The sequence below is a fragment of the Ammospiza nelsoni genome, chromosome 32 (genome assembly GCF_027579445.1).
Source record: "Ammospiza nelsoni isolate bAmmNel1 chromosome 32, bAmmNel1.pri, whole genome shotgun sequence".
Classification (NCBI taxonomy): domain Eukaryota; kingdom Metazoa; phylum Chordata; class Aves; order Passeriformes; family Passerellidae; genus Ammospiza; species Ammospiza nelsoni.
Window position 1 is genome coordinate 2,742,368 of NC_080664.1, and position 141,363 is coordinate 2,883,730.

The window sequence follows — 141,363 nt, forward strand, 5'->3', positions numbered from 1 at the left end:
TGCCCTGCTGGATATGCTTGTGGAGGAGGGTCCTTCCAGTCCAAAGCAAGTAAGCAGCCTGTGGCCTGGCTTCCATCCTCCCAGCAATTGCTTGGCTTCCCAAGCCACGCCTGCTGCTCACTGTAAGCCTTGAGGCCATGGCAGTGTGGTGGCAAGGCAAGTACTTTTCTGGGGCAGCTGGGCACATGACTCCCTCTGGCAGCTTTCCAAATCTCCCCTGCCTTCTCCAGGTGCCCGCCATGGTGAGGTACATCCACCAGTGGCTCATGGCCAATGATTCTGCTGAGCACAGGCTGGACCAGGCTCTTCTGAATCTCACCAAAGCCCACCCGGATGACGCAGTGGTGATGCTCCTGCATGTGGCCCCGTCCTGTGACAGGTATGGGGCCCATGTGCCCAGAGGGCTCAGGCCTCCCAGCCCATCACCCTGTCCTGCCTGTCCCAGGTGTCTGACCAACAGAGAGTTCCAGGGCCCCCTGGCTGCTGCCTTTCCCAGCCCTGGCACGTCAGCCCCCGAGCCTGCTGCCATGCTCCCTTGCTGCCCCTCAGGGGCCTATCCCCACAGGGCTGGGCTGCCTGGGTGCTGCTGGCAAGGGCCAGTGAGCTAAGCCTGGGCCCCTATGGATGCCCAGGCCACTGTGCTGTGTCTGAGACGCCCCTGAGACAGAGCTCTAACCCTGCAGAGCTGCCATCACCATGTGGAAGAGCATCATGTGCTTGCCCAGGATTGTGGCGCCAGTGCAGCTGATCCTCCTGGATGTGCTGGGGAGCTGGCCAGAGTGCAGCACGTACACCTCCGATGGGGACAAAATGGGTGTCTTTGGCCTGGCTGTGAGTTTCTGCAACTGGCCTTTGCTGGCCCCAAGGCCGCCTCTCCAGCAGCTCTCCATCCTCCTTCCCCCAGGAGGTGGAGCACCCCCTCAGGTGCTGGCCTGAAACCTGGCCCAGTGGCAGCTTCAGGCCCACCAGGCCCTGTGCTCCCCCTGCCAAGGTCTCTCGGGGCCTCTCCCTGCCAAGCTCAGGCCCTGCCACATGTACACCTCGGCAATGAGTGCTGTCTTGGGGGGCTTTGTCCTTTGCAGGCAACCATGGTGATGTGGAAGATCCTCCAGGAGCCCTCTGTCCCACGTGTAGTGATGCTGTATTTCCCCTACCTATTTGTTCATCTGCTCTTCCAAGTGTTCTTCAGCACAGAAGAGATGCCAGAAGAGGTGGATACCTTCTGGATGGCATGCCAGGAAGAGCATGGCCTTGCCACCAGCCCCAACAGGTGCTCCATGCCAGTCCTCCTGTCCCTGCCTCGTGGCCTGCAAAGGAGCCAGTGCTACCAGTGTGACCTGGGCTTTGCTGTGCACACAGGTTTGCAGTGCAGACCCTGAAGTCCCTGCTCTGCCTTCTCCAGTGTGAGCATGTGGTGGTGTCAATGGAAGGCAAGCGTGGCTGGGACACGCTGCTCTGTGTTGATACCCACCATTCTGCCGTGGCTCTGCTGGCTGGGTGAGACCCCCCTTCTCCCCATTGCTCCTGGAATTTGTGCCCTGTGCCTGGGCTGTCCCACACGGTCCCCGTGGCGGTGGGCCAAAGGGACGAGGGACAGCCAAGCAGACTGGAAAAGGCTGGGAAAGGAGGGTGCCCAGGAGTGGCCACATCTCAAAGGGCCCAGGTTCCCTCGCAGGATGGTGGGGAAAGACAAGAACTGTGTGAGGCAGTGCTGGGAGAGGCTTCCCCCCCTGGCTCAGGGTCTTAGTGCCATTTTCTGCCTTCCAGGGAGATGCGCCATGCATCCAAGCCCTTGTGTAAAAGCATCTTATGCTGCCTCCTTGAGATGCTCAGCACAGAGATGCCATACTGGGATTTCCCTGCCCTGGCATTCCTTGCGGAGGTGAGCTTGAAGGCCAGCATGACCTGGCTGAGCTGCCTCCCAGCTCTCTGCCCTCTCACCGCCGCAGCCGCCTGGGACGGTGCCCTTGCCCTGCGCTGCTCCAAAATCCCCCCTTCCTCCTTGTTCTCCCCCTTCATACTCAGAGCATGAGATGCCCTGGTCCAGGGAATGCCGGGGTCATTTGGGGTCCCCTGTCCTGCCTGTGTCCCCTGCCCAGCTCCCCCGCAGCCCCAGCCCCTCCTCAGCGTGGCCAGAGCTCCTTAGGAGAGTCCCTGCATCAGTATCAGTCACTGAATGCTGCAATCACCTCTTGTGTAATAAGAACAGCAATAAAAGACACCCTTTAAATTAGGAATACGTATTTCCTAGAAGCTCTTTGAACTATTTCTCCATAACTGTCAAAGGAAAACCTCCTAATGAACTGCACTGGAACACAGGGAAATCAAGGCAGAGCCATGGTTTGTCCGGACTTGCTTGATCCTCATGAGCCTCACTGTGCATTTGGAGCTGAGCCCTGGAACCTCAGGGTCTGGGAGGAGATTGCACAAACCTTGCCAGGAGTCAGAGGCAGAAGAAAACCCCAAAGTCTGTCCAGGCATTCATGGCTCCCACTGAGGTCCCTCTCCAAAACAGGCTCCTCATGGACTCCTTGGAGGAGAGAATTGGTGGCCAGGATGGCACAAAATCCTCTGAGACACCCAGTATGGAAAGGAAAATCCAAAGTACCTTCAACACCTTGAGTGTCTCAAAGCATTAATGAGCCCCACTGAGTGCCAGTGCAAAGCTCTCAAGGGACTAATTGACGCAGATAATTGGGCCATGATTGCACAAACCTCTCCCAGAGTCTGTATCCAAAGGGAAACACCAAGTACCTTAAAATAACTGAAGTGCCTTGAAGCATTAGTGAGCCCCACTGAGTGTTGTTACTGACAAAGCTTCTCCAGGGACTAATTACAGCAGGTAATTGGAGGCCATGATTGCACAAAGCTCTCAGAGACTCCAAGGCAAAAGCAAAAAGCCAAGTCCTTTGAAAAACCTGCAGTCCCTGGGAGCATTCAGGAGCCCCCAGGGCCATTCCTGAGCAAGGGTCCCCAGGGACTCCTTCCAGCAGATCTTTAAGGCCACTGGGATGTGGGCTAGGGGGGGATGCTGAGGGCAGGACAAGGGGCTGACAGTGCCCAGCCTGGCTGGGGCTATGCCAGGAGACCCCAGTGCCTCAGGACAAGGTGTCTCCAGCCCTTGGTGGCACAGACCCTGCTGCTGTGCCCCAGGGCACCAAGACTTGGCTTCTCTTTGTCCCCACCTGTCATCACTGCCTCCAGTTTTCTGCTCTGCCTGGGGCCTGGGGACACTTTCCCTGTCATGTCCCTCAGTGGGACCCATTAAAAGTCCAAGAAACTTTGGAGTTGGATTGTGACTTGGAGCTCTGGAGAGGTTTCTTCAGCTCCCTCTCAGGGACTGATGTTCAGGGCCTCAGCACAAAGCCCCAGAGGGTCATTAAAGTCCTTGTGCTGTGTCTGTGCTGCTGAGCTGGGCTGGGCTTCCGGCCCAGAGGCAGCTCCTGGCAAGGGCAGCGCTGCAGAGAGACAGCTCTGGCCAGGAGCAGCTCCTGCTCCATCAGGGCTGGGGCACTGCCTGCAGCCACCCTGGGCACAGCACAGAGGCACAGAGAGCTTCAATCAGTCAGGCTGGGAAGGGGCTGAGAAATGCCTGGGGCACAATCACTGCCAGCCCTTGGCACAGGAACCTCTGGCTGCAGGACAATGCAGCTGCATCTCCTGCAGGGATCTCCTAAAGCTGCAACATCCCAATGCCTACAGACCCTGTGAGTACATTCTCTGATTGTCTCTTGTGCAGAGCAGCCAGGAGTGCCGAGGGCATAGAATATTCTGATCAGTCTCAGAATATTTCCAAGGCAAGGATTTTGATCAAAATGAGGCAATTTCCTAAGACTTTGTCTTCAGATTCTTACTACTGGAGAGTGACAGGGAGGGGGGATAAATATTAAAGGATGATTATGAATTATTAGTTATGAATTTTGACAAGTGGTGCCTGAGACGACCAAACTTTTCCTTTTAGTGACCAGCAGGTTCACAGGAGATCCCTAATGTGCCTTCAGCCACTCTGCCCATGGACAGCAGCAGCAGCACTTTGCTGGAGCCATCAGGCTCAGTCTGAGCTGTCCTTTCCCCAAGCTGCAAACAGAACCTGCCCCCAGGTAGTGCCCTGCAAACAGGCAGGTTCTGTCAGGCCAAGGAGAGCGCACAGAGATTTGGGGTCTGTGAGTGCTGGCACAGGGAGATCAGGCACAGGGAAACACCTGAAGGAGGAAAATCTGCAGGGAGCAGAGAGAAGATCAGGGAAGGAGAGGAAACAAACTCAGAAATGCTGTGGCAGGGAGAGTTTAGAGATGTCCACAGGATCCCCTCCAGTGCAGCCCCTCCCTCTGAACAAGCCCCCTCCCTCCTGTGCCCCCTGCAAGCCTCTGCCCTCAGGGCCGGGGCTCCAAAGTCTGCAGCCCCTCCTGTGCAGGCAGAGCTGCAGCAGAGCCGTGGGGCAGCTCTGCAGCCCCAGGCCCAGTTCCCTCTGCAGAGCACAGGGCTGGGAGCAGCTGCCCGGCCCTGGGGGCTCTGGAGGGGGCACAGCTGGCTCAGGGTGACGCTGTTCCCAGTGCCCGGCTCTGGGCAATGCTGGCAGGGCAGCCAGGGAAGGAGCTGCATCTCCCTCAATCCAGTGCCATCACAAGGTCACTTGGAAGTCTCCCTGAGATTTCAGTCCAGGCTGGGAGCTTCATCCCAGCATGCAAACCTGTCCTAGAGCATCTCTGAGTGATAAGATCCATGGGGAAAAGGCAGAGGTGTTGTGACACTGAAAATGCTGCTGGGTTAGTGGAATGAGCAACGTGAGTCCTTGGCTACAAAGGTGGAGCTGGGCTGTGGTGGATCCATCTGCTCTCAGCAGTACCTGCAGGTTTTTAAGAGAAATGTGGGAGTGTGAACATCCACCTGAGAAAAGTGAAAGCCCAGAGGAGCTGCAAACAGAATGAAGTGACAGATCATCTGCCCCCAGTCTCCACTCATTGTCTTGCCTCAGGGAAATCACTCTGTTCTACCAGAGGGCAGCAGAAATGCTGAGGGTTTCTGATATCCAAGAACACCAGGAAGTACATGGAAGGAGCTTAAAAAGAAAATATCAGAACTCTGAAACACAAGAGCACGTCTGTGTGTGTTACAAAGGAGGGTGTGTGGGAAATGGCTTTGATTTTGGTTACAGGGATCTCCTCTAACCCTTCACTGTCCTTTTCTCCATGAACAGGTCCCCACATGCAGCCACAGCAAATGTCCAACAGCAGCTCCATCAGGCACTTCCTCCTGCTGGCATTAGCAGCCATGGGGCAGCTGCAGCTCCTGCACTTCTGCCTCTTGCTGGGCATCTCCCTGGCTGCCCTCCTGGGCAACGGCCTCATCATCAGCGCCATAGCCTGTGGCGACCACCTGCACACGCCCATGCTCTTCTTCCTGCTCAACCTGGCCCTCAGTGACCTGGGCTCCATCTGCACCACTGTCCCCAAAGCCATGCACAATTCCCTCTGGGACACCAGGAACACAGGATGTGCTGCACAGGTCTTTTTCTTTTTGTTCTTTATCACAGCAGAGCTTTCATTCCTGACCCTCATGTGCTCCGACAGCTACGTGTCCATCTGCAAAGCCCTGCACCATGGGACCTTCCTGGGCAGCAGAGCTTGAGCCCACATGGCAGCAGCTGCCTGGGCCAGGGGCTTTCTCAATGCTCTGCTGCACATGGCCAATACATTTTCCCTGCCCCTGTGCCATGGCAATACCCTGGGCCAGTTCTTCTGTGAAATCCCACAGATCCTCAAGCTCTCCTGCTCCAATTCTTATCTCAGGGAACTTGGGCTTCTCATAGTTTGTGCTTTTCTGTTATTTGGTTGTTTTGTGTACATTGTTTTCTCCTATGTGCAGATCTTCAGGGCCGTGCTGAGGATCCCTTTTAGCAGGGACAGCACAAAGCCTTTTCCACTTGCTTCCCTCACCTGGGCGTTGTCTCCCTGTTTATCAGCACTGGCACATTTACTCACCTGAAGCCCCCCTCCATCTTATCCCCATCCCTGGATCTGGCACTGTCAGTTCTGTACTTGGTGGTGCCTCCAGCCCTGAACCATCTCATCTACAGCCTGAGGAACCAGGAGCTCAAGGATGCCCTGAGAACAAAGATGACTGGGTACTTTTTAGAAGCTAAAAAGCGTTTGTTTTCTGCTGCTTAGTTTTCAGACTCAAACTCATGACTGGCCCAGTCTCTGCCTTCTCAGGTCTTTGGTGATGCCTATGGGTTGTTCTTGACATAGAGTCCTCAATTAAATGTTTCTATTCACCCCTCACCTAATTCCCTGTCTGCCTCTTGAATTGGATCCAGAAGCTCTGTAATCCAGGATCTATACTATTGCTTTGTTTGAACAAAATAAATGACCTTGCAGTGCCTTGTTTTTCTGGGATCCCAACTCTGGGACCTGCATGAAGTTATAGGGGGGAAAGGGAAGGGTCCCAGCACAGCAGCACTGCCAGGGAGCAGCAGCACTTGGTCCTTTCAGAGCTGCTCTTCCCAAGTCCACACTCTCTTTTCCAGCCCTTCTGTGGGTGCCAGGCCAGAGTGCTCTGGCAGCTTGGTCACTGTCCTGCTGCGTGTCCATGCTGTGACCACAGGCAGGGACAGGCCATGGGCACTGCTGGGACACAGCTGGGCTCCAGCACAGCAGCTCCATCAGCAAAGGGCATCTCCTGAGGGCACAGCAGGGAGGCTTTGCCCTCTCTCCATTTCCTGCTGTCAGCAATGTGCCCCAGGTATGCGCCCCAGGAATGCCCTGGCACAGCAAAGCCCAGTGCCTGGGGCAGGGGGGGAGTGTGCAGGGGGGGCTCACAGCAGTGTCCTGGCACAGCCAGAGCTCCCGGGATGGCCCTTAGGGAGCAGCAGAGAAGGGCCTGGGCTGTGTCTTTGTTCTGGGGACAGCCTGGGAAGGTGCCCCAGGGCAATTGTCCCACACCAGCCCCTGCAACCACCACTGCCAGCACTGGCCTCTGCCCTCACCTGCAGGAGGTTGTTTGTCCCTGCATGGAGGGACACCAAGTGACCATGCCAGCAGTCTGTGTTTGCTCTGTACTGAGGAGACTTCAAGAGTGCATCATGTGTGTGTGTGGGGAGATGAACCCCAGTGAGCACAAACACCATCAGCAGCACCCAGGGGTGGCACAATTCCAGTGGCACAAACAGCGCCTTGAGGCCACTTCACTCAAGAGGATTGTCCTCTGGGAAACCACCTGAATTCTTTGCCTGGCTGTGCTGAGGACTGCATGGAGAGAAACATCCAGGGCAGGGAGGCTCCAGGGAAAATGCTCAGGACCACCATGGACTGCACAGAGAGACATTGGAGTGGTGGCTCTGTGGGGAGCAATCACAGCTGCCTCCCTTCTGAACCACTCTGAGGACCTGGACAGGGCTCTACTGTGTCCTGGGCACTGAGCTGGCACTGAGGGATGTGGAAAAGGCCTTTGGTGTCAGGGATGTTGAGAAGGCTGGGCAGTGTCACTGTGAGACTTCTCTCAAAGCCCTTGGAAAGGCCAGAGCCATCCCAGAGGGTCCTGGGCACCTGGGAAGGGCCGACTGGAAGCAGTCTGCAGACATGTGGCAGCAGCTCTCTGGCCACAGAGAGCAAGGCACAACTTTCCCAGGCATTGTCCTGGGGAAGGCTGTGAGAAGATCATAGAAAAGAATGAGAAACAATTCTTATCTTCACTTGCTGCACCTGCTGTTGTGAACATGTGGAATGTGTTATGGAGATTTGTTTACCAAAGGGTAATTTCTTAATTGGCCACTGGTGATGGTGTTTGGATTCAAGGACCAAGTGAGTCCACCTGTATGGTGACTGTCTGTAAGGGCGATGGGTTTCTTAATAAGTAGAATATAATAAAGTGATTGATCAGCCTTCTGAGAATCATGGAGTCAAGGCTAATTATTACCCCTTTGGGGACTGCTGGTTATGACAAGTGGTGAACCCTGATGTGACCCGGGGGGAGCTCGTGGTTGCGAAAAGGTGCCTGCAGAAATGAGTATCCACATTTCTACAGGGGAGAACATCAATACAAACTTGACCTGGAGCAACCCAGACAGGGGGGGCCTCCAGGAGCCCAAAGTTGAGGGACCAGAGAGAGGAAACTCAGGGTTGGGTGTTTTTGCTGCATCTTGGTCATTTGTGTATTTTGGGGGCCTGAATCTTGGTGTTTTGGAGGCTTATATGGGTGGCAGATTCCTGGTGACTTCCAGGACTTGGGCTGTAGGAACTCCCTAACCCAATGTGCTCATACATTGTATTTTTCACCAAACCAGGATTTCTCTTTCCCAAACCTTGGCTGGATGGAGAAGGAGGCTGTTAGGAAGATGTCTGGGGACACATAGGCAGGTGAGGAGGAAGTCAGTGCCCCTTTCCCCCTCTCTTCTGCTCCATCTCCCAGCCCAGCACGGACCCTGGCTGCAGGACAATCCTGCTGCCGATGCCATCCTGCCAGGGATGCACAGGGGGGATCTCCTTCCCTCTGGCATGGAGGCAAATCCCACCTCTTTGTCCTTCCTCCCCCAGACAAGGAGCTGAGGACAGAGAACAGGGAGGACAAATCCCCATGGCAGCAGAACCTCATGGAAGAGGCCGTTTTGAGCAACTCCACAGCACAGGAATTGAACAGGGAGGAAAATCCCTGGAGATCCTGCAGAAGGAGGGGCTGCAAACCCAGCCTGGGGTGCTCTGAGGAGGAAAGAGCCATCCTGTGCCAGGAAGGTGGACAGAGCTTCAGCCAGAGCTCAGAGCTGGTGATCTGTGGAGCAGCTTCATGATGGGGAGAAGCCCTGCAAGTGCTTGCAGTGTGGGAAGAGCTTCAGGCAGAGCAGCATCCTGATCTGCCACCAGCTGATCCCCACTGGAGAATGGCCCTGCGAGTCTGGGGAGTGTGGGAAGGGCTTCAGTTGCAGCTCAGAACTCATCAGGCACCAATGCATTCACACTGGGGAGAGGCCCTACGAGTGTCCCGAGTGCCAGTGGAGGTTTCAGACCAGCTCCCATCTCCTCCCTCACCAGCGGATTCACAGGGAGGAGAGACCCTTCCACTGCCCCAACTGCAGGAAGGGATTCAAGCACAACTCCACCCTCGTCAGGCACTGGTGCTTCCACACCGGGGAGAGGCCCTGTGAGTGTCCCCAGTGTGGGAAAAGCTTCTCAGACAGCTCTAACTTCAGTAAACACCAGCAGAGTCACTGGTAAGGGAAGCCCTCCAAGTGCCCCAATTGCAGGAAGGGCTTCGTGCGCTGCTCCAACTCCATACCCCATTGGAGGGTCCACGTTGGTCAGAGCCCTTCAGACCCACATTTCCAGGGACCTGGGTTGGGAAGACACTTGGCTAGCTATCCCTTTGTTAAGGCCCTAATTTTCTTTTGATTGATCTTCATCCCTTACAACAGTCAAAATTGGGGGGAAAATCAACAAATTCATTGAAGGCATCTAAAGCCTCACTTTTTACAAGTGCTTCAGGGGAATCTGGGATTCAGGGAGATACTTGGGGGGTTTTGGGAGTATTTGATGTGGTTATCTCCCTTTCTTGGCACTCAAAGAGATGAGAGGATTCAATCTGTCACCTCAATACCACTCAATGCCACTGAAAACTACTCAATCCCAGCCCAAAATTCCTCGATTCCACAGCCCCTCAGGGTGGAATGGGGTTGGAAGAGGATTGGGGGAAGTGTGCTGCAAATCAGGAGGGGTGAGATGGGCATTGGGTGGGGGGGGGATGGGTGGGATGGTGTTTGGGTGGTGTGAAATGGGGGAAATACGGCTTGGGAAGTGGGTCTTGATGTCCAGCAGGGGTGGGATGGGTTGGGGTTGGGACTGGGGAGCTGGGGTGTGAAACGAGACAGCCAAAGTTCGGGGATAATGAAGGGAGGGGGAACCCGTTACTGAATGCGTTTTTGGATATGAAAACAATGACACCTCCCATGGCCCCAGAGCTCAGAGCAGCTGAGATGGTGCTGGATCCAAGGCCAACTGTGGATCTTTCTCTCCCTCTCACTCTTCTCCTGATTTCCTCTTCTCAAGATCCACACCTTCTCTGGGCAAACTGTTACAGGAGGGTCTTTTTTTCTGAATCCCTACCTAAACCTACTCTCTTTCCATTTGGATCCAGTCTCCCTTGTCCTGTCCTTGCCTGCCCTCGTACAAAGTTCCTGTCCAGCTTTCTTGTAGGTTGCCCTCAGGTACTGGAAGGCCACAGCTCGATCAAGTCTGAGTCTCTTTGCCAGGCTGAAGAAGCCAAGCTGTGTCAGCCTTTCCTTGCAGGAGAGGAGCTGCAGCCCTGGTACCATCTGGGTGTCCCTGCTGGGCCCCTGCTGCAGCATGGCCACGTCCCTGCCGTCCATGCCGGGGAGCCCGGCAGAGCCGGCGGCAGCGCTGCAGGTGCAGGGTCAGCGGTGGGGAGGAGACACGGCCCTGGCGGCGGCTCTGGGAGCAGCGGTTGGCGCTGGGCCGCCCGCACTGCAGAGAGCCGGGGCCCTTGTGCCTGCCCTTGCCTCCAGGGCGCCTTTCCCCACCGCTCACCCGCCCGCTCGCCCGCCCGCTCGGGGAAACACCCCCTGTGCCGCCCTCAGGGCCGCCCCTCGCCGCTGCCCCGGGGGCTCCCGGCGCCAGCTGGAGGGCCCCAGGCCTCGGCCTCACCCTGCTCAGCCCAAGGCCTGGAAAAGCAGATTCAAACACCCACGCAAAAAGTGCCCCAGGATTCCAATCTTTTCTCTACAGCACTGCTTTGCTATCAGAGTCTGCATGGGATTATAAAATCACCAGGAGAAAAGAGCATGAACAAGTTCTGCTTTGGCAGTACCTCAAGGCATTGAGGGAGAGGGTGTGGCGCTTATTTGCTCACAGGGATGCACAGAAAGTGTTGAAATGGTAAAAATAGTCCAAACCCCTTAGAACTTGGAAGGAAAACCTGAGGCACTGGCAGCTAGCACCTCAGAAACACCTGGATTTTGCTTCTCTCTTGCACCTGAGAGCTTCCTGGGCAGGGGCAATTCTTCCAATGGCCATGGCTAGAAAGGGCAGCGAGCAGATGGATTTAGCTTCTCCTGCCAGGCCTGAAATGCCAGTTGTCATTTGTGTGCACGGAGGATTCTGTTTCAGACTCTGAACTGGCGCAGCTGCTCCTCGGGCGCTGCTTGCAGGCAGGCGCAGCGGTGCTGCTGCAGCTTTCCTGCACACAGGGAGGGCTCTGGAGCCTCCCCGGGGCAACCAAGGAGCACAGGAGGGAACGTACCCAGGATCTGGTGGGGTTGGGGGGGATCCTTCGGTCTCTTTGATGGGAGAGGGAGCAGGGCAGATGGAATGAAGATGAGACAGGGATCAGACAACCCCACACCAGGCAGCGTTTTCTCCTCTGAGACCTCCTCTGAGCTGAGCGAGATGGTGAAGCCTGTGGAGCAAATGAGACCCAGGAGTGAGGGAAAGGGTGTCTGGGAAGGAGTCAGATAAAGCCTGTGTGGGCATTTTTCTTTCCAAGGGGCTCCTGGGGAACAAAGGAGACAAGAAGGATGTCCCATCCCACGACACTTCCTGGGATATGCTTTGGTGGTGGCCTTGGCAGTGTTAGTGGTCTCAGGTTATTGGGAGGACTCTATGATCTTAAAGGTCTTTTCCAATGGAAACAGTTCTGCAATTCTAAACCTCCATTCCTGCTTTTGAAGGATGCAGTCCCAAATAGACCCACATTTGTGTTTTTAAGGAATTTAGCATCTACCGTTCCTTGAAAGTCATAGAAATCAGGCTTTTAATGCTCTCAGAACACTTGAATTCCTTGATCTTAAGCTGTGTGTTTGAACTGAGGTGCTTTTATTCAGAAAGGTTTGACCATGGGATAAATGCAGGCAATTCAGCCACAATGGCACTTGCTTCATCTGCTTTTCTTCTTCCTTTCCCCATGGGTGGCTGATTTGGGACTATTTGTCTTGTACTTTGAGTTCTGGCTCAGACTTGCTCATGCATGTGCTGTAAAATCCTATGTACTCCTTTGTAGTGAAAAATGCTTGCAAACTGCTGGGAATTGCTAGAGACAAGGCTTACAAACCAGGGCCCAGTATGATTTGCCCAGTACCCCTGCTTAAATCTCTGCTTGTATTAAAAAGGAATGAGCTATTCTAACTCACTTGTCCCCTCCCTCACCCCATTTTTTTTGCAGCTCTTGGAGCAGTCCTGTATGCCGTTCCTGCTCTTTGTTATCAAATGTGTGAAGCCATGATGCTGCTGTAGCTGCAGCCTGAGTTCAGTGGGAACATGTCCAAAGCACTGGATCCCACAGCAGTGGGTACGGTGAGAGATTTGCCTCTGCTGCCATGGCCATCCAGCCTGGGAAGAGCAGCTGCTGGAGCTTCACCCATTCTGCCAACAGCAGTCTGCCTCCAGCACGTGGCCTGTATGGCCATGATTTTGCCAGAGTGTGGAAAATGCATTGTTTGAATGTATTTTGATGGTGTCTGACATCACCTGACTGGAGCAGTTTGGTGGGCAGGACGCCCTGTGGGCAGGGCCATGGCAGGGATGGGTGGCTAGCACTGGCACTGGCAGTGTTATTTTCCCAGACAGGCTCCTGGTACAGCTGTGGAGGAGGTCACCAGCAGCTATGTCAGCCCAGTGAGCAGCAGCACATGGAGGAGACCCTCATCTGCAAAGAGCCCCTAACCCCTTTGCTCCCCCATGGCAGTGCAAGATGATTCCGCCGCAGGTGAAGGGCTGCTGCAGGCTGGAGACTCCTGCAGCCAGGCCTTGTTGCAATCTCCTTGCTGCAGCTGTGCCTGGGGGATGTTGGCCTGCAGCAGCACTGCTGATGCCTGGGAATGCTGCTGGGCTCAGAGAGGCAGGGCGTGTACAAAAGCTGCATTCAAAGCGCTGATGGCGAGACCCCGGAGGCGCTGGCAAGGGCAGCAGCTCTTCTTCATTCTGTGCAGGTGAGAGCCCAGCCTTGGAGTCTGTCCCTGGGGACAGGGAAACGCCCTGAGCATAAGTTTGAATTTTCAGGGACAGTCCAAATGAGAATTGCTTTGTGTTGCAATGTTGGGTTTGGGTGTGTCTGCAGGAAAGAAAGTAGGAATAAACCCCTTGAACAACAAAGGAGAGCTCTGCATGGCCAATTTACACCCTACAGATACACTGATCATATCGGCCCACTGAACATTGGGGGCATCTAATGCAGAGTGCAAAGCTTCTTTGAATAGATAGGAGAGATGAGACTTGAAGAAATAATTTTGCAGATTGAGAAAAAGGGATCAGCCCCAGGGGTCCCATAGACTGGACTTAGTTCTGCCAAATCAAGGATGTCAAGGATGAGTTGTTTTTACCTGCTCTGTTGGAGAGTATTTCAGAATGATTGCCCCTTGCCATTTCCATTAAGAAAATCTGGAATTTTCAGGAACTGCCAGGATCAGAAATGTTTTGAGGCAGATCATGTTTATGTTGGGTTCGGGTGTCTGTGCAATAAAGAACGCAGAGAAAGAAACCCCAGGGAACAATGAAGCAAAGCAAAAGAGGAACGTTTGAAAGGTCAGTTTGTTCCCTACAGCTCTCAGCCAACTGATTTTTGGGTCATCTACTGGGGAGTGCAAAGCTGCTTTTACTTCCACTGCCTGGTGTCAGAACCCAGGAAATTCCTCCAGCTGCCCTGGAGGACTGGAGCCCCTGCCCAGGGGTCTCAGAGACCTTGGCACAGAGCCCAAGACCCCTGTGCCTTTGATCTAGCCCTTGGAAAAAAGGATTACCAACCTTATATGAAGAATTAAAAGCCATGAAATTTTAAGTAGAATAATAGTTAGCTTGTCACGGGGTGAAAAATAGGTTTTTGAAGCTTTTAGAATGAGGGCTTGGGGTCCCAAGATGGAGGAATTTGGGTGTGCCTTGTCCTTTTTCCTTCTTCCTAGCCTCAATCTTCAGCTGCGATGTTGGCACTTTTAGACTGGTTTAGAGTAAAAAATTGTCTAACATAGATGATAGGTATTGGAAAGTAATTGTAAACATTGTACACGTAGTTTTTAGTAAAAAAAGATAACACTGCCTCAGAGGCAGGTAGAGTGCCTCTGACATTCTTGCTGAGCGGACCTCAGCAGGTCAGGAGAAAGAAGTTTATAGATAAGATACAAAAAACAATCTTGAGACCGAGAAATGAAGAACTCTGACTCCTTCTTTAACTGCCTGTCTGGGAAAAGAGACTTTCTAATTTATCTTGGGGTCTTCTGACCAGCTAGAGTCCTGAGAGCCCGGTGCCATTGTTTGTGTCCCACCACTTTGTTTGATGTGAAGAGAATTAAACAAAATCCCACACCAACAAGCTGCAACCTAGAACTGAGTAGGAATTACAGAAATAAAGGCCCTGAAAAGTAGCTTTGGAAAGGGTCTCCTTCCTATGTTATAGGTAAAAGTTAAGTTAAATAAGGGTATAGTTCAATTATATTGTATTAATTATGTTATATTAATTGTATTATGTTAAAAGGAGGGGTTTATTAGAATGTGCTAGGAGAAGGGTCCAGGGTTTGGTGGAACAGTGGTCCGGTGGGGCAAGGCGAGGTCAAAGATGGATTGGATGGAAGATCTGACCAATCATTTGAAGCCCTGCAGAAATGACTGGTCCAGAATGAATGGTGTTTAAGACCAATGAGAAGCCTGGAAATGGACCAATCGTCATGTGGATCTAAAATGGACCAATCCTGGACTCAAAAGGGGCTATAAATAGGGGGGAAGTTCTGTTCGGTCATGGTTCTTCTTTTTGGCTGCTTGTTTTTTTCTGGGGACAACCCAGTGCACTTGGGGTTAGCGCACTTTTCTGTTTTTGGCTTGCTGTGTGGGTGCCTGGGCTTATCCTGGGTACTCTGTCCTTGTAGCTATTTTGATAAACAAGAACCTCTTTTTCTGGAGAAAGTTTGGTCTCGTTCATATTCATAACACCTAGACAGTGTGAAACGCTCAGGCCTGGCCCGGCTGGGCTTAGGGCTGGCTGCCCTTGGCAAGGGAATGGAAGGGGATGGAGTTGGGGTGGGGTTTTGCAGCCATGGAAACGAGAGAACCATGGTGAGCGTGTCACAAAGGGGCAGCCCCACGCTGGGCTGGTGCAGGTTGTGCTGGACACGGCCCCAGTGGCAGCAGACACGTCTGGCTCTGCCTCTCTGTGCCGAGTGACGGCGATTGGAGTAACCTGGCCTTTGCTCAAAGGCCACTCAAAGCTCACGGCGCTGACTGCTCTGAGAGTGTTCCTAAACTCAAACCCAGACAATTCTGCCAGGCAGAAGCACGAGTTCGAACATGGATTTTAATGGAAAAGGAAAGACAACTGAAGGAAAAGGTGAGGATAGAAGGGAGGTGGAAGGCCAGAGCCAAATGGAAAAAAGTCCCCCCAGATTTCAAAGAAAACTGGTCCATGGTGGTCAGTGCTGACTCTGTGTCAGAGTAGGTGGCTGACAGCTACAGAGGAAGCTGCAAGGATGCCCTGAGGCATCACAACATTCTATCATTAGTTTACGCTGTCTTCTCATTTTTGACAGTAGCCAAATCACTCCTACTGTCAGCCAGGACAGGGACTGTGGCCATAACTGACCACAGGTTGGACATGGTCGTGAGATGCAAATTCTGTTGTTTTCTTTGCCATCAATTTTGGGTCTCATTGCAGATAAATTTCCCATTCTTCCTCTGCTTGCTGATAGGGTCTGAGCGTGAGGGTGGGATTACAGTGCTACAGATACGCCAAAAAGGCCTGCCTGCTTGATTGGAGATCTTTGTGGTTTCCAGAAATAACATCACAACTCTGAGAGTTTTCCTGTGGATTCACAGGCCAGCCTCAAGAAGGAATCTTTTTCCCCTTTCTATAATTGGAGCCTTCTACCTTTCCCTTCAAACTTGCTACCTCAATACTGCTAAGAGGAATTAAATGCAGGCTAGTTCCATGAGAAATAAAACCAAATAAATTTTCTCAATAATTAAAAATTATTCCTGGCTCAACCTCACACATAGGTGAGTGGGGAGCTGGGCCAGTCTCTGCTGGGAGGAAGGGTCTTGTGGCAGCCCAGAGAGGCTGTGCACATTGCCAGGGAACAGCTGTGCCCTGCATGTGCCCCTGCAATGAGCTGTGCTGCTGCCAGTGCCCCTGGAGCTGTAGGGCTGCTGAGCTGTGGGGCAGCAGAGGAGCAGGAGGGTGCATGTGCAGCTGAGCCATTCCTGGAGGGCACAGGGCTCTGGGCTCCCTGCTGTCCCAGGGCAGCCCAGAGGCCAGGCTGTGCCTGTGCTAGCTCTGGGCAAGTGGCTCAGGGTTGTGCCCTGGCCTGCCTCAAGTGTCTGCCAGCAGGAGCATGTTTCCCTGTGCAGCTGTATAGACATTTCCAGGAAATGTGTCCCAGGAAATATGGAGCTTCAGATGCTTTAGGTTTGCATTGTGGCCTCTGTTACATTTTGTGTCTCCACTTTGCAGGCCTGACCGGCTACCCTCTTGCCAAGAGGTTTTCCCTGGCAAGTTCCTCCATGCTCCTTCCCTCCAAGCCGTTGCCTCCCATCCAGAAGAGCTCTCCTCGTACCAAGCCAAGCCCACCATGCAGCAGAGAGCAGGAGAATGGGGAAAATGGCACCGGCTGGGATGAGGAGAGGAGAAAAAAACAGGAGCTGAGTCCAGAGGGAAAAGGATGTAAGGTAAGGAGACCAAGCAAAGTCCTGTGTGGCAAATGTTCAGTTTATGTGCTGTTGGCAGAGCTCGGAGAACTTCTCCCTGACAGGAACTGACCCTTTCAGTGAAGTTTGAACAGGTTCTGGTTTGTCTCTTTAGCTGGGCCAGAAATGATGGGATACTGAGGATGAGTGTGCACCTGCCCCTGCTGTCTCCAGCCCCATTCCTGGCCATGGCATGGGGGCCCTGGAGCACCTTGGGCAGACAGAGAGCTTGCAGAGAGCAGCAGGGCAGGGGAGCTCTGCTGAACTTCCTCAGTGCCAGGGAGCCTGAGATGATGGATGTGTGGGAGCAGGAGAGCAGCCAGCATGCTGAAAGCTCAGCAGCACCTGGGCTCAAAGGCTGCTGGGGAAGTGTAGAAGGGAAGGGCAGCAGCAGAAGAAATGAGGGGCTTGAGAAAAGCAGGTTTTGACATCCTGCAGAATGGCTTTGTGAGGTCTTGGCTGGAGATCAGCACTGGCTGTGAGACACCTTAGGGGCAGGGAGAGAACAGTGATCTAAAGCCACTGCCATGCCATCCAAAAGGGCAGTGGAGGCAGTGGCACACCAGAACATCCTGATGTCAAACATGCGAATGCCAGCTGGGAATGCAGCCACACTTGCAGAGGGTGAGCATGAGGGCAGAGGTGGCAAATGTGTGACATGGTCTCTCCCTCACCACTTTGTGTTCCCTTCCCCATCCTGGGCCAAGCTGGATGATCAGTTTGACATTTCCTGGCAGGTCCCAGTTAGATGCATGGCTAAATGTCTTGAGGCATGAATGGGGGCAAGGCTGGATGCTTGATCTGATCACTATGTTCTACTCTTTCCAGACTTCCTTGCTGTATTCCAGTGGAGGGGATATGAAGAAGGGGTCACTGGGACCACCTCTGATCCCCCCCATACGCAGGGCAGTGAGTCCCCCTCTTGGCAGTGCTGCAGGGTCCCTGCCAAGCTCTCCTCAGCTGGAATTCCAGGAGTCCCATGAGATGAGGTAAGTCAAGGTGTCTGCTGCTGCAGTGTGCTGTTCAGCTCTCTCTTCGCATCTCGTGGGGTCATTTTGCCCAGTCAGGTGTCCCATGTATTTAGGCAAACCTCTGTGTATTCTCCATTTTGGCCATCTATGATGATCCAGCACAATGTCAAAGGCAACACCAATGCCCTAAGAGCAGAGGTGGTGGTGGGGAAGAAGAGGCAGGGCTTCAAAGCATCTCAAGATGGGTCATCTGCTGGACCTTTGCCATTGAATTCCTCTGTAATTGTGGTGACATTTGGGGACTGTACTGCATGGGATAGGTGTGTGTGTGCCTGTGCCTGTGGCTCCACAGTGAAATAAGATGCCAGATAAATTTTGTAGTATAGATGTAAAATCTGATGTATAATCTGATTGGTATTTAATATTTTGATCTGGGCTTTAGATCAAAGAGGGAAAGGTGCTATAGAAGAGGCATAGGACTGTACCTGATGGAAAAATATTGGCTTGGATATGCAAAAGAAAATGTAGCTATTACCCTTATGCAAGAGCTAACAATAAAGAGGGAGTCACAGAAGTATCATGCCAATTGCGAATCTTCAGTGGGACTTTTAAGGTGTGATCTGAACATCCTTCCCTAGCAGCTGAGTTGGAAAGCAGCCTTTGTTTTCTTGAAAGAGCCAGCAGGTGTAATATCATTCTCAGGAGACAGCAGTGCTCTGACCACATGTAGCAGGAGGCTGTCACCAGGGTAAGGCGCAAGCAGGCAAAGTCAAGCTTTGGCAGCTGTACAAAAGTAGCTGCCCTCCATTCAGGGTCATGATTCAGCTCAGCAGCTCTTGCTGCTTCAGAGAGGCTTCAGGAGCCACTTGGCTCCAAGAGGAGAGGCAGCAGAACTGGGGAGTTCTGATGCAGGTAGAAGAATTACTGCTGTGTTTTAGCTGGAGCTTGGCCATCTCTGTGTGACTCCAGCAATGGCAAACTTAAGGACAATGAATCAGCTTTGCGTCCTGTTGGGTTTGTGTGTTTCATTTCCCCCTTCATCACAGTAACCATGTTTAAAAGTTTTGCCTCCTTTCATGGTACACCCTTTCCCTCCCATCTCTTTCTACCTCCTCACATGTTCTTTTGTCCTCCATTTTCTCCAGGCCAAGACCCAGCTGCAGAAGCAAAGAGAACTCTGAACATACAGGTAGGTACAGGGCATGTCTGTCCTAAAATGACCATTGCATTCTTGACTCAGAGTTGACATTTGGAAAGCTGGGTTAAAACCAATTCTTTTCAAAATTTCTTCAAATTAATTTCAGTTCTTTGGTGAGCTCAGTGGACTCTCCCAGAGCCCAGTCTCTGGGAATGTTCTCTGGTGGCACAGTGAAAGTTCCTCCAGTGTGAAGTGTTTAGTGGTACCTGGGGGCCCGTGAAATGCAGCGCTGGAAGAGGATACCTTCCTCTCCATCCTGCTCATTCTTTTTATCTCCCTGCAGCCTTTCTAGTGTCACAATTAGTAGGATAAAGAAGGCATTTAGCATGAAATGAGAGATGCTCGCACTCCTTCCTCTGCTTATGAAGCAGAAAATCTTTCACTGGGGCAGTTTCTGAGCGGAGCCCTTTGAGATGTGAAGGAGATTCATGGACATTGCCTGGTATTGTATTGGCAGAAACCACCTCTGACAGCATGTCCTTATAAATTTTCCAGTTAGGGAGAAAGAGCCTTCCAAAGGGATGCATCCTACACAGGGTGTGAGTTTGTCATCCTGTGACAGCACAAGCCCTAAGTCACCTATGGCAGGTTCACAGTGACAAATCTCTTCCCTGGCTCTCTCTGCCTGTGTCAGTGTTGCAGGCTGAGGCTGGGGCAGGAGATGCCTTCTGCCTTGTCCCTGTCCCTGCCCTGCCTGATCCCTGACAAGTGGAATTGTGCCAGACAAAATGCAGTCTCTGGTGCATCTGGGTCAGGCAATGCTTTCAAGTTGAAAGCCTCAATGACGCTGCTGTTGTTCCTTTGGCATCTCTGGGTGTGTAATGATAGGAGAGATGAGACTTGGAGAAATAATTCTGCTGATGCAGAACAAGGGATCAGATCCCCTGGTCCCTTTGGGGGTCAGGGTTAGTTCTGCCAAATCCTGGCTATGGCCCCTTTGGAATGACTCTTTAATTACTGATATGAAGCTGGAATGCTAAATGCAGCTAGGGAATAGTACTGCTCAGTAAGTAAGGTGTCATTTTTTCTGGACTAATTCTGTACTAGAAATTACTTAACCCATTAAACCTTACCTGTCTCACTTTTATTACTGACTACAGCATTCTACAGGATGAAGAAATCCAGGTTTAAGACACTCATCCTGCTTGGCTGCCATATGATTTTATTCTCTGTGCAGCCATGTAAAGAACTAGTTCTCTTAATTCTAACTGCTTTGTTGGAGAATATTTCAAAATTACCTACCCTCTGCTATTTCCATTAGGAATATTTTGAATTTGCAGTATTAGCCAAGATCAGAAATGTTTTGAGGCAGGTCATGTTTATGTTGTGTTTGGGTGTCTCTGCTGAAAAGACAGCAGGGAATAAACCCCTGGAACAAGTAAGTAGAGCAAAATTGGAACTTTGGGATGAGCACTTTGCTCCCTACCAATACAGGCTCACAGAATACTGGGTACATCTAATGCAGAAAGCAAATCTTCTTTTTTATCTAAAACGTGGTGCCATTGTTTATGTCCCAGCACTTCTTTTGTTGTAAAGAGTAATGTAAAAATCCCAAAAATGCAAAACCCGACCTGGAATTGAGTGGGACCTACAGAAACAAAGGCCATGAAAATTACTTTTGAAAACAATTATTTCCTTGCCACTGTCAGATTCTAGAGAGAACTGTGAGTTTCCAATTTATTTGGAAGGAAAGGGATCCTGTAGTAGTGGGGAGGCAACGGGCACCACATGAACTAGTAGAACCCTTCTCTCTTGGCTTGCCAGCTCCATATTGTCCAGAGAAATTAAACTGATGCTCGTTTAATGAAAAATGAAAAACCAAGCAATCTTCTCAGTAACTAAAATACGCTTTGAATTCCTCACCCCTTAGATGGATTGATTGTAAAGGCATGAGTTCAATTAACTCACTTCTTCTCTTGTACCTGAATGTGAGCTTCTTCTGAGCCTACAGCAAAAAGTCAGAGGAAGAAGGGAAAGAGCTCTTGGTACAAGACAGGAGCTGGGATGCCTCTGTTCCCAAGGAAACCGGCTGAGCTGTTGGGCTTGGAGCCTCCTGTGCTGGAGCCCGGCCTTGGGAATGGAGGTCTGGGCTCGCGGGCGGCTCAGGGGCCTTGGCCCAGGAGCCCCGGCAGAGCCGCGGGGCAGCGCCGGCCCAGGGGCACTGCAGGGAGGACAAGCACAGAGGGCAGGGGGAGCTGGGCTGCTGGCTGACAGGAGGAAGGGTCTTGTGGCAGCCCAGAGAGGCTGTGCACATTGCCAGGGAACAGCTGTGCCCTGCACGTGCCCCTGCAATGAGCTGTGCTGCTGCCAGTGCCCCTGGAGCTTTAGGGCTGCTGAGCTGTGGGGCAGGGAGAGGAGCAGGAGGGTGCATGTGCAGCTGAGCCATTCCTGGAAAGCACAGGGCTCTGGGCTCCCTGCTGTCCCAGGGCAGCCCAGAGGCCAGGCTGTGCCTATGCTAGCTCTGGGCAAGTGGCTCAGGGTTGTGCCCTGGCCTGCCTCAAGTGTCTGCCAGCAGGAGCATGTTTCCCTGTGCAGCTGTTTAGAAGTTTGCAGGAAATGTGTCCCAGGAAATATGGAGCTTCAGATGCTTTAGATTGCATCTCCGCCTCTGTTACATTTTGTGTGTCCATTTTGCTGGCCTGACTGACAGCAGTGGTCCCAAGGAGGTTACCTTGGGATCTGTAGTTTCCCTGCCAACATCCCAAATTCTTTTACCTTCCAAGGCCCTCCTTTCACAAAGCTGCTATCTAAGTCTCCTTTTTTATTATTTTGCTGACCATTCTGCAGGGGCAAAAAAACCTGATTTAAGACATTGTTTTTTTTTTTTTTTTTTTACTGCATTGCCACCTAATTTATCCTCTGTGAAGCTATTGTATAGAATTGCAACTAGAAAATGAGCCTTTAGTCAGCCTGGCCTGAAAGTGGCCCAATCTCATACAGTTTAGAATGAAAATCCTTGGGGAAAATGAAATATCTAGTGTCAAGAACACAGTTCACACTTGGGTAACACTCCTGCAATGCTCAGATTTTCTTTGAATGTCCTCTGAAATATTCCAACCAAGAGAAGACAATGTTGGTCTAAATGCATCCAGGTATTAGAACCTGGGGCTTCTTTCAGGAACTGGAAAGAGGATGTTTACTACAATCAGCACGAATAAGGGCAGATAAGAATCTCTGTCAAGAGCAAACTCCATCTCTGCCCTTCTCTATCACACACAGAGGCTCTCCAGCATGCAGGGGCTGGGGCCTTCATCAAGCAGCATGTTTCAGTCTGCTGGCCAACAGAGTCATGTCATGTTTGCTGCCAGTAGCCCATCCCTTGGGAGAGGGTCTAGGCATTGTACCTTGCTGCTCTCAATCCCAATCTCTGTGTCTTGAGAGCTCTGCACTCTGGAACCTGTCTTGCCTGTTGCCCAGCATTGTGTTTTTGGGGGATTGAAGTCTGTCAGAGGTATCCAGGAACCTTTGCTTCCATTCCCAGGCCTCCCACTGAGCCAGGCCAAGGAGACAGATCATCCCACCAGTCCTGGTCCTACGAGGGACAAAGAGCTGAGGGATGCCTTTGGAAAGGTAAGGGATAAGGACAGGGATGAGCGAACTTCCTTTCCAGTGGCTGTTTAGTGCTTGGCCCAAAATGTCACTGAAAATCATCATCTTCCACTCTTGGGCAATGGGGATTCCCTTGGGAATATATTGGACAGCTACAGAACCATTGCTTGGCTATTTCCAGTGGTGCTAAGGTCCCTGATTTGGAGATGGTGCTAAGGTCATGCCAGAAGCATTCTTTGTGTGCAGAGGGTGTTTTAGAGAAGTTCTGAATGACAGAGCGAGCTACACATCAGTGAATGTGGGCAAAGTGCATCCTTGGAAGCAGAGAGGCAAAGATTCTAATGTTGGGTGCAAGCAAGGCTGCAAAAGAAAATGGGAGAGGTTGATTTTTCCTGGTTACCTTTGTGGCTGTATCTCACAGCCCTCTCATTCTCAAGTTTTCTGCTCATGAACATCAATGCTTCTGCCACTTGTTTTCACATGACTTCTCCTTTTGGTCTCCTGGTCTCAGAGACCAAGTCCTTCAGAGTCCTTCAGAGCTGAAGGACTTTTCAGAAGGCTTTTCAGAAGCCAGGAAGTGAGAAACAGCTGCAATTCCTGGCCATGAGTGTTAAGCAACAGCTCATTAGTCCTCCTTGCTGGGTATTGCACATGGTTTTTATTCTCCTGCCATGGCCTGTAGGAACTGAACTGCCTGCTCCCTGGCCATGTCAGCTCTTCCTCTGCCTTGGAGCACTCCTATGACTTTCATGCTTCAAGCAGGGCTTCCTGACATTGGTTGCAGTTGCAGCAGTGTAAGGTTGTGGCGCTGAAGTGTTCCACCTCACTGTGTGTAATTGCCAAGGTGAGGACAGGAGACATTCCTCTGAAACTGTTGGAATGTGGATGGAGCTGCATTGAAGCCTAGGGCACTCTGTGGACTCTGTGCTCCTGATGAGATGTTGTGTGTGGTTTGTGTATCTCTGCTTACAGTCTATGATGTATTTCCATTGCACCCAGATCCGTGCTGCTTTGTGCATGTTGGCTCAAAAGAACTTGGGGTGGAAGGACGCAGAGCTTTTGGAGAGAGAGATGAAAAAAAGGAGACAAAGGAAAACATCATTGCCACCTATTCCTGAGACAGTCAAGCGTGGGCATGCAGCTGAAGCAAGTAAGTAGTGGCTACACTTGTGGTGGTCCTTTTTGACCACTTGCTTGCCCTTTGCGCAGTGTTGCAATCAGACTGGGGAGCTGTTCAGCTTGCATCTGAGTGGAAGCTTGCTTGGGATTTAATTCTGTTTCCCAAAGAAAAATACAGAGGCATGAAGTGTCTTGCCCACAGCCTCGCTGAGTCAGTAACAGAATATCAGCTTCCCTCCTTCACCTCTAAAGTCTTTCAGAGTAGAAAATTCTGTCTTGCAAAGTACACTGGGGCTTCAGACTCTCTCCTGGAGAGCAGCCTCCAGGGAAGGGTAGTCCAAAAGAGTGCTTTTTAACCAGGCTGCAGCCTGGAAGAAACAAAATTCAGCTCCTTGTAATGAAAACACCAGAGATCCTTCTCCTGCCACTCCCTGCTGAGGAGCTGTGCTGAAGCCCCAGCCAGGGCTTCTGTTGCAGCCCCAGGAGCAGCAGCATTCCTAACTGGATCCTGGCTGAGGGGCTCTGCCTGCAGGGCTGTGAGTGCTGCCCGAGGGTCGCAGCGGGGCCCTGAGGAGGCAGCACTCAGCCCGAGGGCAGCACGCAGAGTTATCTGCACTTTCCTTTGGCAACTGCCCCTGCCAGCCTCTGGAACAGGAGAACAAAGGCAAAGCAATGCTGGGTTTCCTTGTTTCTTAGAGGAAGCATCACTGCAATTTGGTTTTAAGCTAGAATAAGGTAGATTTAGATTAGACATAAGGGAGAATTTTTTTTATAACGAAGGGGATGAAAAGCTGGAAGGTTTTCCCAGAGAAACTGTTGTTGGTCCATCCTTGAAGGTGTTCAAGGCCAGCTTACATGGGGCTCTGAAGAACCTGATAAGGATGAAGATGTCCCTTTTCACAGGGGTTGGACTAGATGATGTTTAAAGGTGCCTTCCTACCCAAACTCTTCTAAGATTCTATGATCATTGTCCCATGTTAGTGTTATACTTGGTATAAAGTGGTATTTCATTGTTATACTTGAAGTTCTTTGGGGTAACAAGCAGATGTTGCCCAGCTCCAGCAAGTTTTCTGGTCCTTTCCATTGTCACCCTGTCCAGCACTCTCCCCTTACAAGCTCCTCTTTGGTCCCTGCAGCCTTTAGCCTACCACCTGTTGATGGCACAGCTTCTAGAGGGCATAGAAAACACCCTGGTAGTGCCTTGAAGGAGAAGGTCTTGAGGAAGCAGAACAACATGCCCTTACTGCCCAATACACCCGTCATCCATGGGGATGGCAGCTTCCCATGCAGCTCCTCAGGTAAGCCTGCTCCATGCCAGCTTTTCCCACTTGGGTTTTTCCTTGCACAAGGAGCACAAACTGCCTCCTGCTTCAGCCAGCACTGCTGGGATCTTGGCTCCATAGTCTGTCCTGAGAGAGAACAGCAAATCTACTTTTGAGTTACTCCAGCTTGGAAGTACTGGAGCAGTTGGTTCTTAGAGATCCATTGGAAAGTTGAACTGAATAAAGTCGTGCTAAAGGCCTAAGCTCTGGCTTTTGCCCATCCTAAGAGTCCAAACTACAGCACTGGTGCCAGGAGGCAGCTGTAACTGCAGGGATGAGCTGCAGGGCAGTCTGCTGCTGTGCTCACTGTGCTCCTACGAGAAACCACCATGATCAGTTGTTCACTCACCATCTGGGCCCTCTGCCTGTGCTGCTGTCCAGTTCTGCAGCCAGCTGTTCTGCTCTCCAGCAAGGGCTGTGTCTGCAGGGCAGTCAGTGGCTTGGTGCAGTCGTGCTGCTGCTGCTCCCAGAAGTGCCCAATGGCTCCTCACTGCTGCCATCCCAGAGCCTGCAGTGCCAAGAGTGCCTTGTCCCTCCTTTGTGGGTAGCCCTTGCCTGTGCTGTGATCCCAAGTAGGGTGAGATAAGAAGAAGGGAGCTAGGAGTGATACTTGAATGCTCTTCTCTAGTGATGCTACTTCCATGTTCAGAACTGACCAGAACTAGCCTGACGTGGCTCTCCATTCACAGTGAATCTAGATGTGTGTGTCTACATCACTGGTGTCAGTGGCTGGGGTACCTCAGTGAAATCCAGATTAGCTCCCCTCTGAATATTTTTGAAGTTGTCATTCCTCCATACTTTGTGAGAACATGCAAGGTAGCACAAAAACCCTACAGAGTCCAGAGCAGTTAATCTAGATTCTGTGCAATATTTATACTCCATCCTTTTAAACATCTCAAATGTTTTAATCTACGCATTAGAAAATGAGCTTTTGAGTGCACAACATGAAATTTTTGATTGACAGTGCTTTTGATGACAAATGGGTTTCATAAGGAATGCATTTATCATCAGATTTTTCTCATACCTTGTAAAATTTTTTCCTTACAAAAAAATTCAATTAAGGCAAACCCAGGTCAACTGATTAACAAGAGAGTGCATCTGCCAAATATGTGGATTTGTATATGCATATTTTTATCCTCAGAGTACATTTGGAAGGCTTTTTTATCAACTGTCTAGTCTGGAAATTGCATTTTTACACAAGAGAAAGCTTAGAAACTGCTGAGTTTACAGACATGTCCATTAGATGGCAAATAAATTTCACCTCAGCATCCTTGAAATACAGGCAGTATGTACCTCTGAAAAAGGTTCATGATGCTTGGAAAGAGCAAAATCCATAAAGTACTCCCTTCCCCATAGCAAGCTAAAATATGTGTGCACTCGGCTGCCTCTGGAATATTTGCAGTCAATGGGAACAGAGGCGCTGTCAGGTGGGAAGGGTCAGGTGTGGCTGTTCCCTGGCAGCTGCTCCGGGGGGATTGAGCTGGGCCCAGCAGGGCTGGGTTGTTCAGGCTTGGCTTGGTGCTGTCTCCAGGCAACTGCAGGGCTCTCCCCAGGGAGTTGCAGAGTGCCCCTGTCCTCAGGCTGGGGGCAATCAGGGCGCTGAGACAAGAGGGGCACCTGAGGGGTTCCCTCGTGGGTAGCCAGTGCTGCTGCTCAGCGCTGCCTCGCAGGGAGCGGGAGCTCTGCGGCCCAGGAGCTGCCGCTGGCTGTGGCACCTGTGGCACTGGGGAGCTGGCGCTGCAGGGGCAATTGTCAGCTTCAGCCTGGAGCTGGGCCCAGCTGGGGGAGGCTGGGAGCAAGCAAGGAGCCCCAGGGGCCAGAGAGCACGGAAGCCTCTGAGCCAGTGCCAGTTTGTAGCACACGGAGCCCTGGCTGGGAGATGCGGCGGAGGCCGCTCTATGGCGGGGCCTTGCCCGGGGCTGCAGCGCCCATGGCCGACCCTCTCCTCACAGTGACCTTGCAGAGGGCCCCTGGTGCCAAGCGCCGAGAGGAGCTGCTCCGTGGGCATGGGCGGAAGGACAGAGCCTCTGCAGACCCGCAGCAGTCCTTGCAGGAGGCACTCTCCTTGCTGGGCAGCGATGACTGGTAAGAAAGGCCCCATTCCCTCTGCGTCCCTCTCAGTGTTAAGGTCAGTCAGAAGCGTGTCTTGCTTGTGCCTCGGAGCCCCGAGAGCCCAGAGGGCCAAAGGGCACTGGTGAAACCACTCCAGAGTAGAGAGAGGATGAAGATTGGAGAGCAGCCTTTTCTTGGCCTTGCTCTGCAGCAGTGCTGCAGCTGCAGCAGCTCTGTGCTGTTTCCTTGCTTTGCCTGCTGCTCCATGGAGCTGCAAAGGAAACCTTGAGGGAAGAGAGAAAGCTCTGGAAGGAGATGATTTGCTGGCTGAAGGCAAATCAGGCAGAAGGCAAATCAGGCAGAAGCAGGATGGCAGAAGTTTTGAGTGTAGAGATTTGGGTGCCTTGGGCCACTGGCCCAGTGGGACTGAGTAAGATCCTCTCTGCTCCCACTGCTGACAGCAATGGCAGGTGACAGGGTCTCCCCATGACCTCCTGCATGGCAGTCCCAGAAGCAGCTCCAGGGAGCTCCTTTTTCTGAGAAATGGACTGAGTTGTGCTTTCAAGTCCCTCAGCCTGCCATTACTCCTGAAGGGCTCATGGCAGAAGAGAAGGAAGAAGAAAGAAAATCCTCTAGGTATCTTGCACTCTTGGAATTCAACTTCTTCCTACTCACTGCTTCATATGGACCTGAGATGTTTTGTCAATACTCACCATGTGTCCCAAATTATACACAGGCAGAAGGAGGCCCAGAGGTGATTACCCTACAAATGTTAGCTGATACTGGTTTTCTTTTTGACAGCTTTTTGGTCACTCTCTGCTGGATGCTTCATTCACACAGGGGCAAGGAATCCATTCCCACTGGGATAAGCATGAAAAATCTGCCACGATGCATCTCCTTGTGCAGTCACCTTTGCTTTGCCCTTTCTCTTCTGCTTTCTCTTCCCCATTTCTCTTTGGTGTCTTGTGAGGTGCAGAGAGCTTCTGCAGGTGTGGGGGGTCCGGATGACACTCAGGGTGCCCGTGGGATCGGTCACCAGCCCTGGGCTGCAGCCCTGATGCCTCACAGACCTTCCTCTTGCTGAGGGCCTGCACAAAGCAAGTGCTCAGAGAAAGAGTTGTTTGCACCTTTTAAATATCCTGTTGCTGTTGTGGGGGTTGTTTTAGGTAGGGGTTTTTGGGAAAAGCCAGAGTTTCAACAGCTGTTTCCCAGGAGTGGAATCTCCTAGGACATCCTGCTGCTTTATTGGGGAATGTGTGATGTGGAGTGGAGGGGGTGACATAGAGGCCGAGGTCATAGAGTGGAAACTCAGCTCCAGAGTGGCAGTGCAGACTCTCCCTGCTGAATGCCTGCTGGGGCTGACAAAGAAGGAAAATGCCCCAATAACAGCCTGGTGGCACTGTGTCTCAGGGACAGGTACAGGGAGGTGACAACAAACAGCAGCATGGCCTGGTCTCACAACTTCTAGGAAGCAGTGACAGAGGGGCCTCATGTGCCAGAGATTTCAGAAAGGCTGTCCTCTTAAATGGCCACTCTGAAACCCCTCTCTTTGCCTCTTGGATTTGTGTATGCTTTTGACAGCCAAAACATCCTGGGGCAACACATTCCCCGATTTCATTAAGCACTCCTTGAAAAGCACCTCCCATTGTTCAACAGAGCTGCCAGCCTGGTCATTTCAGAGGGTGCTGCCTTGGTGGAGAGAAAAATCAGTCTTCTGCCTTTCAGGGAGCTGAAGGAGAAGGGACTCTTCACCATCCAACACCTGGCTGGGTCCCATTCAGAGGTCCTGCTTTGTCGACTTCGTGAGGTTTGCTTGGCAGTTACCAGTGAGGTGAGAACATTGTTCTGAATTGCCCCCATACTTCATACATGGTGTGTAGAGTAGGTATGTGCTTGTTCATCTCCATGTGTGCTCATGGTCTGCCTTCATTTCTGGTTTTAGACCTGATATTTCTAATGTCTATCAGCTATCTGTAGGATCTGTGGGTACATGCAGCTGTATTTACTGGCAGGTCGGGGATCTGACACTAATCTTTGAGTGTGGTGCCTTTATAATCCAATGTACAAATGCAGAAACTGAGACACTAGTGGTGTTATTTGCCAGAGTCCCAGTCTCTGCCCAAGTTGTAATTCAACACTGTAAATTATTCTGTAGACCTCAGCCTATGTTTTCTGTTTCCTGGCTGAGTGCTTCAACTGCTGGTGTTGCTTTTTTGAACAGGAGAACCTGACTCTTTTATCTTTATGACTTTTGCCTTTATGATTTGAAAGCAGCCCTTGATTTAATTTTCTAGTAAAGGGGCCTAAAATCAAAGGTGTGGACATTTTAGAAGGGTTAAGCACCCAATGAAATTTTTATTTTAGGCCTGCAGTAAGCAGGTCTGAGGCCAGAAATTGGTGCCAGATTAAGTGCCTTTCTGTGCTTGTGCTCTCCTGCTCTTCTTGTACTTGTATGTTCCTCTGGACACAGTGGGATGTGTTGTCATTTCCTGGGACTTCTGTTGAAGGCAACTGGTTTTCTTTTCAAGGTGATTCCTATGTTTCCCCTCATGGCTTCCCCAGGTGACCAACCTCCGGTCCAAGGTGTCCTACTCTGCCATTGTCACTCTGGGAGAGCTCTTTGTGACCTTGAAGAAGGACATGGACTCTGAGGTGGATGAGGTTGCTCGGATCCTTCTCCAGATGGTGTCCAACTCCCCAGAATTTGTTCAGAAAGCAGCCAGTCAGACCCTGGGGATCATGGTGGAGAATGTGACTCCTGCACGAGCAATGACTGCTCTCATGGACACGGGAGTCAAGTAGGTTCTTTACTTTTAGTGATATTCTTCACTTTTGTGTGTGTGAGAGGGAGAAGGGGTGAGACAGAGAATGGGAATGCTGGGATGGAAGGGTCCTGTATCCTGCATCTTCTGTGAACTCAGTGACTTGATTCTCCAACCAACCTCACTTCTTTCCTCTTGTCACCTATTTCTGCCCTCCTGCAGCCCATTAGTTCTCAGAATCACAGAAGTGTAGAATATGGGGAGTTGGAAGGGGACCATCAGGACCATCGAGTCCAGCTCCTAGCCTTGCCTAGAACAGCCCAAGGGTCACACCAAGTTCCTGAGATTGTTGTCCAGATGCTCCTTCGACCCTGTCAGGCTTGGTGCTGTGACCACTGCCCTGGGGAGCCTGTTCCAGTGCCCAACCACCCTCTGGGTGAAAAACCCTTTTTCCTGATATCCAAACTAAAGCTCCTCTGACTCAGCTTCCTGCTGCTTCCTGGAGTTCTCCCAGTCTGTCAGAGTTTCCTAGATGTGGTGATCAGTGGGGAAGGGAAAGTGCCTGCAAAGGCCAAGGATAGAGCCTTGTGCTTTTGTGGGGAGAGGGACAATTACAATTGCAGCTGTGAGCAGTGTTTGGTATTTCACAGAGGCCCTGGGAAAACCATGTGTCATCATGATGCCATTAACTTGAGAAATGAGGAGGGTCCTTGCTGGGGCGTGGAGCATATGGGGGACAATCTGCTGGGTGTGGCACAGCCTGCACTGCAGGTGCAGCTCCTGCCAAAGGACTCATGTATGACTGTCCTGGCCTTAGAGCTCTACTTTCTATTCAAACTGATGTTTCATCTTAGCCTTGAGATGATGAATCACTTTACAGGCACCTTCACAGGCTGACTGCCATGGGACAGTTGGAGCAAATGTTGCCTTAAATGTTGGTGCTGGGCCTGATAGTTCCCAAGAGACACTATCTAGAACAGGACAGCCTGGCTAAACTACCTGGCACCCTTTCCTCAGCTTTGCAATAGGGTAAAACGTTCAGATGGATCCATTGCCAAGCCCCACAGAAGAAACAAGCTGCATTGCTGGATATTCTGCAACTTCATGGCCCACAATATGTTTTCCCTGCATTTGTTGTTTTCCAAAGGTCTGCAGATTTGGGGATAAATGGGTGGAAAGAGCCTCAATCCTGCTGCAGCTCTGTGTTCTGGGTGCTCTCTGATGGGTCAGCATCAATTGTCTCTAATTTCTAAATTATTCATATGTCATCTATTTCTTTAATCTTTCTCAGAGTAAATACTGTGAAGGAAATTGAGTATCAGACAGTGCAGGGAGACAGAATTCCTCCCTCTTCCGTGCAGGCAGGCCTTCTGTACAGTGCTAAATTTGTGTTTAGCTGAGGACAGAACCTTCTGCAGGTATCTGAAGGTGCAGGGAGAGCCCAGGCTCCTTCCCCCAGCAAGGGCAGGGAGCAGGCTCTGGCCAAGGCCGGCGCTGCTGCTGCTCCTTGTCCCTGTGCCCAGGGTTTGCTCTCTCCTCCCCAGCAACCGCCACGCCCCGGTGCGCGAGCGTGCGGCCCAACTCCTCCTGTCCCTGGTGGAGAGAATTGGAGTCACCCAGCTCGCAGGCACACCCAGGGCTGAGAGGCTGCCACACGTGGCAGGGAAGCTTGCTCAGGACTGCCACAAGGACACAAGGTAATGATCTTCATTTCACCTCCCAAAACAGGAAAACCGTTTTGTGTCTGGCTATAAAGGTGAAACCACACAAGGGTGGAAACTAAAGGGAATATGAAGTTACCTCACAGTGTGAATAAGGGTCATAGAATCATGGAATATGCTGAGTTGGAAGGGACCCATCAGAGTCATTGAGTCCATCTCCTGGCCATGTGCAGTGACCCCAATAGTCACTCCATGTGCTTGAGAGCATTGTCCACACTCTTCTTGAGCTCTGTCAGCCTTGGCACTGTGACCACTGCTTGGTCTGGGTTGCCTGGGCAAATGGCTGTACTGGGTAATCTGAGGTTGGCCAGCAAAAAGGAGCATTGCCAACTTTTTGCTGTGGCTTGAAGGATTCTTTACTGAGATCAAAAGAGCTCAGATCAGCCAGTCCAACAGTTTTGATTTGCCTTAGGTGCACAACACAAAGCCAAAGTGTTGGCTAACGTTCATCACTGAAAGATCCCAAACATCCAGTTCTCATCAACTTCAGACTATCCTAGAAATATGTCAGGGGTCTTTAGCCAACATATTCAGTCTTTCTAAATCTGTTCTGTAGATTTCTAGAATGATGTTATCTGTGGCTCAGTGAGCTCCACATTTCTTCTTGAAGAAAACTGTGGTTTCCTAGTGGCAAAATCAACCCAAACCACCAAAATCCCCTTCCTTGATGACAAAATTGCCATTAATAGCTGCCAAGAACATCAGAGCAACTAGCTGTCCCTGTGCATACACATAGTATAGAGTAATCAAGAGGATGCATGAGGTGTTTTCTCCTGGCTTCCCTGCCAGTTAAAGAAAGGCAAATTATTGTGCAATTGCAGCAAGACATAGCTAATAGGCTCTGAAGACAAAGCAGATGTGTTTTGCTTTGTCCCTGGGATCCTTTGATGCCACAGAAGCACACCCTCAGTTTCAGAGTGAAATGATATTTTTCTGTTGCCTCACATTCTCCTCTTGCCTCTTGTGTTCAGCTGACAGCACTGTGCAGTGTCAAGTGAGGTAAATCTCCCTCTTTGCTGAGTAGGTAATGCCTTCTCATGCAGGGATTGCACCTGATGTGTTTAAGGTATCAGCCTCTTCTGTTAACATTCTTCCTGTGTTTGTTGACTTTTGTTTTGTTTCCTTCCTGCCTTTCTTCCTTCCTTCCTTAGGCATTATGGACAGGAGATGGTGAAGATGTTGCTCAGTCATCAACAATTTAAAATGCTTTTGGAACAATCTCTTTCCCCCCGTGACCTGGAAGATATTCTGAAAAGAATTAAGAAGAAAGTAAGTGCTTGGCAGGAGAAATGTCTCCTTTGTGCAAGTATTGCCACTGCTAATATGAGATCAAACATACCCAATCTGTCTTTAGCTCATTCCTCTTCTGCTGAATCATTTTGCTCCTGGGAATGAGCTGTTAATCCTCAGCCTGTTCATCTGCAGACCACAAAGGAACTGATATTATTAGGGAAAAGGTGGGGTTTTGAATATTTTCAATATTGGTCACAAAGAGGAAAGGGAAAGAGGAGAAAATGGGTTTACATTTAAGCATAGGCCCCCACCATGCTCTCCCTACTCTGCGTCCTGTAAAGAAATTAAGTGAGAATAGTGCTTCTGAAGATAACAGACTCTTTGCAAAGGACACTGGAAGTAGTAGTGCCAAGAAAATTCCCAAATTTACAAAAGATGTCCAAGTCAATCCTAGTTCCTACAATCACGGTCTGTCTTTTGTGAATACTGCCCTGCTGTCCAGCCCTGTGGAGCTGGAAGAAGCTTGGTGAATTCAGCAGCATCCACTGGAAAATCCTTTGTTTGTTTGATGGGGAGGATTTTATTTTTTTAATCGACATTACAGAAGGGAGCCTGCCTTTGTACAGGCACAGGGAGAGTGAGTGTTGAACCAAATTGACTTCCAACACAGAGGGCAAAGCCCCAGAGAGTCCAGTGATTTCTGCTGCTTCCTTCACGAACACTCGTTGCCTGCCAGTTTGCAGTCCTCCCACTTATGCTCAAGACTGCGGAATTTGGGATTTTAGATTGCTGCTCAGACTGGTAGCATCCATAACCTGCCTTGGGCTATTGAAAACAAAGAGTTGGCATCACTGAATCTCTGGTCTGTTTCCATCTGTAAGTTAGGAAATGTTTCCCTAAGCCTTGGTAGCAGTGATCCTGGTTCTAACTTGTGTTTTCAACAGGGAATTTCCTGGTTTATATTCTAAAGATTGATGGGGTTTCTCTATGTCTTTGTAGGGCATGGAAAACCAGAAGGCTGAAGGCCCATCTGTCAAGGAGCCGGTGAAGGAGAGGAACGATGGCTCAAAGGAGCCCCAGGCCACATTGTCTTCCAGCAAACGGTACTGAGCACTTTTGTCAGATGTGACAAAGCACGTGACAAGCTTTACATGTCTCTTCTTGCTCAGGAAAATCTTTCTGGCAGAGATGACCAATGCCACAGATTGTTTCCTTTCCCTACAAATGCTCTAGGATAAAAAATGTCTGCTTCTGCATTGTGCTGACCACAACTTCTCTGGAGGGCTTTCCACAAAAATGGAGAGACAAACAGACACCCATTGGTTGCAGCTCAGACGATCCAGTGCAGTGGCAAGGGCAGTGTTGTGGAGGTTGTGAGAGGGTCAAGTCTCTGCTGCCTGACTTGGGACAAGTAAATTCAACCAGGGCTTTTTTTTCATCTGAGTGGAGTCTTTTTCAGATGGGTGTTGTGATGAGAAATCTCAGTCTGGAAGCAAGATGCTATTCCACAAAGATGCAGTTCTCATCCATGTGCTTTGGCCTGGGTGAATCATGGTTTTCTTACCCTCACACAGTACCAAGTTTGAGTAGCAAGGAGCAAGGCAATTCCTGAACAACTTCAGTCAACAGGTGTCTGAATGTGGACTTTTTGTCTTGATATTCCTGTCCTTCATGTAATTTGCTTGATGGACAGCATGTTTGGTTTATTTCCCCCTGTGCTGCAACCAGCATTTAAGACAGGAATTGCTCCTTGCTGTCTCTTCATGGTAGCTGCAGAGCAGCTTGTATCTGTTCTCCTCTGATAGCAGAGGGGATTTATTTAGCTCTGTCCTCCTCAGCTGTGGCAGGAAAGTGACCACATGCCTCAGTAGCACAGCTAGCATCTTCCCGTGCACATGGAAGAGACAGGTTGATCAGGGGAGTTGTTCCCAGTGGGGTTGTTAAGCTGTGCATCTAGTCTCTATGGAAACAAATGAAATGTGAGTGTAGTTCTGGGATGTCTGACTTCTGTTTTTATCTCTCTTACTGATTTTTTGAATCCTTCAAATATGGCCCTGTTCATCTGTTCAGGTGCATCTGAGCTACTTTTTCAGATTGTCATGCCTAGTTGCAGAGACACTTCTCCAGAGTGATGAGTTTCCTTATTCTAAGACACATACGTCCCATATGAGGAGGCATTTAAACTTGGCAGTAGTGTCTTTCTTTCTCCACAAAGCAATGTGACCTGTGAGCCTTGACAGCCATCTGAAGATAGACCAGATGCATCTCATCCTTGGTTTTCCTAAGTGAGCACTGGTGAGAATGTCACTTGCAGTTTGTCTCCAGTAATGATTGCCATGAGGTCCACGTTGTTCTTCAGACCCTCATGACTTTCCAGCTTGAAATCACATAATTAGGAAAGCTGCTCAAGATGTTTTGCTCACAATTAACTGAAGGTATTGTCTGTGGCTGCAGCTCTCTCCATAGACAGCAGCAGGCACAACTTTGCCAGGCATTGTCCTGGGGAAGGCTGTGAGAAGATCAGAGAAAAGAGTGAGAAATAATTCTTATCTTCACTTGCTGCACCTGCTGTTGTGAACATGTGGAATGTGTCATGGAGACTTGTTTACCAAAAGGTGATTTCTTAACTGGCCACTGATGATGGTGTTTTGGATTCAATTGACCAATCTGGTCTGTATGTATCAGACTGTCTGTAAGGGCGATGAGTTTCAGTATAGAATAGTATAGTATGGTATGGTATGGTATGGTATGGTATGGTATGGTATGGTATGGTATGGTATGGTATGGTATGGTATGGTATAGTACAGTACAGTATAGTACAGTAAAATAAAGTGATTGATCAGCCTTCTGGAATCAATGCTAATTATTTCCACTATGGGGATGCCATGCTACGATAATTATCACCACCAGGTCCTCATTTAGTTTTATTTTCCAGGGTGAAATCTCCCTCTGAGGGACACCTCCTACACCATGCAAAAGCCCAGGTCACGTCACCTCCAGCTGTGGAAGAAACGGAGCTGCTCCAGAAGCTTTACAATCTCCTGGAAGCCAAGGGGTTTCAGAAAAGGATGGAAGGAGTGGAACTCCTCCGAGACCTGTGCAAAACCAGCCCCCAGCTCATCTCCACTAACATTGCCCAAGTATGTAGGGTATCTTCACTGCTCCTTTCCTTTAGCTCCTTTCCTAAGCCTGTAGCAGCAAAGTTAATTCAGTGTGTCTTGGCACTCTGTCCTGGCTGTTTGGGACACGCTGATCCCTCTTACCCAGACAAATGTAATTCAGGTCTAGACTTCAGGACAAGTTATTTCAGTCCAGCTGTTTTATGTCTGGCAGGTGCCTATTGCTGCTGTTCATCAGATGATGGCAGAATTTTCTGCTGGTGTAACTGCTGCTCTCTCCTACTGCCAGTTGGGTTAAGTGAAGGGAATCCAGCCCCTGAAAGCATGGCAATTATTCTCTAGACAAAAATGGGTTTGCATAGGGAAGAGAAGTATCAGGCTGGGTTGGTTTAGACCCAGTTGTTTTTTCAAAAACAACACTCCTATATACTCCATATTGTCTTACACAGCCACAGCTCTGCTACTCATTTCCATCCTTGTTTCTATTCCTCTTAGTAAAGACAGTGCTCACCCTTCTTGGGGGTCTTTTTTTCTCTTTGGAAAAGGAGGAAACCAGCTAAGGACTCATCTCTGCCTTCTCTTCCCAGTAGCTGCTTTTTCCCTTTTTCCAGGGAAAGACGCCTGGTAATGTGGCTGTCAAGGGACTGAACCTGCTCTAATGAGCACTGAACAGCACATTGCATTTCAGAAGTCCACCTGTTACTTAGAGAAATGCTCTGGATCCTGGAAGAGTTGATCAGAGCCCTGCACTTCTCCAGACACTGGCTCTGAGACAAACAAAAGAAAACTTAGATCTCCTCCAGCCATAATTTTGGCAAAATCATAACTGCCCTCAGCACTTGAGGCAACTGTATAGAAAACCAGGCATTGTAAACATCTGCTTGCATTCAAAGCAAAGGTACTCTTTAGCATTAATAAATGGAATTGATTGAATGATTTATAGATGGAGAGAAATACCATAGGAACTATTCTGTCCCCAGCCAAACCTCCAGAAAACAGAAGAAAATCTTTCAACCAGCATGAGGTTGTGCCACCATTCCAGTGAGTGGCCCACAGGAAAACAGTGAAATTGTGCAAGCAAGGGCTGACCTGACAGAAAGGATCACTTTCATCTTTGACATTGCTGACTGCTACATCCACTCTTCAAACAAGGACATTTGAATCCAGCTTTCACATTGCTTGTTCTCTTCACAGATTTTTGATTATTTTGTCCTGAGAATATCTGACAGCCACAAGAAAGTGAAGCAGAGGGCGCTGGACGTGCTGGCTGAAATCACAGGAGCCCTGAAAGATGCCTTGAACCCGGTGATCATTGGTTTAGTGGAAGGAATAACAAAGAACCTGAATTCAAAGGATCCCAGGGTTCGTGGGGCAGCTGTGAAAGCACTGGAAGAATCCATTGCTCATTTGGGTAAGGCTGAGCCCTGGCAGGGACTCTCCTCAACTTCTTCTCTGTCTCTCCTGCACAAGAGAGCGCTGAGTGCTTTGAAAGCTGCTTTTGTCTGTGGAACCCTCCAGCTGACACAGACCAGTAGCTGTGCAGGTGCAGCCCTTATGCACCATTCCCAACAGGCTGGAATGGGATCAGCATTTCCCAACAGTCTCAGGAGCCCTTGGCTCTGTGCTGCTTGTCTGAAGAGCAAGTCCTGGGCTGCAGCTCTGCTACAGTTCAGAGGCAAAGGGGGTTTGGAGTTTGCTTGGGCCCCGTCTGACTTCCCAAATGAACAGCTTTGCTGTTGGCATGAAGGGACACTCACCCATCAGAGCTTCTGCAGGGCAGCCACCTGCAAGGCTCTACATTAGAGGCATTAGCTGCCTATTTTCCACTTTTCTCTTTGTCTTCTATTTTCAAAGTGGAACTTATGATTCACCAAGTTCATTTCTTTAGAATAAACAGGTATAAACCCAGCTGTCAATGATGCCTTGTTCCACATGTTGTTTTGCATGGGGCAAAATGGCTACAGCAATTAACTACATAGGCAAGGGCTGCTCTAAATTCCTTTGCCACACAGATTTATGTCAGCTCTGAGAATGCTGCACTGGGGAAATATGCCTGAAAAAAGGAGTGTTGAAGAGGCAGGTCTTCAAGAGGAGTTTCCACTTTTCCTCCCCAGCTGCTCTGTGAGCTCAGGAACTGCCTGACTCAGTGCCTTTCTGTGTCCCAAGTATGGGGCTCTTCCTTTGTGCTCTGGAAGGCAGAACCTTTTCACTGCTTCCATGTGACTGAACTCTTGAGGTCCCTGATGTGAAATATTTTAACACAGCTCCTGCTAAAGCAGAAATGTTTGGATTTACAAATGTGAAAGGAGAGCTTTGCTTTTGGAATTTAAAATTCTGCCAAGTAGGCTGGAAGGAAAGAAGAAAACTATTCAAAAATCAGCAGAAATGTACATGATTTTATAAAATGGAATTGGCCCTGCCCTTTCCCTCCCCACTGTCCTTTCTCCTATGACCTGAGAAAAGTGAGCAGAAATGTGTGTTTTCCTTGTAGATAAAGTGTCACTGCTGAAAGAGTTCAGCTACCAATGGAATCACCTGAGTGGCCAAGCTCTGCTGGATGTCACCGAGTGTATCACAGGTATGCCCTCCTCTTCTGAGCCAAGAGCTCTTCCCAGGGAGTATTTACAGGGAATGCCTGTGAGCAGACAGCAGAGCAGCTTCTCCAAATCAGGAGGTGCTGAGCTTGTCCCTGCTGCCCTATAGCCAAGGCAGGTGGGTTTGGCAGGTTTTCCCTGGCTGCTGCAGAGCTGGGCAGCATCTGAGATGGGGGCAGCGCTCGGCCTGGGGCTAAGATCTCACTGGGGCATCTCAGAACCACCTCCAGCAAAGGCAGGGGCTAAAATACCCCAGCTGGCTCCTCTCTGGGAAGCTCAGGGACATCTGTGACCTTGAGGGGAAATGGTGGCAAATGCTGTCTCAGGGCATCAGTTTGTTTTGTCCTCACAGAATTCTTGTTTTTCTCTTGGAAAGTTTTGAGGGTCAACCGTGCAGAGCCTGGGGGTCACAGCTTAGGCCAGAACTCAACAGAGGTATCAGAGGCATAGGTTTAGTGCAAGGCAGCCTCTGGGGGCACAGGGACAGAAGCAGAGGTCTGAAGCTCCCTGCCTGTGCTGTCACAGTGGCATTGGACTGAGCCTTTCAGGGTGTGCAAAAAGTGTCTGCCTGTCAGCACTGTCCAAAATGCTACAAATGCAGCTGATAATTGATTCCTCAGAGGAGCTTGGTATGCCAGCAAGAGCCAAGGAATGGAAAAATTATAATCTCTATATATAGTAGAAAAGATGATTGATAGCCTTGCTTTAACTGGGGCTAAATACACTTCTAACTATGCCAACGTCTTTGAATGCAAGGTGTAATACACTTTGTGTCTTCATTAGGAATCTCAAAAGGGCATGTTCAGAGATTGGGAATGTCAAAGGCCCTTTAAAGAGCATTTGAATAAAGTAGATCTCCTGCAATAGGGAATTTAGTTTAACAGTTCTTTTGATCTCTTTTTCAATTAAAGGAATTAACCATAAATTAGGACTACTTTAGAAAGAGCAGATGTTCTCTCTGAGATTTAATAGGAACAGACAGCTGTTCCTCACATTCAGTAGTCACCGATGTCTTTAATTGCATTTAAACTCAAATGAATTCCCATTTTAAAATGGGTACCATAACCATTTCCTGCTTAGCAGAATTGGTTTTGGGTACTTGCAGGAGCTTTTTCAATGTTGATGACTGCTGGTGGATTAACAGCATAGAGAAAATGAAGTCTCTTCCACCACAGAATATTAAATGGCTGCTAGACAACATATTGTCTGATCAGAAAATAAGAATGGTCTCCAGAGCATTTCAGGTTTTCATATCTCTCAGCCAAATCTGCCATGCAAGAAGCCTTTTGGTAGTAACTTTTTGTCTGTGTTTGATACAGGTCAGTTCAAAAAATGGGCAGAGAGATTCCAGAGACAGTTTGAGAAAACACTCGTGTTTTGGTTACATTTCAGTCCCCTGTGTAGCATTTTTCTTTCTCTATGCCCCTATTTCAGTGGACATAAGAGAAAATGCCATTAACATTGAGAGGAAAAATGGCATTAAAATGTGGAGATGCTCAAATGCCACAGCAATGGGGTCTGGGTAATTCTGTAAGACACCCTGAGGTTTGAAACAGCTCTTTGTTGGAAGCCCCAAAAGCATTCTGCCAAAGACACCAGCTGGTCACTGATGTTTCTCATCCAACTGTCAGGCAGCAGCCATCTCTGGTGGGCTGGAGTTTTGAGGTGTGTTCTAATCCTGCCCTTTGCTGTGTGCCACTGAGCAAAGAGAAGAGCCAGATTAGACATTTGGCACTTGACATCAAAGTTACAAAAATGGAATCATCCCTTTTATTAGAAATCTCTCCATTTCCTCTCTACGGTGCATTTCCAAATATTCAAGTGTGGGTTTAGACAACTTCTTAATGGAAATAAAAGGCAATTGGACATTTCATTCATTGTTCATGCAGAAAGAGATTGTGAAATAATTTAGTAAAGGTAGGAAGTCGGCCACAGGGACAAGGCTCTGGTTGGAGCAATTAGTCCTGAGGGGTTGGTGGTTCTGTTCCCAGGTTGATCAGCTGCTTTGCCCTTTTCTGGATCAAGGGGCTCTGGGTGCTATTTTGCTGATCTTGGCCAGAGAGGCTGGCAAGAAGCAGAAGCAGAGGTAGATCCTTGTTTGGAGTGAGGCTGGTGGGTAAGGAGCTGTGTCTCTGTCCCGGCAGTGCTTGTGCAGTGGGTTCATGCCAGGAGCCCTGAAGTTGTCCAGCGCGACGCCCTGCCCGTGCTCTGGGCCTTCCTGGGGAACAAGGCGCTGCCTGTGCGGAGTGCCAACGTCCGCACCGTGGCCACCAAGCTCGCCTCTGCCCTCTACAAGGTGATGGGCACCCAGCTGAAGAAATGTGCTGCCAGCAAGCCTCCACATCTACGGGAAAACCTCTCCAAAATGTTGGGCTGGTGAAGGCGAGATGTTCACCATAAAGCTGAGGAAGCACTGAGTTGGACATGTCTGGATTTTCCTTTTGAGCTGTTCCAAAAATGACTAAATTCTAAGGAAGGGTGTGCATCTGCTCCCACTCTCTCCATTGCCCTTCCTAGTCATGGCATGGCAGGCCTGAAGCAACTCCAGATGGAGGACAAGGTGAAGGCAATCATGGCTCAGCCTCACACAGAGGTGAGGGGGGAGCTGGGCGAATCTCTGCTGGGAGGAAGGGTCTTGTGGCAGCCCAGAGAGGCTGTGCACATTGCCAGGGAACAGCTGTGCCCTGCATGTGCCTCTGCAATGAGCTGTGCTGCTGCCAGTGCCCCTGGAGCTGTGGGGCTGCTGAGCTGTGGGGCAGGCAGAGGAACAGGAGGTTGCATGTGCAGCTGAGCCATTCCTGGAGAGCACAGGGCTCTGGGCTCCCTGCTGTCCCAGGGCACCCCAGAGGCCAGGCTGTGCCTGTGCTAGCCCTGGGCGAGGGGCTCAGGGTTATGCCCCGGCCTGCCTCAAGTGTCTGCCAGCAGGAGCATGTTTCCCTGTGCAGCTGTTTAGACATTTCCAGGAAATGTGTCCTGTGAAATATGGAGCTTCAGATGCTTTAGGTTTGCATGGTGGCCTCTGTTACACTTTGTGTCTCCACTTTGCAGATCTGACTGGTTACAGTCTTACCCAGAAGTTTTCTCTGGACACTTCTGATGTTCCCTCACCCACAAAGTCCTCGCCTCCCGTCCAGAAGAGCTCTCTGTCCTCTAAGCTCAGGAAGAAGCTGCCACCTGTATGAAGAGTGTGTGAAGAATAGGATTGATGCATTAGGCTTCATAATTACAGCTGTACATATGTTCTGATCTTTAGATGTAGTTATGAATTAATGCTCAGGAAGAAGCTGCCACCTGTATGAAGAGTGTGTGAAGAATAGGATTGATGCATTAGGCTTCATAATTACAGCTGTACATATGTTCTGATCTTTAGATGTAGTTATGAATTAATGTGTTTTGATTGTATCTTTAAAATTTGATGACATATTTCTAATTGTATATATATTTTAAGATGAAAAATAAATAAACAAACAAACAAACAAATAAATAAATAAATAAATAAATAAATAAATAATATTTAAATAAACCAAGAGAAGAATGTGAGACCAGGACCTGCTAGCCTAGTGATTATGGGAGTAGAGCTCACTTGATGTGCCAGTGTCTCACCACATCCTTTCCTCATTGGGCCTCTCCTCTTCCTCTTTGGCCATGTTTTTTTTGTGTCATTTGTGCTGCTCTTTGTTACTTGGCATTACAACGGGGTCACCTGTTGACCTGTTTGGGGGACAGTGGATCCAAAAGGTCCTGTATAGTCAAAGGTTTTTGTCTTGGTTTGGAAAGACAGGGGGCTGCTAAGGAAAGCAGGAGCCTCCCCAGAAATGGAGAATGTAAACCCTCCCACCCCTCCAAATTGCTATAAATTTTAAATTAGGGGCTCTCAGGCAAAAATATGGGAGCAGGAAATAACAGTTCTTTAATAGGTAAGGAAAAAAAAAAGGATAAAATAAACAATGCATTACACTAGAACAACACTGACAGAGTCAGAACCCAACCTGACACCCTGTGGGGTATTGGTGGCAATCCAATTGAAAATGTGGCTGCAGCCCTCCTGAAGTGTCAGGTGTGGTTCTGTTGGAGCAAGGGGGATCCGTAGAGAAGGATGTATTCTTCCTCTGAAGATCCAGTAGAAGAAGAGAGAGCTGCTGTTCCTCTGGGGAATCCAGTGGAGAAAGCCGCACTGGTGTCTCAAAAACCTCTGGATTATATCTGGGTAGCAATGCTTGGCTCCTCCCTCTGGGCAGAACATCTCACAATGGGATGTTATAATTCTTATCAGTCATGCAGTGACATTTAATAGCCTGTTATCAGCAGATGTCTCCTCTCGGGGGAGGAGTGGGAGTGAGCGCTCAGAAAGAGAGATAAGGCAAACTGCCCACTTGACAAAAGGCAGCTGCCATACAGATGGTAATAGAATGCATCTTGCCTTGCAATCTGGAACATTATCCACCCCTTATTCTATTTCCATCTGCATCACAATGAAACCTTACACACAGTTCTCACTTAAGACTAAGTTTCCCTGTGGTACACAATGGCTTTCTCCATCTTTCTGCATTACCCACCAAGTGTAAACAGGTCCTTGAGCAAAAACAATTCCATGCATGGTTTTGTCTTTGCCTGAAGTGGGAGTAATCCAAACAGTTTTTCCTAAAATACCTTTCACGTGTACAACAGGGACTTTATCTCCACCCACTGTGTGCAGGGGTTCAGACTGGGCAGGACCAGCTCTATTTATGGACCCTCTGGTGTTGACCAACCAGGTGGCTTTTGTTAGGTTCATTTCCCAATTTCTAAAAGTTCCCCCCTGCCGAGTGCCTTCAGGGTTGTTTTAAGTAGTCCATTGCACCATTCAAATTCCCCGGCAGCTGGTGCCTGATAAGGAATATGATATATCCATTCAATACCATGTTCCCTGGCCCAGGTGTTGATAAGGGCATTCTTGAAATGGGTCTCATTGTCTGACTCAGTTCTCTCAGGGGTGCCATGTCTCCACAGGATTTGCTTTTCCAGGCCCAGGGTGGTGTTCTGGGCAGTGGCGTGAGGCACAGGGTAGGTCTCCACCCATCCAGTGGTGGCTTCCACCATGGTCAGCACATAGCGCTTGCCTTGGCGTGTCTAGGGCAGTGTGATGTAGTCAATCTGCCAGGTTTCCCCATACTTGGACCACTGCCCACCATACCACAGGGGCTTTACTCACTTGCCCTACTTGATGGCCGCACACATCTCACAGTCATGGATGACCTGAGAAATACTGTCCATGGTTAAATCCACCCCTCGGTCTTGTGCCCACTTTTAGGTGGCATCTCTGGCCTGATGGCTGAGGCATCATGGGCCCATCAACCTAGGAACAACTCCCCCTTATGTTGCCAATCTAAGTCTATCTTTGACACCTCCATTTTTGCTGCCTGATCTACCTGCTCGTTGTTTCGGTGTTCCTCATTAGCCAACTCTTGGGGACATGAGCATCCACATGGTGGACTTTCACAGGTAGCTTCTCTAACTGAGTGGCAATGTCTTTCCACTCATGAGCAGCCCAGATTGGTTTTCCCCCACGCTGCCAGTTGGCCTTTTTCCACCTTTCCAGCCAACCCCAAAGAGCATTGGCTACCACTCATGAAACAGTATAAAGACAGAGCTTTGGCCATTTCTGTGCCTCAGTAATGTCCAGGGCCAGCTGAACAGCTTTGAGATCTGCAAGTTGACTTGATCCACCTTCTCCTTCAGTAGCTTGTCCAACCTGTTGTGTGGGGCTCTGTCGCAGACATGTCTCCACAGAAATCCTTTCTTTCGGATTTCTGCGTCTTCTGGAGGCCAGAGGCTTTAGAAGACAAGGTAAACAATTATTATCAGCTGCTGGGGAATGCAACAGGGACACCTTGATTGGCTCATTTCCTATGTTTATAATTAAGGGCCAATCACCAGTGCAAGCTAGGGGACTGAGTCCTTGGCCACAACTTTGTTATAGATTCTTTCTATCTATTCTTAGCCTAGCCTAGCTGCTCTGCAAACCTCTCTCTATATTCTATTTAGTATAGTCATAATGTATTATATATAATATCTTAATAAATCAGCCTTCTGATCAAGATACAAGATTCACCGTCTCTCTCTCACCAGCTGCGACCCACTCAGGCGCGGTAATAGGGCTCCGTATGGCTGCTTTCCACTTCTGGTTCATCCCTACAATGCGACAGGAACCGTCAGTGAAAAGAGCGTAGCGTGTTTCTTCTAGGGGCAGTTGGTTATAGGGAGGAGCCTTCTACGCACGTGTCACTGGTTCTTGTTCCTCTTCATCATTCAGACCAAAGTTCTCACCTTCTGGCCAGTTTGTAATTATCTCCAAAATCCCAGGGTGATTCAGTTTACCTATACAGGCACGCTGTGTGATAAGAGCAATCCATTTACTCCATGTAGCGTCAATGGCGTGATGGGTGGAAGGAACCTTGCCTTTGAACATCCACCCCAACACTGGTAGTCGGGGTGCAAGGAGGAGTTGTGCTTCCGTGCCAATCACCTCTGAGGCAGCCTGGACTCCTTCATAGGCAGCCAAGATTTCCTTCTCTGTGGGAGTGTAGTTGGCTTTGGACCCTCTGTATCTTCAACTCCAAAATCCCAGTGGTCGGCCTTGAGTCTCCCCAGGCACCTTCTGCCAAAGGCTCCAGGACAAGCCATGGTTCCCTGCTGCAGAGTAGAGCATATTCTTTACCTCTGGTCCTGTCCTGACCGGGCCAAGGGCTACTGCATGAGTGATCTCCTGCTTGATCTGGGCAAAGGCTTGTTGTTGTTCAGGGCCCCAGTGGAACTCATTCTTCTTGCAGGTAACCAGGTAGAGAGGGCTCATGATCTGACTGTATTCGGGAATGTGCATCCTCCAAAAACCTATGGCACCCAGGAAAGCTTACGTTTCCTTATTGCTAGTTGGTGGGGACGTAGCTGTGATCTTGTTGATGACCTCAGTGGGAATCTGACTCCGTCTGTCTTGGCACTTCACTCCCAGGAACTGGATTTCTTGAGCAGATCCCTTGACTTTTCTCTTCTTGATGGCAAAGCTGGCTTCTAGCAGAATCCTGATGATCCTCTCTCCTTTCTCAAATACTTCCATTGCTGTGTTCCCCCACACAATGATGTCATCCATGTACTGCAGGTGTTCTGGAGCCTCACCCTTTTCCAGTGCAGCCTGGATCAGTCCAATTGCAGATGGTGGGGCTGTGCTTCCACCCCTGGGGCAGTTGGTTCCAGGTGCACTGCACGCCCCTCCAGGTGAAAGCAAACTGAGGCCTGCATTCTGCTGCCAGAGGAATGGAGACAAACGCGTTAGCAATGTCAGCAGTGGAGTACCACTTTGCTGCCTTGGACTCCAGCTCGTACTGGAGTTCCAGCATGTCCAGCACAGCAGCCAGCAGCGCTCAGCGGTGGAGTCACTTCATTCAAGCCACGAGAGTCCACAGTCAATCTCCATTCTCTGTCAGACTTGTGCACAGGCCAAGTGGGACTGTTGAAGGGTGAGTGAGTCTTGCTGACCACCCCTTGGCTCTCCAGCTCTTGGATCATCTTATGGATGGGCATCACAGCATCTCGAGTGGTTCTTGTATTGTCGTCGATGCACTATGGAAGTGGCAATTGGCACCTATTACTCTTCTCCCATCAGGACTCCTACTGCAGATGGATTCTCAGACAGTCCAGGCAAGGTGTTCATTAGCTGGATGCCCTCTGTCACTACAGCTGCTATCCCAAATGCCCACTTGAGTCCTTTTGGGTCTTTGAAATACCTACTTTGGAGGAAGTCTATGCCCAAAATACATGGGGCCTCTGGGCCAGTCACAATAGGATGTTTCTTCCACTCATTCCCAGTAAGCTCACATCAGCTTCCACCACAGTGAAATCCTGGGATCCCCCTGTCACACCAGCAATAGAAACAGACTCTGTCTCCACATGTCTCGATGGGATTAATGTGCATTGCACACCAGTATCTACCAAAGCTTTATACTCTTGTGGTTCCGATGTGCCAGGCCAACGAATCCACACAGACCAGAAAACACAGTTTTCCCTAGCCTCTACCTGGCTAGAGGCGGGGCCCCTCTAAGCCTGCTTATCTTTCTTTCCCTGGGCATATGTCTTGGATGTTCCTTCAAGGGGATTGGACATGTCATCATCATCATCATCATACCTGGCAGTTCGGCTGTGGGCAACTGGAGCTGCTTTCCTTCTGGTGGCTTCCTTCAGTTCATGCACCCCTTGTGCCAGAGCAGCAGTAGATTTTCCATCCCATCTCCTCATGTTTTCTCCACAATCACACAGGTAGAACCACAGCTCAGCTCGTGGGGTGTACCTTCTCTTGCCATCTGGTTAACATCTGTGTTGGCTACCAGAACCTCTGATCTGTACTGCTGAGATTTGGAGAAGGTCTTCTTTAATCTCCTCTCTGAACTTCTTATGATTCTCCTCTATCTTGTCCTCTAATTTCTGCAGACATGTTTCTACTGCTGCGATTCTGGCATGTGTTGGGCCATGCACAGCATCTGCATATGCTCGGAGCTTCTTTGCCATATCCAGCACAGTCTCATCCCTCTCATCCCACTTCATGATGGCTAAGGCAGAAGCATATTCGTGTGGCACAAGTCGTACAAGTTTCCGCCACATCACAGACCTGCATGGTATCAAGTCTGGGTTCCTAGTTGTTACATCATCTGAGAAGATAATCTCTGCCACTGCCATTTCTCTCACGTGTTGGATCCCTTGCTTTATGGTCTTCCACTGGGTTTGTTGCATATAGAGATCATCTGCACACAGGTATCTTTGTGCTACATTTTCCAAGACCCGTGCCCAGAGGCTGTGTGGAGTAGTCCCCCTCATCATTCCTTGGTCAATGACATGATCCTGTGACAGGGATCCCAAATGCCTGGCTTCAGTGCTGTCCAGAATTGTAGCCTCACCTGCAGCATCCCAGAGATGGACTAACCAACTAATTATGGATTCATCAGGTCATTGGGTGTAATCCTTCTGTAGGCCACAAAGGTCCTTCAGAGAAAAGGACTCAATATTGGCTTCTGATCTTGCACCTGCTGGTTTGACTCCTGATTTTATGTCAGGAGGCATTGAGGGTCCTTCTCCTGCTGCATCATCATCATCATCATCATCATCATCATCATCATCATCATCATCATCATCATCATCCTCCACTGGTCGATCGGTCTTGTCCGTGCCTCCACTGGTCGATCGGTCTTGTCCGTGCATTTCCCACTTCTAGTGCTGGTAGCAACAGCCATTGGTTGAGGCTTATTGTCTGGTTTAGCTGCTGGCTTAGGCTCACTATCTGGTTTAGCTGCTGGCTTTGAGCCTGGGCTGTTAGCTGTAGCCTGACTGGGATAGCTGCTGATTTATCTCCCTGCCCCCCTGCCTCTGTCTGCTGCCCGACAGTATCTAACAGAGTGGGATAAGCATAGGCCAGGGCCCAGCTTATTGCAATGAGCCTTTTCTCTTTAGAATGATCATGGCACTTTGTTTTTAGGTATTTCCCCACCTCAGCTGGGTTCTAAATTTGTTCCCGTGGAAAATCCCAGTCTACAGGATGAGAAAATTCCTTCAGGGTTTAGCCTGTATTTTCCTATTCTCCACACCACTTAGGATTTTTCATGCCTGCATCTGCTTCTGGGTCAATGGTCTCACCAACTCCTCTGGATATCTCAGCCCTCATTCTAGAGAAGCTGCAGACCATATAGAGGAAGTTTGATTAAATACCAGATTAAATACCAGAAAGATGGTCTCTTTAACATTCAGGGGAAACTGAACATTCTCAAAAAGTGACATAACAGATTCAAAGGAGAAGAAGGAAAGGAAAGGCTGGAAAGCCTCATTCCCTGCTCCTCCTCTAACAAACTGGGTGCAATTACTAATAAATTCCCAAAACATACTACTGGAACTGGGATGCAGGGTAGGACGAAGAAACCGTAAACCATAAATATCATAAACTGACTCCAGTATCTTTGTAAATGCTCTATAAATCATTATCACCAAGGCCAGCACAACAGCTATTCCAATTCGTGCCGCACTACCATAAAAATTACGGGTTATGGACAACAATCCTAGTGACCAGAAAGGTATTGAAACCTCAAAAAGCTCTAGAGACCAGAACCACGTGAAGGCCTCCACCCCAAGAGACATTAGGAATTCAAGCAACATTGCTACTGACTGCTTTAACTCACTAGAGAGTGAGCACAACCAACATACAATCAATAGAGCTTTTCTCCACCTTCTTGAGCCACGCATTGGGCACCAATAGATATATTTGTCCTGGTTCAAATTTGGAAGAGAATCCCAAAGGGGCTCCAGTAGGAAAGCAGATTAAATCAGCCCCTTCCCCTAATCGGTCCTGGAGAAAATACCTCCTTGGAGAAAGGTGGAAAAAACCTGTTCATTAAACAATAAAACCTAAACAATATTAAACAATAAAACCCCTTCCCGCTCCAAAAGAGATGACAAACTGAGAAAGTCCCCTCCCTGGGTTGCAGCTCAGCTCACTCAGTCTCTGATCAGTCCCTCTGGTGCTGGAAGTGTCGCAGGCCAGGCCTGGCTCAGTGGCCATACGTGTAGCTGCCGGTGCTCTTCTGGTGTTCAGTCCAGAGCAGGTTTGAACAGCTCCAAAGAAAAGGGAAAAAACCCACAGTCCAGGGAACTTCTTTGTCTCCTTTGCCTCAGCTAGCTAACTAACTAAAAGCAAAAGAGAGCTCTGTCTCGCTGTCTGTCCATCCACAGACAACACAGTCCAGAGCAGGAATGTGGAGGAGTGAGTACAGTGTCTGAAAAAAACCTGCCACTTCTTCTCTCCCCCCCTTCACTCTCTGGAACAAGTCTTAAAGGTGTAAAACTTATTATTCAGCATAAACAGAATGAGACAATTGGGGATAAAAGCATCATTTAGTCAACCCAGGACACCCACCCATTATTTACTTTTTTCTTACTTTCCCAAGCTTGCTGACAAACTTGCTGAGTCCTGATGACTCTTCTTCTTGTATCTCTTTCAAGGATATACCAACCCCATTTCTGAATATGTCCATTATTCATTGTTTGTGCATGTGTCCATTGTCCATTAGTACAAGCAGGCTGGATTGTGCTTCGGCTGAATATGGCCACTGTCTAACAAAAACTCCTCAATCTGCAAAAACTCTCAATATGTAACCATACTGAGATGACTGGAACCACACAGGAACAACCAGGACCATGCTGAGGAGAACTGGGACCACACTGGGGGTAACTGGGAGTGAGTGAGACCATGCTGGGAGGAACTGGGATCATATGGGGAGTGACTGGGACTATACCAGGGACAACTGAGTTCAATTGGGACCATACTGGGAGTGTCTCTAACCATACGGGAGTGATGGAAGCACACTGGGAACAGCTGGGCCCATGCTGGGACCAACTGGGATCACTCTGAGAGGGACTGGAATCATGGAGGGATTGACTGGGAGCAACTGGAATGATGCTGAAAGCAACTGGGAAGAAGTGGGAGTGACTGGGAACAAGCTGGAAGCAACTGGGATAAACTAGGAGAGACAGGGAGACACTGGGATCATACTGGAGGCTACTGGGGTCATGCTGGCATTGACAGGGAGCAACTGGGATAACACTGGGGGCACTGAAATCTTACTGGGAGTGTCTGAGAGCAACTGGGATTAGACTGCAAGTGACTGGGATCATACTGGGAGTGGCTACAATCATACTGGGATCAGAGTGGGTGTGATTGGACCCTGACTGGGGGTTACTGGGAGCTACCAGGCCCATGCTGGGGGACATAATTAGAGGAACTGGGAGCAACTGGGATAAAACAGGGGGCAAGTGAACCACCCTAAGGTAACGGAGTGCCTGGCAATGACTATGAGAATGTTCAGGGCAACTGGGATATACTGGGAGTGTCTGAGGCCATATGGGTGGTGACTGGGACCGGACTAGGAGCCACTGGGAATGTGCTGGGGGAACTGGGAACACGCTGGAGGCAAGTGGAAAGGACTAGGGACCTGGTGGGAGAGACTGGGATCATACTGGGAGTGCTTAGGACTATGCTAGGGACAACTGGGAGAACTAGGAACACACTGGATGAAATTGGGAAGAACTGGGACTGTGCTGGGATCAAATTGCATCATCATAGGGAATGTCTGGGAGGGACTGGGCTCATACTGGGAGCAGCCACTGTGGGCCCTGGGACCCTCCAAAAACACCTCCTGGAGACCCCGGATGTCCCCCCGAGGGCCATCTGCGGCTCGGCTTTGGAGCCCTGCCAGCTCCAAACTTCCCCTGAATAAAACCCCAAACCCAGGCACCCCCCAGCAGGTTTGGGCCGAGCTCCCCCTTCCCCGGGCACCTGTGGGATGGGGGGTGATGCTCCCGGGGCAGCGGCGACTTCAGGGTTCCCTCTCCCCTTCTCCAGCTGCTTCTGCTGCCGCTCAGCCTCTTCCTCCCTCCCTCCTCCTCCCTCCCTCCCTCCTCCTCCCTCCCCGTTCCCGAAGGTCGAACCGTGAGGGCAAAGGGGGCAGGGAAAGGGTGGGAGCCATAAGGGGAAAGGGGGCAGGGAAAGGGCGGAACCGTGAGGGGAAAGGGGCAGGCTCAGGCCAAGGGCGGCAACTGTGAGGGGGCACTCTGGGAGGCAGCACTCTGCAAACAGAACTGCAATGGACTGAACATGAACGGGAGAGAAAGCAATAAGTCTGAGAGTTTTATTTGCTATCAAATACATCCCACAAACCCAGCCCCACACAATCCCCATCCAATCGCTCCTACGCTCCCATACCATCCTATCGCTCCCAAATTGGGATCCCATTTCTCCCATCTCCTTCCAACCCCATCTCACCCCGGTACCTGTGGAATGGAGTGAGTTTGGCATAGGATTGAGATTTTGAGGTGGGAACAAGCAATTTGAGGTAGGATTGAGCCTTTTTGTGTTAAGATTGAGCTGTTTTCAGTATGATTTGAGTGGTTTTGAGGTGAAAGATCGATCCCTCTTCACCTTTGGACTGCAAAGAGATGGAAAAGACAAGAAAATTAAGGCCAAACCAAAAGAATAAGAAGCCAGGTGTGTTCCCAACATGGATCACAGGAAATGTGGGTCACCAGGGCTGTGCCCAAAGTGCCTCCTCCAGTGGGGGATGGAGCTGGAGCAGAGCACAAAGCTCTTCCTGCACTCAGGGGACTCGCAGGGCTTCCCTTACCGGTGGCTGTATTGGTGTCGGGTCAAATGAGAGCTCTGTGAGAAGCTCTTCCCACATGCCCCACACTTGTAGGGTCTCTCCCCTGTGTGGATGCGCCGGTGGGTGATGAGTTGGCAGTTGTACTTAAATCCCTTCCCACACTCAGGGCAGAAGAAGGGCCTCTCCTCTGTGTGACTCAGATTGTGCAGGAGGAGATGGGAGTTGAACCGAAATCTATTCCCACACTCGGAACACTCGTAAGGCCTCTCCCTAGTGTGAATCTTTTGGTGCCTGATCAGGGTGTCATGGTCCCTAAAGCTCTTCCCACATTCCCCACACTCATAGGGTCGTTCGCCAGTGTGTATCCTCTGGTGCTTGATCAGGTCAGAGCTCCCCCTGAAGCTCTTCCCACACTCCCCACATTTGTAGGGCCTTTCTCCAGTGTGGATCCTCCGGTGCTTGATCAGGTCACAGCTCCACTTGAAGCTCTTTCCACACTCCCCACACTCATGGGGCCGTTCTCCAGTGTGGGTTCTCTGGTGGCTGATCAGGCTGGAGCTCTGCCTGAAGCTCTGTCCACACTCCCTACACTCGTAGGGCCTCTCCCCAGTATGGGTCCTCTGGTGGCTGGTCAGGTGGGAGCTCCGGCTGAAGCTCATCCCACACTCCCCACACTCGTAGGGCCGTTCTCCAGTGTGGGTCCTCTGGTGGCTGGTCAGGTGGGAGCTCCGGCTGAAGCTCATCCCACACTCCCCACACTCGTAGGGCCGTTCCCCAGTGTGGGTCCTCTGGTGCTCGATGAGCTTGTAGTTCCACCTGAAGCTCTTCCCACACTCCACACATGTGTGGGGCTTCTCCCCATCATGGAGCTGCTCATGGAGCACCAGCTCCGAGCTCTGGCTTGATCTCTGGCCGCCTTCCCAGCCCAGGCTGGCTCTTTCCCCCTCAGATTCCTGCCATCTGCGTTTGCAGCCCCTCCTCGTGCGGCATCTCCGGGGCTTTTCCTCCCCGTCGGCTTCCTGCGCCGTGGAGCCACTCAAAACGGCCTCTTCCACCAGGTTCTGCTGCGGGCATTTGTCCTCCCTGCTCTCCATGCTCAGCTCCTGCTCTGGATGAGGAAGGACAAGGACAGGATGGGATTTGCCTCCATGCCACAGGCAAGGGCAAGGAGATCCCCCCGAGGGCTGAGCTGCAGCCAGGACCATGCTGGGCTCGGAGATGGAGCAGCACAGAGAGGAAAGGGGCAGCGACTTCCTCCTCACCTGCCTCAGTGCCCCAGGGCATCTTCCTCATAGACTCCCAGGGGTTGGCAATGGGAAATCCTGGTTTGGGGAAAACAAGGGATGAGCATGTTGAGTTTGAAGGTCCCTCTGCCCAAGTCCATCTCTACAAGTCACCGGCCATCTGTGCTTCACGAAAACCTCCCAAACACCAAGATTCAGCCCTGGAAAAGCCTCCCAGGAGTTCCCTGTCCCTGGTCCCTCCCCTCGGGTGTTCAGGGGTTCCCCCCTGTCCCAGCTGCATGGGGTCCCGCTTGGATTGGGGGTCCCCCTTCTCCTCGGTGCCCGCCCTGCCCAGGCTGCTGGCAGTCCCAGCAATCCTAAAAACTCCCCCCTCTTCGCTCTCCCCATTTTGGGATGCCGGGGCTCTTTGGGCTCCCGGGCTCCCTTCTCCCCTCATTCTCTGCTCTGGGCTGCAGCAGCTCCAAGGAGTCCCCCCTGCTCCCTCCAGGCTTTTGAGGCTCCTGCCAATGGCAGCGCTCCCCCCTCTCTGGGCTCCCCACTTTGGGCTCCTGGGGGACACAGGGCTCTGCTCCTCCAGGCTGCCTCTGCCAGCAGCCGCCATCAGCACCCCCTGATGTCCCCCCGAGGGGCCTTTTCCGCTCAGCCTTGGACTGCTTCATTCTCCAAACATCCCCCAAAAACCCAACTGGGAGCAACTGGGAGTGACTGGGAACATGCTGGAGGGAACTGGGCTATACTGGGACATACTGGGACGGACTGGAACAAATGAGGGTGAAAGAGAGCAACTGGAACTATGTGGAGCACAACTGGTTCATACTGGCAGGGACTGGGAGCACAGTGGAGCCATCTTTGGATCATACTGGGAGGGATTGGACTAATACAAGAAAACCCTCAAAAACCCCAGAGAAGCACCAAAAATCCCAGTGGAAGTCACCAAAATTTTAAAAAACTCCCAAAAATTTCAATAAATCCCCCCCAAAAACCCCCACAACCCCAACAAAACACCCCAAATCCAAAACACCTCAAATCACCAAAACCCCCAAAATCACAGAAGCATCTCTAAACCCAATAATTCTCCCCCAAAAACCCAATAATTCCCCCCAAACTCCCAACAAAATCCCCCAAAGCCCAAAAAAGCCACCCTGAAATTCCCAAACAGCCTCGCAAAACCTCAAAATCCCCACAAATCCCCCCAGAACCCCCCAGACTCAGTGGGGCTGTCCTGGATCAGGGGGCACCGGCCGGTGGAACAGGAGCCACTTCTGGGGGCCCTCAGAGCTTTTTGCGGAGGGGTCACCATGGGAGACCCCCCCAAAATCCGGAAGGGGGGGGGAGGAACCCCTGCTGTGCCCCCTCCCCCCCGAAACCCCCAGACCTCGGTTCAGGGTGGGCCTGGGACCCCCCGGGACCCCCAATTCTCCCCCGAGACCTCTCCAGGAACCCCAAACCCCCCAGAGCCCCCCAGGGTTGGCCTAGAATCACCCTGGACCCCCAAACCCTCCCCAAGACCCCCAAAACTCCCCAGGACTCTCAGACCCCCCCACTTCCCTCCAAAATTCACCCCAGAGCTACCTGAAACCCCCCTGCAAAAAATGCATGTATTTTATGATTGGCTTTTTGCAAATATTAAAATTAATATTATATGTGTTGTGTTAGAAAGAAATGCTGTATTAATTCTCTTAAGTACTGTGTTAAATATAGTTTTAGGCTATAAAAATTGTTAAAACAGAAACTATGCTATGTAAGATGCTTTGTTTAACAAAAAGGGCTTGCAGCGAGATAGCAGCCACAGGACACCTAAATCTTTCAGGAAAAAGGAATTTATTGCCTTCTTATCAGAAGAAAGGAACTTCTTCCCGCCTTGGAGGCGCTGTTAGGATTAGAAGGAAGAAGCTGACACTGACCAGACGGAATCCTGTGTTTGAATGGAATTTATGCATCATGTATGAAGTGTATGAATATGCAACAGGCTACTGTTCCTAATGGTTAATCCTTTGTTAGCGGGGGTCTTTTTCCGGGCTCGTGATGCCCAGAAAAAGGTACCCGGACGTCCGTAACTCTTTGTTTTTATTGTCTCATATTGTCTTAATTCAATTTGTCCAAACTGTTATTACTCTAATTGTGTTACTATTTTTATAACCATTTTTTTTACTATTAAACTTTTAAAATTTTTAAAAACAAGCGATTGGTGTTTTTCATAATTTGGTAGCAGAGGATGGTTGCTAGCACCTCGCTGCCTGTGCTTTAGGAGAGTCAGAGTGGGGAAGGCGCGCCCTGCCCTATTCGGCAGCCTCGCTTTGTTTCCCCTGAAGTGACTGACAGACGCAGGTTAGGATCTGTGGACAAAAGGAGGCAATAAAACAAAGAGAAGGGAAAAAAAAGGCTCCCTACAACTGTGGTAATTGGCCCCTAAGAGTAGTAGTGCGCACGAAGAACCCGGGAAGGAAAAAGGATTGGTAAGTATTTCTCGGGCGGGGGGCAGGAACAGGGGGGGGGGATGAATGTGTGTGAATGAGAGGCGGGCTGGTTGTCCCAGACCTGCCAAGTGAGTGAGGAGTCTCCCATGCTGCGTTTTCCTCTTTTCGCGAGAAAAACGACCAGTAAAGAGACGAAGCGAGTGATAAGAGAGTGAAAGAACCCCTGGGATGACTGGGACTGGGTCTCAGGCAGGAGCTGGACCCCTCGGAGGTAGGCAGCAAGGTTTCCTAGCCCAATCCACTAGGAAACGGGACAGGAGGGGCCCCTAAAACCTGCTGGGTTCAGGGATTTATATTCCAAGAGCATCCAAGAGCAGGGTTGAGCAGAATTCTGTCGGAGTGAGGATATGCCCAAGAACACTCAGGGTGGGACAACACAACTAGATTGAGGGACGAAAATTTTACCCAACAGCATCTGGGGTTGGACTACACAGCTAGATTGAGGGATGAGAATTTTGCCTAACAGTATCCAGGGTTGGACAACACAGCTAGATTGAGGGAAAAATTTTTGCCCAACAGGATCCAGGGTTGAACAACACAGCCAGATTGAGGGATAAAAAATGCCCAAGAACATCCAGGGTTGGACAACACAGCAAAACAAATTAAATGCCCAAGAGCATCTGTAGTTGTACCACACCGCTGGGTTGAGGGACAGAAAATGCCCAAGAGCATCTGGGGTTGAACAACACAGCTGGATTGAGGGAAAAATACCCAAGAGCATCTGGGGTTGGACAACATGGCAGGATTGAGGGAAAAATTGCCCAAGAGCATTTTGGGTTGGATAACACAGCTGGGTTGAGGGATATCCAATAGCACCAGGACTGGCCAGTAACACCTAAACTTGTAATAGGTGATGTGAAAGTAAAAGGTACCTTATTGTTGTTTTGTGGTGTGTGCGAGTGAGACCCACACAAAGTCAGCCTCAACTTCCCGGGCAGGTGGGAAGGGGGAGGCAGTGGAAAGAGGAGTGAGTGACCTATGCACCAGGCTGTAGCTCCCGGGTAGGTGGGGGCTTCTGGGCCAAAGAGGAGTGAGTGACCTGCGAACCAAGCTAGCGTTCCCTGGGCGTGTGAGGGGGCCGTAGCTGAAGAGTGTGAAAGACACGCAGACAGCCTCACAGGGGAACGGACACCAGAGGCAGCCAGAGTCAGGGCCCTTCTAGGGGGCCTGGTGACACTGAGATCTGGAGGTAAACCCCAAAGCAAAAGAGGGGGCCACAAGGACCTGTGATTTTCTAGCAATAAGGATCCACTCTGTGTCTTGAGAGTGTGAAGGAATGTGTGAAAGTGAATGAGAAATAAAAGTGAGTGAATGTAGATGAATGAAAGTATAGGTAATGTCGATTGTGCATTTTAAGCCTTACCATATCTCCTTGGAGGGAGGTGGATTGTATTGAAAAGCAGTGTGAGAAAAAGGGGTTTTTTTGGGTGTAAGTAGTTGAAAGAAAAGTGGTATTTAAGTTGTTGGTAAAAAGTGAAAAACAGAAGCAGGAGATGAATAGATAGAAAATTGAAAAATGAGACAGAAATCCAGTAAGGTGGATACAGGAAAAGAAAAGCAGAAAAAATTACCAACAGAAATACCCCAAGACAGCACTTTGGGAGTTATGTTAACAAACAGAAATACAACTCCTTGCAAAATACAGGGTACGCAGAAGTTGATGAGAAAAACATGCAAACTTGTGAATTATATACTTAAAAAGAGCATTAGAAAATTTAACACAAAAGAAAGGAGTTATATATCGATTCAAGGGATGCCTTTAGAGTAGCACATGCCTCAAGAAAAATTTAAAAAGGGAGATTACTTAATTAAAGATGAAAAAGATTAGTACATGAGAAACTTATTTTCAAGGTTTTAGAGGCATTAAAATTACCTAAGAGAGATAGCAATAGTACATATTAAAGGACACCAAAAGGTAAAGACCCAGAAACTGGAAGAAATAATTGGCAGATCAAGAAGCTAAAGATGCAGCAGAAAATAGAGCTGAAAGAGCTAATATTAACTCCAAATGAAGAAAAATTGGAAATTCCAAAGTTTAGAGAAGGAAAAAAAAAAAAAAAAACAAACAAAAAACCGGGAATTAAAACAAGATAGGTGGTGAACAAGATAAATCGGGAAAATAGAAACATCTTGATGGAAGACAATTAGATAATAAAACACTTACTAGGGAATAGCAGACGACATGTATCAAAAAGCCCGGTGGGATACTCAGGCTTTGTGTGATCATTTTTTTAAGCCACTATGGGTGCACTGAGATTTTTAGAGTAGAAAAACAATTACCTGAAAGATGTATAATTTGACAAAAGATAAATAAAAGGGTGATGAGGAAAACAATATGAGAAGGTCGTGAGTTAGCTCGTCGACCATTTCAAAGTATCCAAGCAGAAGTTTAGATTTGTTAAACTGTGGATTTATTTGTAAAAACCGTTTAATTCAGAAGAAAAAGAGCATACAACATGCTGGGGAGGGGGGAGGCTGTAAGAAAATAACATTTTTGAAAGGCAATAAAAGCAAAACGGGGAAAGTACAAAGCTGAGAACAAAATTACCTCATCCATTGCCGTTCGTTCCCCCACTCGTTCGCAGCTGCACCCCCCCAGCCCCTGTGCCGGCTCCGGCACAGTCCGTCTGTCCCAGTCCGTCTGTCCCAGTCCGTCTGTCCCAGCCCGTCTGTCCCAGCCCGTCTGTCCCAGTCCGTCAGCCTCAGTCCCGGCCGCCTGGCCCGCGGCCGCTCCGCAGTTCGTGCAGGGGGTGCAGGTCTGTCCTGCCGTGTGCACCGAGGTTACCGCGCTCACCGCACCGAAGGAGGGTCCCGTCTGTCCCATCCCCAGCTGCCCTGACTCTGTCGGCTCCCTCTGCTGCAGCCGGGGTCAGTCGGCTGCTCTGTCTCTGCCAGATCAGCCACCGTGAGCCATGCGGGCGCTATCCACACTCCAGCTCGGTCTGCACCGGAACAGCCCCTCGGGCGATCCCGGCTGCAGACCCCGCCTTTGGAGGACCGAGACCTGAGCTGTGCCGATCCCCTCGGGCGATCCCGGCTGCAGACCCCGCCTTTGGAGGAGCGAGACTCTGAGTCACGCCGAGTCTCCCTGTCCTGCCCCGAGCTCCGTTCCCTTGGTAACCACAGCTCCGGCTGCTCAGAGAAACTCTAAAGGAATCACCTTATCGAAACACTAAAAGTTCAGTTAGAAGAAAGCCCTCTCTTGATTCTTCCTAAATATACAGGAGAAAGGCTATAGAAGATAAAAATCCAAAAAGAAGGGGATAAAGGGATTGGTCTATTTCCATTAAGAGAGGTTCTCATAGGAGGGGACGGATCAGAGTTTGTAAATGCTCCTTTGACTTCGTCTGAAGTCTGAAATTTTAAGAAATAAATAAAAGAGATATTTGGAGAATCCCATAGACATAGCTGAACAATTAGACCAATTTTTAGGTCCAAACATTTATACTTGAGAAGAGATGCGGTTGGTAATTAAAATAATATTTTTCTCAAGAAGAAATGCAATTAATCAGAGCAACTGAAACAAAAGCTTAAGAAAAAGATAATCCGCAAGGACCCCCAGAGAAGACAAAATGCCAACTGTACCTCCTGAGTGGGGTTAAAATAATGAGGAGGGTAGTAAATACATGAATAGTTATCGTAATTACATAACCAAGAGAATGAATGAGACAGCATATCAAAGGCGAAATGCGAAAACAAAATGTTTTTGAGGGACAGCTTTTCAAGGGGAAAGAAGAAACTCCAACTAAATAGATAAACAAACTTGAGAGAAAAAGGAAAATGGTCCTAAGTAAGCAGAAGATCTGAAAATCTTTAAAGAAATGGGCACATAAAAAAAATAAAAAAGTCATAGGCTCTAATTTTTTGGGGGGGACAAATACCATCTGGAGCCTGTGATAACTTTAAAAGTGGGTCCCCGAGAAGAAGAATTAGAATTTGTAATAGACACAGGGGGAGAGAGAACCTGCCTGTTAAACGTTCCAAAAGGTTATAGTGTGAGCAAACATATAGTGAAAGTAACAGGGGCAAAAAGAGAAAGTTTTACATTTCTAGTCATTAAAGATGTGGTAATGGAGGGAAGAAACTAAAATTTAGATGGGAGATGTGTTATTGGTCCCAGGGGCAGGTAGCAATTTATTGGGAAGAGTCTTACAAGTGCAATTAAGAATAAGAGATATCAGAAAAGAGGAAAATGACAGCTAGAGTTTTGAAATTACGCCAAGAGGATGAAGAAAAAAAAAATCAACAAAGAAGTTTAGGCTGGAGAAGGAAATAGGGGAGGATTAAATATCGACCCCATAAAGGTTACAATTTAGAGAGAAGAAAGAGAGAAGTTGAAGTAGAGAGGTAGTTAGGAAACTCTGAGATGTTAGAATGTGAAGTGATGACATCTTGGTGCTAGAAGAGAGCAGAAGTGTGAATGAAGGTTTTTTGCATGAAAGGTAGGGATGTATCTTAACACATGATTGTTAAGAGGTTATTCAATGCCACACTGGGGTCCAGAAAAGCCTTAGCAGAACAGGCCAAGCTTGAAGGGAAAAGAGGATAAGTTGACGAGAGAAAGAAAAAGAATGTCAGGAGCACCTGGGCACGCCAAGTTTGGGGTTGTCAAGGCTGGGAGGTGTCTGAGCGCTCCCTACGAGCAGCGGGGTCTCGGGGGCTGCGGCAGGGACCGATCCATGGAGGTGACCCGCGGCAGTGCTGGCAGCAGAGGACACAGGTTTGCGGCCAGGAGCGGGCTGGCTCCGGGGCAGAGCTGCTGGGGGGCTCCCAGACTGTCGGGGTCCCGAGCCCAGGATGGCAGCATGGGCCCGGTAAGTGGGCCGAAAGAGAGAGAGAAGGAAAGAGAAGGAGAGAGAAGAAGAGAGAGAGAGAGAGAGAGAGGGCAAAAGAGACCCAAGGCAGCCCCCAGGGTCCCCATGCCCGGGGCTGCTCTCCCCTGCTCCGGCCCTGCAGCCAAGGGGCAGCACCGTGGGAAGGGTGAAGAACAGCACTGATAGCAAGGCAGTGAAGAGATGGGGAGGGGGGACTAGCACTAAAAGATAAAAATCAAAGCAAAGATTGATGACTGTCCAAACCTCACAAAGCAGTTTGTTTTTCTTAAGTAAGAAGTTTTTTGGTTTTTTTCTTTTGTGTGTTTTGTTTGCTGTTAACGAGAAGGTTTTTTTTTCCTGAAGAAGAGGCTGCTGTAGAGAAAGCTTTTAGCTAAACCCAGAAAGTTTGGAAGAAAAGTGAATGGTAAAAGTTAATGCAGTATTATCTTTCTTTTATTACTATGCTATTAAGAAGTCCTTTCCAGGTACTACTGAAGCAACAATCAGAATCATGGAAAGAGGGTGGATTCATGCCAGCGGAATCAAAGGACTTGTGAAGAAACCTGAGGAATGGACTATCACATTTAAACCGACTGATACCGAACTGACTTTCCAATGGGGACTGAGTGGTAATAGTTTAGAAAAACTCAAATGATCTAAGAAATCTACAAAGAATAACACTGAATTAAGAAATAAGATAACACTTATATCACTGGTTTTGAGCACTACCTGAATAAAACATCTCCTTTGGGGAGGAATACTTCAGATAGAAGGATCAAGACTGGTTTTGTATTCTGACCTTAGCCTAGGAATCGTACAGGGGAGAAGGGGAATTACCATTTCCATCAGTAAACTTTATTTGGTTCATTCCAATACTGGATATGCTAGCTAGGTTATAAGTAAATGCTGGAATTGTGAAAGTAATTAGTATTGTGGTTCACAAAATTTATGCTCTTATTGCAAAAAGTGTTAAAGTAATAACTTGCTTTTGTGGATGGCAATCATTAGTGCCTGTTGAATGAGAGATACCTGAGGAACAGTAGGACACCACAGTTAAAGGGTGTCAAAAACAATTTGCCTGGAAAGTAGTTAGGAGAAAGTGACAAGGAAATAGAGGGCAAGACAAGATTGGCCTCTGTATTTTGACACCAGGAAGATCAAATACACCTGCTGTGGGTTGCAGCCTCACAGGCATGGGAGGTGGAAGTATAAGGTGTACTGGACCTCTGTTATTCCTGTTTCTGGCACTCATTTGTTGTCTTTTCCTTTTCAGGATACCAGCAAGATTGTGTCAAAAAGGCTACAGAAAGTATCACATGGAAAGAAACCAAAGTTCCTCTTTTATTACACACACCCATGTCAACAGCCACTGTTATAACCCATCCAAATTAAGAACCTGTAGGCAAAACGGAGTAAATTATTGGACTACAAGAAACTTAGGAAAAAGCGGTAATACATTTGGAATTGAATGTCCAAAAGGAGAGAGATGGATTTGTTTTAAATTTAATCTTGAAGATACGGTTTAAGATTTAGTAAAAAAACAAATCATAAACGAAAAGGTAAAACCAGCACAGCAATCTAACTCTATATTGACTCCAAATCATCTGTTGAATCATATTACAAGACTCCAAGCAGTTACAGAAATGGTAGTAAATAAGGCTGCCCAAGCATTAGAGTTAATACCAAGTCAGCTAAGTCAAACAAAAACTGTAGGGTATCAGAATAGGTTGGCTTTGGACTATTTATTGGCCAAAGAAGGAGGTGTTTGTGGAAAGTTCAATATATCAGATTGTTGAAAATTGATGACCACAGAAAAGTCATTCTAGAAAAAGCAAAAGAAATCAAAGAAGAAATATATATATATACATAAAACAACCCAGGTACCAGTCCAAAAATTAGAAAACAATGTTAAAACCTAGCCGGTGGGGTAATGTATTAGAAGAAATGAAGATCTTTCATTTTATGTGTTACAGCTGTTTATATATATTTTTTCCTTTTGTAATCCCCTGTTTTATTTTGCCAGCAGAGTCCAGAAGATGCAAGTAGATAAGAAATATTGCTCAAGCCAAATGATTTACAAAGAATAAGAGTGGGGATTGTGAAAAATGCCTGTATTTTACGATTGGCTTTTTGCAAATATTAAAATGAATATTATATGTGTTGTATTAGAAAGTAATGCTGTATTAATTCTCTTAAGTACTGTGTTAAATATAGTTTTAGGCTATAAAAATTGTTAAAACAGAAACTATGCTATGTAAGATGCTTTGTTTAACAGAAAGGTCTTGCAGCGAGATAGCAGCCACAGGACACCTAAATCTTTCAGGAAAAAGGAATTTATTGCCTTCTTATCAGAAGAAAGGAACTTCTTCCCACCTTGGAGGCGCTGTTAGGATTAGAAGGAAGAAGCTGACACTGACCAGACGGAACCCTGTGTTTGAATGGAATTTATGCATCATGTATGAAGTGTATGAATATGCAACAGGCTACTGTTCCTAATGGTTAATCCTTTGTTAGCGGGGGTCTTTTTCCGGGCTCGTGATGCCCAGAAAAAGGTACCCGGACATCTGTAATTCTTTGTTTTTATTATCTCATATTGTCTTAATTCAATTTGTCCAAACTGTTATTACTCTAATTGTGTTACTATTTTTATAACCATCTTATTACTATTAAACTTTTAAAATTTTTAAAAACAAGTGATTGGCGTTTTTCACACACACATAACTATAAATCTACAAAACTTCTCTTAGCATATATTTAATATTCACTCTTTAATTGTGAGAGCCAACCATCCATCTCATTATTCATCTACAGCATCATTTTCTAATGTTGTTGACTTTCTCAGCTTCTGTTAATACTTGTGATTTTATAACAGAATGTTCTTGTATGGGATTTTGCAAGATTCTGTCATCAGATTTCTGTTTTCTTCTTGGATTTCTTAGTGCTGGGTCAGAACTGAATGCAGCATTTTGGGAGGGAAGCTGTCAGCCTCACTGGGGCCAGGACTTGTGGGGCTCTGAGGGGTTCCTGGTGTGAGAATCCCCAATCACTTGTGTTAAAATTTTAAAAGTTCAATAGTAATAAAATGGTTATAAAATAGTAATAAAAATTAGAGCAATAAGAATTTGGACAGAGTTAAGACAATAAAGAAAATAAAAAGCAAAGAATTACTGACATTTGGATGCTTTCCTCTTGAAAGCATGGCATGCTAACAAAGCATTAACCCTTAAAAGCAACAGCCTGTTGCATATTAAAATATCTCATACATGATGCAGACATTCCTTTCAAACTAGGGATTCTTCTGTTTATTGTCAACTTCTCCCCCTTCATCTTGTAAATCAAGGTTTGGCTCCACGGAGTCTGAAAGGAGGTAGAAAAGCCTGATTCTTCCTGATAAGGAGGCAATAATTCTTCTCTCTGGGATTTTGGGTGTCTTGTTGCTGTTATTTCTGTGCGAAGAATTTCTTTATTATCTTATCTATTCTTTGAGCCAGTTAAAAGTATCTTACATGGCATGGTTTTTATTTTAATAATATGTTGTAGCCTAAAACTATATTTACCACACTACTTAAAAAATACAGTACTACTAATTAATACAATATAACACGTATATTATTCCTTCTAATATATGTGAAGAGCCAACCATGTAATATGTATTTTTCAGGCAGGGAGCTATTCTTGTTGCTATTACTTTTAATATATTTTTTTTTAAATTAAATAATTTATTTTTAAATAATTAGCAGCAACCCTTTCATGCCTGTTCACAGCCAGGTCTAGGGTGAAAGGAGGTGGAAGTTGGTGCAAAGCAGCTGTAACAGGATCCAGTGGGCAAGTGTCATGTCACAGACAGTGAGGCAGGGCCCAGGTGGCCACTGAGACAAAGGGCTGGGGCTGGAGGGGATGGCCAGAATTGTCCATCCCATGTTGAGGAGCTGTTTTTCCACTGGGCATGGTCTCCTTAGCATACCCTGGATCAGTGCCAGCTGCACAGTGCTGTTATCACCTCTTCAGAGTGGGCACTGCAGCCTTCATCTCCAGCCCTCAACCCTCTCTAATGAGCTGTACAACGGCTGAGGACTTGACAAAGGGGAAGGTTGTAAGAGCCTAAATGAGAGATGTGGGACTCCAGGCGGCTCTCCAAAATGCAGTTTATTGTATACAAACTGCAGTTTATTCCATCCCAGAGGTTACAGCAGTCCAGGGTCATGGGTGACAGAGCCTGTGCCTACAGCTGTCAGCTCCAGCTGCACACAAGCCTGGACACCCTTTAATTTTGGTTACAATGCATTATATACTTTTCTTTGCTGAGCATAAAGATTTCTTTCACTAACTGGAGAGCTTAATTGGATAATCCTTAAATGATGAAGTACATAACAGACTGAAAGAGCGCTATGAAGCCAAGTGTCATTATTTTATCCTGTGATATGGTGTGAGTATTGAAATCTCAGATTTTAGGGTGCAGGTAAAATTACAGGACTCTCCCAGGGAGCCTGTATTCCTTTATTTGCAGTATACGAATAATTTAATACAGCACAACCAATCTATACCTTAACTTTTACCTATAGCCTAACTACTATGTCGTATCATATGATAATTACTATATCAATAATATCATATAATACCATATCATATAATATATCATATCATAATGATACCTATATCATAACTATTATAATTACCATATTCATGGTACTATTCTCCAATCACTAAAAGTTAGTACATTACAGTTAAAGCTAGAAGTTGTTTTTCAGTTTCCTTGCAATGGAAAGTTCTGAGACCTTTTTTCTACTTGCCATGTGTCTTGTTTGCCTGTGGTATCCTTCTGCTTGGTAAAAGCATCTCCTTGTTTGAGGTGGGTTTATCCTTTGCTCTAAGCCATAAAAACCCCTTCTAACTAACACATCCTTTGCCTCCTTGGTTATCCAGTGAGACTAGCTCAGCAATTCTTTTCTTCTCTATCAAAACTTGCTTCCATCTCTATTCCATTCTCAGGTTCTACATTCAGAGATCTTTCTGCCAAGCACACATATCTGTGAGAATTTCTTGTCAAACTTTCATCCTTCCCAACAGGGAGTCTGTGGTGTTGTGAGGTTCCCAGGATGAGGTGAGATATAAGAATATCACTCCATGTTCTCAGAAGGCTGATTATATTATATTATATTATATTATATTATATTATATTATATTATATTATATTATATTATATTATATTATATTATATTACATTGTATTATAACATTACATTACATTACATTACATTCTACTAAAACTATGCCAAAGAAAAAGGAAGGCTAAATCAGAAGGCTAGAAAGGAATGAATAATAAAAACCCGTGACTCCGCAGAGAGTCCAACACAGCTGGCTGTGATTGGTCATTAAGAAAACACAATTCACATGGAACCAATGGAAGACTCACCTACCACATTCTAAAGCAGCAGAACACAAGGAGAAGCAATGAGATAATTATTATTTACATTTTTCTCTGAGGCTTCTCAACTTCCCAGGAGAAGAAATCCTGGCTGTGAAAAATGCATGTACTTTATGATTGGCTTTTCGCAAATATTCAAATAAATATTATATGTGTTGTGTTAGAAAGTAATGCTCTATTAATTCTCTTTAGTAGTGTGTTAAATATAGTTTTAGGTTATAAAAATTGTTAAAATAGAAACTATGCTATGTAGGATTATTTTTCTTAGAAAGGACTCACAGCAAGATAGCAGCCACAGGACACCCTAAATCTTTCAGAGAAAAAGAATTTATTGCCTGCTTATCAGAAGAAAGGAACTTCTTCCCACCTCTAAGGCGCTGTTAGGATTCAGAGGAAGATGTTGACGATGACCAGACAGAATCCTGTGTTTGAATGGAATTTACGCATCATGTATGACGTGTATGAATATGCAACGGGTCATTGCTTTTAAGGGTTAATCATTTCTTAATGTGTGTTCTTTTTTGGGCTCGTGCTGCCCAGAAAAGGTACCTGGACGTCTGTAACTCTTTGTCTCTATTGTCTCATATTGTACTAATTCAAATTGTCCAAATTATTATTACCCTAATTGTATTACTATTGTTATAAGCATTATATTACTATTCAACTTTTAAAATTTTAAAAACAAGTGATTGGCGTTTTTCACATTGGCAAAGGGATTTTTCAGAAAACATCACAGTGACACTGTCTCAGCTGCAGGATCTGCTTCCCATCAGCCCCGAGCCCAGCCTCGTGCTGAACAAAGGGGCTGGGCCGGGGTCATCTCCTGATGGGGGCTGTGCACCCCCTCTGCCCCCTCCCCAAATTCCCTCTGGGGAGCAGGAGCTGGGGCAGGAGAGCCCTGTGAGGAGGGACAAGGGAGTGACACTGGCATGAGGGGACACACAGAGCCCCTGGGGGCCCCTCCTCACCTTCTCCTGCAGCACCAGGAGGATGAACCCCAACATGGAGCCACAGAGCCCTGGCAGCATCTTGGGGGGTGGGGTCTGGTGTCTGCTTTGGGGGGTCAAATCTGCCCTAAAACCCCTCCCAGACCCCCCAAACCACCCCACAGCTCCTGGCCAGGACTCCCCCAAAGCACTCCGTCTGTGGTGGTGTTTGAGGGTCCCCAGGATGAGGGAAGAGATGAGAATATTGACTCCATGTTTCAGAAGGCTGATTTATTATTTTATGATACATAAGAAAATGATATATTAAAGCTACACTAAAGAAAGAGAAAGGAGACATCAGAAGGCTGGCAAAGAAAGCAATAAAATCTTGTGACTGCTCAGAGTCCTGAGACAGCTGGACCTATGATTGGTCATTAATTAAAAACAACCACATGAGACCAATCAAAGATGCACCTGTTGGTAAACCATCTCCAGATCACATTCCACAGCCATCACATAGTTATTGTTTACATTTCTTTTCTGAGGCTTCTCAGCTCCTCAGGAAAAAAATCCTAGCGAAAGAATTTTTTAGAAAATATATCCATGACACTCCCTGCATTCTAAATGGTCCTAAGAGCCACCAAATCCCCCTCCCATCTCCCCCAAAACCTACCCAAATTCTCTCCAAGCCACACAGCCCAGCCAGGACCTCAACCCCCCCCCCCCCCCCAGTCTGCCACAAAAGCCCCCCAAATGCCCTCCCAGCACCACAAACACCCCAAGAGCCACTGAAGCCTCTCCCCATTCCCCCAGGACCCCCCAAACCCCCTCCCACTCCCCCGGCACTGACCAGGAGAGGTTGGTGGGCAGGAACATCCCCAGCCAGGGGCAGCTCAGGCACTTCAGCAGCGATTTGGGCACTTTGGGGGGACACCCCAAATGGGGAGAGCCAGGCCAGAGACTGGGACAGAACCAGAATTCCTGGAGAACAGACGGGCTCAGGGGGACAAACTGCCAGCACAGCAGTGGTAGATTGTGGCCCCACAGCCCTACAACACCCACATCCTCCTAGATATTCCTCTGAACCCCCAATTCAGCTGCAAATTCCAGTGAAGTGGTGCAGCTTTAGATCTCTTTGTTTAATTTCTTTATTGTTACCTCCATTTTGAGTGTTTTGATGGGATAAAGATGGAAAATAATTAGGTTGGAAAAGACCTCCAAGGATCATCCAGCTATGCTCAATGCCACCAGAAGAAACGATTGGACAGAGCAGAATTTTTAGGGTGCAAAGGTATGTTGGGGGGTCCTTTTGTTCCTTTTTACTTAGAGAATTGCTAGGAAACACTAACAACTGGATACTTAAGAAAACAAAAGATGTGATCAAGCTCAGGGAGGAGGGCATCTGGCTGCACTTCTCTTATTTGTGAGTTTCTCCTGAGCCCAGCCCAGAGCTGCTTCTCCAGCTGTGGGTTAGAAATTTAACTCGGGGTAGAAACCAATTTTAGATTTAGCTGAAGTCTGCTGTTTAATCTCCTGTAGTCTGTTAACTTGTGTGCTCCCAAAAAAGCCTGCAGAGAAAACAAAGGAGATTCAAGGCTACCTAGAAAGGAATGCAAACACCCAAGCTGAAGAGAGATAAGGAGACGGGGCTCCCGCACCGACCCTGGGGCTGAAGCAGATGGAAAAACTGAATCTGGGTTACGACTACGTGACAAAACAACTGCCAGGCTCATAAAATTTATAAGACAGTTTAATACGTGTGTGCCAGGAAAATGAATCCACAAACATCAGAGGTTTATGTCCAGAAAGGAGACAGAGGAGTCCTTTGACTTTATTTTAATAAAGGGAGAGACCATGGGGCATTCCCCTGGAGTCTCTCAAAATTTTGGAGGATGCAGCCTCCTTTTTATCCTAATTTCCCTTTTCTCTTCCCCCATTGGCTGAGGTACTTGAGAGGTAGAGACTTCCCAAAATGCCTGATACCAAAGATTTCCCTCAAACGTATAACTCCCCTCTTTTAATTTTTAAATCGTATGGAATTTAGGGGTTTCCTCCATTGTTTCTTTCATCTTGCAACGTACAATTTCATTTATCAGTAACCCTAAAGTTTATTTGTAAAAGCAAATATCTTTTTCCATTGATCAGTGGAATCCTTCCCATTGTTTCTTTTATCTCTCAGTGCTGGTTTTATCTAGCAGCAGACCCACAGCAGGTTTGTAAAGACAATCCCACATTCCTCTCATATGTACATGTCTTTTATGCATATGCAACAAGTTAAGAGGTAAAATAGACTTGGGAATTTTCGGAGGTGCCTATGTCCTTAGGGAGCACCATCCAGTGCTGAAATCGATCATACTGGCTTTATAGTTTCTACAAATTGTGGGGTTTTTTCTGCAAATCAGGGTGAGCCTCTGCTTGTGAGACTGCACTGGGACCTTATTAACACCCACCTCACTGAGAGAGGGAGCCATCCCCATCTGCCTGGGACCCTGAGCTTGGCTCTCCCTGCCCTGCCGCCCCTGGTATAGATACATATTATAATACTGGCTTTTCACAAATGTAAAAATGGATTTTATATCTGTGGTGTTAAAATAACTTTGCTATATAGTTTGTATTTCTGTTGCTAATTAAGGTTAGACATAGAGTGAAATAGCTGATATAATTATGCTTGTGCTAAAATGCCTGCTTTGGTTGGGATAACATCCAATTGAGAGGAACAGCAGATGTGTCTTTACAAACCAGCTGTGGGTCTGCTGGTAAACAAAACTAGCACTGAGAGATAAAAGAAACAATGGGAAGGATTCCACTGATCAATGGAAAAAGATATTTGCCTTTACAAATAAAAAAGAAATTAGGTTTGCTGATAAATGAAATTGGACATTGAAAGATGAAAGAAACAATGAGGGAAACCCCTAAATTCCTTAAGAATTAAAAATTAAAATTATTCATTAGAGGGAAATCTTTGGTATCAGGTATTTCAGGAAGTTTGTGCCTCTCAAACACCGCAGCCAATGGGGGAAGAGAGAAGGGAAATTGGGATAAAAAGGAGGCTGCATCCTCCAAAATTTTGAGAGACCCCAGGGGAATGCCCCATGGCCTCTCCCTTTATTCAAATAAAGTCAAAGGACTCCTCTGTCTCCTTTCTGGGCATAAATCTCTGATGTTTGCGGATTCATTTTCCTAACACAATGAACACAGGATGAGGACACCTCTACAGATCTGCTAACTATCAGCAACCACTGTCTGAAGGCAGTGTGGACCAGACCCAAAACTGAAGATGATGATAAAAAAAGGACTAAAACCACAAGCCAGGAACACTCATGCTCTAAAACAGCAGATCCAAGGACGAGATATGCTAAGGAGTTCTTGGAACATATAAACTGGTTTGGTGAAATGTTTACTATGCATAAGGGTCTATGAATATTCACAAGGTTGGTGTAAGGGAAAAGGTATTTAAGGGGTATCCCCAGCTGAGTGCCAAGATGCACCTGGCTGTAATAACTTTTGCTATATGGTCCTTGTTTCCTACTGTTCTTTATTAAACTTTTTAAATTTTCACAGGAGATTGAAGGTGTTTTTCACACCCCACACCCCCTGCCTGCTGATACATCTTGCCAGCCCACTCTGGTGCTCCCTGAGCCCTGCAGGGCCACCGGGATCAGCTGCCCCTGTGGGTTTGTGCAGCAGAGCCTCTGTCAATGCTGTAGTTGTTGTTCTTTGTTTGCTTTATTATACACACCAGTAAAGAACTGTTATTCCTATTCCCATATCTTTGCCTGAGAGCCCCTTAATTTTATGATTCTAATAATTCAGAGGAAGGAGGTTTACATTTTCCATTCCAAGGAGGGCTCCTGCCTTCCTTAGCAGACACCCATCTTTCAAACCAAGACAAGGTAAAAAATCAGCTCTTCCCAAGGAGTTTCCAATATGGAGCTTCCAATGGATGTTCCTGCCCCAGCGTTGAGTCAGGTGCCTACTGGGATCCAGGATGATGTAGAGACCAGCCAGGTGTCTTCCCAACTTGGATTATTGGGAATGTGGGTCACCAGGGCTCTCTGCAATGAGGGTTCTCTGATGGGAGAGGAAGTTGGAGCAGTGCATGAAGCTCCTCCTGTAGCTGGGGCACTTGCAGGGCTTCCCTTAGCGGTGCCTCCACTGGTGTTGATTCAAGACTGAGCTGGTCCTGAACCTCTTCCCACACTCAGGGCACTCGTAGGGCCTCTCCCCGGTGTTGATGCGCCGGTGCCTGGTGAGGTGGGAGTTGTGCTTGAAGCCCTTCCTGCAGTTGGGGCAGCGGAAGGGCCTCTCCTCAGCGTGAATCTGCTGCTGTGTAAGGAGAAGGGAGCTGGTCTGAAACGATTTCCCACACTCGGAACACTCGTAGGGCCTCTTCCCAGTGTGGATCTTCTGGTGGGAGGTCAGGTGGGGGCTCTGGAGGAAGTTCTGGCCACATTCCCAGCACTCATAGGGCCGCTCCCCGGTGTGGATGCAATGGTGGATGGTGAGCTGGGGGCTGTCTCTGAAGCCCTTTCCACACTCAGGACACTCATAGGGCTTCTCCCCAGTGTGGATCATCTGGTGGTGGAGCAGGTGAGACCTACAGCTGAAGCTCTTCCCACACTTCAAGCACTTGTGGGGCTTCTCCCCATCATGGAGCTGCTCAGGGATCACCAGCTCTGAGCTCTGGCTGAAGCTCTGTCCACCTCCCTGGCTTAGGGTGGGCTTTCCTCCTCAGATCCCCATCATCTGCGTTTGCAGCCCCTCCTCGTGAGGCATCTCCGGAGCTTTTCCTCCCCGTTGGCTTCCTGCACCGTGCAGCCGCTCAAAACGGCCTCTTCCACCAGGTTCTGCTGTGGGCATTTGTCCTCCCTGCTCTCCATGCTCAGCTCCTGCTCTGGGGGAGGAAGGACAAGGACAGGATGGGATTTGCCTCCATGCCAGAGGGGAGGGGAAGGAGATCCCCCCAGGGCTGTGCTGCAGCTGGGGGCCATGCTGGGCTGGGAGATGGAGCAGCACAGAGGGGAAAGGGGCACTGACTTCCTCCTCACCTGCCTCAGTGTCCCGGGGCATCTTCCTCTTCCTCACAGACTCCCAGGGGTTGGCAATAGGAAATCCTGGTTTGGGGAAAAACAAGAGATGAGCACCTTGGGTTTGAAGGTCCCCCTGCCCAAGTCCATGTCAAGATGTCAGCATCATGTGTCCATAAAAATCTCTAAAAAAGCCTCCCAGGAGTTCCCCATTTCTGGTCTCTCAGTTTTGGGGTTCTGGGATTCCTCCCTGTCCAGGCTGCTGGGTGTCCCAGCAATCCCAAAAGCTCCTCTCTATTCTGTCTCCCCATTTAGGCATGCTGGGGTATTTGGGGGTCCCTTCTCCCCTCATTCTCTGCAGCGGCTCCAAGGAGTCCCCCCCGCCCCTCTCCAGGCTCTTGAGGCTCCTGCCAATGGCAGCGCTTCCCCCTCTCTGGGCTTCCCACTTTGGGCTCCTGGGGGACACAGGGCTCTGCTGTCCCTACAAGGGGCCTTTTCTGCTCAGTTTTGCAGGTCTTCATTTTCCAAACATCCCCCCAGAAAAGGGACCCCCAGGATATCTGGGCCGAGCTCCCCATCACTAGTCTCAATCCCAAGGGTCGGGGGAGGGTTTGGTGGTGCTGAGGCACCTGAACCTGCACTATATCCCACAGGAATGGGCAAGGGAATAGCAAGGCTGGGGGAAGCCATGAGGAAGAACGACCACAGCCACATTCCTGGATTCACTCCTCCATCGAGGAGCTTGCATCCTGGAGGAGATACACCACAGAATATCTGTGGGATATCACCCCCAACACCTGCAGTCCTCCAGGGCTGAATCCAGAGCCTGCTTCTGCCTGGCTGAGAGCACAGAGGGAGCTGCAGGACATCTCAGGTTTCCCTGGATACTTCTCCAGGTGAGCACCTCCAGCTCTCCCAGCCTGGCTCCAGGCCAGCTGGGCTCCAGCTCTTGGAGCACCTCTGGGGCCTCCTCTGGACTGGTTCCAGCAGCTCCAGGTCCTTCCTGTGCTGGGCCCCAGGGCTGGGGCAGCTCTGCAGGTGGGGTCTCACCTGAGTTGGGCTGAGGAGCAGAAACCTCCCCTTCTCTGCTGCCCACACTAGGGCTCAGTCCAGGCTCAGGGGGGCTTTCAGGGCTGGGGCTTCCCTCTGCTTTCCTCGATATGCCTTTGTCCCTCCTCTTCCTCTTCCTCCCACTCCTCCTCTTCCATCCCTCCTTCTCCTCCTCCTCCCTCAGCCCACCTCCTTGTCCTCTTCCATCCCTTCTGGCTGTCCTCCTTCATCCTTCCCCTTCCCTCCCTCCTCCTCCTCCCCCAGCAGCAGCCACACCCTCGGTGCCCCGTTCCCGAAGCCCTCGCAGACGCGGCAGGAGCAGGGATGGAGCCAGGACAGGTCGGGATGGGCAGTGCGGCACTCTCGGCTGCTCCCAGCCGCTGCGGGCGGGGGGAACCCGGCCCGGGCCAAAGGAGAGGCAAACTGGGCAAACTGGGGGCTGCACATCCAAACTAGGCCTTGCTGGGGACCCTGCCTGGCCAGTGCCAGCCCTTGGGGCTCCTCTCGACACATCTGCCGGGGGGAACGCACACAGGGCCGGGGGATCCCAGCAGTGGCAGCACTGCCAGGGACTGGTTTGTACTGTGGGAACTGGGAATGACTGTGAGCATGCTGAGGGACACTGGGATATATTGGGAGTATCTGTTAACCATACTCAGGTGACTGGAACCACATTGGGAACAGGTGGGACCATGCTGGGAAGAACTGGGACCCCATGCTGGGGGTAACTGGGAGCGAGTGGGAATGACTGGGTGTACACTGGGGACAACTGGACATGACTGGGACCACGCTGGCAGGGACTGGGATGATCTGTGGATTGGCTGGCACTATACTAGGGATAACTGGGATCACACTGGGAGGAACAGGGAGTGACTGGAACCGTGCTAGGGGCTACTGGGATCCTACTGGGATCACAGTAGGAGAAGCTGGCCAATGCTGGGAGTGACTGGCATCATACTGGCAGGAACTGGGACTGCACTGAGGGTGACTGGGAGTGGCTGTGAGCAACTGGCATCAGGCTGGAAGCAACTCAGGGCAACTGGGGGTGACTGGGAGAGACTGAAACCACACTGGGGGTAAATGGGAGCAACTGGAACACTACTGGATGATCATGGGAGCAGCTGTGCCCATGCTGAGATCATACTGGGATCCTATGGGAAATAGCTGGGATCATACTGGGAGTGACTGGGAAGGTGCTGGCTCTGACTGGAACCATACTGGAAGCGACTGGGATCAACTGAGCCCACACTGGGAATGACAGGGAGTCACTCTGAGCATGACTGCAATAATGCTGGGAGTATCTGGGACTGACTGGGGTCATACTTGGGGGTGACTGGAACCATACTGGGAGTGACTACTGCTCCTGCTGGGGTCATCCTGGGAGCCACTGGGAACACACTTTGTGCAACTGCCAGAAACTGGGATCATGGTGGAGGCAACTGGGAGGAACTGGGAAAGACTGGGATCATTCTGCGCTAACTAGAACTGTACTAGGCCAACTGGAATATGCTGGGAGTGTCTGTGACCATACTGGGGGGACTGGAAGCACACAGGGAGCACCTGGGACCATGCTGGGGGCAACTGGGAATGAGCTGGACCTTGCTGAGAGGTACTGGGACTATTCTAGGGACAACTGGGATCATACTGGGAGGAACTGGGAACAACTGGAACTATACTGGAGGCAACTGGGATCACACTGGGATGACAGTGGCAGCAGCTGGGTCCATGCTGGGTGAGACTGGGATCACACTGAGGATGCTTGGAATCATACTGGGATTGACTGGGAATGGCTGTGAGCAACTGGAATCATGCTGACAGCAACTGGGGGGAAGTGGGAGTGACAGGGAGCATGCTGGGGGGACTGGGATATACTGGGAGAGACAGAGAGTCACTGGGATTATATTGGAGGCTCCTGGGGTCATTGACAGGGAGCAACTGGAATCACACTGGGGGCCACTGGCATCATACTGGGAGTGACTGGGAGTGATTTGAGTTACACTACAAGTGACTGGGATCATACTAGGAGTGACTGGGATTATACTGGGAGTGACTGGGATCATACTGGGAGTAGCTACAATTGGGCTGGGATTTTCCCACCTAAATTTGGGTTTTTTTCCTTTATCCCAATATTTCCCCCCTCATCCTCATGATCCCCCTCCCCCCGCTAATTATATTTGGCCTTATTTCGTTCCTTTTCCACCTAATTTTGATATTTTCCCACCTAATCTTGGTGTTTTGGGCCTTATCCCCTCACATTTTGACGTAATTTTGGTATTTTCACCTTATCCCAGTAATTTCCCCCTCATCCCAGTTGTTTTTCCACCTCATTTTCAGATTTTTTGCGTCAGCCCAGTATCTTCCCACCTTTTACCACATTTCAGTGTTTCCCCCCCTCATTTATTTTGTTTTTCACCCAATTTTGATATTTATCCCCTCATCCCAGTATTTTCTCATCTCATTTTGCTGGGTTTTTACCTCATTTCATTACTTATCCCCCTCTTTTTTTTTTTAGTTTTTCACCTCATTTTTATATTTTTCCCTTATCCCAGTGGTTTTTTCCTCATCCCGGTGTTTTCCCTCTTCATTTTGGCATTTCCCCCCTCATTTTGTGGTTTCTCCCCCGTCATTTCCCCCCCTCATTTTCCACTTTTCCCCTCATCCCACTCTTTTTCCACCCCATCCCCTCTGTTTTTCTACCTCAACCCGGTGTTTCTTCCCTCAGCCAGAGATTTTTCCGCCTCATTTTCCAACTTTTTCCCTCAGCCCGGAGCTTTTCCCGTCGCTTCTGGGGCTCTGAAAGCCCTGAGGGCAAAATGGCAGGAAGCCGCCGGGGGAGGGGGGGGCGGGGGGCGCATCTATGAGGGGGCGCAGCGCTATAGGGGCCTATAGAGGGTTTTTTATGGGGTCGCTGAGCCTTTTTATGGCTTTGAGCCCCTATAGAGAAGCCCTGAGGGGTTTCTGAAGGGATTCTATAGGATTTATAGATCTATAGAATCCCCTATAACTGCGGGACACCCCCGGCCCTTCTCCTTCCATTTCCGCTTCCCTCCAGAACCTTTTCACCGCCGCACTACCCGCGGTGCTCACAAATTGCGGTCCCCCCGGTGGCCACTTCCGGGTGGCGGCGGTGGCGCGGCCGTCGCTGTCGCCTGTCGCGACAGGGAGGAGGCCTGGCCCTGTCGGGGGTCGCCGCTCGCTGTCGCGATGAGGGTGGGGGCGGTGCTGCGGCTCTGCTCGCGCCCGGAGCTCCGGTACCAGCAGGGACAGCGGCCGGAGCCTGGAATCCGCGAGTATTTTTATTACGTAGATCACCAAGGACAGGTGAGGGGGGATTGGTAAGGGATCGATAAGGGATCGATAAGGGTTGGGGGGTCGGGAGGGGGTTCTGGGCAACGGATCCCGCCTGGATTCTGGACAGACCGCGAAAAAATCGCAGGGAGGATCCCACAGAAAACCCGGGAGGATCCTGATCAAATCCCAAAATAATTCCGGATTGTTGTAAATTGAGCCGACTATTTGCCAAGTAAAATCAATTGAGAATTTGTTGATTACAGCGGGCAAAGCAATAAGCAAATCAGCGCTGGGCGACAGGGGAGTCTCCGCTCCGCCACTGCCGCACTCTTCTGATATTTCGTGGAGTTCTTACACAGTCCTGCTTCCGGGTTGTTGTGTAGTACTCTGCATATTCTTCCTTTGTGTCTAGGTGGTCATAGTCCACCTCCCGGAGGTCTGAAGATGAAGGTTGGTATTTTTCCTTTGTCTGATTCCTGGAGTTTTAAGCTCAATCTACTGAGTTCCTGGAATCTTAAGTTTACTGAGCGGATAAGTTAATACTGTGTTATCAATCATAGCAAGCCCACCACCCAACAGTGTACTAAGCAGATAAACAAATGTTTGTGGAACCCATTGTCTTTGGTTTCACCTTCCTTATCCTTTTAAGTCTGGAAATTTATTAGGCAGCAGTCTTACTGGAATAACTTTGTCAGCTTTGATGAACAAACTTAAAGTTTTAACCCATTACAATTCCCCCCTTTTTGTTTTTTAACCATTTTGTTCATCAAATCGTTTCTGTTTGTTTATTTTTGTTTATTAAATCTTTGCAATTCCTGTCTAGCAAGTTCCAACATTTCGTCTTCTGAGTCTTGCTCGTACTTAGCCCTAACAAGCATAAGATGTGCAGCTTCCAAGCGTCCTCTTACTATAGCAATCAACTTATTGAATATACATGGCCCAAATGTAAGCCCAAGCACCAGTAAAATTAAGGGCCCTGCAATGGTAGACAGTAGCGTGGTTAACCAGGGAGAGTGGCTGAACCATGACTCGTACCAACTCTGGTGTGCTTTCCTTCCTTCCTTCCTTCCTTCCTTCCTTCCTTCCTTCCTTCCTTCCTTCCTTCCTTCCTTCCTTCCTTCCTTCCTTCCTTCCTTCCTTCCTTCCTTCCTTCCTTCCTTCCTTCCTTCCTTCCTTCCTTCCTTCCTTCCTTCCTTCCTTCCTTCCTTCCTTCCTTCCTTCCTTCCTTCCTTCCTTCCTTCCTTCCTTCCTTCCTTCCTTCCTTCCTTCCTTCCTTCCTTCCTTCCTTCCTTCCTTCCTTCCTTCCTTCCTTCCTTCCTTCCTTCTTTCCTTCCTTCCTTCCTTCCTTCCTTCCTTCTTTCTTCTTTCGTCTTCCAGCCATTTTCTTAGTTCTACCATGGTATCAATAACAACTCTGGTATGATCACCATAAGCACAGCATTCTTCCTTTAGCGCTACACACAGTCCACCCTGCTGTAAGAACAGCAGATGTAATCCTCTTCTAATTTGTAACACCACCTCTGATAAGGACCGTACGGACTTTACTAATCCATCAATAGCTTGTTTGATTCTGCTTAAGTCCTCCTCAACTGAAATTCTAAGCTCCCTAAATTCTTTGTGCTGAGTAATCAGTGAAGTCACCCCTGTGCCAGCCCCTACCCCCCCAGCTGTGAGGAGGGCAGCTATTGTCAATACCGTAAATGGTTCTCTTTTGACCAAGTAGTGTTCCCTTGTAGTGTGTTGGTCAATTACATAATCCATGGAATGATATATAATTCTAGGTATGATAGTCACTTGGATACAGTAGTCATTTGAATGGTTGAAGAATTTCAAAGATAAGCAGGGAGTTACTCCGATGCCCTGGCATACCCATTTTGTATTAGCAGCAGGCAGAAGCCATTCCGCAGGAGGTGTGCTGTCTTTTACTCGGATGATTTCCTCGCATAAGTGCTGCTTGTCTCTTGGTATAGCCCCTATACATCACCCTTTCCCTGTTACCTGGGAGAGTGTTATTCCCTGAGAATTAGTATTTTCTTTGTCCTGTTTCCAGTGACACTGACTAGGATTTGTCCCATTCACCCTTCTAGCTTTTGCAGTTACCCCAATTGCTTCATAGAAGGGAGGCTGGATATTATAACATAGCCAACACCCCTCAGTTAGGTTCGGGTTGGTCTTGTTTAGAATTCCAAAACTGGCTTGTATTACTTTCCACAAAGTGTTCTGCTCTGTTGTTTTATTCACTTGAGTGTTATCGATCTCTTCCCCAACTGTATTTAAGGAGTTGTCTTTGGTTGGGTCTGAGGTTCGACCTATGCTCACTTCTGGATTCAGTACCGGATTCGGTCCCACTGGTTCCGGGTCCGGTGGAGCTATCTCTTAATAGCAAATAGACTGCCAGGATCCTTCCCGGCTACTGCAAATTGGACACTCCAGGTTTTCCCTATTAACCACGAGGCATCTGCTAGCCTCTGGGTAGTAATGTTCAAATACTTGCAAACATTCCCCGTTGGTGGTTGATCCCCAGTGTCGATATAGTTGTGAAGTGTAGGTTGAGTGCAACCTTTAGGTCCCCAAATGACTCCAATGTACTCGTCTTTCCACGGTGGTAGCCATCCACTGGCTATTGTTTCACAGCCCCAGTAGGTACAATAATAATGACCTGGGTAGTTACAATATCCTTTCCCTGGGTTAGCAGCAGGACACATATAAAATGCTACAGTTCGGTTTTGGTACCAGTAAGGGGTTAAAGACCCAACCGGTAATTGAAACGTGGGTGCCCCTGGTGTAACTATAGTTTGAATCACCTTAGAGTCCTCCCATCGTGTGAGTGACCATTTAAAAGATTGGTGTTCAGCTCCTTTTGCACCCACCCACTCAGGTGGTAACATACATAAGGGGAAAACCAGAACCTGCCAGAACAGATGGTAGTTGTTGCCTCCGGATTGAAATATTTGCCAATTCATTCCCCAATTCAGTGACTGTGCCCCTTTTCTTTTTAGGAGTTCATGCTCGGCCTGTTCCATAATCTTTCTCTTTGTTAGGTTAGAATCGATTCCTCCACAGGTACTTACCACTCTGCCTTTGCTCGTCAACTTGGTTGCCTCGAGCTATGAGAGAGGTAAAGTCTTCTCGGCAGCAGAGGTATTTCTTCAGTGATAACCTATCACTGTTATGCTGTTTCAGAGAGAGAGCTCATGACCCAAGGGTACGAAGGATCGGATTACAGCTTATTATCATAGCACCGTCTATGATTTTTCCAAGAACTTGACTCCCCCCTTTTTCTTTTGTGGCTGATTCCACCGTCTATCCTGACAAGTTTTACATCGACACCATCAACAACCCTCCTATTGTTTCCGGAGTTTTAAGTCTCCTGGGGCACTGGTTACTTTCCAGTTCGTAGTAGGCTTAGGCACTGGTCCTTTGATTCGGCTAGCATGCGTCCAGCCTCTCTCCGCCGTCCTGACTGCTGTCTCTGTAGTGAGTAAAACAAGATAAGGTCCTTCCCATTGTGGGGTTAATGAAGTCTCTTTCCATGATTTAATTAATATCCAATGACCCGGCTGGATCTGGTGCAACTGAAGTTCCAGTGGTGGTCTTTGGGCTATCATGCCCTTTTTCCACAGTTGTTCCCTATATCGCATTAGGGTGGTCAAGTAGGTATTAACCTGCTGGTCCCTGAGGCTGGGGTGGTCTTGGGGTGTATTTAAGTTGTAAGGCATCCAGTACAGCATTTTGAAGGGGGAAACCTCCACATCAGCCCTAGGTTGGGTTCTAATATTTAATAGTGCCAATGGTAAACACTTGATCCATGACGACTTTGTTTCTATCATCAGTTTAGTGAGTTGTTTCTTTATTTCCCTATTAATCCTCTCAACTCTTCCTGAGCTTTGAGGGTGCCACGGAGTGTGATGGTCCCATTGTATCCCCATTATTTTCATTACTTCCTGAATGACTTTAGACACAAAATGTGGTCCTCTATCAGAGTCAATTACTTCCGTGACCCCATATCTTGGTATAATATTTTCAAGCAAAATTTTAATTACTGTTTGTGCAGTTGTCCTGGTAGTTGGAAAGGCTTCCACAAAGTGCGTTAAGTGGTCTACTAGGACTAGCAGGTATCGGTATCTCCCTACCTTAGGTAATTCAGTAAAGTCAGTCTGGATGTGTGAGAATGGCCTATAGGCGAGAGGTCTGCCCCCGAAAGGATGTTCTCGAAGATAAGCTTTGTTTACTTTTAAGCAGGTTACATATCCTCTGACTACCTGTTTTGCTATGTTAAATACCCCTACACACATATATTTTGTTCCAAATTGATCTACCAAGGCTTGTGTTCCCCAATGTGTCTGCTCATGCAGTTTCTGTAGGATTCCCCGTGCCACTGCCTTTGGAACAATAGTTCTACCATCTGGAAGTTTCCACTCATGGTTAGAGTTCTCTTTTAAGCCCATTTGCAACAGTTTTTCCTTCTCTGCTGTAGTAAAACTATAAATATAACAATCTTTCCTGATGGCGTTGACAATATTCTGCACCTGGTTTGTAACAAATGCATTCTATGCCATCTGCCCCCTATGCTCCATAACATCTGCCACAAGACATTTCTTCTAGGCGGTCCCCACAGGCTTTGCACTTCTTCCTTTCCTCCAGGGGGTCCCCATTATAGTAGTCTGGGCAGCAGAGGCAATATTCCCAATCTTCGACTCCACACAATTTATATTTCTTTTCCCTCACTCTCAGTGTTAATACTGATACTGCGGCACGTTTTGCCTCTTGATCTGCTAAATTATTTCCCCGGATTCGAAAATCTAATCCCTTCTGATGTCCCCTAAATGTACTACTGCAATCCTTTTCGGTCCCCTTAGAGCCTGGAGCACTTGTTTAATTAGTTCTTTAATTAGTTCTTTCCCTGTGAATTAATTAATCCCCTTTCTTCCCATATTTTCCCAAACGTGTGCATGACCCCGTATGCATACCTTGAATCAGTGTAAATTGTGCCAGTTTTATTTTGCTACCTTTTTAAGGGCCTGTAATACCGCATACAGCTCACATGCTTGAGCTGACCAAGATTTATTCAGCTGCCCAGATTACAGTACCTCATAATTCTTTCCACCAATTACAGCATACCCAGACATTCTCTTTCCCTCCACCACTCTAGATGACCCATCTACAAATAGTTTTTCCCCTTCTTCAAGTTCCTCTTCTTCTAAATCTGGTCTAATCTTGGTCTGTTCTTCAATAGTCGTCATACAGTCGTGAGTCAACTGATTCTCCTTGGGTTCCCCATACAAGAATTGAGCAGGGTTTCGCAAGCTCGTAACCTCTAAAGTTAATTTCGGGGACTCTAACAAGATTCCTTCATATTTTAATAACCTGGAGTCCGTAATCCATTTTTCTGCTTTTTGTTGTAGTATTCCTCTAATGTTGTGGGGAGATAGAACTTTCAACTCCCCATTAAAAGTAATCTTATTTGCCTCTTCCACTAGTAATGCACAAGCCACTATTGCCTGTAGGCAAGTAGGCCATCCCCTACTTACAGGGTCCAGTAATTTCGACAGGTATCCTATGGGATTCTTTTTCCCCGCCTATTCCTGTGTAAGTACCCCATAAGCCGTGCCATCTCTGTGTTAATGAATAAATAAAAGGGCCTTTTTAGGTCCGGCAAACTCAATACTGGAGCTGCAACTAGGTCTTGTTGCAGTTCCTCTAATTGTAATTGGTCATTTTCATCTCATTTCAGTAAGCCCTCATGACTTAATTTGTTGTACAAAAACTTTACTTTACTACTGTAATTTTCGATCCATTGTCTACAGTACCCCACCAGACCCAACAACTGCCTTACTTATCTCTTACTTTTTTGGGGAAGGGAGTGAGAGGATCCCTTTAACCCTCTCAGGGTCTATTTTCTTCTCTCCCTTTTTCAAGTAATGTCCTAAGTATTTTACCTCCTCCTCCACAAATTGTAGTTTGATTTTGAAACCTTGAGCCTCTTTAGAGCCGAAAATTTCAATAGTTTAACACTCTCTGTTCTAACCATATCTTCCTCCTTTCCTGCAATGAGATTGTCTACGTATTGAATCAAATTTACCCCCTCTCCTAACTGATATTCCTGGAGTATTTGCTCTAAAGCCTGGCCAAATAAATTCGGGGACTCAATAAATCCTTGAGGTGATACCGTCCACCTCAATTGCTGTCTTCTGTGCGTCTCTGGGTCTTCCCACTCGAAAGCAAAGAAATCCCGACATTTCTCGTCTAGCGGACATGTCCAAAATGCATCTTTGAGATCGATTACACTATACCAAACATTCTCGGGTCCTAATCTACTTAGGAGAATGTGGGGGTTTGCTACTACTGGAAACCGAGTCACAGTTCTTTTGTTAATTTCCCTTAAGTCATGGACTAGCTGGTACGTCCCATCAGGTTTCTTAACTGGTAAAATGGGAGTATTAAAAGGCGACATACAAGGTTCTAAAAGTCCTTTGCTTATTAGTTGGTCAATTTCAGCTTTTAATCCTTTTCTGCTTTCTGGGGGAATTGGGTATTGTTTCACCCGTACCGGGACCTCGGGGTCCTGTATGGTAACAAAGAAGGGTGGAATATTTAACCGCCCCACACTATCAGGGGTGTACCACACCTCAGGATTAATCCTCTTCTCGTCCTTCACTCTGATGGGGCACAATCTGACCTTTAGTTCTTCGTTCTTTACTTCTATAGTTATTCCCAATTCGACAATTAGATCTCTCCCCAAAAGGTTAAAATCTGTCTCAGGAACCAAAAGAAAATCCCCCACCCCTATCCTGATTTCTGTTTCTATTAGAACTTCTTTGATAATTGGAACTTCAAATGGTTCCCCTTTTGCCCCTATTACTACAACAGTTTCCTGGGAAATTTTACACCCTGCAGGTAAAATTAGAACAGTTGATCTTTCAGCTCCTGTATCTACCATGAATTCATATTCTTGACGCTGGGGACCTATTCTAAGTTTTACCAAGGGCTCTTGATGTTTATTGTATGTCCCCAGCAGATAGAGCCCCTGACGCCCCTAATCTTCTTGAAACATTCTCTCATCCCTCTTCTTCTTGCAGCATTCTCTCTTAAAGTGTCCTTTATTCCCACAGTAAAAACAAACACTCTTCCTTCCTTCAATACTTGGAGCTCCAGCTCCTTCCTTTTTTTCTCCTTGGAACATTTGTCCCTTATAATCCAACTCTCTTCTTTCCCTGACAGCCACGGCCATCATCCTAATCTGTCTTTTATGTCCTTCATCATCCCTTCTTACATACACCTTCTGAACTTCCCTTAGGAGTTCATCCAAACCCCTGTCCTCCCAGTGATACAGTTTTTCAAGTTTTTTCATCCCATGATTTAGCTACAAAGTGCATCTTTAGAAAAGATTGTCCTGCTGGACTATCTGGGTCCAGTCCTGAATACATCTGCATATTTGGCCTAAGTCTTTCTAACCGATCTGTAGGGGTTTTATCTTTCTTCTGCCTCTCATTGATTGCTTTGTCGATGTTTTGTCCCCTCGGGACTGCCTCCCTTACTCCTTGGATAATTATGGTTCTCAAGTCCTGCATATGAGTTCTATGCACCAGGTCCTGATGGTTCCAATTAGGGTTCTGCAGGGGCCATTTAGTATCTGCACTCAGACCCTGGACATGTTGTGCATCCCAAATGTGCATTCCTGCCCTCCGAATCATGTTTTTCTCCTCAGTAGTAAAAAGAATACTCAGTAATTGATTGTATTTCTTCGCAAGTGTAGGTATTAGGGCCTAAAAATTGATCCAGTCTTTCGGCTACTCCCAGTGGGTCTTCCAATAACTTGCCCATGTCCTTCTTAAATTCTCTGACATCCCCTGAATTAAGGGGAACTGATATAAACCCAATTCCAGCTTGAGCACCCCCCATTGGCATTTCCCTTAGGGGATAGAGGTTGAGCCTTTTGTTTTTACTTAGAGTCAGTGGTCCCCTTTGCTCACTAGGTGGCTCCCTTTGCTCGAGAGTCTCTGGGCCATCAGGATAACCGTCTGGGAAGGGGAGGGGATCTTCATCCTGTCTCTCTGTTTGAAAAGGGGGTGCATTTGGAGGGGTATATGGGGGTGGGATTAAGAGAACTTCCTCCTTTTTCTTATTTTTCTTTTTATAATTTACGCCTCCACCCCTCTCCCTTAGAGGGTATATTTGTATTAAATTACTTGGTCTTTCAACCCAAACCCCTGCATAATAGGTTTCTTTCTTATTAAGATGGGGCTTTGAATTCACCCATATATTTAAATCCTGTCGGACCTAGTACTCTTCCGATCCGAATATGGGCCAATATACCCCTGGGGATATTTCCTTCCCGCCCCAGATTTCTACACAATAGTGAATCATCCTGGTCTTATCTTTACCCTTCGTGCTAGGGTAATGTTCCCAATTATCTAACATGAATCCCAGCGGACTGTCTCTAGGCACTGGGGGCAGTTTATCAAGTTTATCAGATACAGACGGCTTACTTCTTGTCTGTCCCATCCTCTGGAGTACGCTCGCCCCGTCTTATGGAGTACACTCACACAATAAATCTGCTTTCACTTCCCCTGGTTCGTGGTCCATGTTCTCACGAACAGTAGGAAACGCACTACTGAGGGTCCGCAATCGCTTGGGGAATCTGAGCTGCCAGTTCCCCTATCACTCGCAACACTCCAGGTTACCCAACCCAGACTGAATGGCTACCGCATGATACTCACGCGTCCTGCGTCCTTGTCCGGACCTTTGTGCACAAAGTTTACAGGGTCGACCAGTTCCCTTTGCTTAATGCCTTAAATTTTGGTTCATCGGTAGGGTAGAAGCGAAAAGTCGGACCCGAGGCCACCAGAGACGGGGCGCCTCCTCGGTAAAATCCGCCCTCCGCAGTTATCCTATCCAAGTCACAGCACCAAATTTGTTATAAATTGAGCTGACGATTTGCCAAGTAAAATCAATTGAGAATTTATTGATAACAGTGGGCAAAGCAATAAGCAAATCAGCGCTGGGCGACAGGGGAGTCTCCGCTCCGCCACTGCCGCACTCTTCTGATATTTCGTGGAGTTCTTACACAGTCCTGCTTCCGGGTTGTTGTGTAGTACTCTGCGTATTTTTCCTTTGTGTCTAGGTGGTCATAGTCCACCTCCTGGAGGTCTGAAGATGAAGGTTGGTATTTTTCCTTTGTCTGATTCCTGGAGTTTTAAGCTCAATCTACTGAGTTCCTGGAATCTTAAGTTTACTGAGCGGATAAGCTAATACTGTGTTATCAATCATAGCAAGCCCACCACCCAACAGTGTACTAAGCAGATAAACAAATGTTTGTGGAACCCATTGTCTTTGGTTTCACCTTCCTTATCCTTTTAAGTCTGGAAATTTATTAGGCAGCAGTCTTACTGGAATAACTTTGTCAGCTTTGATGAGCAAACTTAAAGTTTTAACCCATTACATGGATTAAACCCAGATTAAACCCTGATTAAACCCAGATTAAACCTGTATCAAATGCAAATAAATCCCAAACAAATCCCAGCTGGATCCTGGCCAGATCCCACACAAATCCCGCCCAGATTCCAAAGGAATCCCAAAAAAACCTTTCCATGGACTCGGGGCAGATCCCAAAACAATCCTAAAATTTCCGGGGCAAATCCCAGCTGGATCCCCTTAAAAAAAACCACCAAAAGGATCCAGGACAGATCCCAAATGCATCCCAGAGATAAATTCCAGGTTTTTTGGGGAAAACTCGCCCTTTTCCTGCTTTTTCTGCAGCTTTTCCTGGATGACACCAAAGTCAAGAACTTCGTCACCTGCTTCAAAGGTACTGCCCTAATTAACCTGATTAATTTAATCTCTTGTTATTTTGGAGCTGAATATTTATTTGGATTTGGTTATTAATTGAGATTTGAGCCTTCATTAGGATTTAATCCTTAATTTTAGGTGGGACTGCCTAATTTGCATATAAATATTTCATTAATTAATAATTTCCTCGGTCATTAATTTCCCTAATTATTAAATCCTGAATTAATTATTTGCCTAATTAGTTAATTAAGAAATATTTATTAAGTTAAAAAATTAATTTTTATGAAGCATTTTCCCTTCCCAATTCTTCTTTCCCTTCCCAATTCTTCCTTTCCTTCATCCATAAAATTCCCAAAAAACTTCACAAAAACCTCCAAAAAACCCTGGAAAAACAAAACAAAAAAAATCCACAAAAACCACCAGAAAACCCCCAAAAAACCCAACAAAAAAACCTCAAAACAACACTGGGAAAACACTCAAAAAACCCCAAAAAAACTAAAAAAAAAAAAGTGTGAAAAAAACCCCAAAACCCACAAAAATCACCAATAAAAATCTCCAAATAACCACCGGAAAAACCTGCAAAAAAGCCCCCCAAAAAAACACCACAAAACCCCCAAAATACAGTTTTGAAAACCCAGAAAATGGCCAGAAAAACACCAGAAAATGGCCAGAAAAAAAACCAAACCAAAAACCAACTAAAAAAACCCAAAAGGCCCCAGAGACCACCTCACAAATCACCACAAAAACCCCAAAAAGACCCTGGAAAAACCCAAAAAAAACCCACAAAAAAAAAAAAAAAAAATTTACAAAAGCCACCAGAACCCCCCCCAAAAATCCTACCAAAAAAAACGCCCAAAGCAACACTGGAAAAACCCTCAAAAACCCCCAAAACCCACTACAGAAATTACCAATAAAAAACCCCAAATAACTGCTGGAAAAACCTGCAAAAAAGCCCCCTGAAAAATCCAAAAAACACCACAAAAACCCTGAAATACATTGTAAAAAACACAGAAAAGCAAAAAAAAAAAAAAAAAAAAAAAAAAAAAAAAAACACCAGAAAACTGTCAGAAAAAAAAAAACCTAAAAAAAAAAAATCCAAAAGGCCTCAGAAACCACCTCACAATTCACCACAAAAATCCCAAAAAGACCCTGGAAAAACCCAAAAAAACCCACAAAAAATCTTCACAAAAACCACCAGAAAATCCAAAAAACCCCACCAAAAAACCCCACAAACAACACTGGAAAACGCTCAAAAAAAAGCCTCAAAAAATCCCCAAAACTCACTACAAAAATCACCAATAAAAACCCAAATAACCGCTTGAAAAACCCTCAATAAAGTCCCTGAAAAATCCAAAAAAAACCCACAAAAACCCCACAAAACATTGAAAAAAAAACCCAGAAAAACCCCAAAAAACCACCAGAAAACTACCAGAAAAAAACCTAAAAAAAATCCCTAAAGGCCTCAGAAATCACCACAAAACCCTCCAAAAGACGCTGCAAGAACCCAAAAAACCCCACCAAATAAAACCTTCAAAAAACCCCAAAAAAGCCTCAAAAAACCCCAAAACCCACTACAAAAACCACCAACCCCCACCCCCCCCCCCCAAATAACCACTGGAAAACCCTGCAAAAAAGCCCCCAAAAATCCAAGAAACACCACAAAACTCCCAAGATACATTGAATCAAAATCCAGAAATGCCCTAAAAAAAACAGACAACCGCAAGAAATAAAAACCTAGAGAAACCTAAAAAAACCCCAAAAGGCCCCAGAAACCACCTCACAAATCACCACAAAAACCCAAAAAAACCCACTGGAAAACCAGAAAAACCATCAAGTAAACATAAAAAGCCCCCAAAACGATACAGAAAAACTCCAGAACAACTGAAAAATCCCTCTATGAAAGGCTAAAAAAAAAAACAACCCAAAAAACACCAAAGAAACACCCCAAAAACAACACTGGAAAAGCCCCCCAAGAAACTCTGGAAAACCCACCAAAAAACCTCCAAAACCTCCACAAAAACCCCAAAACTCTCAATAAACTCAATTTAAAAACTCAAAATACCCCAATAAAAATCCTTAATAAACCACTTGAAAATCCCCCAAAAAACCCAAAAAGATGCCAGAAAAAAAACAAAAACCACCCTGAAACCCCTAAAAAAACTCCACGAAACTTACCAAAAAACCAACAGAAAACCTCCTAAAATCCACCAGAAAAGCCAAAAAGATCTCAACAAAAACCTCTTAAAAAATCTCTAAAATCCATCCACAAAACCAAAAAACCTACCAAAAAAAAATCCCCAAAACCACCAATAATCACCCAAAAAAAAACCCCCAAAAAGACACCAGAAAAACCCCCAAAACCACCACACAAACTTCCAAAAAACCGCCAAAGACCCCAAAAAGACACTGGAAAACTCCAAAGAAATTTCAAAATACCAATGGAAAAACACCCAAAAAACCTGGGAAAAAACCTAAAAACCCCCCAAAAATGCAAAAACTGACCAAAAAATATTGCATGGAAAGCACCAAAAAAGACCCCAAAAAAACTTCACAGAAACCTCCAAAAAATTCAATAAAACCTCCAAAATACCTTCCAAAACCAATAGAAAAACCACCGGAAAAACCCCCAAAACCACCAAAAAAATATGAAAAAACCCCAAAAATCCACCAGAAAAGCCCAAAAAATCTCCACCAAAACCCATCAACGAAACCACATGAACCCATGGAAAAAAAGCCCAAAACCACCAGAAAAACTTCAAAAAACCCACAAAACCACTCCAGAAGCGCAACAGAAAAACCCCAAAGAAACCCCAATATACTATTGGAAAAACCTTTAAAAACTCCTAAAAAACAACTCAAAAATCACAAAAAAAATTCCAGAAAACTCCACTAATAATGCTTCAAAAATCATGACAAAACCACCAAAAAATGGCAGAAAACCATCTAAAACACCCAAAAAAACTGCCAAAAAACACCAAAAAAATCCTCAAAAAACCCTACTAAACCACTATTAAAAAATACTGGAAAAACCCGACATAAGACAGGAAAACCCTAAAAGAAAAACCAAAAAACCACCACATAAAACCTCAAAAAAAGCCCCATAAGACCCCAAAGAGGCACCAGAAAAACCCCAAAGAAACCCACAAATACCATAGGAAAAACCCCAAAAATCACCCAAAAAACCTGGAAAAAATCTCAAAAATCACCTAAATCCAGAAAAACCACCAATAAAACCCAAGAAAATCTCAATAAAAAGCCCCCAAAAATGGCAAAAACCCATCCAAAACCCACCAAAAAACAGTCAAAAACCACCAGAAATGCCTACTAAATCATTATGAAAAACCACTTGAAAAACCCCAAATAAGACAGGAAAAACTCCCCAGAAAACCCCAAAATGACCACTAAAACCACCAAAACACCATTAAAAACTCCCCAAACAAATCTCCACATAAACCCCAAAAAAACCACAAAGAAGCATCCAAAACACGCCCAAAATTGGCAAAAAACTCGCTAAAAAGCCCTACAAAACTACCAAAAAACCACCACAAAACCCCCAAATTAGACTAGAAACCCCCCCCAAAAAAACCCCAAAAAGACACAAAAAACCCCCTAGAAACACCACAAAAACCTCAAAAAGAGGTTTTTTTTACCTGCAAAAGACTCCAGAGTAGCACCAGAAAAACCCTAAAGAAACCCCAAATACCTCTCAAAAAACCCCAAAAAACACTCAAAAAGACACTAGAAAACCCTCAAAAACCCCCCAAAAACCTGAAAAATAAGGGAAAAATTACCAAAAAAGATCCCAAAAAACCACCAATAACACCCCAAAAATTCTCCCTGAAATCCCGAAAAAATTGTGAAAAACCATCCAAAAGAACCCATAAACCATCCAAAAAGTGACCGAAAAACCCTACTAAGCCTCTATTAAAAAACACTGGGAAAAGCCAAAATAAGACTGGAAAAACACCAAAAACAACCCTAAAACCACTATAAAGATACCAAAAGACACTGAAAACACCCTACAAATAAAACCCAGAAAACCATCAGGAAACCCCAAAAATCTCCACAAATTCTCCACAAAATCACCAAAGAAAACCTCTTTACACAGCCCCCCCTAAATCCCTGTCACTGATCCTGGAATTTTTCCCCCAGACGTCGGATTCCTCTCCTTCTTCTTCCGGCACCTGGAGCGGAACCGCAGCGGGCGTTACCAGGAGCACTTCCCCTTCCTGTCGCGCTGCGGCCGCGAGCGGAATTTCCTTCGCTGCTCCGACCTTCCCGTGGTTTTCACCCAAATCCTGCCCGGCCCCGGTGGCAATTCCCTGCTGTCCTACTGCGGGGGCGGCTCCAAGCTGGTGGTGCCCTTCCAGCCGGGAATGTTGGCCGTGTGCCCGCGCAATGGGCGCCTCTACCACCCAGCGCCGGAGAGGGTCGGTGGCGTTGGGTTGGTGCGTTGGGCCCTGGCCCAAGAGTTGAGCTCGGGGTTTCGCTTCCAGGATGGGCCCCAGCAGCCCCCGACGCATTTGCTTTGGCAGGGGAAGGAGCATCGGCTCTCTGGGGAAATCCTGGGAATGCTGCGGGCAGAGAAATCGGGATCGGAGGTGGGAGCTGCAATTTCCGCCTCGTGAACCGCTGAAAATCGGAATAAACTCGGTCCTACAGTCATTAAATTCACTGGTTAATTAATTGTAGACTCTATTTTTGATTTAAATAATTAATTTCAGCAAGCATTTCCTTTCCCAATTCTGCTTTTCTGTCATCTCTAAAATTCTCAGAAAACCCCCAAAAAATTCCATGAAAACTGCCAAAAAACTCCCAAAAAACATCGGAAAAAGACCCAAAAAGACACTGGAAAAACCCTAAAAACTACCACCCTAAAAACCCTAAAAACATCATTTAAATAAACCCAAAAAAACCTCCCAAAAACCCACTGGAAAACTCAAAAAACCCCTCCTAAAATAACCCCAAAAAGACACTGAAAAAATACCAAAAACCACCACCAAAACCCTAAAAAAAGCCACCAAAAAGCCCACTAGAAAACCCCAAATAGAAGTCCATAAAAAACTCAAAAAAACCCCAAATAACCACAGGAAAACACCAGGAAAACCCAAAAAACTCCAAAAGACCACCAAAAAACCTACCAAACAACCCCAAAAAACACTGGAGAACTCCAAAAACAACAACAAAAGAACACCAAAAAAAACCACCCAAAAGACCACCAAGAAAGCCCCAACCCCCCCCCCCCCCCTAAACCCACTGGAAAACTCAAAAGTAAACCCCAAAAAAATCCCAAAACAACACTGAAAAAATACCAAAAACCACCACCAAAACCCTAAAAAAGCCACTAAAAAACAACCCAAAAAACCCCAGTAAACCCCAAAATAAACTCCATAAAAACCCCCAAAAACGACCCCAAATAACCACAGGAAAACCCAGAAAAACCACCCAAAAAACTCCAGACAGCCCCAACAATAAACTCCATGAAAATCATCAGGAAAACCCAAATAAAAAATAAAAGACCACCAAAAAACCCAGCAAAACTAATCCCAAAAACCACTGGAAAACTCCAAAAACAAACCCAAAAATCACAAAAAAACCTCAAGAAACCCTCAAAAAATCACCAAAACCCCTAAAAAGCCCACTGGAAAACTACTGAAAAAGCCACCAAAATACTGAAGTAATACCAAAAATCACCACCAAAAAAACCCCAAAAACCCTGAAAAAGCCACTAAAAACCAACCCCAAACAACCAGCAAACCCCAAATAAAACTCCATATAAACCTCAAAAAACCGACAGCCCCAACAAAAAAACTCCATGAAAACCATCAGGAAAACCCCCCAAAAAAACCCCTAAAAGACCACCAAAAAACCCACAAAACTAACCCAAAAAAAACACAAAAAAAACCCACCAAAAAAACCCCAAAAACAACAACAACAACAAAAAAATTCCAAAACCTACCGAGAAAGCCCCAAAAACACCCTAAAAAATCCTGTTGAGAGTCGTTGGGGTTGGGTTGGTGCATTGGGCCCTGGCCCAAGAGTTGAGCTCAGGATTTCGCTCCCAGGACAGGCCCCAAAAGAAACTCCATAACAACCTCAAAAAAGCCCCAAATAACCACAGGAAAGCCCCCAAAAAACACCAGAAAACCCCCCAAAAACCCCAGACAACTCCAACAAAAGCTTCATGAAAACCGTCAGGAAAATCCAAAAAATACCCTAAAAGACCCCCAAGAAACCCCCAAAAAGACACTTGAAAACCCCCAAAAAACACCAAAAAACCCCAAAAGACCCCAAAGAGACACTGGAAAAATGCCGAAGAAAACCCAAAAATACCACTGGAAAAACCCCCAAAATCACCTGAAAAACCTGGAAAAAACCCCAAAAATCACTAAAAATATTCTAGAAGAATCACCAATAACACCCCAAAAAGTCTCTATGAAAAGCCCCCAAAATGGCAAAAACCCATCTAAAAATCTGCAAATAACCACAGGAAAACCACCCAAAAAACCCCAGTCAGCCCCAATAAAAAACTCCATGAAAATCATGGGAAAACCCCAAAAACACCCTAAAAGACCACCAAAACCCCACCAAAACTAACCCCCAAAAACACTGGAAAACCCCAAAAAACAACAACAAAAAACACCAAAAAAACCCACCCCAAAAACACCCCAAAAACAAAAAAAAACCCAACCCCAAAAACCTTAAAAAATGTACTGAAAAAAACCCCAAAATATGCTATTTTTGATTTAAATAAATAATTTCAGGAGGAGTTTCCTCCTTTCCCAATTCTTCTTTTTTCTCATCTCTAAAATTCCCAGAAAATCCTAAAAAAACTCCTTCCTTCTTTAAATCCTGCATTTGGGGATTTGGGATGGAGGATTTGGGAATTTGGGATGGGGGATTTGGGATGAAGGATTTGATTTGGGGGATTTGAGATTAAGGAATTTGGGATTTGGGGTGAAGGATTTGGGATTTTTGGATCAAGGATTTGGGATAAAAGATTCGGGAATTTGGGATGGGGGATTTCAGAATTTGGGATGAAGGATTTAGGAATTTTGGATGAAGGGTTTGGAAGGAAGGGTTTAGGGGATTTGGCAATTTGTGGATTCGAGATGAAGAATTTGGGAACTTTGGATCAAGGATTTGGGGATTTGGGATGAAGGGTTTGGGGGATTTGGGATGGGGGATTTGGGAATTTAGGATGGGAGATTTGAGATGAAGGATTTGGGGATTTGGGGTGAAGGGTTTGGTATGAAGGATTTGGGAACTTTGGATCAAGGATTTGGGAATTTGGGATGAAGGATTTTAGGGATTTGGAATGAAGGATTTGGGAACTTTGGATCAAGGATTTGGGATGGACTTGGGGGATTTGGGATGAGGGATTTGGCGATTTGGCGATTTGTGGATTTGGGATGAAGGATTTGGGAACTTTGGATCAAGGACTTGGTAGTTCGGGATGAAGGATTTGGGAATTTGGGATGAAGGGTTTGGGGATTTGAGGGGGGTTTGATAGAAATTGAGTGGTGACAGCTAATTAATTAATAACCAATTTCAGATAAATAATTAATTAATATTTATTTCATACTTAAATAATGTCCCATATGAATTAAAAACTTTGGGATTGGGGTGGGAAAACACCAAAAGGGATGGAAAAACATCGGGATGAGGGGGAAAACACTAAAATAAAACACAAAACACCAGGATGGGGTGAAAAAATATAAAAACCAGACAGAAAAGCACCAAAATAAAGGAAAAAAACCAGAATGAGGCGGAATTTTGGGATGAAGGATTTGGACTTTGGGATGAAGGATTTGGATTTTGGGATGAAGGATTTGGATTTTGGGATGAAGAATTTGAAATTAAGGTGTTGGAGCTTTTCCACCATGGAGGCTCCAAGCTTTTCCCAAATCACAAGGAGAAGAAGTCCAAAGTTCTGTGGCCATAGGGGTTGGAAGTCCACACGAGGTCACTCCTCCTGGAATTCGCCAACATTTGGCAAAACTCAACATTGGCTGCCGGCAAAAGTTCCTCGTCCACCAGTTCCTCAAAATTCCAGGCGGATTCCGGCGGCAGTGACTCTGGCTTGCAGCAATCCACGGGAAGGCATAGACGACCAGGTGGACGTCGCGCAGCTCCAAGGTTTTCTGGAGCAGATCCTTGAGTGTGGCCGTGGACAGGGGATTGCCGTAGACTCCCAGGAAACACAGGTGCGAGCAGTGGCGCAGCGGCGGCAGCAGCGCATCCAGATGGGAGTCGGCCATGCAGCATTCCATGAGATCCAGGTGCAGCAGTGAGGCTGAGGTTTCCTCCAGGAGCAGCCGCAGAGGCTCCAGGAGGCCCTGGGAGAAGTCATGGCTGCTCAGGTCCAAGCGCTTGAGGGCCAGAGCTTGGAAGCTTTGGGAGAGGAAGGCGAGGTCGGCGGGAACGAGGGAGCAGAAGGCCAATTCCAAGCTTTCCAACGGAGCCCGGAGGTCGCTGGAGGGAGGGAAAAGGGAGAGGTGAAGATTGGTTGGGATTTGTGGGCAATGAGAGCTGGGATTGCATCCATCTCTGTCTTGGGAAAGAGCTCCCAAGACCATCAAGGTCAAGGTTTGAGAATGATGGAATTGTGAAGTCAAGTAGTGGAGTTACGGAATGGCTGTGGTTGGGAAAGATCTCCAAAAACATTGAGTTTGACCTCTGAAAATCCTGGGATTTTGGAATGATGGGATCATGGGATTGCGGGATGGGTGAGGTTGGGAAAGAGCTCCAAGACCATCAAGTCTGACCTCTAAAAATCCTGGTGTTTTTGGAATGATGGGATTGTGGGATTGTGAGATAGGTGAGGTTGGAAAGGTCTTCAAGAACATTGAGTTTGACCTCTGAAAATCCTGGGATTTTGGTATGATGTGATCATGGAGTTACAGAATTATGGATCCATGAGATTATGGGCTCATGGAGTAGCGGGGTCATGGAATCATGGAATTATGGAATGGCTGAGGTTGGGGAAAACCTCCAAGACTATCAAGTTCAAGCATTGAAAATCATGAAATTATGGAATGTGGGATCATGGAGTTCTGGAATCATAATTCATGGAATTGTGGAATGTAGGATCATGGGACGCTGGGATCCCAGAGTTCTGGAGTCATGGAGAGACTCTTTGGCAGAGGAAGAGGAGGTCGGCGGGAACGAGGGAGCAGAAGGCCAATTCCAAGCTTTCCAACGGAGCCTGGAGGTCGCTGGAGGGAGGGAAAAGGGAGAGGTGAGGATTGGTTGGGATTCACAGGGAGAACATCGGGAAAGATCTCCAAGAACATCAAGTTTGACCTCTGAAAATCCTGGGATTTTGGAGTGATGGGATCATGGAGTTATGGAATGACTGAAGTTGGGAAAGAGCTCCAAGAACATTGAGTGTGACCTCTGAAAATCTTGGGATTTCGGAGTAATGGGGTCATGGAATCAGGGAATTACTCAGGTCAGGAAAGATCTCCAAGACCATCAAGTTCAAGGTTTGAGAATCATGGAATTAGGGGATCACAGAGCCATGGAATTGTGGGATGGGTGAGGTTGAGAAAGAGCTCCTAGAACATCGAGTTCAACCTCTGAAAATCCTGGGAGTTTGGAGTTACGGGGTCATGGAATCATGGAATCACTTAGGTCAGGAAAAGTCTCCAGGACCATCAAGGTCATGGATTGAGAATCATGGAATTATGGAATCATGGGGTTATGGAATTCTGGAATCAAATTGTGGAATTACGGAGTGGCTGAGGTTGGGAAAGAGCTTCAAGAACATCAAGTTCAACCTCTGAAAATCCTGGGATTTTTGGAGTGATGGGATCATGAGTTACGGAATGACTCAGGTTGGGAAAGATCTCCAAACCCATCAAGTTCAAGGTTTGAGAATCATGGAATTATGGGATCACAGAGCCATGGAACTGTGGAATGACTGAGGTTGAGAAAGAGCTCCAAGAACATCAAGTTTGACCTCTGAAAATCCTGGGATTTTGGAGTTATGGGGTCATGGAATTGTGGAATGACTCAGGTTGGGAAAGATCTCCAAGACCGTCAAATTGAAGGTTTGAAAATCATGGAATTCTGGGATCATGGAGTCATGGAATTGTGGAATCAAATAATGGAATTATGGAGTTACTCAGGTTGGGAAAGGCCTCCAACGCCATCAGGTTTGACATCTGAAGATCATGGGATCATGGAGTTATGGAATGGCTGAGGTTGGGGGAAACCTCCAAGACCATCAAGTTCAAGGTTTGAAAATCATGAAATTATGGGATCATGGAGTCATGGAATTGTGGAATGACTCAAGTTGGGAAAGGTCTCCAAGAACATCGTATTTGAACTCTGAAAATCCTGGGAGTTTGTAGTTATGGGATCATGGAGTTATGGAATGAGTGAGATTGGGAAAGAGCTCCAAGAATATCAACTTCAAGGTTTGAGAATAATGGAATTATGGGTTCACAGAGCCGTGGAATTGTGGAATGGCTGAGATTGGGAAAGAGCTCCAAGAAAACCAAGTTTGACCTCTGAAAATACTGGGATTTTGGAATAATGGGATCTTGGAGTTATGGAATGGCTGAGGTTGGGAAACATCTCCAGGAACATCATGGAATTATGGGATCATGGAATTGTGGAATCAAATAATGGGATTATGGAATTACTGAGGTTGGGAAAGGTCTCCAACACCATCAGGTTTGACATCTGAGGATCATGGGATCATGGAGTTATGGAATTATGGATCCATGAGATTATGGGGTCATGGAGTTGTGTGGTCGTGGAATTGGGGAATTATGGATTGGCTGAGGTTGGGGAAAACCTCCAAGACTATCAAGTTCAAGCTCTGAAATTAATGGAATTACGGAATGATGGGATCATGGAGTTCTGGGATCATGGGATCTGGGATCATAATTCATGGAATTGTGGAATGTGGGATCATGGAATGTTGGGATCCCAGAGTTCTGGAGCCATGGAGAGACTCTTTGGCAGAGGAAGGCGATGTCGGCGGGAACGATGGAGCAGAAGGCCAATTCCAAGCTTTCCAACGGAGCCTGGAGGTCGCTGGAGGGAGGGAAAAGGGAGAGGTGAGGATAGGTTGGGATTCACAGGGGAAATGTGGGGAAAGATCTCCAAGAACATCAAGTTTGACCTCTGAAAATCCTGGGATTTGGGAACGATTGGATCATGGAGTCATGGAATAGCTGAAGTTGGGAAAAACCTCCAAGACCATCAAGTTCAAGGTTTAAAACTCATGGAATTATGAGATCACAGTGTTACATGGCTTTGCAAGGGTTCCTCAGGGTGAGAGAGATAGACGAGAAGGCTGGATTTATTATTTTATGATTATTTATTATTTTATGATATATAATACATTATGACTATACTAAAAGGAATACAGAGAAAAGTTCAGAAGCTACTAAGCTAAGAATAGAATAGAAATAGGAATGAATAACAAAGTTCTGTGTCCAGGCAGAAAGCAAGGACAAACTCTCCCGTGAGTGGTCAGCAAATCCAAACACTCACAGAAGACCAATCACAGATGCACCTGTTACATTCCACAGCAGCAGATAATAATTGTTTACATTTTTCTTCTGAGGCCTCCGCTTCCCAGAAGAGGAAAACTCCTAAAAGAAAGGATTTTTATGAAAGAATGTCCGTGACATCTTACCTTTCCAAATTATATAAATTAAAAAGAAAAATGCTGATGTGGAATGAACAGGAAATTTCTTCACCTGTATAACATATGATACTAACAAATCACTAAAACAATCTTACAATCTAAGAAAATGCAAAAAACAACACAAAGAAAATTCAAGTCCAAGCAGCTGAGTTTCAGGAACAGTCCATGGGCTGAAAATGTTCCTCTTGGACATATCTGAAAGTCCTTTTTGGTCCTGAAACAGGCTTTCTGCAAAAAGTCCCATCAATAGTTATCAAAAACCATTGACGGTCATAAAACAATTTCAAACAATTTCAAACAATTTGAACAATTTGTGGAATGTCCTTTTCTGGCCCTTCAATGCTTCAGTGCTTCAGAGCTGCTGCCAGCTATTTCAATCTTTTTTTATTTAATGTTTAATTTTTTTTTTTTTCTATCGAAAAGAGCAGCAGCAGCAAAGCAGCCAGAGCCAGAGAAAGAAAGGCCCTGGGGACCCTGGCCCTTTAAGGGACCAGGAACCCCAAAGCTGGCCCACAAAAGGTGGGCCAGGACCGGTAGGAGAAACCACAACTCCCAGAGACATCAGGAGGCCACACAGTGGCCCTGGCCCAGAAACTTCCTGAGCCCAGGCCAAACCCATGAAGCAGGCTCTGCATTCCCACAGGCCTGCACCCTGCTGCTAGTACAATGGCAGCACGGGTGGTGAGACGCTTCCTTTCCCCAAAACCACTGAGGCATGCCAGCAGCAGGGAAATAGAAGCCTTCCCCAGAAATTCCGTCTTGGGTCTGGAGATGTTTGTTCCTCACAGCAAACAAGCCACGGTCTCTTCCAGCTGTGCCCTCTCCCTCTGCAATGCAAATGCATCAGGTGTGTCTCCCATCTGCCTCATGGCACCACCCCCTCTGGGCTGGGCACCAAAGGCAGAATTCTCGGGACGCACCTGCCCCCTGCACCTGCGCCGCTAGGGCGCAAGAGAAACGGCAGAGATGGCAACCTCTAAGGGACAGCAACTGACCAAAAACTCCCCAACCCGCCGAGAATGCTGATCTTGAAAGCAGGCAGGCAGGCTGCCCCCCGTCCCCCAGCTGTCGGGCTGCGCCGGTTCCATGGAAGGAGTGGCTGATGCCCTCTTCCCCTGTCCCAGCTCACCCCACAGGGGCTGCAGGGGCAGCCCCGGGACAACCTGAAACACTTGGGGGGGAAATCACGCTGGGTGTAGGAGCGGCTGCGGGCTGCTCCGAGGGTCCCGTGGGTTCGGCGCTGTCTTCAGCACCATCCGGAACAGGGACTGTCTCAGCTTCAGGTGGCGGGGAGGCTGGTGGAAGCGGCGGGGGGGGCGAGGGGGCTGGAGAGGATTCCTCGTCCACTGAGTCGGAAGATGCAGACGCGTCTTCGTTGCCTAGCAACAGTGGCTCAGCTGCAGGAAACGACACTGCTGTGTCCCTTGGCTCTGAAAGCGGCGGCAGGCAAGGCGTGGGGTCGGCGCCGTCTTCTGCCGCTGACTCTGGGGTCAGCCATGGAGATGCAGTCGCCGGCGGAACGCACATGGACAGCGGCGAAACAGCCGGGAGGGGTGGCGGTGAAACAGCCGGGAGGGGCTGCGGTGGAGAATCGCTGTTGCCTAGCAACATCAGCGCAGGCAGGGAAACCAGCGGAGGCGGAGGCAGGATCGCCCGGAGAGGTGGCCGTGCCAGCGGGGCAGGTCTTGGAGGTGTCCGCAGCGCTGGCAGGGGCAGGGGGGCCTCAGAGACCGGTACCTCCCCCATCTCTGAGCAGGGCGGGGTCCGAGAGGCTGGCTGTGGCAGCACCGCCCACTCCCCTCCCCCTGGAGAGAGAGAAGGGGGGGAAGAGGCCACTCCATCTGCGCACGCTCGGGAGAAAGAGTAAAAAAACCTTCTTCTTCTCATGGCAAAGTTTCACTGCCCCCCCGCCGGGGGGCAGGGGGGGCTGGGAAGCAGCATCTCATCCCCCTCCAAAGGGTCTTCTCCCGCTGGGAATGGAGGAAATGGAACTTGCCCTGTGCAATTAGCAATCCAGGAAAAAACAGCTGCTCTCCGCTTCAAAACTGGAAAGAGCTTTCTTAAATGCTGGGTAGACGGGAGGGAATCCGCACCCCTGACCCCAAACGAATCGGAAAAAGGAGTCCATGCACTCCCATACGAAAACATCCAAGGCAAATAGCACATCAGTAAAGAATCCAAAAAGCTTTGCCCATTGAAAGAACTCATAGAGATCTGTTTCTGACAGGAAAAGTCCATCCTCTTCATCCCATTTTTGCCAGAGGGCAATAAGCTTCTCCTCTGAAGGAGAGAAATGAACCTCATTGTCCAGAGGGGACATTCCCCATATGAACAGCCACAAACTACGAAAGGCTGGTTCATCAGGAAGGGAAAAGCCAACAGTACCTTTTGAAAGAGTCCAGCAAGCTCTGGCCAGCTCCACGGTTCTGCTGCTCTTTTCAAACATCTTCCTGGAGGGGTTTCCGGTTCACTTATGGTCAGCCTTGGCTGTGAACTCTGTCCAAATCAGGATCTTCAGCTCTTCAGCTCCTGGCTTGAATCCACTTCTGTGGTCACTTCTAAAGCAACCATCAAATGCTACACATACAGGATTTTACCCAGTGCAGCAATTTGCTCCTCTGGTCTTATCAAATTAATATTTGTCCTTACACGAGGGGTCCGCCAAATGTTACATGGCTTTGCAAGGGTTCCTCAGGGTGAGAGAGATAGACGAGAATCTTGGTCTCATGATCAGAAGGCTGGATTTATTATTTTATGATATATAATACATTATGACTATACTAAAAGGAATACAGAGAAAAGTTCAGAAGCTGCTAAGCTAAGAATAGAATAAGAATCTAAAACCAAGAGAGCTCTCTGTGAATCTGTCCCAGAGCTTGGTCCTGTGATTGGCCCTTAATTGTAGACATGGAACATGGGCCAATCACAGGTGCACCTATTACATTCCACATCAGCAGATAATTATTCTTTACATTCTCTTTCTGGGGCCTCAGCTTCCCAGAAGAGGAAAACTCCAAAAAGAAAGGATTTTTATGAAAGAATGTCTGTGACAGTCTGTGACAGGGCTGAGACCAGAGCCCAGTGGATTCTGTGTCTGCCATCACCTGTTGGGACAAAAAGGGCACTGATCCGCACCTCGGTGTGGCTGATCTCAAAGCCCATCCTGTTGTGTCCTGAATGGGGGCAACAGCTTGTCCGGGGCTCAGGCTGGCTCTGGCTTCTTCCCATCAGTGCCTGTCAGTGCTCATGTTTGGGCTTTGCCAGCCTTGTTGTGGTCGCTGCCCTGTCCCTGAGGGCTGGAGGGACTGCAGAGGCTGGAGCCTTCCTTAGCTGGGAGAGGGGCATCTTTGAGCTCAGCCTGCTCATAAACAGGTCAGGGTACTGATGCTGAAAGCCCCATCGGGATCAGTTATAGCTTGAGCTGCTCTGGTTTACAAATGGGAAGGCATTCCTTTGGCAAACTGCTGAAAGGTGGGGAAGATGTTCTTCTCTCCTGGGAATGCATCTCCCCGTGCTTTGTTTCCTGTCAAAGAACTCTTCAAACGTCTGTACAAAATCAGTCTCTGTGCTGCAGAGCTGTCTGCCTGGTTGTGGTTGTTGTTACCCAGCTGACCACAAAGGGCTCAGAGCTCCAGGCACTGGGGCTACCTTTTGTATCTCCTGGAAGCTGGGATCTCTACTTTAAAGTCAGCATCTTGCATTTTGTTTTCCTCAGGGAGAATGGTGAATCCCACCTAAAATCCCCTGATGAAATACATGCATCTGAAATATATTGGCAGCGGGTGAGTCCAACAGCAGTTACTCCTGCACAGCCGATGGCCAGGTGTTTTTCTGGTGGAATGTCTATCCAGCGTGAAGTCAGGCCAGCTGCAAAGATGTTCACACAATGGGGATAGATTGTCCCATCTCTCAATGCTGCTCAGAATTTGTGAGTGGGCTCAGAAGGCATTGTCAGAGATGCCTTGCTACCAAAGTCTTGCCTGCATCAAGGAACGGGACCTGGAAGGTCTCCTTGTCTCTCAAGTGTGGGACAGCTCTGTGTTAATTTCTTTAGCATTTTTTGTATGTCTCAAAATCATGCTGGCACACTAATGAAAAAAGAAGAAACTTGCTTGCCTGAAAGAGCAACCTACACCCTATCAAAGCTGTGAGATAGCAGTTCCCAGGAACAATTCTTTCCCCTGGTTTGAAGAGGGAAACACTCTGTGTTCAGGATAGGAACCACACCGTTTAGAAAGTGAAACCCAGGAGGAAAGACTAAACTCCCTTCAGAAGTTGGACCCCAGTGCTTCAGGAACAGGCCCAGTGCCCATGCACTTGAGAGGAAAATGCATCATCTGCCTTCTGGCAGAGCCCTCCTGCCTCCCGCAGGTTTTGACACTTCCAGCAGAGATCTCCTGTGTGGGCTGGCTTTCACTGCAAGATCTAAATGGCTTCTCCTTTCTCTGCTTCTGTTTTGTTTCTAGGACTTTTGGAGATGTTTATAGAGCACTGGACACTGCCACAGGAGGAGAGGTAAATGTCAACAGCACCTGCAGACTCTGCTGCACTCGAGGGCCTTCCCCTCTGGTGTGAGCGGTGGCTGGAGCTTTGGGCAGAGCTGTGTTGAAAAGGCACAAGAAGCAAAGACTGGTGCCAGCCCACAAAACACATTTGGGACTTTGTCCTCCTGAGCTGCCAGAAGTAAGGCAAGGAGGGCAGCGGTTCTTTTCAGATGCGCTCACTCGCTCTCCATTGCTAAAACAAAGGTGGTGCCTTCGAGCACCTCACTGCTCTATGGGGCTACAGCTTCAGAGTCCTGAATTCTCATTTCTGGCTGCCAGCAAATCCATCTGAAAGTTAGTGGTAGTTCCTTAGCCACCTGCAGTGCTGCACTTGGGAACTGCACATAGGGAGAGTTCTGCAAGGCGTCCCTGAAAGCCCTAAGCCCTGCCCATATCACAACATGTATCCACAGAGTATTAAGGCATGGATTACTTCTTCTGAATCCTAGAAAGAGCAGCAGAGAGTGTGGTCAGAGGTTTGTGGGTGATAGTTGAGACATCACTGTTACCAAGTGGACAAGGCAAAATTTCAGTGGCCCCATGTGTCCTGTAACTGGCTCCCAAGGGAGCAGAGAAATAGACTGTTGGAATGTCAGTTCCTAATTACTGCAGTGCCTAATCACAAGGCAGTTTTGCACATCTCAGCTGTGTCATTGCAAAAATCACTTGCTCCACTTGCCTTGTAGTCTCGTGCCACCAACCTCTCAAGTTACTGATTTTCAATGTCGTTTTAGGTGGCAATAAAAAAATAAATCTTCAAGGACTGAGGAGGAAGGAGCTAACCTTTAATGAAATAATGATCATGAAGAGGTATAGGAGTCCCAATGTTGTGAGTTATTTAGACAGGTGAGAGGTCATGGTCTTATCCCATGGATGTGCATTTACATACAGCAAACATGAGAGGTTAAAAACGCACTTTGGTCAGTGGCAGAAAGTAGAGCTGTTAATTTTTATTTTTTCATATTTCTCTACTCATCTCCAATGGATCAGAAGAGAGTGCATCTTGTCTGCATGAGTCTTCCCTGGCACACCTACTTTGATAATTATTCCAAAATTATTCAAAACCTGAATCTGCTGTAACTTCCTAACTCAATAGCCTGGAAGTTCACTGCCTCCACATTTATTTGGGATTGATTTTTTAAAGTTTCTTAAGTGCTGATGAACCATCCTAAAGTGGATTTCCCTTGGATTGTTGCCCCTCTTTGCCATTGCTATGCATGCCAGGAAGACTAGGTGCTTATTTCCAGAAACACCATGCCTGACACATTTTTTATCTGGGCTGTTTCTAAACTGCACTTTTCAATTGCTGCCCATCTAAGACATCTCCTTTTACACAGCTGTGTCTTTCTCTTTGAGACTGCACAGATTGCAAACAATGCACAGCCAGGAGGGAATATCTATTCCTTTGATTCTGTCCTTGTCACAAAGGCATCTGGAAATAAGAAACCTGGAAGCAAAAATTCTACGTAGCCATGCATGTTCATCTCCATGCCCTTGTTTCCTTCTTTCAGCTACCTTCTGGGCGAGGAACTCTTGCTGCTTATGGAGTACATGGATGGAGGCGTCCTGAGTGATGTCATCAGCCAGACCTGCCTGTCTGAAGATGAGATGGCAGCCATCAGTCGGGAGGTCAGCAATCCCATCTGTGTTTCCAAGGGATTGGGCAGCATTGTCAGGGAAACAGGGGCTCAGAGCAGGAGTGATTTCCTGGGCCAGGCTTCTGTTTCTGTGTTGCTGGGTAAAAGCATCTCAAGTGAAAGGCCTGCCAGTGCCCCTGCACTCCCTGTACTCAGTGCCAGTACACTTATCTCCTGCTGTTGAATTCTTGCTCTGCCTCTTGTATTTGTATTTGCTGTTCTCCACCTTGCCTCTCTAAATGTTTGCCTGGAGTCTGTCTTCACTGCATTCCTTGCCTGTAAAAGCAAAGGTGCTGGTGGCAGGATTTGAAATGATCAGCAAAGAAAAAAGAGAGAGACCCATTTCTCTCAGTCCTCAGCTAAAAAGGATAGGAGTACAGCCAAAATGCTCTTTGCTTCTGAGCGCATGCACTGCAGCAGGAGTCATCCTGGCTGGTTTGCAGGGGACAGCCTACAACAGCAGGTGCTGTTCCTCTTTCAAAAGTTGACACGCCTTTCCTCAGAAAGTTCCTGCTCTGCAGGTGTTGGAGCAGCAAGCTCTTCCTCTCAGTGCCCATTACTGTTCTGCCATTACTCCCCATTCCCCCAGAGAGGGAATCTTTTAGATTCTTTGTTTCTTTCTTGTGTGATGAAATCACATCACTCATTTTTGCCCACCACTTTCTGTTTTCTCTCTCAGTGCCTGCAAGGACTGGATTTTCTTCATTCAAACGATGTGATCCATCGAGATGTGAAGAGCAGCAACATCCTTCTCAGAACTGACGGTTCTGTCAAGCTAGGTCAGTATATTCTTGGTCAGGTGCAGCGTTCCAGGGATGTGGGTGTGGGGCTGCTTGGAGTGACTGGCAGCTCCCCAAAAATGGTGCTGGTGGCAGTGCAGGAACCCCTGCTGTGAGCTGAAGGCACAGTTGCAATGTGCACAGAGGTATAAGGAACCACAAGCAGTCAAGAGTGGCATTGCTCTGTGTGTCCCTTCCAGAGGGAGGGAGTTACAAGTCTAAAGTTTCCAAAGAGAAAAAGCCACTGCTGGAGGCAGTTAAAAAAATGGGGGGACTTTTTAAGTCACCAATGCCAGGAGATCCAACAGCACATTTTCAAACTTCTACTGGCAAATTCTTTTGCTTGCTTTCCTAATTGCACAGAATTCAAATAAAACCAGTATTTTGCTTTCTCCTCGGCTGATTTTGGCCTCTCTACTCAGCTCACTCCTGAGCAGAGCAGACGGTGCTCGCTAACCAGGACTCCTTGGTGGATGGCGCCTGAAGTGGTGACAGGTCAACCATATGGCCCCAAAGTGGACATATGGTCTTTTGGAATTGTGGGGATTGAAATGATAGAACAAGAACCTCCTTACTTGAGCAAAAGTTCTGGCATGGTAAGGAGCAAATACTCACTGATCCCACTGTCTTTCTCACCTGTCCCCTCTCCTGCGTGCTGTTGGACAAAATCCCATTGCCATCTGCTGGAACTACTTCCACCAAGGTCCCCTCCTACAAATGTCCCTGCAACACATCGGCATCTGCTCTAGTTTTGATTGCATCGGTGGGTAACTCAAGCCTTATCACATGCAAACAAACTCCATTCTTAGGCAACACCTTCCTTTGGGTTATAAGGGGTTCCAGTTCTTTTGTCTGTGGAGATGGCCCCAGTTACAGGAAACAAGCATCTTAGAACTTCTGTTATCTTTCCATAAATGAAGGAATGAAACCCAAACCCAACAAAGTTTCTAAAACTGTGGTCTTTAGAGAGGAACCTAACCCACTGTGCAGTTGCTTCTCACTGGGAAACATGCCTGAAACCTGGGCATGAGAGTGTAAAGGCCATAGAGTCTCTTCTGCTTCTTGTGCAGTGCTGCTGCATTGCATTTAGTGACCGTGTTTCTCTCCTAGCCCAAGGAACATTCTCTGTGTCACCAAGCTGAAGCCTGGTGATTTGGAGAGCCTGCCAAAACCTCCTGTTTGTTTCCTGACAATTTCTGGGATGGGTCTACCACTAATGTATTGACTTGAGTAGCCAAATGAGCAGAGGTTGACCATAGGGATGGCACCTCTCCTTCTGACCATGAAAATTTCTCTTTTGAAAAATGGGAAGCTGAAATTTTCAGACTGCTGAGAGACAGAGCTGCAGGTGTCTTCTATGTGTCCAAGCAGGCATTTTCATCCCAATACATTTGTGCAGGCATCTTAATGTGTCTGTGTTGAAGATGAGATTGTAAATGTTTGTTTCCTTACCTGGGGATTAACTGATGGATTTCCTTTCTTTCCTTCCAATTCCCATTGTTTTCAAGAACAGCACAAAAAGCTTGATGAGTTTTGTTCTATGGCAGCTGTGCTTAAAGGACCAACAAGCACTGCAGAGATGCCTTTCCTGTACTAATCCTTGAAATTTGTATAGCAAAGTCCCTCTTCCAAAAAGCCTCTCAAGCTGGTGTGAATCCTCAGAGAAGCAAATGTGCTTGTGGTGATGTAGTTCCCACTAACTAGGTCAGTCAATGAAATCAGCTGCCGAGGCAAGATTTGTGGGATGGTGGAAAAGCTGTGGCTGCATTGGGGTTTGGGGTTTTTGTTGGTAAAGTCATCTCTGGGTTCTGCCAGGGCAGAAACTACCACTGCAGAGCAGAGGTTAAACAAAGGGATCTGGGAGAGCACTTAGAGATGTGAAAGCAGTGGGTGGAGCCTCGTGGTTTTTTTTTATCCAGGCTCAACACCTGATAGCCACAATGGGGACCCCAAAGCTGCAGCAGCCCAAGCTCCTCTCAGCTTTGCTGTGTGACTTCCTGAGCTGCTGCCTGCAGAGAGATGAGGAGCGGCGCTGGTCTGCCAAGGAGCTTCTGCAGGTAAAATGTGAAGGGGCTGCAGGTGAAACAGGGTCTGAGGGATGGGCTCCTCCTCCACTCAAGTCCAAGGCATCAGATGAGCCCCCTTCCTCCTCACCTCCACTCTTGCTGCTCTTCAAATGAAAACGGTGAGGAATCCTAGACTGGGCTGGGCTGGCAGGGCCCTGTAAAGGTCCTCTGGTGCAAGTGTCCTGCAATGAGAAGGGACATCTTTAAAGCGATCAGGTTGCTCAGAGCCCTTTGCCACCAGAGCCAGAATGGTTGCAGGGATGGGGCACCTACAAGCTCTTGGGGCAAGCTCTGCCAGGGTGGCACCATGCTCCGAGTAAAGAAGTTCTTCCTTAGACCTACTCTGATTAGATGCCCTTTGTGTTTAAAAATATTTGTCCATATCCTATTGTAACTGGCCCTGTTAAAAAAGATGTCTTCCACTTTCTTCAAAGCCACTCTGAAGTCTTGGAAATTGGCAATAAAGTCTCCCTGGGGCCTGTTCTTCACAAAACTGAATAACTCCACCTCTCTCCGCATTTCCTGAGAGGAGAGGTGCTCTGTCCTCTGAGTGTTTCTGTTGCCCTCTTTTGTGATTTGGTGGGGTGTTCAGTTTTATCTAATGGCAAAAGAATTGAAGTAGAGCAATGCAGGGTACAGAGACATGAAATGGTGGTGGAGGAACCCAAGGAAGCCAGTCCCAGCTGAGCAGTCAGAGATTTGGCTGTGGGCAGGAGGGGCTGTGGGGGGCTCACTGTGAGCCTCTAAGGGGCCCTGGTTTGTGCCCCCCAGCCCACCCTTAGAGGTTTCTGCCATGCAAACAGGGACAGCTGGGAGGGACTTGTCCCAGCCCCATCTGCTGCCTGGCACGCTCAAGCAGATGGGAACTGTGCCAGGGTTACTGCCAGGTTGTGTGGCAGAGAGGAACTGCAGGACCCAGTGCCACTGGGCTGGCCCTGCTGGGAAGGAAGGTGCCATCCAGCACACGAGGACATGGGCATGGAAAGGTAGACACTGCTTTCTGTCCCTGTGGGAATTAGCACAGTGCCTGTCTTTGAAAGGCAGGGACCTTTGTGAGCCATTGGAGTTTCCTGAAAGGAAGAAAACCCAGGGACAGAAAGCACCATTTCTAGAGCACTGGCAGGGCAAAAATCCCAGCGTGATGAAGACATCACAATAAACAGATAAGTGGGATTCTGGGCCACATTTGCCCGTGATGGCAAGGTCTTGCTCATTGGGGATGACTGGGGAGCAGATGGTCCCATTGCTCCTCTTTCTGGGTCTTGCTAGGAGCTTGATGTATCCTGATTGAGTCTCTGAAGCACTGAACTTGGAAAGTAATGGTTCACTGTTCTTTATTGTATTTTTTTTTTCCAGTGGACAGCATCCATTTGTAACTTCAGCCAAGCCAGCATTCATCCTGGCACAACTCATCAATTCAGTGAAGAAGAAGAATAGCCCTAACCCTAAACCCTAACCCTAAACCCTAACCCTAACCTTAAATGCTTACCCAAACCCAAACCCTAACCCTATCCTTATCCCTGATCCTTACCCTATCCCTATCCCTTACCCTAACCCCAACCCTAAGCCTAAGCCTAAGCCAAATCCTAACCCTAACCCTAGGAGATGAGAACCTAACAATCAAGATGTTAGCTCTGTTACCAATTTAGAGTAGGATTGTAGAGTAGGGTTGTTGAAGAGATTTGTAGCATAGGATTGTAGATTAGGGTTGTAATTAATTAAAGTTTCTGAAACATCAACTCATGTGGAAGATTCTTCTCCTTCTGACCCCTTCAGAAAATTCAACATTTCCTTCTGAATTACCAGTTGTTTTTTATTGGTGCTAAGTCACACATATGGCTTCTTTTGTATGGTTTCATAAGTGAGGAGGGCTCTTCTTCATTCATCCTCTCCAGACCACACTGCCTTTGGAATATGACCCACTGGCTGGTTATGGCACAGCTGTGGTATTTCTAGTTGAGGCAGAAAGGTCAATGGCATTTGAAGGCAAAACCAAAGGAAGAATGAGGCAGCCCAAACATCTTGTGCAGATGCAGGCCTTCAGCTGTGACTGGAGAGCATTGGGGTTCCTGCCACTTGGATTTGTATCCCTAAATGCAATAATCTCTTTGGCTGGAGGAGAGCCTTGCTCAAGTGAGAAAGCAGAAAGGTCAGAGAGGGTGCTTGGGAAGGTCTCCTGTGGTGCAGAGCTGTCAGCGCCTGTGAGGTGAGAGCAGGCCCGGCCTTGCCCGGGCTGGAGCCCCAGCAGAGCCCTGGCAGAGGCCGGAGCAGCCTGAGCCCCGGCAGAGGCAGGCTGGAAGGAGGCCCTTGGAGCTGCAAGAGGCAGCAGCCGGGCCCTGGGTGCCTCTTGCTGGGAGCGGGCGAATCCTCCGCTCTCAGAGCCCAGGTGGCAGCTGGCTGCTGCCGAGGGGAAGCGCAGCCGTGCTGGGCACAGCCCGGCCTGGAGGCATTGGCCATTTGGAGTGTGCCCAGGAGCAGAGAAAGGCCAAGGCCAGCTGAGGGCCGCTGGGCTGGCTGAGGATTCCTCCTCTTCTGCCGTCTGCCCTGCAACTCCTGGCAAAGGCCAGCAGTGTGTGCAGCACTCTGGGCACCGGGGCAGGGAGCCGGGCTGCTCGGCAGGCTGGAGCACAGGGCAGCTCCTTCAGGCCCGGCATTCATGCCAGGGGAAGCGAGGCCAGCGTGAGGCAGGGACAGCTTGGCAGGGCCCATCTGCAGGAGCCAGCGCCTCACACAGCTCTGGGAGGAAGCGCCTGCAATCCTGCAGTTCTGCACTGAGCCAGAGCAAAGGTGTGAGATGCAGAGTGTTTGGCAGAAATATTCAGGCCCACCAGGCCAGCCTGCTTTGTGCTCTCTGGCGCAAAGCAAGGGCTGTGCAATGCAGCTCTGAGCTGCTGGGAGAGACGCAGTCGAGGATGTGCCTGAGGTGAGTCAAGGGGTTAGCTGAAAATTTAATGAGGATAACTGAAAATGCAGATGAGTTGAGGAGCCAGCTGGGAATAGAATTGGGAAAGTAGAAGATTGCATGTTTTAGTTAAGATTTTCAAATGAGGTAGGAAGCTAAGTTAGTAATACAGCTAGCAGAAATCACATCCCTTAGTTAAAGAGTACCAAATATATTAGGAACATAAAGCTAGGAGTGCCAGGGGTAGAGAAAGCAATTGTGAAGAAGCAGAGACCATAGAAATACCTTGCCTTAAGAATAATTGAACAGTTAGGAGAGGCTTGGACCATGAGCAGCAGGTCAAAAGGTCTTGCCAACTGGCCATGAGGAAGATGGCTTTCTTCCTCCCATACAACCACTTCCTCATTTCAAAATCCCACCAACCCAGTTAAGGGAATACAATTGCGCAGCTGTAATAGATATTCAGCTGATAAAAACACGAAGCAGGCAGGTGATAATTATGTATTACGCGTCCTTAGAAATCTAATGTAAACCCTTTTCTGTAGAAATAGAGAGCAGGAGGCTGCAACTCCTTGCACATGTCTTTGGAAACTAGTTCACATGTGACCAGGGCTGCAATAAATACCCTTCTTTTCTACTATAATTAGTTGAAGAGTCATCTGTCCATGCTTCAAGGGTTATGCTGGAGTAGTGAACTGATTTGGAAGGGAGCAGAAGAGTTTCAGCAGGCAATTTTCGGAAGAGATGGAAGCCTATTGTGACTGAAGGGAAAGCTATTTGAAATGGAGTAATGATCCCAAAGTCTATACAATTGTATCTTTGTGTCTGAATTTAAATCAGAATGCTTATAGATAGCTTCATGCAATTTGTCTACAAATTTATCAAAGTCTTCATTCTTTCTTTGACAAATCTGTGTAAAAGACATAGTGTGTAACTTATCTGGAAGTGCAAGGATAGCATTATATGCTAGTTGTTGGCTCATCTGTAAGACTTGATCAATGCTCCCAGCCTGGGCAGTGGCAGTAGCCCAGGGCCCCTTGCCAAGGAACTGTTGTGCTGTTAAACTATACAGAGGATCACCCTGCACTCTAGGTCTTGCTGCTTCTTGAGCACACTTTTCCTCCCAGCTTTTATGACACATCACCTGCTAATGGGGTGGCATTATAAGTCTTATTAGGGTATGCACATCAGCTGGAATTAACGTGTTAGATGGAAAAATATACTGCAGAAGTGACAGTGCACGTTGAGATGTTCAACCAAATTGTGAAATTGCAGCTCTCAACTTTCCTAAAATCTTCCAATTGAAAGGTTTTCAAACTCTACTTGCAGCATTAGTTACTACAGGAAAAGCTTCTACATCATTTGAGAGAAAAGTCCCTTCTACAAAAACTTTTACAATAACTTTTTTCTACTTTTGTTTCTCTTTTGTGGAGATAAAGCTTGGCCTGCAATTCCTCGGAAAGCATTAGGAGGACCATGCTATTTTCGGGAATTGACACTGTTTGCCCCTAGCATTTAACAGATGCTTGACATCAGGCACAAATTCCAATGTCCAAAATGTAGTGTGTATCCATTAGGCTCAGACTGCAACGATAATGTAGAATTGTGGAATTGGCCTTCGGTTAAATTGGCATCACTTTTTACACCAGGATTAGCTTCATCAAGGGCCCTTACATAATTCAAACAATTGGCTTGTTGGACAGGAAAACAAATTAACATTAGATCTGCAATACTGAATGAGCTTACCACTGATGTAGGTAGCATACACCACGCTGTGTTACAGGATAGGGCTGCTATAGATTTTTTGTTGCTAGCACAAGAAGATGGGTGTGAAGATTTTGAAGGGATGTGTTGCATGAATCTCTCTGACCACTCTGAATCTATTCACAAGAAACTGTCATTGCTTAAGGAGAATGTGAAAAAGCTGACAGTTGTTTAGAATTCTTTTGATGAGTGACTAAAATCCTGGGGAATAACAGGCTGTCTCAAGGACTTTGTATGCTTTGGCATTATGTATTATTGCCTGTATTAGGTATTCTTGGCTATGTAATTAATAAATAATTCTACATGTTATTGTCTTGGTATTCTTTTTTCAATTCTGCTTATAGCGCCTTGCTTACTGTGCTGTGTGCAAAAAGTAATTGACCATGCTTTTAAATCAGTCTGGCTTGTGCAAAAAAAAAAGCGGGGAACTGTTGAAGATATTTTGCAGGTTGAGGAGTTCTGGCAAGACAAGGGCCATATTTAGCCAATGCACTGAATCCAGCCTGCTTGTAATAATGGACAATGAACACATTCACAAAGAATGAATTATGGACATAATCAGAAATGGGGTCGGTATATCCTTGAAAAAGATACAAGAAGAAGAGTCATCAGGACTCAGCAAGTTTGTCAGCAAGCTTGGGAAAGTGAGCCATGGGTGGCCAGACAACCCCAGCAAGATGCGTGAAAAAATAGGTAATCCAATCAGCATTCTATTTTAGTCGTGTGAACAGCTAGGATTAACCAATCATGTATTAGCTAGAGACGCGTGGGCAGTAGAGATTTATTATAAATAGAGTCTTTTTAGGAATAATAAATTTAGCTTCACTGGATCATATTGGTCATGGTGTGATGTCCATGAACTTCCGCACCCCACACTTAAGAGTGTGTTGGTGCTGCCCAGGAAATGTACACATTTGGGGAAGTGCCCCTGGAAGAGAAGGGCTTGATTCCCAAGGAAACTGCTTTCCCAGGAGCCCCCAGTGAGACAGGTGCAAGTGTCTCCATTTGACTCCCTGTGTTTCCTTCCGTCCTTGAGGCCCCATGCACTTGGCAGAGGGGCAGGACAAGGATGTGAAGAGCAGCTTGGGCATCTGCCTGGCCCTGCAGAGACCAAGCCAAGCACCTGTAGCAGGGTTTGTTGCCCACCTTTGAGCACAGGTCTGAGCCAGATCCTGTTTGTCCAGCCGAGTGCCCCAAAGCTCTCTTGGGGAGCTGTGAATTCAAAGGCCTCGATGCACACATTCATGCCACCTCCCCTATCTGCTGTGTTTTTAACTCTTGGCAAGATGTGTTTGCCCTGTGCTTGCTGGAGGCTGCTCTGTTCCAGAGCCAGCACCGAGCTAGGCTGTGCTGGCCTGACACTGTGGAGAGTCCTTCCCTGAGCATTTGGCTGGGCTTGGTGTGTCCAAGGCTGTCTTAGACACTTGGGGCAATGGATTTCTTCCAATCAGAGGCATTTTGGGCAGGGTGGGGGTGCCCCCAGGGCAGTTGGCAGCGTGTCCAAGGGCCCTTGCTGACATGGCACAGCACGGTTACCATGGAGCAGAATGGAACAGGACCCTTTGTGACACATGGTGACATGGGTGCTGGCGGTGACGAGGCAACGCCACAGTGCTCGGTGCACGTGACAGGACAGGAGGTGACAGAGCGGTGCTGTGAGGTGTCCCCGCACAGCCGGCTCACTGATTGCTGACCTGGAGCTTTTCCGAGGCATCTTCCATCCCTGCAGCTGGTGCCCTCATGGCCAGGCTGTGGGAAGCTCCATCGTTCACCAGGAGTCTCCTGTCATTGTGGCAGGAGACCTCGAGTGCAGGACTTGCTGTCCTGTAGCTTTCCTGAGGCTCCTCTGTTGGAGGTGCCTGCAAGGCACGACTGCAGCACTCGCTGACTCGGGCCTTTGCCGAGGCATCTGTCTCGAAGGTGCCCTTGAGGTCAGACAGCAGGATGGCAGGCAGACTGCTCAGCCTGTTCAAGAGGCTTCGGGGCAAGAAAAGCAAAGGCCCTGCAGCTGCCCCAGCGCAGAAGCCTGCACAGCTGCAGCAGTTGCAGCCATAGCAGGATGGTGAGTGGTGGAGCTGGGCTGCAGGGCCGGTGCCTGCAGCCATCCTGGCCCCATCCCATCCCATCCCATCCCATCCCATCCCATCCCATCCCATCCCATCCCATCCCATCCCATCCCATCCCATCCCATCCCATCCCTGTGGACACGCCCATGGATGGGATGGGACAGGGGTCGGGGCTGCCCCCACCAATGGCCATGCTCCGATCCCTGGGCTCCCGGGGGACTGTCCCTGCCTGGGGAGCGCAGGGCTGGGCTGTGTTCTCCGGCCTCTCCCGCAGCCCCTCAGCTCTGGCTGAGCTCTCTCTTTGCCAGATGCGGCCCAGGACCAGACTGAAGAGCAGGAGCCCATCCGTGGCTGCTTCCACCGAGCAGCGCAGGTACCTGTGGCCATCCCCACCTGGGCTGGGCCTGCTGGCACTGCCCAGCCAAGCCCCACGCTTGGGGCAGACCATGGAACGTCCCTCTCTTCCCGCCTGTCCTTCTGCTGCAGACACTGTGGAGGTTCCTGTGCCTTCAACACAAAAAGACCAGCGGCCCCACACCCGAGGGCACGGCCCAGCCTGAATCCAGGCCCAGTGAGCTGCGGGCAGAGGCTGCTGCCAGCACAGCATCCTCTGACCTGGCCGCCAGCTCTGACTCGGAAATGGATGAGGGCTGGGAGGAGGCTAACATGGCCCTGACAGAGGGCACGGCCACCACCAACACCATCCCACAGGGCATCCCAGAGACTGTGGCCATGCCCATGCTCACTGTGAGTCCTAGACCTACTCTGGAGTTTTTCCAGAAGGGTTTTAATTCTCTGCAGCAGCCTGGGGCCAGGGCTGAAGGCCTCCCAGGATCACGTGGCCCCTAAAGCCATGTCTGCTGGCCCCCCTCAGCCCCATCACAGTGGGCTGGGAAGGCAAGCACTTCTTGGGGGAAGCTGGGCAAGTTGCTCCCTTGGACAGCACTCCAAGTCTTCCCCATGCCGCTTCCTCCAGGTGCAAGCCGTAGTGAGTGCCATGCTGCAGAGACTCACGTCCTGTGAGTCTGTGGACGCCGGTCTGCAAATGGCCATTGTCAGCCTCGCTGAAGAACACCCTGCCCCCGTGGTGATGAGCCTCCTGCGCTGTGCCCCAACGTGTGACGGGTAAGGGGCACAACTGCCTTGAGAGCTCGGTGCTCACCGGCCTGTAGGGCCCCTTGCCCTGTAAAGCCTGTCCAATGGGCTCTGCCAGACAGGAGGAGAACACCGGCACCCTTGGGCCCCTCTGTTTCCTGAGCCTGCTGCAGCTGCACGGGGCACGATACTGACGCACAGCTCTGGTCCCACAGAGCTGCCGCGCTGATGTGGAGAGCCATGGACACCTGGGAATTAGCCCCATTAGAACATGCGGGACTTATCGGGGCAAGGCCACCTATACAATACATATATTTTACTATAACTCACATGCCACCTATACCCCTGCACCACTGGTATTCACTTGTTTCCTTCCTATGGAGACCATTGTGACACTGGGGAGCATTGTGGAACCAATAGGCCATGGTGACACTGCAGGCCCTTGTGGAACCTGTTACACTGTAGGAACTTCTGGAACCAAGGAGAACATTGTGACACTGCAGGGTACCATGGATCCAAGGGGCCATTGTGACACTGTGATACTGTGGGGCCTCGTGGAACCAAGGACATCTTTGTGGTTCTGTTGGGCTGCATGGTCCCAATGTGAAGCAGTGGAGCTTTGTGGAGCCAAGAGGCCATTGCTGCATTTCAGGGCCTTGTGGAGCAAAAGGGCCATTGTGATCCTGCAAGGCACCATGGATCCATGGAGAGCATTGTGGCATTGCAAGGCCCCTTGGAATCATGGAGACCCTTGTGACACTGTGGGGCCTCATGGAAGGAAAGGGCCATTGTGACACTATGGGAACTTGTGGAACCATTGGGGAGGGCATTGGAAACAGCAAGGCTTCATGGAATAAATAGACCATTGTGACACTGTGGGGCCTTGTGGAACCATGGAGACCATTAAGATCCTTAAGGACTTGTGTAATCAAGGGGCCATTATGACACCTGAGGGCATCATGGAAGCAAGAGAACCATTGTGGCACTGCAAGGCCTCATGGAAGCAAGGAGATATTGTGACACTGCAGGGCCCTGTGGAATCAAGGGAACATGAAATAGGTGTGGCTGCCTTGGCCTCCCAGGGGTCACCTGACAGGTCTGGCTTATCTTGGAATCTGGAAGGCCACTCCCATCTGCCCCTGAAACACTGGAGCTCTAGGCTTTTCTTTTTATGGAAAAGAACTGTCCATTTTTTCCAGGCATCCATGGCTAAAATTAGGATTCCACCTCCAAATTTCTGTGTATTAAAGGATTGCTCCCAGACAAAAGTTTGGGTGGACAGACAGGTCTGGTTGGTCTTTGACTCCTGAGGGGCAGAACTCATCTGTTTTCCAAACACTGGAAAAGACTCTGTGCTTTTCTTCTTATGGAAAAAAACCCATTCCTCTTCTCCAGGCACAAATGTCTGAAGTTAGGACTCCGCATTCATAATTTCAAATATTCAAGGGTTGCTCCAAGCAAACCTGCCAGGACAGACAGGTCAGGCTTGCCTTGGTGGTTACCGTTCATCAGCTCCTGAAACATGGGGGCTCTGTGCTTTCCTTCCTATAGAGACCAGTGTGACATTTGGGAGCCTTGTGAAATGAAGGGGCCATTGTGGCACTGCAGAGCACCATGGATCCAAGGGACCAATGTGACACTGTGGAGCATTGTGGAACCAAGGACATCATTGTAGCTCTGTTGGGCCACATGGCCCTAAGGGACCAGAGCAAAGCAGTGGTGTGGTAGTTAGCCCAGCTGTAACTCAGAGTCAGCCAGATTTTATCCCAGAAGAATGGGCATGAGTTTCAAGCCCTGGGAATCATTAGTTTAACTTAGGGTAAGTTTGAGAGTTCCCCCATATGCCTTTAGTGTTGTTATGCTAAGTTGTCCAAGTTCTCCTCCCCTATTGGTTACTTGTTTCCCCTCTGTGGTTATTGTTCTAGAGTATTCTACCCTCAACTGTGTATATTGTTGCTTCACCTTTATCTCAGGTCTTTGGATCCTGCCCCTTGTACTGTGCTCGACTTCTCCATGTTTATTGTTTTTCACCCTGTTACTAAAGTTCTTTTTGGGCAAGTCCATTGATCCTGCTTGTAGGAGCATCAGGGGCTAGGACAATTGGGATGGACAGAGACAAGAGATGTCTCAAGCCAGGTCTTGGAATTTGTGGTTTATTGCAAAGGGTGTGGGTGCAGAGGCCTTGTTTGGAGCTGCCAGCCACAGCTCGGAGCAGGCCAAAAGAGGACCTCAAAAGAGGCACCCAAAATGGATGCCCAAAAGAGGAGAGGAGTTCCCATTACTATGCAATAAATCTTCTTCTGTGCTGCATATTCTAATTTTCACTAACCAATCTATTACAAGATACAAATCTTACAGCATTTACATACGGCCTATAGGAATAATTACATTACCATACTGTGTTACATTTTAAACCCTAAAAACTACTCTTTGGACCCCTTCTGCCAAGCTAGTAGGGTCTGCTCTGACCCGTGGACCTGTCTGCAAGCAGGGGGTATTGTTTCATGAAAAGGGGATTACCTTCAGCCAGCCATACCATAGTTTTCTAGTAGTTCAGTAACTAAGGTATCTCAAAGCTTGCTTTCATTTCAATTTCACTTATAGTTTCCATATTTTAAAAATGTATTGCCAGGCAATCATATTAATAAGGCTTTTCTGTTTCATCTTCCCAGCATCTGCTTCTTTTCATTTTTACCACCCTTGCCCTGAAGTTGGGGAACCAGAAAGGTTTCCCTCATTGCGACATTTGGCACCAAAATTTGGACTCTTTGGACGAGAAAACTGGAGGCCCGGATGGCACAGAAACCTCTCAGAGACTCAGTGTGGGAAGGAAAATCCTTAAAGATTGGATTTTTGGTATTTAAGAATACATAAAAGTATTCTTAAATCCATAAAATACCTTAAAATCCTTGAGTATCTCAAGGCATTAATGAGCCCCACTGAGTGTTGTTACTGACAAAGCCTCTCCAGGGACTAATTACAGCAGATAATTGGAGGGCATGATTTCAGAAAGCTCTCAGAGACTCCGAGACAAAAGGTAAACCCAAGTCGTTTGGAAAACCTGCAGTCCCTGGGAGCATCCAGGAGCCCCCAGGGCCATTCCTGAGCAAGGGTCCCCAGGGACTCCTTCCAGCAGATCTTTGAGGCCACTGGGATGTGGGCTAGGGGGGATGCTGAGGGCAGGACAAGGGGCTAACAGTGCCCAGCCTGGCTGGGGCTGTGCCAGGAGGCCCCAGTGCCTCAGGACAAGGTGTCTCCTCCCAGCCCTTGGTGGAACAGACCCTGCTGCTGTGCCCCAGGGCAGCAGGGCTTGGCTTCTCTTTGTCCCCACCTGTCATCACTGCCTCCAGTTCTCTGCTCAGCCTGGGACCTGGGGACACTTCCCCAGTCATGTCCCTCAGTGGGACCCATTAAAAGTCCAAGAAACTTTGGAGTTGGATTGTGCCTAGGAGTTGTGGAGAGGTTTCTTCATCTCCCTCTCAGGGACTGATGTTCAGGGCCTCAGCACAAAGCCCCAGAGGGTCATTAAAGTCCTTGTGCTGTGTCTGTGCTGCTGAGCTGGGACAGGCTCCTGGCACAGAGGCAGCTCCTGGTAACCGAGAAGAGCTTCAAAAGCACATTTCTCTTGATGAGCAGCTCTTCTGCCAGCCCAGCAGGGCTGGGGCACTGCCTGCAGCCACCCTAGGCACAGCACAGAGGCACAGAGATCTTCAATCAGTCCGGGCTGGGAAGGTGCTGAGAAGTGCCTGGGGCACAATCAATGCCAGCCCTTGGCACAGGAACCTCTGGCTGCAGGACAATGCAGCTGCAGCTCCTGGAGACATCTCCTAAAGATGGAACATCCCACTGTCTACAGACCCTGTGAGTACATTCTCTGATTGTCTCTTGTGCAGAGCAGCCAGGGGGTTGTCCTGCAGAGCAGGGTCCTGCAGCCCAGGGCGCTGTGCTGGGCAGGGACTCTGCTGCCTTCCAGGGACAGCTCTCAGCCAGCCCTGGCAGCTGCTCCCAGCACTGGGGGACAAGATCTGGGTGCGAGGAGACAGCTGGTCAGGCTTGGGAGTGTTCTCATAGTGTGGCGAGGATTCTGCATTGATCAGGACTTCTCCTAGCATGACATTTAACTGCAGAACATTTCCAAGTACATTATAAAGGGAGCGCAGGAAGGCAGGGGCTGCATAAAAGGGAAAATCCTGCTCTTTTAATCTACTGCACTGTGTTGCCTGAATAGAAATTGCATATAGCTATCATCTTTCAGTTCAGGTGGAGAATAAATACAAAAAAAAAATCTTACAGACTTGAATAAACCAGGCAGTGACAGAAATCAGCACAGGGCCTCTCACAGGCAGCCTCAGTGTCGCTTTCCCAGCCTCCTCAGAGTTGCTTTGATGTTGTCTTTAGAGCCTGCAGAGCCAGAGCTGCCCCTGGGCAGTGCCAGAGCTGGGAGGTCTCTGCAGGGCAGAGCTGAGACCCCAGGGCTGGGCTGGGCTCTGGCAGCACTGGCAGGGCCCAGCCCTGGGCACAGGGAAGCAGCTGCTGGCAGGGACAGCTCCAGGCAGCAGAGGCCAGGGCAGGCAGTGGGGGTAAAGTGCCCCCAGGCCGTGCTGGAATATTTAAAGTCCTCTCCAAACACAGCTATTGCATGATTACGTTTTTTACAGATCCCCATGCTCAGCCCCAGCAAATGTCCAACAGCAGCTCCATCAGGCACTTCCTCCTGCTGGCATGGGCAGACACGTGGCAGCTGCAGCTCCTGCACTTCTGCCTCTTGCTGGGCATCTCCCTGGCTGTCCTGCTGGGCAACGGCCTCATCATCAGCGCCGTAGCCTGCGGCCACCACCTGCACACACCCATGCTCTTCTTCCTGCTCAACCTGGCCCTCGGTGATCTGGGCTCCATCTGCACCACTGTCCCCAAAGCCATGCACAATTCCCTCTGGGACACCAGGAACATCTCCTACACTGGATGTGCTGCTCAGCTCTTTTTCTTTATGTTCTTATCACAGCAGGGTATTCACTCCTGACCGTCATGTGCTACAACCGCTACGTATCCATCTGCAAACCCCTGCACTACGGGACCCTCCTGGGCAGCAGAGCTTGTGCCCACATGGCAGCAGCTGCCTGGGCCAGTGCCTTTCTCCATGCTCGGCTGCAAATGGCCAATACATTTTCCCTGCCCCTGTGCCATGGCAATATCCTGGGCCAGTTCTTCTGTGAAATCCCACAGATCTACAAGCTCTCCTGCTCCAAATCCCACCTCAGGGAACTTGGGCTCATCGTAGTTATTGCCTGTTTAGGTTTTGGCTGTTTTGTGTTGTTTTCTCCTATGTGCAGATCTTCAGGGCTGTGCTGAGGATCCCCTCTGAGCAGGGACGGCACAAAGCCTTTTCCACCTGCCTCCCTCACCTGGCCATGGTCTCTTTGTTTGTCAGCACTGGCATATTTGCCTACATGAAGCCCCCCTCCATCTCCTCCCCATCCCTGGATCTGACACTGTCAGTTCTGTACTCGATGGTGCCTCCAGCCCTGAACCCCCTCATCTACAGCCTGAGGAACCAGGAGCTCAAGAAATCTCTCAGGGCTCTGATGTCTCGATCCTTTTCAGCTACCACACACTTCCAGCTTCCTTCTGTCATTGGCCCCTGGTGCACATCATGACAGGCCAAGTTTCTCCTTATTTATATTTCTTCCAATTCTGATGCTGTTGTCTTCAAAGCACAGATGGTATTCATTACCTCCAATTTAAAATTATCCCCCTTTTTGTGTCCCAGAAACTTCATGTAAATGAGGATTTTCACATTGTATTTATTTGAAATAAATGAACTTGCAACAATATTTGTGTTCTTATTCTACTATCGCCAGTAGAGGAGCAATGAGCAGAAATTGGCTCAGCTTTGTGGCTGCCCCCGCTTTGGGATGGGCCCTGAGCCTGGAGCAGGAGCAGCTCTTGAGGGCCCAAGACTGGGGCTCTTGTGCTGTCCTGTACAGACGGGATGGCAGCAGGGGCTGCAGAGCTCTCAGCACCTCAGACAGAGGGGAGCAGGGCAGCCAGGGAGCCTCCTTTGGCCTTGGTCAAGCACCTTCCCCCATGGCTGGGGCTGAGTCCTGTGGCAGCTGCAGCTGCTGCTGTGCCCTTGCCAGGGGCTGAGGCTGTGGGCCAGTGCCCAGAGCAGCCTGACCTGAACAGAGCTGTGGGGCCAGAGCCAGCTGGGCAGGGGAGAGGCCCTTGGTGCTGCCCAGAGCTCAAGGCAGCTGGCAGAGCTTGCAGGGAGCTGGGCTGGGCTCAGAGAGCCTGCCCCAGAAACCATCAGTGTCCATTTCAGCCTGGCTGAGCGTGCAGGGCCAGAACTCAGGCCAGGCCTTGTGGGGCAGGGCCAGTGCCTATGCAAGGCATTGCAAACAGGCAAGTGGCACAGAGAGGAGGCTGCTCTGTGCCCTTGGTGGCATGGACAGAGCAGGGAGGGGGCCAAGGACATTTGTCAGCGCCAGCCTCTGTCCCCAGCCCTTGGCAGCCCTGGCTGCTGAGCCCAGCTTTGGCCTGGGCTGAGTTTGGTTGTGGCCCAGCTCCATCCTCCTGCGTGGCTCCGGGCCGGTTCCCAGCCATGGCCAGCCCTGGCGGCCTCTCTGCTGGCCCAGAAACCGGCAGAGCCCGGGGCAGGGCTATCTGTGCAGCCCCACAGGTGCCACGGGCTCTGCAGGAGCTGGCAGAGGCTGCCCAGCAGGGAGGCCATGCCCAAGGCTGCTGTGGGCACCATGGCACAGGGGCTGTTCCCAGCCGCAATGCTCCTGGCCTGGGCTGGGCCTGCACAGGGGCTGGGCCACCATGGCTGGGCCAGCACAGGGCCACAAAGGGGCCACGCAGCCGCTGCCGGGGCTGACAGCAAGGCCAGGCATACACAAGAAATTGCTGAGCATGGCCTGTGCTGGCCAGGCTTGACTGTGCCAAAGGCAGAGCTCAGCTGCCCTTGGCGGCTGCAGCAACAGTCCAGAGCCCAAAGAGCCTCCATGGCTGTGCTGGAGACCAAGGCTGCAGGAGGGAAATGCAGGGCTGCTGTGGGATAGGGAGGGCACTGAATTCCAGCACACACCTCAGCTCTCTGATGATCCCGGCACCATGCTGGGCCCTGTTTCAGACTGCAGTAGAGCAGATGTTGATGGGACAGGGGCCCTGCAGGGCTGTCAGGGACCTGTAGCTTGCACGGGGCTCTGCTCTCCCTCTGGTGCTTTCAGAGAGATCCAATCCCAGCGGGGCACCTCAGGGCAAAAGTGGCACTGCTGTTCATGGGCACACAATGGATATTTGGCTGGAAAGGGACACAGATGTTAATACCTGTTTGGTTTTTTGTATACAAACAAAGTTTTATTATCTGGGTCATTTGAGTACTTCTAAGAATTGGCAAAGTATTCCTGCCAAGAAAAGGAATTTCCTGGATTTCCTGGATCCTTCTACTGATGGCAGAAGAAGGAATACTGATCCTCTACTCTTGTCACCAACATTCAGTCTAATATGTCATGACCCTCTTCCTTCAGGTGTTTCCAGCTCTCCTGTTTAAATGGCCTTGTCTAAGGACATGTCTTCATTTAGAGCAGCTGGATCTATGTCCTTCCCCTTTCTTCCAGTTTTCTTCCTGCAGCTGTTTTCTGGCCATTCCAATGAGTCTCCCTTGACTGGCTTCATGCTTTGACCTTAAGGGAGTTGCCTACTCTTTCAGAAGTTTAAAAACCTCCTTAGTCAGCATCTTAGTTGTAGTTCTATCTATTCTATCACCTCTTCTTATGCCTTTGTCTAAAATCCTTCCTTTATGGCTATCCCTTGTGGATGATGGACATGTCAGATATTGCTGAGATGTCACAAGGAACTGAAGGAAGTGTTTTGATGTTTAATAAATTTTATCACGGTCACAATTTTTATGTTGGCCATGAAGATAAACCTTTCTGTGTCTCTGAGTCTCACCAGTTCCTGGTCCCTCAAAGGACACAAACCTGATGAATTGTGGTTCCCACTCCAGGGGCTGCACTTGGACCTCCCTCCATAGCCAGAGCAGAGCTCCCTTGTCCCAGAAAGTCCCTGGCAAAGGAGGGATGAAGGAAACAGGACAGGCTGTGAGGATCAGGGGGACGGCAGACTCAGGGAGAAGAATGACTTTTGCATTTGATGGAGCTCTGCCTCCCCTTGGCTTTGTTGGATGACAAGAAATGAACATCCCTCTATGTCTCTGGCAGCTCCTTCTCCAAGGAAAGCAGGTGGGAGTTGGAGCCAAGGAGCTGAAAGCTGCAGATGCAGCCTGGGCTGGAGGGAGCTCAGATTTGCACAAGGCTGCTCTGAGTGCCAGGGCTTGGATGAGGGAAATGGTGGGGTGGGGGTAGGGACAGAGTGTGATTGATTGTCAGCCATGAAGGGTCTTGATTTTCATATCTACTCAAATTCATGAGGAAGTACTTGGATTCAGTGTCAATTGGAAATTGCACATATCAATTTATTAACATGAAAACAAAACGAAACAGGACCTAAAAATTATTTTCTCACTGTCTTTTAAAATATCATGTATTCAGTTTGAATATACTACTGAGATCTACTTAACTACAAATTATTTGGAAACTGAAATCTAATTATTCCCAGGGGCTTGGCTTGTTAAGGTGTTCTGAATGTTAATGAGCCCTGGGACACTGAATTCCTGCAATGAAGAACTGAAGGCTGAACAAGCCTCTGCAGCAGGAAAATTCAGCAGCAGCCTCCAAGTTGCTGAGGATGTCAGCAGCCCCCACTGAGGCCATCCCTGCCCAGAGACCGTGGGGGAATGGGCAGACAAGGAGAGCGTCCCTGGGGCTGGGGCAGCACAACTCAGAGGCACCAGCGGCTCCAGCTGGGAAATGGAGTGTGGAATGTGGCTGGGAAAGCCCTGCCTGGGCTGTGCCAAGCAGGACAGACAAGCCCTGACTCCCATCCCCCAAACAATTCTCTCAAACAAGAAGACATTTAAAAGGAATTACAGTTGTTTGTGTATTCTGAGTTGGACTCCCTGGAGAAATACGAACAAGAGGTTCTGAGGAGCTCAAAAGAACAAAACAGCTTTTACTGGGTACTTTAGAAAATCAGAGAAACTTTGACAAAATGTTTAATACAACCTTCAATCAACAGAAAATACTTCTCAAAGCATTATTTTGGCCCATTCAATTTCATAAACACTAAAGCTGTTCAATTTGAAATTAATCAAAATTTTGAAGAGGTTCGAAATAGAAGAAGACGACATAGAAAGAGAGAAAGGCAAAAATTATTTAGAGAAGCACACACACAGCTACCACCTCCTGGATTTCAGTGGTGCACAAATGGGAATTCCAAGAGGATACAGGGTCGAGATGTGTGCTTGCCATATGGTCTTAAATTCCACAAGCCTTAAATACCCCTTGGTCTTGCTGGGCCCTTTCCCCAGGTGGGAGTTGGGCTCATTTCGTCCCTCAGGTGCTGGGCTGGGGCAGCAGAGGTGGCTGTGGAGCATTGCCTGTGCTGTTCCAGGGACTGGCAGACACTGCTGGGCTGGGATAGAGGCTCTGGGGGGATTGGGGTCCCAGGGCAGGGCAGGGCAGGGCTGGGGTTACAGGGCAGGGCAAGGCTGGACCTGCCCCTTCCTCCCCCACACATGAAATGTCACAACAGGGAATGTTGGAAGTGCAGCCCAAATTTCATGGGCACCTGGACAAGGACAGTTCCCTTCCAGAGAAAGGAAAGCCCTAGTTCTCAGTTCATATTTTGTTTGATTGCCTTATTTTTGGAGTTTTGTTTTGTTTTGTTTTGTTTTGTTTTGCTTTGTTTTGTTTTGTTTTGTTTTGTTTTGTTTCCTTGGTGCACCTGAAGTGTCCAGTCAGGAGCAGAGTGACTCTTGCCAAGGAACTTTGTGCTGCTGTCCCTTAATATTAAATCTGGTTTTTGCTGATCCCTTGCTGGGGATTTTTTCAGTGCTCTCAAGCTCTCATTTGTGACAGGGTGAAGGAGCCCTGGCCCAGGCTGTGGCCCTGGGGGACACGGGGATGCTGCCGGGGAGTCCCTGTCCCCCTGTGCCACCCCCAGGGCCCCGGCCCCCGGCCCCGTGTCAGGCTCTGGGGTCGATCTTGTGGAACATCCTCTGGGGGAGGCTGCGGGGCCGGGGGTACCCAGGGGGACAGGAGACCCCGCTGTGCACAAGCAGGGTTGGACTGCTCTGGGGGGAGCTGTGAGGGGGGCTGGGGCAGAGTGACCTCCCCAGGGACCTCACACAGCACTTGTGATGTCACACAGCCATCTCTGTGATGTCACACAGCCATCTATGTGATGTCACACAGCTCCTGTGATGTCACACAGCCATCTGTGATGTCACACAGCCCCTGTGATGTCACACAGGCATCTGTGATGTCACACAATCCCTGTGATGTCACAGCCCATGCTGGGATGTCACGAATCCCCCTTGTGATATCACAGAGCCAATGCCGGCCATATCACTCTGTGATGTCATACAGCTGCCTCCTGGGATGTCACAGAAGACACTGTGATGTCACAAACTCACCCAGTGATGTCACTGCAAGTTCTCTCATGTCACAGACTGTTCTGTGATGTTACTCAGACACCCAGTGATACCACAACCCACTCTCTGATGCCACAAAGCCACCCTCCATGATGGCAGAGTCTGGTCTATGGTGTCACATCCTACCCTATCATGTCACAGCCACCTCTGTGATGTCACAATCCCCTCAGTGATGTCACACAATCCTCTCTGTGATGTCATACTGACACTCTGTAATGTCACCGCACACATTTTGATCTCACAGCCTGCTCTATGATGTCATACAGCCATGCCATGATGTCACAACCTGCTCTGTGATGTCACACAATCCCCTTTATGATGCTGTAGCAGCTCAACGGCCTCACACAACAAACTCTGTGATATCAGAGCCCAATCTGTGACCTCACACAGCCCACTCTGTGCTGTCCCACAGCCCCTTGCTGACATCCTAGCTGCTCTGTGCCTCTATGACACAGCCACAGAGGTGCTGCTGTGACACAGCCCCCTCGGGACATGCCACAGCACCTGCCAGTGCTGAGCCCCTGTGAGCTCTGTCTGTGCCCTGCTGGTGTCCCTGAGGGGCCCTGGCAGTGCCCCAGCCCTGCTGGGCTGTGCACAGGAGCTGCTCCTGGCCAGAGCTGTCTCTCTGCAGCGCTGCCCTTGCCAGGAGCTGCCTCTGGGCCAGGAGCCTGGCCAAGCTCAGCAGCACAGACACAGCACAAGGACTTTAATGACCCTCTGGGGCTTTGGTGCTCTTTGCATCAGACTCAGTCCATCAGAGTGTGCTGAAAAAACTTCTCAGGGACTCAAAAAGTGATTGAAACACAGAAGTTTCTCATACTTCAAAAAGATCCGTCTGAGGGACAAGACTGAGAAAGTGTCCCCAGGATCCAGGTAGAGCAGAACACTGGAGGCAGTGATGACGGCTGGGGACAAGCAAGGGAAAGGTGTCTCTGGTGCTGAGCAAATCTGCACCTCTGTTCCTGCAGGCTTTCGGCATCCCCCGGCTGCCCCACCTGGCTGGCCCCTTCCTTTGCTGACAGCTCTGCCTCCTGCCTGCTTCTGCCTGTCCCCACAAAGCCTTGGGCTGCTCCAGGCTCCTGCTGGGGACATGCTGCACCACATCCCTGCCCTGGCAGGGAAATTCCTTTCTCCTGGTGTCCACTCTGCACCTCCCCAGCTGCCTTTGGTGCCATTATTTCCTTCTAAATCTTATATCCTCTATAAAGAAAAGGTCCAGAATCTCTGAAACCACCCTTCAATCCCTCCCAGGGCTCTCCTCCGCTGTCCTCAGTCTCCACCCCACTGAGCACAGAGCTCCTGTGTCCCTATACAGTGGTCAAATGCCTGATGCCAGGAGCACCTGGACAAGAGCGACAGTTCTTTTTTATAGGAGGAAACCACGCAACCCCAGGGTGTTGAAGGCAGATGAGAAGCAGCCACCAGAGGCCAAGGCCAGCCAGACCTGTCTGTCCTTGCAACTTTTGGCTGAAAACAACCCTTGGATACATGGGGAGTTTTAGGGGTGGAATTCCCTTTCCGCCATGGGTTCCTGGACTGGAATGACAGTTCTCCATAGAAAGGAAATGGCAGAGCCCCAATGTTTCAAAGGCTGATTAGAGGCCGCCCCAAGAAGGCCAAGGCAGTCAGACCTGTTTTCAGGGGAGAATCCTTGGACAGACAGAATTTGGGAGGCCAAACCCCACTTTTGTCTAGGGCCAACTGGACGAGAAGGACAGTTCTTTTCCATAGGGAGGAAAATACAGAGCCCCAGTGTTTCAAAGGCAGATGAGAGCTGACTCTCAGAAAACCAAGGGAACCTAAATAGTCCTGGCAGCTTTAATCTGGGAGCTATCCTTGGATATAACAAATTTTGGAGGCAGATTCTCAACTTTTGCCATGGATGCCTGTACTTGAAAGAAGTTTTTCCATGGGAAGAAAAGCACAGGCTCCCAGTGTTTTGAAGGTTGATGAGAGGTGGCCCCCAAGAAGCCAAGGCCAGCCAGAGCTGTCTGTCCTGGCAGGTTTCATATGGGAATAATCCTTGCATATAATTAAATTTGGAGGAGGAATCCCAATTTCAGCCATGAACCCCTGGAGGAGAAAGGCAGTCCTTTCCCACAGAAAGGAAAACACAGAACTCCAGGGTTTCAGGGGCTGATGAGAAATGACCCCCAACATGCCAAGGTCAGCTGAACCTGTCAGGCAGCCCCCAGAAGGGCCAGCCAATCAGACCTGTTCCATTTTCTGGGATCCTTGGGGCTCTGAAAGATCACAATGGCCCCTTGGTTCCATGAGACCCTGCAGGATCACAACAGATCTTTGTTTTCATGAGGCCCAGCGATATAACAATAGTCTCCTTGGCTCCATGAGGCCTTACAGTGTCAAAATGGTTTCCTTGTTTCCATGGGACTCCGTAATGCCACAATGGCCCCTTGGTTCCACCAGGCCTGGATGTGTTACACTGGCCACTTGCTTCCATGGGGACCTGCAGTGACACAATGGCCCCTTGCTTCCATGAGATCTTGCAGTGTCACAGTGACTGTCTTGGTTATATAAGGCCCTGTGGTGACACAGTGGCCCCTTGGTTCCAGTGAATCCTGAAGTGTCATAATGATCTCCATGGTTCCATGAGGCCCCACAATGTCACAATGGACTTTTGGTTCCTTGAGCTTTTGTACTGCCAAAAATTTGATGGTGTCACACTGGACTCTTGGCTCTACGGGGACTCACAATGTCAGAAGGGTCTCCTTGGTTCCATGAGGCCTTGCAGAGCCCCTTGATTCAACGAGGCCTCAAAGTGTCATAATGGCCTCCAGGATTCCATGGGGCCCTGCAATGTCACAATGGACCTTTGGTTCCATGCGTTCCAGCACTGTCCCATGAATCCTTAGTTCCATGGGGCCCTGTAGTGTCACAATGGACTCCTTGGTGCCACACAGTGCCACACAGTGTGACAACTGCCATTTGGCCTGCCAACACTCCATGGTGCCACAATGATTCCTTGCTTCCAAGAGGCATTCTAGTGTCACTATGGCCCCTTGGTTCAGTGAGGCTTTTGGTGTCAGAATAGTCTCCATGATCCCGTAAGGCCTTGCAGTGTCACAACAGACCATTGGTTTAATGGAGCCCCACAGTGTCATTGTGGTCCCCTTGGCTCCACAAGGCTCTGAAATGCAACAACGGCCCTTTGGTTTCACAAGGCCTCAAAGTGTAAAAAAGGCTTCCATGGTTCCATGAGGCCCTGCTCATGGTTCCATGATGTCCCAGAGTGTCACAATGGTATCCTTGGTTCCATCGGACCCTTCATCCCATGGAGACCCACAGGAATCACTGTAGTCCCCTTGGTTCCATGAGACCCTGCCATGCTATAGTGGGTCTCAAAGTGTCAGACCAGTCTCCATTGTTCCATGAAGGCCCACAAAGTCACTGTCATCCCTGTGGTTCCCCTAGGCCCCACAGTGGAACAATACACTCTTGGTTCCATGAGGTTCCTCAGTCCCAATGGTCTCCTTGGATCCACAGTGTCACAGACGCCCCTTGGCTTCATGTGACCACGCCGTGTCACAATGGCTCATGGTTCCATGAGGCCAACGAGTTTAACAACGGATCCTTGGTTCCACAAGGCCTTGCTGTGTCACAATGGACCCTTGGTTCCATGAGATTTCACACAGCCAACAGGAGTCTCCTTGGTTCCTCAGTGTCACCATGGTTCCTTTGTTCCATGAGTTCCATAGTAGAACATGGTCACCTTGGTTCTGTGAGGCTCTGCAGCGTCACAATGGACCCATAGTTCCACGAGGCCTTGCTGTGTCACAATGGTCCCTTGGTTCCAACAGGTTTTTCAGTGTCACAATGCTCTCCTTGGATCCGCAGTATCACAATGTGGTGTATCACAATTGGTTCAATGTGGCCCCAATGTTCGAAAATGGATTTTGGTTCCATGGGGTTCTGCTGTGTCACAATGGACCCTTTGTTAAATGAGTTTGCTCAGTGTCACAGCTGACTCCTTGGTTCTGTGAGGCTCCACTGCCACCAAATCTCCTAAATATCAGAATAAGACTCATTAACACTAATTTCCTATTTAAGTGGGTATCATTTATTCATGCCTGAGGTCTAGTGAGGGATAACTCCTAACCTTATGTGGACATGTATTTCTACCAGTGTCACTAAATGTGTATTACAATTTACCGATGACCCTAAAACCCACTCCAAGTTCCCAGATTCAGACCTTTTTTTCTGTCACTGCATTCTTGAGCCAGATGTCTTCATCTTCTCTTCCAACCATTCCTGCTGGGAAAGGAGCCCCTCAATGCCTTGTTTCTTGGCTGAAAGTTCACAGGCAGAATAAAAATTGAATTAAACCTTTTGATATCAAGCCCAAGGCTTTGTGTGGGCAGGCAGAGGCAGAGCTGTCAGCAAAGGAAGGGCCCAGCCAGGTGGGGCAGCCGGGGGATGCTGACAGCCTGCAGGGACAGAGGCGCAGGGCAGGGACACTGTAGGACAGCCTGGGCTGCACAGGGCACAGGGATGGGCAGCAGCTGCAAGACAGCCCTGCCAGAGCCAACTTGGGCAGCACTTTGGCCATAGCTGCTGGCCCTGGGCCTGAGGCCAGGAGGGGACAAGTGACCCTTGCAGGGCTGGGGCCTCATTGCCTCCATGTCCCTGCTCAGCAGCCTGGCAGGGGACGCCTCATGGTCCTGCCCTTGGCATTGCACATCCCCACATGCCAGTGCCCATCCCGGGAAGAGCCCTGAGCAAGGAGGGAGGGACAGGATCTGCCTGGCCAGGGGCTGGGGCTCAGGCCTTGGCCCTTGGCATTCCTGAAACACATTGAGGTTTGCTCAGCACCAGAGACACCTTTGCCTTGTTTGTCCCCACCTGTCATCACTGCTTCCAGTGTTCTGCTCTACCTGGAACCTGGGGACACTTTCTCAGTTGTGTCCCTGACAGAGATCTCTTCAAAGTCCAAGAGACTTCAATGTTTCAATGTAACTGAGTTCTTGAGGGTTCTGTGACATCACTGAGGGACTTGTGACATCACAGAGCTGGCTGTGACATCACATAGTAGGATGAGGCCATAGAGCAGTCTCTGCCATCATAGAGTGTGTCTCTGTGGCATCAGAGAGAGGGTTGTAACATCACCAGGTGGCTGTGTAACATCATAGAGGAGGCTGTGACATCACAGAATAGACTGTGAGATCACAGGGTCACTTTGTGACATCACAGTCTTTTATGACATCACAGCGCTGCTGTATGAAATTACAGGGTAATATAATAGAGTTAGCTCTGTGACATCACAGGAACTGTGTTACATCACAGGTGGTGTATGACATCGCAGGGGCAGTGTGACATCACAGAGAAGGCTGTGTGACATCACAAGGAGGCTATGTGATATCAAAGGAGCTGTGTGAGGTCACTGAGGAGGTAAATCCTCCCTGCCCCACCCTCACAGTTTATGCCAGAGAAATCTAACCCTGCTCGTACACAGTGGGGTCCCCTGTCCCCCTGGGTCCCCCTGCCAGTGTCACAATGATCCCTACATTCCATGGAACCACACACCTCTATTCCATGTGTGGAATCCCAGCTCTGTGGCTCCATGGAGTGTAGGGATCATTGTGACACTGAGAGGCCCCACCAAACCAAGGGTCCATTTTGACCCCGCCAGGCCTCATGGAGCTGTGGAGACCATTGTGACAATTTGAGGTCTCATGGAACCAAGGGACCATTGTGACACTGTGAGACCCCATGGAATGGGGTGCCCCTTGGTGCCAAGACCCTCAAGAACTCAGTTGTCTCTTCTGCTAATGAAACACTGGGGCTCTGTACTTTTCTTCTATAGAAAAAGAACTCTCCTTCTCCTCCAGGCATCCATGGCCAAAACTAGGATTTCACCTCCAAATTTCCTTATACCCAGGGATTGTTCCAATAGGAATATTGCCAGGATAAGTCTGGCTGGTAATGGTTTCACAAGGGTCAGCTCTCATCTGTCCCCAAAACACTAGGAAAGGCTCCGTGCTTTCCTTCCTATGGAAAAGAACTGTCCTGCTTCTCCAGGTGCCCATGGCTGAGATTGAGCTTCCATTTCCAAAATTCCTTAAATCTAAAGACTGCTCCCAGACAAAATCTGCCATTCCTGACAAGTCTGGCTGGCCTTGGCCTAGTGAGGCTCTCACCTGCCTTCCAAACACTGGAGCTTTGTGCTTTCCTTCCTATGGATAAGAGCTGTCCTTCTAGTCCAGACGCCCATGGCCAGAATTGGGATTTCACCTCCAACATTCCCTGTTGTGACAGACTGGAGGAGATTGTTGGCTAAAAACATTTTATGTGCTTGGGAGGAAGGGCCTTGCCCTGCCCTGGAACCCCAATCCCCCCAGAGTCTCTATCCCAGCCCAGCAGTGGCTGCCAGTCCCTGGCACAGCACAGGCAATGCTCCACAGCCACCTCTGCAGCCCCCAGCCCAGCTCCTGAGTGACCAAATGAGCCCAAGCCCCACCTGGGGGAAGGGCTCAGGAAGACCAAGGGGTTTGAAGGCTGACCACAAGGCAAGCACACATCTTGAGCCTACCTCCTCTTGGAATTTCTGTCTGAACACTGATGGAATGCAGGAGTTGGTAGCTGTGTGCGCTTCTCTGCATCTTTTGTGTCTTTCTTTCCGTGTCTTCTTCTGTTTCTTTGCTCCTGCATATTTTGAATAACATTAAATTGAACAGGCTTAGAGTCTGTGAAGTTGAATGGGCCAAGTCAGTGCTTTGAGAAGTGTTTTTTGTTGATTTGATAATGTCTGTCATAGGTTGACATGAGAAGAATTTTAAAAAGTAATACAAAACTTTTTGTGTAACTGACAATCTGTTAAACCACTAAGATACTGAACATGCCTCTGTGAAACACATATGTTAAAGATGAAAAAACCCGGGAACCTCCTCTTTCTTTTCCAGTCAACAAAGAAGCAGCGGGCCCTGGCCCTAGCCCCCATCTCAACCAAACCAAACCAAACCGAACCAAACCAAACCAAACCAAACCAAACCAAACCAAACCAAACCAAACCAAACCAAACCAAACCAAACCAAACCAAACCAAACCAAACCAAACCAAACTAAACTAAACCAAGCAACCCTGTCATGGGCTGAGCTCCTTCACCCCTCCCCAGGCTGCCCCCTGCCATCAGCCCCATTCTAACCAAACCAAACCCCAACAACTACCAAACAGGAAAACAAAAGAGGCTACAAAACCCCAGCTAGAACAAAGGTAGCCACAGCTGTTAAAATCTTACCATCAAATCCCCTCGTCAAGTCCCTCCCCGCAACACAACTCAAACCAGAAACCCCTACAACCTACAACCCATTCAAAATAACCCTTCAACTAAAATTAAACAAACCTCCCCCCCAAAAAAACAACTATAAAACCAATCCTAACACAATCCAACCACAACTTCCACCCCAAGTTACCGCGGGTCAGGTGTTAACCCTTTCAATATTTCAATCTTCCCTCAAATAAAAGAAAAAAACAAAATACAAACATATTTTAAAAATCCATAAAACCATCAAAGTCAGTAAAGAAGAAGCAAAATCCCAAATAAAAATGAAGAAAAAATTCCTTAGTCTTAAAACTAAAATCCTCTTAAAATTTTTTCTTTAAAACACGTCAAATTATAAAAAATTTAAAATATTAAAAAATACTACCAAACAAAAACCTCCATCTTAAAATAAAGAAATTACTGTAATTGCATCAAATTATTAGCAGAAAAATAAAAAGTAATCCAGTACCCCCAAGAGAAGATCTCTATTCCCAGAGAAAAAAATTATTCAAAAACTAAATAATAAAAACTTTTACCTTTAAAGAACTCATTTTTAAAACAATACCCCATTCATTGACATGGCCCATCAACAAGCTGTAAAAATGCTTGTAGCAATGAAAACAACTTCACAATAACAAAGTTCCCCAGACAACTGTTATCCATGTAAAAATTAGGAACTACAAAAAACCATATTTTCCTCTTGTAAAATAATCTCCATAACCCTAACAAGATAAACTTGTCTCCCTAAGTAAACTAAAAAAAGACTATTCTAGAAACAGCAAACTAACTACAAATTTTAAGTTTAGTTTATTTACATTGCCAATAAAAAGAAAAAGGTGTAAAGGAAAAAAATTGTTCCAAAGAGTTTATTTAAATTCTCCCTACCTTTTCTCTTTAGGCTGCTTTTAATGAAATTTTCTTTATATCCTTTTAAAATTTTAAGCCTACTTTATCATTCTCGTAATTTTATTTCAGAATAAAATAAATACATAAATCAGTAACCGACATTAAAACACATCACACTCATCAATACATTAATTAAGAAATCTCAAGATTAGAAAAATCTTAAATTAACAAACGAAAACCACTACTATGTCATAATAAACCTTTTGCAAAAGTTTCTCTGATTTTCTAAAGTACCCAGTAAAGGCTGTTTTGTTCTTTTGAGCTCCTCAGAACCTCTTGTTCGTATTTCTCCAGGGAGTCCAACTCAGAATACACAAACAACTGTAATTCCTTTTAAATGTCTTCTTGTTTGAGAGAATTGTTTGGGGGATGGGAGTCAGGGCTTGTCTGTCCTGCTTGGCACAGCCCAGGCAGGGCTTTCCCAGCCACATTCCACACTCCATTTCCCAGCTGGAGCCGCTGGTGCCTCTGAGTTGTGCTGCCCCAGCCCCAGGGACGCTCTCCTTGTCTGCCCATTCCCCCACGGTCTCTGGGCAGGGATGGCCTCAGTGGGGGCTGCTGACATCCTCAGCAACTTGGAGGCTGCTGCTGAATTTTCCTGCTGCAGAGGCTTGTTCAGCCTTCAGTTCTTCATTGCAGGAATTCAGTGTCCCAGGGCTCATTAACATTCAGAACACCTTAACAAGCCAAGCCCCTGGGAATAATTAGATTTCAGTTTCCAAATAATTTGTAGTTAAGTAGATCTCAGTAGTATATTCAAACTGAATACATGATATTTTAAAAGACAGTGAGAAAATAATTTTTAGGTCCTGTTTCGTTTTGTTTTCATGTTAATAAATTGATATGTGCAATTTCCAATTGACACTGAATCCAAGTACTTCCTCATGAATTTGAGTAGATATGAAAATCAAGACCCTTCATGGCTGACAATCAATCACACTCTGTCCCTACCCCCACCCCACCATTTCCCTCATCCAAGCCCTGGCACTCAGAGCAGCCTTGTGCAAATCTGAGCTCCCTCCAGCCCAGGCTGCATCTGCAGCTTTCAGCTCCTTGGCTCCAACTCCCACCTGCTTTCCTTGGAGAAGAAGCTGCCTGAGACACAGAGGGATGTTCATTTCTTGTCATCCAACAAAGCCAAGGGAAGGCAGAGCTCCATCAAATACAGAAGTCATTACTCTGCTGGATATTGAAGCCACTTTCCACAGCAGACAGTCTCAGAGCAAAGGAAAACACCTTCTGTGCCCAGCACAGATCCCAAGGTCCCCCCAAACCCTTCCTGCCCAGATTTTGCCCAGATTTGCTCTTTGCACACACAAGTCACAGGCTGAAGTCAGGAGCTCCCTCCATGCCCAGAGGGAGGAAAAGAGAGAAAGGGGATGAAGAGCTCTCCTGTGCAGAGCCAAGGTCCAAGTGCAGCCCCTGCAGTGGAAACTACAACTCATCAGGTTTGTGTCCTTTGGGCTCAGGGACTGCTGACACTCAGAGACACAGAAAGGTTTCTTGCCCGCAAACACAAGTTGAACATTTGAACAGTTTAACAACCATCACAGCTCTTCCATCAGCTCTCTGTGATGTCCCAGCAGCATCTGACATGGCGTCCATCCCTGTTGCCTTCTGGATCAAGGCAGGCGACCTGGTTCTGAGGTACAGCACGACGGCCCACTCTCCAGGGCCGTTCGGGCCAATGACACACGCAGACACCAATGGGGTGGACGGTCAAAAGGCGTTTATTACTTCTTCTTGTGGGGTCTTATAGTCTAAGGGGTCCTCTACGTCAAAAGGGGTTTGTCCTTCTTATCTATGGTTAGCAAGGAATGGAAAAGTACTGGGTAAGGAATGGAAAGTTACTGGCATTACTGTTAGTGGGGCCACATTCCTACTGTTAGTGGGGCCACATTCCTAGGGTAGTCTCTTATCTATGAGTAACAGAGGGTCTTATCTACGGGGAACAGAGGGTCCTGCCTTTCCGTAACATCGCGACATCTTCCGCAGCGCCTTTTCCCTAACTACCACACATCCCACAGGGATTTCTGTACATGAACAGATTTAGACAAAGACATAAGGTAATTCTGTGATCAGTAAAAACACAATTAAAATTATATTTATTATGTATTTATTTGAACTTCAGAAATATTGGGCAATTTTTTCCAGCTCAAAGCATGAAGCCAGTCAGTTGAGAGGCACTTGAATGACCAGAGAGCACCCAGAGGAGGAAATCAGAGAGTGGTAGAAGTACATAGATCCACCTGCTGTAAAAGAAGAGATGTCCTTGGACATGGCCATTTCAACAGAAAAGCTGAAAACATCTGAAGGAAAAGGGAGAGGAAGTAATAAACAGAATATTGGTGACACCAGTAGAAGGGAAGATCGGTATTTCTCCTCCTGCCATCAGTACATCTCCAGGAAATTCCTGTTCCTGGTGGGAAAATTGTGCCATTTCTTAAAAGTACTCAAATGACCCAGATAATAAAGATTTGTTTGTGTGTTATGAAACAAACAGGGTTTAACATCTGTGCCCCTTTTCAGGCAGACATCAGTTATGTGCCCATGAACAGGCAGTGCCACTTGTGCCCTGAGGTGCCTGACTGGGATTGGGTCTATCCGAGAGCACCAGAGGGAGAGCAGAGCACCTTGCAAGCTGCAGGTCCCTGACAGCCCGACAGGGCTCCTGTCCCATCAACATCTGCTCTACAGCAGTCTGAAACAGGGCCCAGCATGGTGCTGGGATCATCAGAGAGCTGAGGTGTGTGCTGGAATTCAATGCCCTCCCTATCCCACAGCAGCCCTGCATTTCCCTCCTGCAGCCTTGGTCTCCAGCACAGCCATGGAGGCTCTTTGGGCTCTGGACTGTTGCTGCAGCCCCCAAGGGCAGCTGAGCTCTGCCTTTGGAACAGTCAGCCCTGGCCAGCGCAGGCCATGCTCAACAATTTCTTTGTGTGCCTGGCCTTGCTGTCAGCCCCGGCAGCGGCTGTGTGGCCCCTTTGTGGCCCTGTGCTGGCCCAGCCATGGTGGCCCAGCCCCTGTGCAGGCCCAGCCCAGGCCAGGAGCATTGCGGCTGGGAACGGCCCCTGTGCCATGGTGCCCAGAGCAGCTTTGGGGCTCTGTGCCCCATGGCCTCCCTGCTGGGCAGCCTCTGCCAGCTCCTGCAGAGCCCGTGGCACCTGTGGGGTTGCACAGACAGCCCTGCCCCAGGCTCTGCCAGCCTCTGGGCCAGCAGAGAGGCTGGCCTGGGCTGGTCCTGGCTGGGAACAGGCCCGGAGCCCTGCAGGAAGATGGAATTGGGCCACAGCCAAACTCAACCCAGGACAAAGCTGGGCTCAGCAGCCAGGGCTGCCAAGGGCTGGGGACAGAGGCTGGCGCTGACAAATGTCCTTGGCCCCCTCCCTGCTCTGTCCATGCCACCAAGGGCACAGAGCAGCCTCCTCTCTGTGCCACTTGCCTGTTTGCAATGCCTTGCACAGGCACTGGCCCTGCCCCACAAGGAGTGGTCTGAGTCCTGCCCCTGCACACTCAGCCAGGCTGAGATGGACACTGATGGTTTCTGGGCCAGCCTTTCTGGCTGACTGCAGAGGCCAGGACAAAGCTGAGTGGTTTCCCTGCTGTACCCCAGCCCTTGCTGGCCCCAGGGGCTGATGGCATTTGTGCTCCCTCAGCTTCATGTCCCCAACAGCATGGGCATGCTCCTGCCTGCTCTGTGCAATGTAAACCGGGGCTCCTGAGCCAGTGCTGCCATGTCTGTGCCTGCAAGGATGGGGCACTTGTGTGAGTTGAGGGAGAGGTGAGGGCTGCAGAGGGGGGATGTTTTTGGCAACTGCATGAGGACGCTCAGGGACGCTGCCCTCGGCTGTCCAGTGCACTAGGGATGGATCAGCCCCTGCTCTGCTGCTCCTTCCCGTCTGCCCCAGGGCCCTTGCAGAGCCTCAGCCATGCTGTTTGTCCCCAGCCTGCCCATGACCACTCTGGGGCTGCTCACGGGGCCTTTCTGTGCTGAGCATTGGCCTGGCCGTGTTCTTGGGAGAACCTGGGCAAGGAGCCTGGAGCCCCCAGGCCTTGGCCTGAGGTGTCAGCACTGCCCCAGCAGTGCCCATGGCCTGTCCCTGCTGCAGCCCCAGCACTGCCACCCCCAGGGCTGTTCCCGGCCCCGAGAGCACCCAGGCCCTAGAGCAACACCAGGGCCACCAGGGCAGCAGGGCAGGGCCACGGCAGCAGCACTGGCAACACCAAGCGTTGCTGCTGCTGCTGGGCCAGCACTGATCTGCCCCCAGCTCTGCACACAGACATTGCTACTGCAGCTCTAGAGAAGGCAAGAAAAGGGCATCTCTGCAGAAAGCTCTGCTGGGAGATCCTTTAGTTCATTTAAAGCCACCAAGAATGCAGCCCCTCATTGACACAGTGTGTGGCCACAGGAAAGGTGGAGAGAAACAAAATGAGAAATGGCACAAAAATTGACATTTTTTGATGGACAATATGAAAAAAGTAAAACAAACATAAAGAACCTCCAAATGGAAACCAACAAGAAGTATGAAAAACAACTTTTCATACTTGTGATTTGCAGAAACTGGCCAGCAGTTTAATGTTTCTGAAACCATCCAGTCATCAGTCTCCTCACTGCAGCTTGAGCTCCTGGTTCCTCAGGCTGTAGATGAGGGGGTTCAGGGCTGGAGGCACCACCGAGTACAGAACTGACAGGGCCAGGTCCAGAGATGGAGAGGAGATGGAGGGGGGCTTCAGGTGAGCAAATGTGCCAGTGCTGATGAACAGGGAGACCACGGCCAGGTGAGGGAGGCAGGTGGAAAAGGCTTTGTGCCGTCCCTGCTCAGAGGGGATCCTCAGCACAGCCCTGAAGACCTGCACATAGGAGAAAACAATGAACACAAAACAACCGAGTCCTAAACAGCCACTAAGAGCAAGAAGTCCCAGTTCCCTGAGGTGGGATTTGGAGCAGGAGAGCTTGAGGATCTGTGGGATTTCACAGAAGAACTGGCCCAGGGTATTGCCATGGCACAGGGGCAGGGAAAATGTATTGGCTGTGTGGATCAGCGAAAAGAGAAAGGCACTGGCCCAGGCAGCTGCTGCCATGTGGGCACAAGCTCTGCTGCCCAGGAGGGTCCCGTAGTGCAGGGGTTTGCAGATGGACACATAGCGGTTGTAGCACATGACGGTCAGGAGGAAATACTCTGCTGTGATAAGAACATAAAGAAAAAGAGCTGAGCAGCACATCCAGTGTAGGAGATGTTCCTGGTGTCCCAGAGGGAACTGTGCATGGCTTTGGGGACAGTGGTGCAGATGGAGCCCAGATCACCGAGGGCCAGGTTGAGCAGGAAGAAGAGCATGGGTGTGTGCAGGTGGTGGCCGCAGGCTATGGTGCTGATGATGAGGCCGTTGCCCAGGAGGGCAGCCAGGGAGATGCCCAGCAAGAGGCAGAAGTGCAGGAGCTGCAGCTGCCGCGTGTCTGCCAATGCCAGCAGGAGGAAGTGCCTGATGGAGCTGCTGTTGGACATTTGCTGGGGCTGAGCATGGGGATCTGTAAAAAATGTAATGATGGAATAGTTGGGTTTGGAGAGGACTTTAAATATTCCAGCACAGCCTGGGGACACTTTACCCCCAATGCCTGCCCAGGGCACTGCTGCCTGGAGCTGTCCCTGCCAGCAGCTGCTTCCCTGTGCCCAGGGCTGGGCCCTGCCAGTGCTGCCAGAGCCCAGCCCAGCCCTGGGGTCTCAGCTCTGCCCTGCAGAGACCTCCCAGCTCTGGCACTGCCCAGGGGCAGCTCTGGCTCTGCAGGCTCTAAAGGCAACATCAAAGCAACTCTGAGGAGGCTGGGAAAGCGACACTGAGGCTGCCTGTGAGAGGCCCTGTGCTGATTTCTGTCACTGCCTGGTTTATTCAAGTCTGTAAGATTTTTTTTTTGTATTTATTCTCCACCTGAACTGAGAGATGATAGCTATATGCAATTTCTATTCAGGCAACACAGTGCAGTAGATTAAAAGAGCAGGATTTTCCCTTTTATGCAGCCCCTGCCTTCCTGCGCTCCCTTTATAATGTACTTGGAAATGTTCTGCAGTTAAATGTCATGCTAGGAGAAGTCCTGATCAATGCAGAATCCTCGCCACACTATGAGAACACTCCCAAGCCTGACCAGCTGTCTCCTCGCACCCAGATCTTGTCCCCCAGTGCTGGGAGCAGCTGCCAGGGCTGGCTGAGAGCTGTCCCTGGAAGGCAGCAGAGTCCCTGCCCAGCACAGCGCCCTAGGCTGCAGGACCCTGCTCTGCAGGACAACCCCCTGGCTGCTCTGCACAAGAGACAATCAGAGAATGTACTCACAGGGTCTGTAGACAGTGGGATGTTCCATCTTTAGGAGATGTCTCCAGGAGCTGCAGCTGCATTGTCCTGCAGCCAGAGGTTCCTGTGCCAAGGGCTGGCATTGATTGTGCCCCAGGCACTTCTCAGCACCTTCCCAGCCCGGACTGATTGAAGATCTCTGTGCCTCTGTGCTGTGCCTAGGGTGGCTGCAGGCAGTGCCCCAGCCCTGCTGGGCTGGCAGAAGAGCTGCTCATCAAGAGAAATGTGCTTTTGAAGCTCTTCTCGGTTACCAGGAGCTGCCTCTGTGCCAGGAGCCTGTCCCAGCTCAGCAGCACAAGGACTTTAATGACCCTCTGGGGCTTTGTGCTGAGGCCCTGAACATCAGTCCCTGAGAGGGAGATGAAGAAACTTCTCCAGAACTATAAGTCAGAGTCCAACTCCAAAGTTTCTTGGACTTTTAATGGGTCCCACTGAGGAACACAACAGGCCTCAGGCTGAGCAGAGAACTGGAGGCAATGATGACAGGTGGTGTGGTAGATAGGGACAGGCGTTCGGAAGATTATGCGATGTAACGGAGAGGCAGGACCCCCTGTTCCCCTAAGATAAGAGATTACCCTAGAAAGTAGCCCCCTAACAGTAGAGCCAGTAACTTTCCATTCCACACCCAGTAACTTTCCACCCCTGGTAACTTTCCACTCCTTACTAACCATAGATAGTAGAGACAGACCCCCTCTGACGTAGAGAACCCCTAAGACTATGAAACCCCAATGGAAGAGTTAATAAATGCCTTTGGACCGTCCACCACATTGGTGTCTGCGTGCTCATTGGCCTGAGGGACCCTGGAGAGTGGGTCACCGTGCTGTTCCTCAGAACCAGGTCGCCTTGCCTTATACCAGAAGGCAAAAACTGGTGCCAAAACCTGGGAGCTGATCAGCGCCCAGGGAACGGGGATTCACCTGGACAGAGGACGGCGGCTGCACAGCTGGCCTAGTGCAGCGGGGGGGGATGCCCCTGGACCAGCGTAGACCATGGAATCCACAGCGAAGGTCGTAAGTCAGGCTCATGAGCGATGGGGAATTAACTGTGAGCTCAGGAATTTTAATCTTGCTATTGCAAGGCTCCTAGAGCTGGGGACAATCGGACGTCCAGGAAATATATTATATTCGGAAGTGGGGGAGAAGTGCACTGCCTCTTTAGCAGAGGACACTAAGTCCTCAGGCAGTGGTAAAAGCCTCAAAGTGTGGGGGAAAGCAGAAGAGGCCCTACGCAAGGCATTAGAAGAACAGGAGACATGGAAAGCTGCGTGTACATGTTTATTAGCTACACCAAAGCTGGGGGTGGGGGCTGCGTCGCAAACCGCCTCTGAGAGCGATCTGATGGAAGGCGGGAATACGCGGGGGCCGGGCGCGTTCCACCCCTCCCTGAGCCCAAGCCCAAACCCCCCGAGCCCCCAGGAGAGCCCCGGGAACCCCCAGGGGACTCCCCAACCCTCCCGCGGAGCCTGCCGGGTCCTGGCCCTCCCGCGGAACCTTCCAAAAATCCGCGGTTTCTCTACCCGACCCTTCCCCACCGGTCACGGATCTGGCGCAGGAGGCAAAACAGCACGCGCAATCATTTTGGCAGGGACTAATGGAGGAAGCGCGGAACGAGGCCGGATTGTCGGACCCCGTAGGGATTGGTAAAAACTCGCCCCCACCATATGCATTTGAAAATGGCGCCAAGCCGCATGGCAAGGGCGGAAAGGAGGAGGCGGGGGGCAGAAATGCAGTCAGCCTGCTTAACAACGCATGCACGGGCAAGCGGGGAGAAGGGGCGGTCCCCTCGGAGGAGCGTAAGACCAATCAGAGCGCTCCATTCAAATCAGGTCCTTATAGGATAAGGACCTCCCCCAGCAGGAGGCAGGGGGACCCCAGGGGGAGGGAATGGCACCACCCCTGAAGGGAGGAGTGGGGTCGAAGCTGCACAAAACGGCTTGGAGCGCCGGAAGTGTACCGGCAGTGAGGGTCACCGGAGTGCAGGGAAATCAACAAGGCACATATACCCCGGTTAACACAAAAAGTGTACAAGCGATTGTCAAAGGGATTTCAGAAAAAGGGATCAACTCAGCTGTAGTATCCACTCTTGTGGACGGCCTTTTTAGCAATAACGATTTGCTCACTTTTGATATTACGCAAATAAGCCACATGCTTTTTGATGGGGCGGGGCTGATTGTATTTAAACAGGAGTGGCAGGACAACCGCATTAGCCCAGGCTTCTGGGGAAGGGCAGCAACCCAGTGAGCTGTCCCCAGCCA

The 141,363-nt window shown here is 48.5% G+C and overlaps 4 protein-coding genes and 1 long non-coding RNA gene across 6 annotated transcripts; 4 read left to right on the forward strand and 1 right to left on the reverse strand.

The window, feature by feature from the left end:
- Positions 1-7,775: 7,775 nt before the first annotated feature.
- Positions 7,776-9,206, forward strand: LOC132085738 (zinc finger protein 3-like). The gene is made up of 2 exons (XM_059491165.1): positions 7,776-7,799; positions 8,775-9,206. Exons 1-2 carry the CDS (start codon positions 7,776-7,778, stop codon positions 9,204-9,206), a joined length of 456 nt encoding a protein of 151 aa, XP_059347148.1.
- A 17,544-nt stretch (positions 9,207-26,750) lies between these two features.
- On the forward strand, positions 26,751-43,786 carry LOC132085739 (TOG array regulator of axonemal microtubules protein 2-like). The gene is made up of 15 exons (XM_059491166.1): positions 26,751-26,905; positions 28,598-28,703; positions 29,435-29,670; positions 31,179-31,331; positions 32,507-32,624; positions 33,588-33,691; positions 35,524-35,728; positions 36,902-37,111; positions 37,226-37,250; positions 38,199-38,285; positions 39,736-39,823; positions 40,471-40,668; positions 40,819-40,894; positions 43,291-43,344; positions 43,739-43,786. The coding sequence occupies exons 1-15, from the start codon at positions 26,751-26,753 to the stop codon at positions 43,784-43,786; spliced, it is 1,863 nt and encodes a 620-aa protein (XP_059347149.1).
- A 7,701-nt stretch (positions 43,787-51,487) lies between these two features.
- LOC132085758 (zinc finger protein 135-like) lies at positions 51,488-71,053 on the reverse strand. Its single transcript, XM_059491196.1, has 2 exons — positions 70,545-71,053; positions 51,488-52,376 (listed from the first exon to the last, which is right to left on the reverse strand). Exons 1-2 carry the CDS (start codon positions 70,928-70,930, stop codon positions 51,488-51,490), a joined length of 1,275 nt encoding a protein of 424 aa, XP_059347179.1. The 5' UTR covers positions 70,931-71,053.
- Positions 71,054-75,520: 4,467 nt separating this feature from the next.
- Positions 75,521-90,198, forward strand: C32H8orf82 (chromosome 32 C8orf82 homolog). Of its 2 annotated transcripts, none has more exons than XM_059491198.1 (3): positions 75,521-75,753; positions 85,483-85,531; positions 89,665-90,198. In XM_059491198.1, the coding sequence occupies exons 1-3, from the start codon at positions 75,637-75,639 to the stop codon at positions 90,138-90,140; spliced, it is 642 nt and encodes a 213-aa protein (XP_059347181.1). In that variant the 5' UTR covers positions 75,521-75,636; the 3' UTR covers positions 90,141-90,198. The 2 variants fall into 2 exon arrangements, with proteins under 2 accessions (XP_059347181.1, XP_059347182.1); XM_059491199.1 differs by lacking the exon at positions 75,521-75,753 and adding an exon at positions 84,661-84,885.
- A 13,035-nt stretch (positions 90,199-103,233) lies between these two features.
- On the forward strand, positions 103,234-107,941 carry LOC132085771 (uncharacterized). Its single transcript, XR_009420270.1, has 4 exons — positions 103,234-103,353; positions 104,041-104,140; positions 106,060-106,197; positions 107,563-107,941. It is a non-coding gene; the product is annotated as an uncharacterized LOC132085771 (long non-coding RNA).
- The last annotated feature ends 33,422 nt before the right edge of the window (positions 107,942-141,363 follow it).

Excerpts from the sequence above, each read along its gene's own strand:
- LOC132085758 (XM_059491196.1), bottom strand. The coding sequence starts at position 70,930 with ATGATCCACACTGGGGAGAAGCCCTATGAGTGTCCTGAGTGTGGAAAG. Across the intron at positions 52,377-70,544 it reads TGCCCTGAGTGTGGGAAGAG|ATCAAGCCAGAGCTCGGAGC; the intron begins GTTCAGGACCAG and ends AGGCGGCCAGAG.
- LOC132085738 (XM_059491165.1), top strand. The coding sequence starts at position 7,776 with ATGGTGTTTGGATTCAAGGACCAA. Across the intron at positions 7,800-8,774 it reads TGTTTGGATTCAAGGACCAA|CTTCATGATGGGGAGAAGCC; the intron begins GTGAGTCCACCT and ends TCTGTGGAGCAG.
- C32H8orf82 (XM_059491198.1), top strand. The coding sequence starts at position 75,637 with ATGAGGGTGGGGGCGGTGCTGCGGCTCTGCTCGCGCCCGGAGCTCCGG. Across the intron at positions 75,754-85,482 it reads ACGTAGATCACCAAGGACAG|CTTTTCCTGGATGACACCAA; the intron begins GTGAGGGGGGAT and ends CTTTTTCTGCAG. Across the intron at positions 85,532-89,664 it reads CTTCGTCACCTGCTTCAAAG|ACGTCGGATTCCTCTCCTTC; the intron begins GTACTGCCCTAA and ends TTTTTCCCCCAG.
- LOC132085739 (XM_059491166.1), top strand. The coding sequence starts at position 26,751 with ATGGCCGACCCTCTCCTCACAGTGACCTTGCAGAGGGCCCCTGGTGCC. Across the intron at positions 35,729-36,901 it reads TCTCCACTAACATTGCCCAA|ATTTTTGATTATTTTGTCCT; the intron begins GTATGTAGGGTA and ends TTCTCTTCACAG. Across the intron at positions 37,251-38,198 it reads ACAGACCAGTAGCTGTGCAG|ATAAAGTGTCACTGCTGAAA; the intron begins GTGCAGCCCTTA and ends TTTTCCTTGTAG.